Source organism: Dendrobates tinctorius, unplaced genomic scaffold (assembly GCF_039654945.1).
Source record: "Dendrobates tinctorius isolate UK_male_01 unplaced genomic scaffold, ASM3965494v1 ptg000069l, whole genome shotgun sequence".
NCBI classification, from domain to species: domain Eukaryota; kingdom Metazoa; phylum Chordata; class Amphibia; order Anura; family Dendrobatidae; genus Dendrobates; species Dendrobates tinctorius.
The window spans coordinates 1,757,688-1,901,866 of NW_027361737.1; the positions used below are offsets into that span (position 1 = coordinate 1,757,688).

At 41.5% G+C, this 144,179-nt stretch overlaps 1 long non-coding RNA gene across 1 annotated transcript; it reads left to right on the forward strand.

The window, feature by feature from the left end:
* The first annotated feature begins 32,603 nt into the window (after window positions 1–32,603).
* On the forward strand, window positions 32,604–95,699 carry LOC141095182 (uncharacterized). The gene is made up of 4 exons (XR_012233327.1): window positions 32,604–32,797; window positions 42,399–42,429; window positions 47,102–47,221; window positions 90,839–95,699. It is a non-coding gene; the product is annotated as an uncharacterized lncRNA (long non-coding RNA).
* The last annotated feature ends 48,480 nt before the right edge of the window (window positions 95,700–144,179 follow it).

The following is a 144,179-nucleotide window of genomic DNA, read 5'->3' on the forward strand; positions in this document are numbered from 1 at the left end:
ATCTTTTATTGGTTAACGGAAAGATGGTAACAAATTGCAAGCTTTCGAGACTACTCAGGTCTCTTCATCAGGCATAGATGAAGGTATCAACCACTGAGGACTCACAAATTTTAATGTTTAAAACATACAATTCTTTTCTTCAGCTCTCCAAGCAAACCTTCAACGCACCATTACAAACCATACCCAACAATCCTAAACAACTCTTTGACACATTTCATTCAGTCCTCAGTCCAACAGTGTAGGCCCCACCATCAACCTTAATGCTGACGATCTGGCCAGTTATTTCAAAGAAAAGATTAGTGGCCAATCCCTTAGTATCATGTATTCTCAACCCTGCTGCACTTCATCTAGCTTACTTTCTGTCTTTTAACCAGTCACAGAAGAAAAGTTAGCAGGCACATTTTCTCATCGTACTACCTGCAACAGTGATCCTATTCCCTCACATCTCCTTCAGTTTCTTTCATTGACTGTCACCATTCACCTAAATAAAATATATAATCTCTCCCTGATTAGGTATCTTTCCTTCCTTCTTAAAACACACTAGCAAAAACCCATTACTTAAAAAACCATTACTCAACCAGAAAAGCTCTGCTAATTACCAACCTGTCCCTAATCTTCCCTTCATCTCTAAATTCCTGGATCATTTGTTCCACTCTCAGATAAAGCTCTTCTTAAACCTTTTCAATCTGGATTCTGCTCCAATCATTCTAAAAGCCCCGTCACACACAGCGATCTCGCTTGTGAGATCGCTGATTTTGTGACGCCACAGCGCTCTCTCCAGCGAGATCGCTGTGTGTGATGGGGATCAGCGACCGGCCCCCCTGCCAGATATCGCTGATCGCGCTTCATCGTCCTGGGCCGTTTTTTGATCGCTGGTCTCCCGCTGGCCAGCGCGCATCGCTGCGTGTGGCAGCGAGAAACCAGCGATCAGCGACGCTGGTTTCCAATGTAAACATTGGGTATCTAAGAGCCGCGTGGCTCTTAGTTACCCACTGATTACCTTGGAAACCAGTGTGCACGCTAGATTCCGGGGTAAACAGCGGGTTTCCAAGAGCCGCGCGGCTCTTAGATACCCGATGTTTACATTGGAAACCAGCTTGCTCACGGGTCCTAATCGCTGGAGGGGCTGTCTATGTGACAGCTCACCAGCAATCAGCCTAACGATGTCCCAGCGATCCCATCCATGTCGGATCGTTGGTGGGATTGCTGGGACATCGTTATGTGTAACGGGGACTTAATGAAACTGCCCTAAAGATGTACTAACAGCTAAATCTAATGGTTAATACTCCCTGCTTGTTCTCCTGGATATCTTTGCAGCATTTGACAATGTGGATAACAAGCTCCTCATCACTATGCATGCTCTATCAGCCTCAAGGATACTGCTCTCTCTTGGCTTTCTTCCTATCTCTCTGCCCTCTCCTTCTTTTGAAGATTCTTCTTCCTCTCCTCTTCCCCGTACTGTTGGGGTTCCTCAGAGCTCAGTTCTAGGTCCGCTGTACTTCTCCTTATACAGTGGGGAAAAACGTATTTAGTCAACCTCCAATTGTGCAAGTTCTCCCACTTAAAAATATGAGAGAGGCCTGTAATTGACATCATAGGTAGACCACAACTATGAGAGTCAAAATGAGAAAACAAATCCAGAAAATCACCTTGTCTGATTTGGCAAGATTTATTTTTCAAAATTATGTTGGAAAATAAGTATTTGGTCAGTAACAAAAGTTCATCTCAATATTTTGTTATATATCCTTTGTTGGCAATGACAGAGGTCAAACATTTTCTGTAAGTCTTCACAAGGTTAGCACACACTGTTGGTGGTATGTTGGCCCATTCCTCCATGCAGATCTCCTCTGGAGCAGTGATGTTTTGAGCCATTTTCTTGGTAACACGGACTTTAAAATCCCTCCAAATGTTTCCTATGGGGTTGAGATCTGGAGACTGGCTAGGCCACTCCAGGACCTCCATGTGTTTCTTACGAAGCCACTCGCTCGTTGCCCTGGTGGTGTACTTGGGATCATTATCATGCTGAAAGACCCATCCACATTTAATCTTCAATGCCCTTGCTGAAGGAAGGAGGTATGCACTCAAAATCTCACAATACATGGTCCCATTCATTCTTTCATGTACATGGATCAGTCATTCTGGTCATAGAATCATAGAATCGTAGAGTTGGAAGGGACCTCCTGGGTCATCTGGTCCAACCCTCTGCTCAAAGCTTTGGTCGCTTTGCAGAGAAACAGCCTCAAAGCATGATGTTGCCACCCCCATGCTTCACAGTAGGTATGGTGTTCTTTGAATGCAACTCAGTATTCTGTCTCCTCCAAACACAACAACAGTTTTGTTTGTATCAAACAGTTCTACTTTGGCTTCATCAGACCATATGACATTCTCCCAATACCTTTCTGGATAATCTATATGCTCTCTAGCAAACTTCAGATGGGCCCAGACATGTACTGGCTTAAGCAGGGGGACACATCTGGCACTGTAGAATCTGAGTCCCTGGTGGCGTAGTGTGGTAGTAGCTACTGATGGTAGCTTTTGTTACAGTGGTCCCAGCTCTATGCTGGTTATTCAGTAGGTCCCCCATGTGGTTCTGGGATTTTTGCTCACCATTCTTGTGATTATTTTGACCCCACGGAGTGAGATCTTGTGTGGAGCCCCAGATCGAAGGAGATTATCAGTTGTCTTGTTTGTCTTCCATTTTCTTATTATTTCTCCCACAATAGATTTCATCACACCAAGCTGCTTGCCTATTGCAGATTCAGTCTTCCCAGCCTGGAGCAGGGCTACAATTTTGTTTCTGGTGTCCTTCAACAGCTCTTTGGTCTTCACCATAGTGGAGTTTGGAGTGTGACTGTTTGAGGTTGTGGACAGGTGTTTTTTATACTGATAAGTTCAAACAGGTGTCATTACTACAAGAAATGAGTGGAGGACAGAGGAGCCTCTTAAAGAAGAAGTTACAGGTCTGTGAGAGCCAGAAATCTTGCAACATTTTTAGGTGACCAAATACTTATTTTCCACCATAATTTTCAAAATAAATGTTGCCAAATCAGACAAGATGATTTTCTGGATTTGTTTTCTCATTTTACGTCTCATAGTTGTGGTCTACCTATGATGTCAGTTACAGGCCTCTCTTATCTTTTTAAGTGCAAGAACGTGCACAATTAGTGGCTAACTAAATACTTTTTTTTCCCCACTGTATAAGGAGAAGTGCAGCGGACCTAGAACTGAGCTCTGAGGAACCCTGCCAGTAAGGTGAGGAGGAGAGGAAGAAGTTTTCTTAGTTTTCTTCCAAATCAGGACTCTCGAACCATCTGTTTACACACCTTTCATGCACTTAATAGCTCTCTGTATCTGTACTGTACAGATTCTGGCTGGTGACCAGTTCATGCTGTATTATGAGAACACCCTATATATTAGATTGATGGCTGGACCATGCAATGCAAGCACTTTTCACCATTTACCTTTTGTGTCTCCTTCATTTCCTCCTGGATTTTTAGCTTGCGAGCAGGACCCTCACTCCTCTTGGTATCTGTTGAATAATGTATTTACTCTGTTATGTCTTTATTGTCTGTACAAGTCCACGCAGAAATGTAAAGTGCTGTGGAATATGTTTGCACTATATGAATAAAAATAATAATAATTATTAGCTGACAGTTTCCCTTTTTGATCCATTATTTAACTTGATAATTAACTCCAGATCTAAAGATTCAACCAATGTTGCAATTTGTTGTTTAAAAAACAAAAAAACAAAAGAAATTAAAATATATATTTAATTCAAATTGTTTTCTTTTGTTTTATGATTTTTAAACAACAAACTGAAACATTGGTTTAAATCTTTATATCTGTATTAGTGGTAATTTATAAAGCTTTAACACCATATTTCTAATAATTTCATCATATGTTTGTATATTGGCAAATAAATTTGGTTTACTACTGGCAAATACAACTTGTCCTCTGTAATCACCATTCCTTCCCAGTCGACTTTCTCAAATAAAACATGTTTAAATGGAACCTGTCAACTTGGTCTAAAATGAAAAGGTTGACCTTCAAGAGGCAAGTTTATGCCCTAGAGACACATATTATTCAATATACCCAAATCAATATTTGATGGCTATAGTTATTGAATGATTTATCACCTATAAAAAGATATTGTTTTTCTTTTCCTTTCACAACAAATAACGCTGAAGTGTTGAATGGACCAGCTTGTGCCATTCATCAATGGGAGAAAACTGAAACTTCTTTCAGTGTGACAACAATATATGGCATGGTGGTTTATTTCTTAGTTGCCAGCACATTCTGAAGCTTGACCATAGTAGCACTTCTTTATACACAGATATTCTCTTTCCTTTTTTAGCCATAAATAGCAGCCAAAAGTTATTATATACCATATGTTACAAAAGAGTAAAATTAGATAAATGAGTTAATTGAAGAAAGAGTTCAATTGGGAGTTGAATCTTTTGAACACCCAAGTCACCATTATAATATAATAAACGGGTGTTCCACTACATTTTAAGCAAAAATAGTCTAGATCAAAGGGATGGAATAAAATAAAAAATAAAACTTTAGTTGCATTCCTGATGAGGACCACTCCTCTGCTCTCACAGCTGTAACCTTTGCTGGACCCACAGCATAAACGTCTGATGTGGAGCTACGTCACGTGATGTTTGCACCGAATCTAAGGCTCTTTAATGGTTGCCTCCTTCTCATTCCCAGTGGAGGGGTGCCATGAATGTTGACTGAGCAATGATTCTTGACTTAGCTGAAGTGAGAATTTTGTAGCTGCTTAGTGGCTGCTGATTGGTTTGCGCTTTGATGTGACCCCCCAACAGATGTTGATGCCGGTATCAAATTGTAGCTTTAATTGTGATTCCTGCAGGGAAAAAAGACTTCCTGTATCTACATAGAGCTTAGAAGGATTCCAGCTAGCCTGTTTTTAATCACATGATGTCATAAACCTGATGGAAAAGAGAATTATTATCTGGGTAGAATGGCAAAATGAGCAATTGTAAGTACACAGTGCTATATATAGGAGAGAGGATCAGGGAGCTTTAGGTGTAGCAGCAATTCTGTCCAAATGCGTTTGAGTATAATGGCCACAAGTGGGTGCCAATCTCGCTGGTGAGCACAGCCATAGTCATGAGAAAAGGAAGGAAGGATTTTTATACGGCACACCATCCAGGTAACATAAAAATAAGCATTATTTAGGCATATCAAGCCATGCTTAAAAATACATAAAAGCACCTGAAAGGTTATATATATAAACATGACTTGATATGCCTAAATAAAGTTTTTTATTTTATCTGAATGGTGTGCTGGATAAATATCCTTCCTTTCTTTTCTCAGTGCTAAATATAATATAATGACTGTAATATATTAAGAAGATAGCAACTTTGATGACTGTGGTTCTTTAAAACATAGTGTAAAGCTCCTGTAAATATTGCCATTAGTTGGTAGAAAACATGCATTTTTTTTCTGAACAACTGAGTAAAAAATTATGGATTACCCAATTTTGACATATTGGGCCCACACCCCCATATCACATGATCGAAACACCCTCAACATAATGCTGTTGAGTCACAAATAACCTAAAATTAAGAGATTGTACAGTTAAAAAGAGTTTGGTCTAATTTTCACCTTTTTCATCCCCACTACCCTACCACCAAAGATTTATTTACAGCAATGCAATGCTGTACTTATTGCCAATATAAATCATGCCAAGTAATAAAAAATGAGGAAAGTGACATAATGGAAATATTGGTGATTGAGCAGTGGGTTTTTTTTCACTCTTTTACATTTACTTTAATTCAAACACCTACCTTGGCCCTAAACCAATTAAAGCCAAGTACCTCACAGGGGTGCAGGAGGAAGGTCAGGAGTATACCTTATTGCTGTTGGATGTTGTGTCAAATAAATCCCCAAATAAAGGTAGTACTAAAAATTTACTTTTAGATAAATAGAAAAATAGAGAGACATATACCGTACCTTAAAAAAGTTGTTCCACAAAAATATATCATCCCTTATGTACAAAATATGGCTCCTCCCACTATCTCAGTAGACTTGTGCTCTTTATAAGAAAAATGTGCAACCTGTAAAGTTTGCAAAAGGATTTCATAATATTACTATTACCCGTTACATATTATGGTAGATATTTATTCTGTATGCACATCATGCCATATTGTTTCATATGTCTGTATACATCTCTGGCAAAAATTTAGAGACCACCACATCATAACCCTGTCATGCGCAGCCCATTCTCCAGACATGATCCCCATTGAAAACCTCTGGAATGTAATTAAGAGGATGATGGATAGTCACAAGCCATCAAACAAAGAAGAACTGCTTACAATTTTGAGCCAGAAGCAGTGTGAAAGACTAGTGGAAAGCATGCCAAGATGCATGAAAGCTGTGATTAAAAATCATGGTTATTCCACAAAATATTGATTTCTGAACTCTTCCTGAGTTAAAACATTAGTATTGTTGATTCTAAATGATTATGAACTTGTTTGCTTTGCATTATTTGAGGTCTGAAAGCACTGGGTTTTTTTAAAAAATTTTGACCATTTTTCTTTGTCAGAAATAAGATGCAAAATTTATTGCTTGGAATTTCGGACACATGTTGTCAGAAGTTTATAGACTAAAAGAACAATTTACATTTTACTCAAAAAATACCTATAAAGAAAAAAATCAGACAAACTGAACATTTGAAAGTGGTCTCTTATTTTTTGCCAGAGCAGTATACCAACATTGTATGCTCTGCTACAGTGGGTACGGAAAGTATTCAGACGCCTTTAAATTTTTCATTTTTGTTTCATTGCATCCATTTCGTAAATTCAAAAAAGTTAATTTTTTTCTCATTAATGTACACTCTGCACCCCATCTTGACTGAAAAAAACAGAAATGTAGACATTTTTGCAAACTTATTAACAAAGAAAAACTGAAATATCACATGGTCATAAGTATTCAGACCCTTTGCTGAGACACTTATATTTAAGTCACATGCTGTCCATTTCCTTGTGATCCTCCTTGAGATGGTTCTACTCCTTCATTGAAGTCCAGCTGTGTTTAATTAAACTGATAGGACTTGATTTGTAAAGGCACACCTGTCTATATAAGACCGCACAACTCACAGTGCATATCAGACCAAATGAGAATCATGAGGTCAAAGGAACTGGCCAAGGAGCTCAGAGACAGAATTGTGGCAAGGCACAAATCTTGTCAAGGTTACAAGAGAATTTCTGACGTATTCAAGGTTCCTAAGAGCACAGTTGTCTACATAATACTTAATTGGAAGATGTTTGAGACCACCAGAACTCTTCCGTGACCTGGTCATCCAGTCAAACTGAGCAATCGTGTGAGGAGAGCCTTGGTGAGAGAAGTAAAGAAGAACCCCGAGATCACTGTGGCTGAGCTCCACAGGTGCAGTAGGGAGATGGGAGAAAGTTCTACAAAGTCAACTATCACCGCATCCCTCCACCAGTTGGGCCTTTATGGCAGCGTGGCCCAACAAAAGCCTCTCCTCCGTGCAAGACATATGAAAGCCAGCATAGAGTTTGCTAAAAAACACATGAAGGACTCTCAGACAATGAGTAATAAGATTCTTTGGTCTGATGAGACGAAGATAGAACTTTTGGTGATACTTCTAAGTGGTATGTGTAGAGAAAACCAGGCACTGCTCATCACCTGCCCAATACAATCTCAACAGTAAAACATGGTGGTTGCAGAATCATGCTGTGGGGGTGTTTTTCAGCTGCAGGGACAGGATGACTGGTTGCAATTGAATAAAACATGAATGTGGCCAAGTGCAGAGATATCCTGGATGTAAACCTCTTCCAGAGTGCTCTGGACCTCAGACTTGGCCGAAGGTTCACCTTATAACAAGACAATGACCCTAAGCACACAGCTAAAATAACAAAGGAGTGGCTTCAAAACAACTCTGTGACCATTCTTGACTGGCCCAGCCAGAGTCTTGACCTAAACCCAATTGAGCATCTTTGGAGAGACCTGAAAATGGCTGTCCATCAACAGGCACCATCCAACCTGGCTGAACTGGAGAGGATCTGCATGGAAGAATGGCAGAGGATCCCCAAATCCAGGTGTGAAAAACTTGTTGCATCATTCCCAAGATGACTCATGGGTGTACTAGCTCAAAAGGGTGCTACTACTCAATACTGAGCAAAGAGTCTGAATACTCATGACCATGTCATAATTGAGGTTTTTCTTTTTTAATAAATTTGCAAATATTTCAACATTTCTGTTTTTTCAGTCAATATGAGGTGCAGAGTGTACATTAATGAGAAAAAAACGAACTTTTTTGAATTAACCAAATGGTTGCAATGAAACAAAGAGTGAAAAATTTAAAGTGGTCTGAATACTTTCCGTATTCACTGTATATCTCTAATTGGGATGAGTGAAGCCGTGGAAGTTTGGGTTCTGGTACCTGACCCAAACTTTATTCCAAAGTTCGGTTCAGGTACTAGAACTGCACCCAAATTTGAATCACAACCCGAGTTCCATTGAAAACAATGGGGACCCAAACTTTGGAGCTGAAAAATTCTTGACAGTAAAGCACACACTGTGCATAGAAATATACAGTGCTCTTTGAAATATCCACTTTCTGCACCATGACATGTACAGTTTTAATAGAATGAAAAAACACATGGTGATTGTCAAAAAGAGCTTTCAAGACATATGTAATTGTGAAAAATTTATAAAAAAAAATGCTTAAAAGACTTAATTCTATTGTGCAAAAGTTGCTGTTCATATGTTCAGTCTTTTGAGATTTTTTTCTGTTTCAGGTTTGCGAAAACACCTGATGGCAAAAAATGAAAGTGCATGTCACTTCTTGGAAGTGACTCTTCATGGAATCAAAACTTTCCATTGTCCAATCAAAAGGTTGCAAAAGAATACTTTTGAAAAAAAAACTACTCTAAAACACTTCAAGATCTCTAAAAAAATATTCTAGAAATGCTTCAGTTGATGAAAAACTTCTCAATAGAAGGAGCAGTTCCAAATGTAGATTCTACTAGAAAATTCATAATTTTTAATAATCTCAAAAAGTTACTCAGTGCTCAGAGAGGTCACCTGTATGCACTGTGCATGTGTAAGGTGCACAGGGGAGTAGTCATGGGCGAGGGGGCAGTTGTTCTCCCACACCATGGCACCCCATGAATAAATGATGTCCCGATTCTCATGTGCGATTTATGTGGTGCGTAACAATCACGTTTTGGTCACAGGCCTCTGCTGCCTCTGGTCATTCAACTTCAGGAACCACTGCACACACATTTTGGGACATCAAATTTGTTTTATAATAAAGAGGCTTACTTAACTGTCCATTTTCATCATATTGAAACATAGGATTGTGCACCAGCTTTTTCATTTTCAAAGTCAATAGCACAGCACGTTCTGATGTTTGTGGTTCGCCCACCCTGAGCTATCCCTTTCCTCACTGGCATCCCTGGCCCCTGGGTACTAAATCTAGCTCTGCAGCTTCCATGAGTCACGTACCAAGTCCCTTATGCGACACCCCATCCAACTTCCTGTCCTAGGAAGATATAGAGACACGCTTCTCAGTGCCTCAGTTGGACCGTAAGCCCCAGACTTTCCAGGAATTTCCGCTCCAAATTTATGACTGATGCTCTCTTGCTGCTGAACAATCGGTGCTCCTTGTGCCCTCAGGCCTCCAAACACTACTCTCTTTTTAGTCTCTTACTCTTCCTCCACTAACCAGGAAGTGTTCCTCTTATTAACTGGCCCTGCCCCTCCCATACTGGAGCTGTTCCTGAACACTTTAACTGTTTCTATCCTAAACCAATCTACTTCCTGAACTTATTGTGCCCACCACTGCACTAGACCCAATCCTATCTTATAACTAAATCTTAAACTATGTAATAATCTTATCCTTTCCTTATATGTAATACGTTTACCAGAACACATTGAGTCATCCACACATTATAGCTATACATTGCACAATAAAACACTTTTTCATATACACAGGTTAGAGCTGTTTTTCTAATCAAGTGAGAAGCACGAGACCGTCCTGGTCACCCTCTTACACATGCAAAGTTGAAAATGTTATAAAATAATTACAGCCACTGCTTGTTTTTGCTGGACACTGTGGATTTCAAACACAAATATATTTGTTATTTTGAAGATGATGAGTGAATTTATAGACATTTGGAAACCCATATAACATTAAATAACTGCATACATAAAGCTACAAAGCAAGCCAATTAGTGACAGACTGGTAAAGGGAGGACTTACAATCTATATAATTATCATACTTCATTTGACTTTAGTTTTTTTGCACTGTATTAGAATGCTAAGTAAACCTACTTCAACCTACTTCTGTTAATTTGGTTTACCTCTTGTAGCAGGTCATACATCACACAGTCTATACAGGTAATCTTTTTAAGGTCTTATGCCTCTGAAAGAGAGTTAACTTTTTTAGGGCAGCCAGAACACGCTGATGCCTAGGTATAAATGAATTGCCTGGGTTAGAGCTCAAATGTTCTGATGTAGATGATGGAGTATGGTTCATCCATGGTCATCATTCAATCAAATGTGGTTAACATATGTAAAAGGTTTGTCTCATGATGATAACCGATCCATGTGATTGAACATGGTTTACCTCTGCATCAAGAGCTGATTGCTGAAGGTAAGACAGCCCCTTTCTCAGGGTACCAGGGCCTCATTTAAAGCATTCTTGAATATACTACAGGACTATTTTCATAGTATGTAGAATCCACATTCTAAGGATGCAGAACGGAAAACATATGTCAACTGGATTTACAGTTATCTTAAAAAAAATAATACCGTTACTAAATGCATTTCTTTCTCCCATGGCACATTATGTCAGGGATTCTTTACAGTAAATGGAAGTCTATAAAACTTGCGAATGTACATTCCATAGATGACAAAAGGACCAATGATCCTTACAAGCTTCCAGATTAAAGTTTAACTTAGGGAACAGAAACATAGCTCTTGGATAAATTAAGGAGTCATTTTAGTGTAGGAAATCATAAGATGATGAGGATCCTTGACTTCACCCTTACACTTACATAGGACATCCCATCTGATCTAATATTGTTGACCTGAGCTGTAAGCTGGCATGGTGCACTACATATTTCTGTGTGACTAGCACTTTATTCAAACTTTATCTGTCTGTATCTATAATACTAAACAACCACCCTCCTCATACATGGAAGGTTTTCGAGGGGTTGTTCATCAGTATTTTGCATAGGTGTCAACTCCACCTTTCATCACTGTGCGGTCCACATCTACAGTGCATTCATTGATATAGTGACCAGGTATTGGTAACTCTTATTTTGTATTTTTTGAGGAATTTGAGGTCCTTTTCAGTGAATTGCTTTAAATTGTAAATTAAGTGGTGCACCGTAAACTAAGAGGTGGTGTAAATATGTATTAAATTTCTCATCCTACATGAGCCACTGTGACAACTTTTGTGCATTTTCAGACTTGTATATATATTAGTAGTATAGACTGTATGCTTATCCGCAAGGAAAGAGAGATCAGACTACATATATATATATGCCAAGAGGACAGTTGGTAAATACAACAAGAGAAAAAAAAATAAGGAATGAATCCGACCATGAAGTCCAAAATGCAGAAGGATGGTGAAAAAAAAAAAAATTTATTAGCATACAGGCGATAGCAAGTAAAAACAGAACAATGCGAGATAAATATAAAATGATAATAAAACAAAGGGTGCACATGCAAACAGTAATAATCCAGTGTCCCGAGGAACAAAAAGTTATATACAATTTCAATTGAGAACAAATAGTGTATAGTCCATGTGAAAAAGAAATTGTCATGCACTGGCACCCACTTGGTAAGTGTAAATGTATTTAAGGCCAAATTGTATGGCCAAAAAAATACCCAAAAGTGCAAATGCTAGTGCAGGTAGGGATTGCAAATGTACATAAAGAGCCAAAAGTTATGTGTTCACAAATGAAAAGGCAGTGCATTATGCCCTATTTGAATACCAATATGTAGCACATAGTCATCTGTCATGAACTCATTTTCTGCTCCACCAGTTGAGAGTTCCCCTTCCATTCTCCCTCTGGTGGTGACAGGAGGTAGTGCGGTTGGTTTAAGTGGTAGTGATCTGCCACCTGATGAGGAAGATAACGATTGGATCTCTGGAGTATCAGACTGGATATAAGACAGCCGACGCCCTACCCGGGTGCTGGTGATTCAGTCTGCTTCTCAGGTCCTGGACTTCAGCTCTCTTCCAGTCTTCTCAAGTTAAGTTTGTTTTTTGCTAATGTTCACACTTGCGCTTGTTGGTCAATTTAGTTTTTTGTGTAATCAGCCTGCCCCTGCTGGGGCTATGCTGAAATTCCACTCCTATTAATCAGTATTTGCCAATCTGCTTTTTGTCCCTTATTAGATTGGCCTCTTTTTTGCTCTGTCTCCGAATATTTCAGAGTGCTGATATAGGTTTAGAAGTTTAGTGACTTCAGGGTTAATTTTGCTATCAGAAGTGTTGGACAATATTTTTGTAGGTTTTTTTGGCAGATTGCAGACAGTGTCTTTCCTTTTCTGTCCTTTTTAGTTAGCCGGGCCCCATTGTTTGCTCAGCCTATTTTCCTGCCTTTGTTTGTACTTTCATCTTGTTTCACCGTCAATACATGTGGGAGGCTGTCTTTCTTTTGGGGTCTGCTCTGGGGCAGTTAGTTTTCCTCGTTTCCTGCTTTAGGCTTATGTAGTTCTCCGGTTGTGACGGGGCGTCTAGGACCAACGTAGGAACGCTCCACGACTGCTGCTAGCTGTGCGGTTAAGATCAGGGATCTGCAATCTGCATAGTTACCAACTTCTCTGGTTTTCTGTGACTTAGCTTGTCGTCTTTTTTTTCCTCCTCGTTTACCCATTCATAACAGTCATCTATAGGGAGTCATACAAAATGCTGCATATAAGTCTCAAGAATAGACACATTAGTATTTTGTGGACATTGCCACCAGAGGGACTAAGAACACCAGACTGTAAGTATGTAGATAGATGGACTTGCTTAACGAGATTCCTCCTGTGGGTGGCGTCCAACCCGACGCACGTTTCGGCTCTTCCACCTTCCTCAGGGGGGCCCATGAGCCACTGTGACAATGTTTGTGCATTTTCAGAGTGTCTACACTGTCTAAATATTGGACAGCATTGGTAAATCTGACACTTTGTGTTTCCTACATATACAGACAAACAATAGTCACCAATAAAGAAAATCACTAAAGAATAGGTTAAAGAGGAAACAGAACATACAGAAGTGGGGAGCAGGTGGTAAATGCCCAGTATAAAGGGAAATGCATGTTATTAGACTATGGGGTGGCTTTGCTAGTGAAATTAAACTATTATTATGACTAGTGTTGAGCATTCCGATACCGCAAGTATCGGGTATCGGCCGATACTTGCTGTATCGGAATTCCGATACCGACTTCCGATATTTTTTCAATATCGGAAGTCGGCATCGGAATCGGAAGTTCAAAGTTGATTGACAGCCGAAATGACGTCATCATGATGCGCGGTGTGTGCGCATCATGATGCGCCGTCATTTCGGGCCTTCCGGGGGTCTCTGCCGGCCTGCCGGGGGGCTGTGCTGGCCTGCCGGTGGTCTGTGCACCCTGTGGGGGTCTGTACCGGCCTGCCGGGGGGCTGAGCCGGCCTGCCGGTGGTCTGTGCACCCTGTGGGGGTCTGTACCGGCCTGCCGGGGGGCTGTGCTGATGTCCGGGGGTCTGTGCAAGCATCGTCCGATGGGACTACAAGTCCCATCGGGCGATGCCTGCTACCATGACAGTGATTGACACATTAGCCAATGATGGGACAGTAGTAGTCCCATCATCCGGCTAATGTGTTAAATGTTTAAAAAAAAAATATATATATATATACTACATACATACTACATACATACTACATGCATGCTACATACATACTACATGCTACATACATACTACATATATACTACATGCATGCTACATACATACTACATGCTACATACATACTACATATATACTACATGCATGCTACATACATACTACATGCTACATACATACTACATGCTACATACATACCACATATATACTACATGCATGCTACATACATACTACATGCTACATACATACTACATATATACTACATACATGCTACATACATACTACATGCTACATACATACTACATATATACTACATGCATGCTACATACATACTGCATGCTACATACATACTACAGACATACTACATACATACTACATGCTACATACATACCACATATATACTACATACATACTACATGCATGCTACATACATACTACATGCTACATACATACCACATATATACTACATACATACTACATGCATGCTACATGCTACATACATACCACATACATACTACTACATACATACTACATACATACTACATGCATGCTACATACATACTACATGCTACATACATACCACATATATACTACATGCATGCTACATACATACTACATATATACTACATGCATGCTACATACATACTACATGCTACATACATACCACATATATACTACATGCATGCTACATACATGCTACATGCTACATACATACCACATATATACTACATGCATGCTACATACATACTACATGCTACATACATACTACATATATACTACATGCATGCTACATACATACTGCATGCTACATACATACTACCTACATACTACATGCATGCTACATACATACTACATACATACTACATACATACTACATGCTACATACATACCACATATATACTACATACATACTACATGCATGCTACATACATACTACATGCTACATATATACTACATATATACTACATGCATGCTACATACATACTACATGCTACATACATACTACATATATACTACATGCATGCTACATACATACTGCATGCTACATACATACTACATACATATTACATACATACTACATACATACTACATGCTACATACATACCACATATATACTACATACATACTACATGCATGCTACATACATACTACATGCTACATACATACCACATATATACTACATACATACTACATGCATGCTACATACAATACATACATAGACATACAGTACATATAACATAGAGTAACATACTTACCAATACTTGTCACATTGTTCCCCGAAGCCATTGTCTTTTACGGAATAAATATTAACATAACAAACCACAAAAATACTCACCCATGATCCGAAGCAGTCCACGAGTGTGTCCCACGATGATCTTGGGTAGAGAACTGCAGCATCAGCTGATGCTGCCGCTCTCTACAGGCTGCAGGAATCCAATGACGGAAGGTAGGTATCCTTCCGCACTGTATTCCTCCGCCACTTAAAAAAAAAAGTCCCTAGTCTCACTTTATGCCATTGCTGTGTGGGAATTTCCCATGCAGCAATGGCATAAAGTGAGACTAGGGACTTTTTTTTTTTAAGTGGCAGAGGAATACAGTGCGGAAGGATACCTACCTTCCGTCATTGGATTCCTGCAGCCCGTAGAGAGCGGCAGCATCAGCTGATGCTGCAGTTCTCTACCCAAGATCGTCGTGGGACACACTCGTGGACTGCTTCGGATCATGGGTGAGTATTTTTGTGGTTTGTTATGTTAATATTTATTCCGCAAAAGACAATGGCTTCGGGGAACAATGTGATAAGTATTGGTAAGTATGTTACTCTATGTTATATGTACTGTATGTCTATGTATGTATTGTATGAATGTATTGTATGTAGCATGCATGTAGTATGTATGTAGTATGTATGTAGTATGTATGTAGCATGTAGTATGTATGTAGCATGCATGTAGTATGTATGTAGCATGCATGTAGTATGTATGTAGTATGTATGTAGCATGTATGTAGTATGTATGTAGCATGTAGTATGTATGTAGCATGTAGTATGTATGTAGCATGCATGTAGTATGTATGTAGCATGCATGTAGTATGCATGTAGCATGCATGTAGTATGTATGTAGCATGTATGTAGTATGTATGTAGCATGTAGTATGTATGTAGCATGTAGTATGTATGTAGCATGCATGTAGTATGTATGTAGCATGCATGTAGCATGCATGTAGCATGCATGTAGTATGTATGTAGCATGCATGTAGTATGCATGTAGTATATATGTAGTATGTATGTTACATGTAGTATATATGTAGTATGCATGTTGCATGCATGTAGTATATATGTTGTATGTATGTTGCATGCATGTAGTATATATGTAGTATGTATGTTGCATGCATGTAGTATATATGTAGTATGTATGTTGCATGCATGTAGTATATATGTAGTATGTATGTTGCATGCATGTAGTATATATGTTGTATGAATGTAGCATGTATGTAGTATGTAGCATGTATGTAGCATGCATGTAGTATGCATGTTGCATGTAGTATATATGTAGTATGTATGTTACATGTAGTATGCATGTTGTATGTATGTAGCATGTATGTAGCACGTAATTTTTTTTTTTTTTTTTACATTCAACACATTAGCCGGATGATGGGACTACTACTGTCCCATCATTGGCTAATGTGTCAATCACTGTCATGGTAGCAGGCATCGCCCGATGGGACTTGTAGTCCCATCGGACGATGCCTGCACAGACCCCCGAAGCCTGCACAGCCCCCAGGCAGGCCGGCACAGCCCCCCGGCAGGCCGGCACAGCCCCCCGGAGCCTGCACAGACCACCGGCAGGCCGGCACAGCCCCCCGGCAGGCCGGCACAGCCCACCGGAGCCTGCACAGACCACCGGCAGGCCGTCACAGCCCCCCGGCAGGCCGGCACAGACCACCGGAGCCTGCACAGACCCCCTGGCAGGCCGGCACAGCCCCCCGAAAGGCCCGTACAGACCCCAGAGAGGCTGTACAAGGCAAAAATAGGGTTTTTCTTATTCCGATACCGGAAGTCCCATAGACTTGAATGGGACTTCCGGTATCGGAATCGGCGATACCGATACTTTTTTTTAAGATCGGCCGATCCATTCCGATCCGATACTTTGAAGTATTGGACGGTATCGCTCAACTCTAATTATGACATGTACAAAAGAACTGTCAGTAGGCTTGTATCCTTTGGGTGGAGCAGCATTTGACTGATGGAGTGTTTGCAGTTTATCCCTTTGGCAGCAATGGATAAAGCAAAATAAAGCAATATTGCTCCTTTATGGAATTGAATTCTCCTTAAATTTTAAAAAGACTTGTATTCTCTTGGACATGGATTTTTTTGCAATTCGCTCTGTGCAAATTTAGCAAAATGGCAGTCACCTGCAGATACCATTTTGCAAAACCACAGAGGGATTGCAAAAAGTAAAAAAAGATAATAATACTCACCTCACTGCTCATTAGTCCCACTGCCCCCACAACCTACTATCTGATATTCTGCTCCTTTTTCATCATCCCACTCTTTTCAGGTTGATTTAATCTTTGCCATGGGGAACAAATGTTTGACGACATGACACATAGTGTTGTTAGAGACGTAGTCAGTGCTGGAAGTCCTGGCATTTGGTAAAGCAGACAGTAAAAGATGAGTGTGACCTGGGAAGGCAAAAAGAAGAGATGATTGGACAGTGGGCTGCGAGAGGAGCACATCAGGTGAGAGATTTTATTTTAGTGTTACATTTTACGTTTGGGTCTAGAGCATAATAAAGAACCTTCAATTTGTATCAACTGACTTCAATACAGAATGAATTTCAGTGAAATTTTTATGATTTGCCAAATCTGAAACTTTGTAGATTCAATCATCTCTAGAGCTGAGTCTCCCACCAGTCAAAGGAAAGAAAGGGCAGAAGTTCCCAGCTGCACCTCTTCTGCAGTCACCAAATTTTCTTGGCTAATTTTTGGATAGAAGGTTGGCTGTACATGGAGCATGGACTTTCTAAGAACCCATACAATGTTCTGCTCAGCTTTATCAGAATCGGATGACAAAAACATCTGTCACTTTATTGGGTAATCAGTGGGACTTCAGCACCTAAACTTCTACATGGACAAGTACCAACTCTGTTAATATTTTCCATGTCTGAAGTTTTAATAAATGAGACGTACACTATAAACTTCAGATTTTTTTTTTTAGTTCCATCACTAAATAAAAGTACACCATTGTGTATGTAGGAAGAAGGACCGGGCCGGGGGTACCTCTTTTACGCCAAGTCCAGAACTGTTGGGGCCGTCTCTTTTGTTGTCCGGGGAAAGCTTAGAGACCTGTACCAACCTTTGCACTTGTTGGCAGGGGGGCGTGGCTAGGTTAAATAGGGGAGAGCGCGTGCGGAAGCAGTCAGACTTGGCGGGAAGAGACAGCACGCGGCAGAGAGAAGGGAGTGCTCCATCCTCTGAGCACCGGAGCGGTGCAAGCCCGCACCGCAGCATTCACGCTAGCATTGCCAGAGACTGTGATCGAGAATGTGCTGAGCGTCTGCTGCCCCCTGAAAGGCAATGTGACAGAGACTCCGGGTCTGTAAGTGCTGCGTGCTTGCCGCCTAAAAAAGATGGGGCCTGCTATCAGGAACTGTACCCTGAAACCATGGTCCATACCAGTCAGGCCACGTTAAGCTCCGGCCCGACGCTGAACTGTATTCCTCTGCCGACTCTGTTTTTCTGGAACCCGGAACCCGCGACAGACTGCAAGGACTCACCACTCCCTCAGGACCCTGCTCATCCACGTCTCGAGGACCACACCGGACTCACCGCACCCTGATTGTTGTTGGTGCCATCTTGCTGCTCGTGGACATTCTTCTTTGGGAGTCTCCTGGACTGGATAAGTTATACGTTTAAGAACTGTTTGTTGCTCTCCTTTCTACCTGCCTTATACCCTCCTATTGCATACCTACACCCTGCCTTATCCCCAGTACCCCTGTTTACCATACATCTCCTTACGTGGAGTACAAATCTGTTCATAGTAAAAAAATTTAACACTTGCTCTGCCTCCTGTCCGTCACTGCATTCTGCAACCTGTTCACATATATAAAATATGGAACTAAGTTTTTGAGCTTCAATTTTGAATAAAAACTGGTGTCAATGAAGACAACCTCTGCATACCTGGCTACTTAATATACTATTACTATATGACCAACAGGAAATATATATGCACCAGAGAACGATTTCAGGTGTTCTTCCAATCATTAAATGTCCCTGTCTGAACCCAGCCCAAAGAGGCTTTACATAAGCAAGTTTCTCTGCACTGTCTTTTCTTGATTTTTGTGCTCTAGCCATCATTTTTAATATAATCATTGCTGTTCTCCTGCTTGTCAGTTCCTCATGCTGTAGCCTGAATACTATGCACACCACTTGCATTATTCATAATTGCTGTAACTGCAATGCATATGTAGATGTGATATGCATATATATATACAGATAAACCCATTACGTTCACATCCAAAGCAAATAATTAAATTACTTCTGGTTTTGACAGAAACAAGGTAACTTTCTTTCCATCACCATATCAAAGACGAATGTCTGTTTCAGTTGACTTGTGCAAATATTTACTAGTGAAAATACCAATTACGGAGGCAGGCATATTAATGAGTGGGGCAGTGTGCAATAATTTTTATTCTGCCCCTCACTATGGTAAAACATTTTAATATGTTCTATTAGGTTTCTTCACATTAAGACTATACATCCACATTACTTCACGTTTGACTAAAGGATTTTGTTTCAGCTGAGCTAAAAATACCAGGACTATCCGGTGATACAAATCTTTAAGAACGCTAAGTGTGGATGCTCAGTGGGGTGTTGTCTTCAAAAGCAAGTGGAAAATCCTAGAAGAAACGTGTTACTACAACAACTGTGAATAGTTAGGAATCAGTGGTTAAAAAGACGTAGAGCAGGCCTAGGGTGCCCTGCAGAGGCTTCCATGCATTGTAGACACTGACTTACAATATAATAACATAAACATTGGTATACATCAGGAAACCAGAAGCATATTCGGCAAACCTTTAACATCTAAATCTAGAACTTTACCTTGTTTGTTTACCATGAGGTTGGAGCTGTAAATGCTCTGTGTCTATATGTATGCATTATTCACATTATTGCATCCTAATATCCATGTTTGACATGCACAACGTAATACACAGAGGCATATCGGGGCCTCTGACACACCTTCAGTTGAAAACTGTTGTGGAGCTGAGAGCCACTGGTATCCTGCCCCGTGCTTTCTCTGTAGGCCCGCAGGTGAAAAGTAAGCATGCGTTAAGGAGCCAGCCGGGAGAACAAGGAAGAAGACAGAGCTGTTCCTTGTGGGGGATTGTGATTATTTTTAAATGTGAGTATGAGGACCATATAGAAGTACACTATTATTATATGAAGGTCACATGGGGGATGTTGGTATTATATTGAGCCACATATGGGGACATTATCAATGTATGAGGCAACATAGAGAAATAGCACTACTATATCAAAGCCACAATTTACACCTGTATGGAGGCATAATAAATGGACACTGCTGCTACGTAATTGCCATGGTTTGGCAGTTCTATTGCACAAAGGGAACATAAGCATTAAAATTGTATTTAGAACTATTAGAGAAACTTCATTGCTGTATTTTATTTTTGGAAATACTGTAACAAGGGGACAAACGAGAGCTACTTTTATTTTATAAGTAGGGGAAACTGTTTGGATGGTGCTCTAAAAGTGATCAGCCATAAATGCCTGTATTACATTTTGCAGAAATGAGTCATGTCTGGAAAAGGGGATGGTGGTCTGTGCCGGGTGAAGAAGAAAAAGGAAAATGAATTATTTCAATTGGAGACATTTCTGTATTGTATATACTGATATCTTTCACTATATGGTTATTATATGGGGATAAAATAAGTATTAGTAATGTGATTTTTATTAATCATTATGGTGATATTATTCGGTCACTGTGTGATTGTAATATATATGATCCATTCATGGTGTTTGGGTATTATGCCATATGATATTATGCTATATGGTATTGGTCATGTTGTTGAAGGTTTTGCTCAGTAACAGAATGGTGGTTAAATTTGGATACTGTGATAGTAATATATGTTGATGGTGTGGTGGCATTTGTGTTTCTTGTATGTGGTATTATTGGTATATTGGTCTTGGTATAATGCAGTTTGTTCAGTAACTGTATGGGGATAATATTTGTAATTTGGTAACTGTATTATTTAAAATTATTACTTAGAAATGTATCTTATTTCTGTTTTTTGTCACATTCATATATTTTATTTGTATTATTTTTTTTATGAGAGGCTAATACAGACTCTACACTACTGTAGCCAATGCAGATGAGCTACAGTGTGTCTCTATACTTGTTTGAAATGCAGATGAAGCACATATCATGGTTGCTTAACTTCAAAACTGGAAGACATCAAGCAGAGCCATAACCTTAGAACTGGCAGCAACCAGTGGGACACAACTAAACGTGTGTACCGTTTGAAATGTGGCCAGACGTTCTTCATGGGAGAACAGAGGCCCAAAAAAACATACCTTCAACATGTAAAAAAGGCCAAGCACCTCAGCTATGCAAAACATAATAATTGAAGTGCAGGAAAATGCCAACGTGAAAAATGTGAAATATTGACTGTAAATGAAAGGGAACCTGTCACCCCCCAGGGTGTTTTTAACTAAAAGAGCCACCTTCAGCAGCACTATGGTTGCATTCTGTGAAGGTGGCTCTTCTGTTTCTGACCCCCATTAATGCCAAAATATAGACTTTTATAAATAGGTCCCCATACCTGAATTCTGTCACAGAGGTATGGAGTGTCCCTCTGTTTAAGCTGCCTCCCAGCTGTCCATCGACCCTCCTCTATAGCGTCCCTGCGCCACCTCCTTCTGTGTTGTTGCTGTTACATGTTGTCGGGCGCCTGCGCTGTGACAACAGTTCTCGGGCATACGCAGTGCTCATTGCCTGGGAACTGACATCAAGCTATCGAACCTCCGTGTTTCTGAGTCCCCAGATCCCCTCCCGCAGTGTGTTATGAAGTATTCACACTGTGGGGCTGGGGCCTCCGCAACACGCAGGTGCGATAGCCTGATGTCAGTTCCCGGGCACTGCGCATGCTCGAGAGCTGTTGGCACAGCGCAGGCGCCCGGCAGCTTCTAACGTGAACAACAGCCCAGGAGATAGGCGGCGCAGGGATGCAATAGGTGGTTGATGGACAGCTGGGAGGCGGCTTAAACAGAGGGACACTCCATACCTCTGTGATGGAATCCAGGTATGAGGACCTATTTATAAAAGTCTATATTTTGGTGTTAATGGGGGTCAGAAACAGAAGAGCCACTTTCACAGAATGCAGCCATAGTGCTGCTGAAGGTGGCTCTTTTAGTTAAAAATGCCCTGGGGGTGACAGGTTTCCTTTAAGACAGTTTCTTCTCCCAAGGGTTGGCGATCAGTATAATAATAAGTGTCTGTAAGCAACAGTGAAGAATGGTGGATGTTCTTTGCAAATGTTGAGCTGCATTTTAGAAAATGTAGTTGGGGATTTAGTTAACATTAATGCTGTATTCTATGCTGAGAAATACAGAGAGATACTTATCCATCATAAAATTACACTAAGAAGGCTTATAATTGGCTTTATAATTTTTATGCAGCAGGACAACCACCCAAACACACAGCTCAGGCTACTTTCACACTTGCGTTGTTTTGCTGCGCGTTTATTGCGCACACAAACGCATGAAAAGAGCGCATCATGCGTTTGTGTGCGTTTTTTTGCGGGTTTTGGTGCATTATTTTAAAAAATGCATGCTTTTTTTGCGCATTACAATGCGCACGTATGCGCACCCATAGACTTTAATGTGTGTTTTGCTGTAAAAAAAAACACATTGCGTGAGCATGCGTTTTTTTGGGGCAAGTTGGACGCACAAAAAATGCAACAGGATGCATTTTGCGCGCCCGAGCGCACACGACAAAAAACACATGCGCATACAAACGCGTACAAACGCATGTGTATGCGCACATATGCGCACCCATGTTAAAGTATAGGGAAAAAACGCATGCTTTTTTGCGCTAAAACACAGCACAAAAAACGGAAGTGTGAAACCAGCCTTACATCACTAAGAAATTTACTCAGCATAAAGAAGAACAAGGAATCTTGGAAGTGATGATATCAGACCGACAGAGCCCTTATCTCATTGAGTCTTTTTGTAATTAAATATGGAGACACAAAGATTTGCTCAAGTCAACATCCACAGAAGATCTGTGGTTGGCTCTCTAAGATGTTTGCAGTGATCTCCCTACTAAGTTCCATCAAAAACTTTATTCATATGCACTTAAAGGGAACCTGTCAGCAGGATTGTGCATAGTAACCTACACTCAGTGTGAGTTCGGCGCTGTTATACTGAATAAAATGATACGTTGGTTGATAAAATCCATCTTGTTGCTGTTTCTTAATCTTTATTTTCAGTTTTGCGCTAATGAGATTCTCATGCTCTAAGGCGGGGTTGGTGTATGAGGTGCTCTGATTAGCTATTCATAATGCAGACTTCTGACAGTCACTGATCCCACTGACCTGCCCCTAGTTTGCATAATGAATACCATCACATACGAAATATATTGTGGTAGCTCACTCACGTGGCGGCACACAGAGGTCGGAAAAATGAGAACACCGTCTGTTTAAATCTTTATTGTAAGGCAGCATAAACCAACTCATGGAGAAAACAAAATCAGCCTTTCTGACTAAAAGAGAAGCAAAACAACAAAAGAAAAACAAAATGCTGCAACACAGTCCGTATGTTGTGGGTGGCACTCCGCTCTGGAGCAGCAGAGATTCAGTCTGTGCTCTACGAGCCACAAAACCTCTGGAGACTTCTATCTCCAGGCTAACTGAACCCAGACTGCCTGTAAAACTTGGTTCCCAAGCCTGTAACTTTCCCATCATGTGACTGATCACATGACCATGACCTCTTGAAGGTCCTGACTGGTCTGCTAGGGGAGATAAAGTGGACCTTCTCCCACCCTATAAAGGTCCACATAAAACCAGCCCTTTTTATGCCACTTAACCCTCACAACACATAGTGTGCTGGAGAAAAACACTCTGGTTTCACATCACTGACTCCATTAAGCGAAGTGACACATATCTCCCCCCTATCACCTTACCAGTGACTCTCTCACAGTGTATATAAAAAAACTGTTCCGCAGGCAGGTGACAGCCGTGGCACCTGCGCTGCAGCAGAATTGCAGGGTTAGAGTTGCAGGGTTGTTGTGCACTTAATCCCTTTGGCTGATTTAATTGATCGAGGTAAAAAAAAGTAAAAATTTTTTCTTCTCCAGCAAAAGCAGCTATTGGATCTCTATACAAACCAATAGCTGCTAATATGCAGGCGTGGTGAGCGCCATTTTTAAATTGACTTTTTTTTCTCACTCAAGTAAATCAGCAAAAGGAATTAAGTACACAGTAACCATGTGATTAAGCTGCAGCACAGGTGCCACAGCTGGCACTTGCCTACAGAAGCGTTTTTTAAGATTCAGTATGTGAAGGTATTCATTATGCAAACTAGGGGGCAGGTCACTGAGGGATCAGTGACCTGTCAGCAGTCTGCATTATGAATAGCTAATCAGAGCACCACATACACCAACCCCGCCTTAGGGCACGAGAATCTCATTAACTCAAAACTGAAAATAAAGATTAAGAAACAGCCACAAGACAGATTTCATCAACCAAGGTATCATTTTATTCAGTATAACGGCGCCAACCTGACATGTTTCTACATGTTACTAGGTTTTTCTATGTAATCTGAGAGCACCATAATGTAGGAGCAGAGTCCCTGATTCGAGTGATGTGTCACTTACTGGGCTGTGTGTTGCTGTTTCAATACAATTAATGTATCAGCAGGAGATTCTCATTTACCGGACAACCCTGGCACGTGCAATGTAGTTCAACTCCACCCCTAAAAATGATTGTCAGCTCTCTGTCTCTATACAAAGTACACAGAACGCTGTGGTGTTGGCTTCACAACTGAGCTCTCCTATTTCCCTTATCTGCAACAGAGAAAACTGTGACTCTATCATAACTACTGCATCCAGTATACTAAAGCCTCCTTCACACATAGTGAGATCACTAGCAATATCGCTAAAGCGTCACCGATTTTGTGTCGCAACAGCGATATTGCTAGCGATCTCGCTACATGTGACACTTACCTCCGACCCGTATAGAAAGAACACCGTGAGCACAACTCAAGATGGTGCTAAGGTTAGGTTCCCAAACCGTTAAAGCAACAAATATGAACCTAGCACTCAACTTAAAGGTATTTGTAAGGCGGTTTATTGTAGTACACGAAAAAAGACACCGCATCTGGAGGCACGTTTGCCCCTCTCCTATATACTGACAAGCTCATTACCTTAGAGAGATCATTCTCCTCAATGCCTAAAGCACCATCGTCCTTTCTGATAGATGCCTATAAGCTCTACACAATCTATATACCACACGTAACTGAAGAAGGTCACATTGACCGAAACGTCTTTTTTCGTGTACTACAATAAACCGCCTTACAAATACCTTTAAGTTGAGTGCTAGGTTCATATTTGTTACTTACCTCCGACCCGGCTCCCCGCTGGATATCGCTGATCGCGCGAGATCGTCCTGGTCCATTTCTCGTCGTCGGCTTCCTGCTGGGGCCGACGAGCGACTCAATGGATGCGGGCGGAAGACGTCACCCTGCTGCATGTGACAGGTACGTGATGACCCCCAACCGCTGCTGCATCGCTGGTGAGATCTGCCTGTTTGACAGCTCACTAGTGACCATTTAGCGGTGCACCAGCGATCCTGACCAGGTCGTATCTGTTATGAGTGGCAGAAGGCACTAAAAAAATAAATAATTTAAGTGCCTTCTCCACTCGGGGTCCACCGTGCGGCAGATGGCAAAACCGCTGCTAAGGGAGGCACTGCACTACAGCGGTAGTGTGCACAGGGTTCTAAATCACCCAAGTGCAAAAGAGGCAGTCTCTGTTATGGGACACAGAGCTGCACAGCAAAATAATAAAGAAAAGGTAACGCTGAGCCCGTAAAACGCACAGGGACACAGCGGCACACGTACGGTAGCCGAGCACAGGAGTAGTTAAAGTGGCACTACAACCAAACAGACTTACCGTGAATGAGCGTGTGCACGGCGTCGCAACTGCGAACGCCACAGAAGTCTGCAACCGCAATAACGCAAGCGCGATGCAGGACGCTTTGCTGCTGAGATGGCTGAAGCTTGAGCGCGCTGGCGCTAGCGCTGCTACTGGCTGACCCAATCACTCACACACTCGTAATAACCGAGGGAAGGGGTTTCATAATAAGTCATACACCAGACCAAGCATCCATCAACAAACATACAGCAGCAAGTATCAGAAAATACTAGCGCATGGCATAACGGCCATGCACACTTTTTATAGTGACCGGGACCTTCCGGAAATCTCCAGAGACCTGAGCTGAACCAATGGAATCAGGAGCAGGACCTGAGCACCTGACTCCTGAACTCCAATGGGAGCTCATTCCAGGAGCATGCTCACAAGCTGGCAGAAAGGACAGCCTCTGGAGATGAATGTGAGGATCTGGATCTCTGCATTAGTATGGCAGGACACAGATTCCTAACAGTATCGTTGTCGGGATCGCTGGTGCATCGCTAAATGTAACGGGACCTTAAGTAATATATTGCTGGAATCAAGATTTCTGTCCCAAGCTCATGCTGCTGTCAGATTGGATAACAAAAACCTGCTAACAAAGTCCCTTTAAAAGAATTGATGCTGATTTGAAGGCAAAGGGTAGTCACACAAAATGTTGATTTGATGTAGATTTATCTTTTGTTCACACTTTGCATTTTGTTAATTAATAAAGATAAATTATTACCCGTTCTATTTCTGAAAGTGTTCTTACTTTGCAGAATATTTCCCACACCTGCACAGTGCCATAGATTTATACATTTCAGGGACTTTTATCATGAGAGGAATGTTTGAAGTCAGTTTTGCTTCTGGCTGCATTGTCAATATTTTTTGCAAAACTTATCTAAATGTTCTTTTGATAATTTCTGATAATTGTTTTTTTAATAAATTTGGAACATCTTAAGACGTAAGACTTCTGTCTAGTATGGATTATCTACTTCATTTCTCGTCCTCTCAATTGATTTTGAAGACATTTTGCTCAACATTTTAAAAAGCTGTCATAGACGTCATAAATATGAACTAGCCTTTTTTGACAACCTCATAATAAAACTGATGGGCTTGACATGCAATTTGTTGAAAATGGTGCTTTACTTTTTTAATTGTGTCTAAAAACTAATAACACAAAAGGGCCAGAAATCTGGCGTAATAATAATTTTAATGTAAAAAAAAAAATTGCAACTTTTGATGTTTTTCCGCCAGTTTTGCTAACTTTTTAAAAAGTGGAGGGATCTCATCAAAATGAGGTAGGGCCCAGGGCTGCTCAACGAAGTCATTATAATTTTTGCTGCAAATGTAGCTTAAATTAGAACAGAAATATTTTCCAGTCCATAACTGGAGTGAGTTTCTAGAAGTTAGCGTAAGTTGTTTAGAGGGCATTTGGTGCTTCTTAGTCCAGCGTGCACTGAAACAAGGCCAGTTTACAAAATTCAATATAGATTAGCACCTAGTGGTAAATAAAATGCAACCTTTAATTAATACTACTAAAACTTTACACACAATTATAAAAAATGCCCCTAGGTACATAAAGTGCCTTGGCAGAAATAAAATCCACTAGAGGGTAAACCACACCTGAGTAAAGGCCCTTTTACATTTAGCGATGCACCAGCGATCCGACCAGCGATCCGACCCGGTCAGGATTGCTGGTGCATCGCTAAATGATTGCTAGTGAGCTTTCATACAGAAAGACCTCACAGCGATGCAGCAGCGACGCAGCGCACGATACTCACCTTTCACACACAGCGATCCTGACGTCCTCCCGCCCGCGTCCAGCGTAGCTCGTCTCACACAGCAGGAAGCCTAGCAGGAAGCAGACGACGAAAAATGGAGCCGCCCGATCTCACGCGATGAGCGACAGACAGCGGGGGAGCCGGTCGGAGGTAAGTATCACACATAGCGATATCGCTAGCGATATCGCTATAACGTCACACAATCGGTGACGTTATAGCGATATCGCTAGCGATATCGCTATGTGTAAAACCCCCTTTATTCATACACCAAGTGGATATACAGTGGGGGAAAAAAGTATTTAGTCAGACACTAATTGTGCAAGTTCTCCCACTTAAAAAGATGAGAGGACTGTAATTGACATCATAAGTAGACCACAGCTATGAGAATAAAATGAGAAAACAAATCCAGAAAATCACCTTTCACCTCTGATTTGGCAAAATTTATTTAGCAAATTATAGTGAAAAATAAGTATTTCGTCACCTAAAAACATACAAGATTTCTGGTTCTCACAGACCTGTAACTTCTTCTTTAAGAGGCTCCTCTGTCCTCCACTCATTACTTGTAGTAATGGCACCTGTTTGAACTTGTTATCAGTATAAAAGACACCTGTCCACAACCTCAAACAGTCACACTCCAAACTCCACTATGGTGAAGACCAAAGAGATGTCGAAGGACACCAGAAACAAAATTGTAGTCCTGCCCCAGGCTGGGAAGACTGAATCTGCAATAGGCAAGCATCTTGGTGTGATGAAATCAACTGTGGGAGCAATAATAAGAAAATGGAAGACATACAAGGCCACTGATAATCTCCCTCGATCTGGGGCTCCACCCAAGATCTCACCCCGTGGGGTGAAAATGAACACAAGAACGGTGAGCAAAAATCCCAGAACCACATGGGGGATCTACTGAATGACTTCCATAGAGCTGGGACCACCATAACAAAGGCTACCATCAGTAACACACTACGCCGCCAGGGACTCAGATCTTGCAATGCCAGAAGTGTTCCCCTACTTAAGCCAGTATATGTCCAGACCCATCTGAAGTTTGCTAGAGAGCATTTGGATTATCCAGAAGAGTATTGGGAGAATGTCATATGGTCTGATAAAACCAAAGTAGAACAGTTTGGTAGAAACAAAACTCGAAATGTTTGACAATGCTGAGTTGCATTCAAAGAACACCATACCTATTGTGAAGTATAAGGGGGGCAACATCATGCTTTGGGGCTATTTCTCTGCAAAGGGACCAGGATGACTGATCTGTGTACATGAAAGAATGAATGGGGCCATATATCGTGAGATTTTGAGTGCAAACCTCCTTCCATCAGCAAGGGCATTGAAGATGAAACATGGATGGGTCTTTCAGCATGATAATGATCACTAACACACTGCCAGGGCAACGGAGTGGTTTCGCAAGAAGCATATGGAGATCCTGGAGTGGCTTAGTGCCTATCTAGTCTCCAGAATTCATCCCCATAGAAAATCTTTGGAGGGATTTTAAAGTCCGTGTTGCCCAGCGACAGACCCAAAACATCACTGCTCTAGAGGAGAACTGCATGGAGGAATGGACCAACATACCACCAACAGTGTGTGCTAACCTTGTGAAGACTTACAGATAACGCTTGACCTCTGTTATTGCCAACAAAGGATATATAACAAAATAATGAGATGAACTTTTGTTACTGACCAAATACTTATTTTTCAACATAATTTGCAAAATAAATCTTGCCAAATCAAAAAAGGTGATTTTCTGGATTTGTTTTCTCATTTTGACTCTCATAGTTGTGGCTACCTATGATGTCAATTACAGGCCTCTCTCATCTTTTTAAGTGGGAGAACTTACACAATTGATGGTGGCTGACTTAGTACTTTTTTCGCCATTGTAAACAAGGTATGTTCAGTCCTGTCTCAACATCAAATATAATAACACGTCTTTTTAACTTAATTCCTCACAAGCTGTGCGGCTGGTGAATCAATCCCAGCACCCTCGCGTCACCAGTCATATAAATCTGACCTTCTGCACAGCAGCCTAGACAACTAATGATCTTATATCCTAACTTACCCCGTCTCCTTGTCACTGTGTCATCACTTTGCATGTCACCTCCGGGGGCTGCCTTGCAACAATCGGATAGGACGTAGGCACCTCCGGAAGTGACATCACCACGACAAGGAAACGCGGTAAGTTTGGATTAAAGCCATTAGTTGTCTAGGTTGCTTTGCAGATGATCAGATTTATATGACCGGTGACATGATAGTGCACACATGATGTTAGGATTGATTCACCTGCCGCACAGTCTCCCCTGAAGAATCTTACCAAACAGGAAAAGTATAGGGAGCAACCCATCTCATCTTTCTATTACCATAGACCTGGGAATAGAGGTGTCGTGCAGAACTATCATGGGACCATGATAGACATGGGAAATTGACTCTGGGTGTATCATATGGTGAGATTGTTCCAGTATATATTGAGAACATTAATAAGTTGAAGATCCTCACATTGATATGAGCAGTTATCTCCTTTATTTTGTTATTATATAGCCATGGTTTAAGTTTAAAAGACGGGTTATTATATTTGATGTTGAGAGAGGACTGAATGTACCCTGTTTATATCCACTGGGTGTGCGATTGGTGTGGTTCACCCTCCAGTGTATTTTCGTTTCTGCTAGTGCACTTTATGTTCCTAGGGGCATTTTTTATAATTGTGTGTAAAGTTTTAATAGTTTTAATTAAAGGTTAGATTCATACCAAGTGGTAAATAAAATTTATGTTAAGTCCTGGTGGATTTTCTAGCACCCAATTTGCTAGTACAACCAGTTTACAAGATTTTAGCTCAAAACATATGCTAAATTCCTTTTAATGCGCTTTGATAGTCCCACAACTGATCTATTCAAAAGCAGTGGGTGGGGGACAGGAAAGGGCAAGAGACATTCCATGCCTCCTACAGTCAAATACAACAGGCCAGAGCTAGATTTTGGAGAAGATGGTAGTCAATTTATAGAAATGAAGAGTGGACTGGAAAGCATAGAAACTGTACTAAAAATATTAAAAATAAGGACAAGAAGTCTGCATTCATTTTAAAATGTTTATTGTCACCTAAAGGCTTGGCTTAAACCAACATTTACACAAGTCATAGATAGCAGCTAGACACATGACAAAATATATAAACTGTAGATACCAGACCTCCAATGAACCCACTCTTATGCAGATCTGTGAGTCTTCCTAAGGCAATCACTGATTGTCAGAGTAGTAACTTGATATCACAAAGTGCCAACCTTTGCAATGCCCAACATTTAGCTATTATCTTTGGTGAAATCTGGAAACAAGTGTATAAAGGCAATCTGTCTGCAGGATTTACCCTTCCCTCCAAATTGTTAATATGGTAATGTTGCTATGTGAAATATACTGCACTTTTAATTATGCAATCTGTTTCTCCCTGACCAAAAATTAATCACTGTTTTAACTCATATGTAAATGAGGGTAAAGTGCTCTTGGTATGATCAGAGCACTTCCCTTGCATCTGCCTCAATGTCTACACTGCCAGCGAGCTGTCAGTAAAGCACAGGAAGGTGGGACTGGGAAAGAAATAGAAAATCGAGGAGGTCAAGGCTTGGAAAATTCTTAGATCACGCCCAAAGCTCTTCAGCCTCATTTGCATGTGAATTAAAAAAGCTATTTTTTTCCCATCAGGAAGCAACAAATTGAATAAATAAAGGTCTTGATGACTGTATCTTTCACATAGCAACAGGATCATATTAACAGTAGATTTTGCTGATAGATTCCCTTTAATTTCCCTACAGTCCCACCAGAGGAGATTTGATGCATTGGTAGAAATTAGTGCTGGTCTGGGCTCTCTACTGGATTTCCCTTTGTCACATAATATGAAAGTTCCCTATAGACCTGGTGCATATGCATTATAGTATGAATGTGGTAAGCAAAGTATGCAATCGTGAGCCTAGCTTATAAAGACCGAAGGAGGGAGCTTACATACAATAACTGTAGACCAAGTAGTCTTTCTTGACTTTAGCGTGATTAAATCAATATAAACCTTCTATTTTCAAATATTATGAAATATGAACTAACACAAACATGAAATATTTAGTTACTTTTGGTAAACTGTAAAATACGGACCTAAATATTGCTCATCGAAAACAAATCGGGTCCATCCTCTATTAATTTATAGGCGCAAAGGAAAACATAATTGACATCAATGGCCTTACATATAATATTGTTACCTCATTCCACATTTACAGATAATTATTTCTTATTTATTATTCCATGACAATAATTTTAGATTGTTTAGATGGTTGTAATCTCCCAGTGAATGGCCTCCTTGTAATATTCTGACCATTTTTGAACCCTTGAACCGTCAGAGAAGGAAGGGCTTCTAAGATGCTGCCATCTGAACCATGTTAAGAGGCGAGGAATAGCTTTCTTTTAATGACACGCCTTTCTCCTTAACAGTTGGTGGGAGATTAAAATAATCTAGGTGGATAAAATACGTTAAAGTCTGCTCGCTCTCCTGCTAATAGAAAAGAGGCCTGTGCTTTAAGTTTACATTTGCACGTAGTTTGCATCAAACCCCCCAAAATATCATGTGCTTAGCCATTATTTTTTTATGAATACCATCTCGACATGAAGCCTGCTCTTGACCCCCCTTAATGTACTGTCCACCCTGTTTAGTCATCAGGTGCTGACATTCTGAGTTACAGCCATATTAATTGCTTGATAAAAGCTATAATCCCTTCTCTTTGAAGCCCTAGGCTGATTTTTAGGCAGCACTTCAAAAGCTGCTCACAACTAAAGAGGCAAATTTCCTACTGCACAGAACAGTAGAATTTATCCTATCTACATCACACACATTTGTGTGTTCAGCAAATAGTGTAACATTGCTGTTACAGGGCCCGCATTGTGCTATTTATAATATGTGATCTCATCTGGAGATGATTATTCACACTCAGGTAAGATTTCTTTTGCTTTCCCCATCTTTGATGCTTAACTCATACATACTGTTCCATATGTAACTGTACACCCATATTTTACTCCCAACATCCAATTCGCTGGATGCTTTATGTTGAAATATTTGTGCGCTGCCCTGTATAATATTTTATGTTTCTTTAGACAAATATCTGGAAGGGCATTAAACATTAATGTAGAGTAATTCCTGGGCCGTCCGACTGGGCAACTGTTGCAGGATGAAAAAAATCTAAGTCTCAAGTGACCCAGTCCTGACAGCTTCATATATTCAGCCTATGTAATTAATTTTTAACTGTCTACAGAAAATATTTCACGCATTAGGCACTGTCTGTTTGTGGGTCTATTCACTTTTGTGCCTTGCTCATAAGAGTATTTGCCAAATGTTTCCTGCACGAGGTAGGAAGGGAAAGTGAAAAATGATTGAGATCAGAGGGGTGGTTTTCATCCAGTCCAATGAGACCGTGTTTCCTTCCACTAGCCGGAATTTTAAAAGCCATATCAGGATTTGGTTACTGTTTATTTACATCAGTACAAGGCCATCATGCATCTTTCCAATAAGCAGCCAGCTCCGCGTGGAGCATTAAAGGACATCTCCAGACAAAGGGCAATTTTTATTTTGCCTTTATTCCTTACGATGCCAAAGCTAGAGGTCCATGGCCATTTTCTAAATCCCATCTATGTCATGTTAGATAGAAAATAAGTGAACTCGGTCTCACAGAGTCCTTTTATTCTACCTTAAATGTTTATTTAAAGCGGCGCTCCTGGCTGAACATTCCTGCCCGTATCTTCTTTCTTACGTAAAGGTCACGACTTGTAATAGCTGAAATAAATATACACAACCTCCGAGAACCCTTTGCCATCAGTACGCTTGTTAGCGTCCTACAAGGTAGAGAAAGACTGCAAAAGGCACCAGCATCTTGACTCAAATATAATGCCCAGCACTTGTTTTTAGAAAAATTAATTTAACAAAACCGCATTCAATGGCCATATGAGATTTATTTCAATAGACCCAACTGCAGGAATAAGAACCTAGAATTTATGTGCCAAGAATAGCACTGATCGTTTAGTCAGAGCTAATAAAAATATAAACACCAGGCTATCCAGCAATAGGCTGCTGTTAGGCAATGCCGGGAGAATTCATGAGCAACAGCGCCCTCTACATGCACAAGGCTTAATAATTAATAAAATCTGCCGAATTCTAAGTGTTTGCATGTGTTTCACAGGTAAAACAAACACAAATGGGGCTTGTCATGATGCAACTGCACTTTGAACTAATGTTTCTCATCAGTTAGAAACTACTAACAGCCAAATCTAAGACATGGACGTAACTGGCTTTTTTTTTTTCTCCCCTATATGACATGTACAAGTTAAATCACTAATATGTAATAAAAAAAGCATTTAAAAAAATAAAAAGATGTGTCTATTGCAATCATATTTTAGAGACGCACAGATCTGGATTGACTTTTGCATAATTTTTTTACTAATACATTTGCGTAATTAGGTGTCGTAATCAAGAACCGTCTTCTCTATTATTCTGCATGTCTACAAGGCGGAGAACGAGAAATATTTCAGGGATCAAAACAGATTTGTTTTTTTCTCTCGCTCAAAATAGCATTATAGGGCATTATTGTATGCAAGAGTTAAATCAGCATTTCATTGTTAATTGTTCCATCCTTCAATTATCTGCCTAACCAAAACTTTTTAATGAATCCTGACCAATGGTTACTAGTTAAGCGTTTTACTGATAATTACAGTTTATCAATGCTCACTACATTTCAAAGTGCATTCACAAAGAAACTTGAATCAATTTTAGCCAACTGTGTCGTGTCTAAATCCTGCTGAAGACCAGATAATGGGAATCTTAGATGTTTCACTTGCACATATAATTGAAAGCTGCATCCAGACACACACACACACGCACACACACACACACACACATATATATAATATATAGATAGATAGATAGATATAGATATAGATCTCTCTCTCTATATATATATATATAGTATTTTATTTTTTCAATTACATGAAGCTTCAAGATAGGAGATTACTCTAATTTCCTAAACATGCAAAACTGCAAAACAGAATGAATAGCCAGGATAGAAAGCAGGAAAAAGACATTTACCTTGAACACATGCATATATTTTATTTTGCATATTGCAATGTATTAATTCTATTTACATTTTAAGATAAATATATATTACAGTCATACAGTTAATCTACTTTTTCCATTACTTTGCACCGTATGTACTCTTAGGATATTTACACTCATTCTTGAACATTTTATATATATATATATATATATACACACACACATTATTATAGTATGATATATATATAATTTAATTCTAAAATATATCTAACCTATATAGATATATATTTAAATACACACATACACAGGTGTATATATAGAGAGAAAAAGCGAGAGAAGTTTTAAAGGTTTGATGACATTTTTGCTAAGTACATGATCTTTCTTAACCTGTTTTAGCTATAGTAGCATAATACCGTTTATAATAACTTGCTTTATTTCCAGCGTTCTAAATAAATATTATGAAGGCAACATTTCATCTCTCGGCACCTGCAGAGTCCGGTATTACATTTGTCATCTAATCCCCCCTATTAATATCGGTCAGAAATTTCAATCAATATTAACTTGTTAATGTTTGGCTCTTCCATCTGTGAATCTAGAGCCATGGTAGTGACAGTGTTAAACCATACAGTGCAATGTTAGGACAATACAGCAGCAGTTCCATATATCACTTTGTTCATCTGAAGAGCAAATTAAAGTAGTGAAAGACTAGTGAAAATCATTGTTTCCCCCTGCTCTTTGCTTGTGACTGCTGTAATCATCAAGGCTGATTTACAAATGCAGCCTTAAAGGTTTCTCAGCTTCCTGCAGTGTAGGAGACTGTTACTTTGGCACTCACACTCATGCCTTTGTAATCACTACTCAAAAAAAAAAAAACTGTGCCCTGTTACTTCCAATTCCCATTCTCTTGATTGAACACCTCATTCTGTGCTAACAAGGTGTCCAAGGTTTGTGAACACCGACCGCAGTCAGGAAATTGTTAATGGTTTTGCTCATTAAAAGTTGCTCTACTAGTTTTGGTAATTTGGTTACTCTGTAATTTACAGCTTAATTTTTTTTCTTGTCTTCCAATTGGTAGAATGATGATAAAATTAAAGACTATTCAAAGCCAGACAGAGAGCGACAGCACCTAGTTTATACAATCATTGGAGTATTCTTCATGTGATATATGTGTGAATGGTATAAGAAAAATACGACCCGCTTGTCATTTGGACGAGTGAGTATTTTGTAATAAGAAAAGAGATCTAGAGAAATAATATGAAATATAAATACAGATTATAATTATAAAATAAGTGTTTCCTCCACTGAAAGATTGAGCATTTTTAGCCAGTGAAAAAATAGTATCATTACTCAAACAATAAAGATTTTCATTGTGATTATCATTCTAATTAATATTCAATGAACTATCTATAGAAATTATTGGTCTTTGTAAAATTGCAAATTATTATAGTATTGTAATTACAAATGGTAGTCACTTCTACTGTAATAAATACATTTTTCATATTAGAATATTTTGGGTAAAGTTCATCACAACATTATAAAACATTATAAATTGTCGTAGTACGTTGCGTTTGTATTTTGCAGATTGTCCGCTATTATTTAATTATATTTAATCTGGAATATTGCATTTTACCTATTGATTTACAGTTTTTTTATTCCCAACTGAATTTTACAAACATGGGAAAATGAACTGCTGTGATGGGCCGAACCACAAGGAGCTCGGCGAAACAAGCGGGCGAGGTGATATTAATCTATAATATCAAATACCTTTCCAATCGAAGTATCACATACTCTATTGTATCACTTGCAACTTCATAGCACGAAATACAAAGGCTCTGATTGTTAATATGATTTTAGGATTAGCCAGAAATTCCGCAGGCAGAAACATAATCTGCGTTCTACTGTATAAGACGATTAATGCGCAAATGGTGTTCCAGCATGGCTGCATCATACGTCATAGCTCAAGGGAACAAACATTAAGCTTTTCATGTTGGGAACAGGTTAACTGCTTAAACTGTTATATACATATATTGCTATTCTATCTATCTATCTAGCTATATCATATCTATTATCTATCTATCTGTCTATCTCTCTCTGCTATCTATCTATATATTATCTATCTATCTGTCTATCTATCTCATATCTATTATCTATCTGTCTATCTCTCTCTCCTATCTATCTATATATTATCTATCTGTCTATCTATCTATTATCTATCTATCCAATATAATTCTTACCTTACAAAAATACCCTTCATAAGTGATAAAATATCTACTGGACAGCTCTAAAAAGGGGCAAAGAAGTGATGACTTTCATGCATGAAATATATGAAAAATTGGCAGTATATAGTATGGACACTATGTATATATATGTAATCCTCAAAGTAATAATTTTCACCTTTTATAATTTTTCACTACAGTAGCGATTATTATGTCATTGCAATAGAAATATATTTATATACTGTAGTTAACATTTAACTATTATTACTTTTATTCCTTGCTGCATCTTAAAAAAATTCTTGCTCCCTGAGCTTCCCAGAAATAAGTCGATCTCTTGTGTAATACCTTTTTCTAAATAGTAGAGCAAAAGAGTGACTAAGTTGCTGATTTCTGCATCAGTGAACGCCAGTCATGCTGATGTGCAGCAGCGTTTCCAGCGCTTGCAGCATAAAGTGATCTTAATTTGCTTTTTATTCAAGATTAAAATAATTGCATAGAGGATGCATTTATTTTACAGATCGATGTATGCGCGGATGACATGTAGAACCTGCATTTGTGTAATTCCTAGAATTTTTTAAGAGGATCTGCAATAATTTCATTAAGTAGCACATACATTATTGGGAATTTGCAATGAATTACTTGGAAACAATCAATAAATTATAAGAGAAAATATTAATTAGACTTCTGTGTCATAAATACTGAGCACATTGAGATTGCAGACGCCGAAGATTAATGTTAGAACTGGAAACAAAGGCATGTGAGAAAATAAATAATGTTACAGTTTTTATTAATATGCAAGTTAAATTTTAATTCTCCTATAAATTGAGAATATTTTAATATGTTATTTATATTTTATAAAGTATGTATGAACATTTTTAACTCATGATCTTTATGAATGTTTTTATATTGTAATCCAGTTCATTACAAGCTGCTGGCAGGTGCAGATCAGAGTTTAGATGTGCAATAGCAATAGTATCTTATGGAGAGGTGGGATCAATGGGGGCATATTTTAGCAGATCAGTCACTACATTTGGCTATGTTGTACCAGGCACAGCAAAGATATTGGTCAAATATTTCTTTGTTTCACTTTTTTCAGAGAGCAGTTGAGTTTGGTTCTGATGGCTGACCGGGATTCAGTAAAACTTTGCAATGCGCTTGCTTAAATGTTTATGGAAAAAACAATTATTAGGTTTAATTTCATAATATTTGAGCTCAATTTAAAGTAAGACATATCGTTTTAAGTAAAAGATTTGAAGGGTAAGAAATGAGGAATAAAAATGCAAAGGAAAACTAAAAAAGTACTACTGTAAAACAAGGATAATAGCTTAATAAATATAAAATAGCAACAAATGTAAAGGTAGAAGAGAAACACAATTAAAAATCCATCCCACTAAGATTTTTTTTTACTAAATCTATGTATATGTGCATGCACTGTAGTGATGTGTATTAATATACTCACCTACCATCACCTTCTCTGGGATTCAGCACCGTTCTGCTCCTCTTCTCAGTGATGTCACTGCACTTCAAACTATCTGGCTCACGCTATGCTTTACTTGTGAGCCGGAAGTCTCTTTAAGAGTGTAAGTCTCTGGGGCCTCTTTCTGACATTTAATAGCTTACATTTCCGAGACATACATAGTGCAGTGTGACCACAGAGTCTAAAGAGTGATGGCGTCACCGAGAAGAGGAACAGAATGGTGTTGGATCTCAGAAGCTGGTGGTAGGTAGGTCCATCAATACACTGACACTAAACTATATGCACATATACACAGATTAAGTTAAAAAATCTTCATAGGAGGGATTCTTTAATGATAGATAGATAGATATGAGCTAGATAGATAGGTAGATAGGTAGATAGGTAGATGATAGATAATAGATAGATAAATAGGTAGATAGGTAGATAATAGATAGATACATAGACTGATACATAGATACATAGATTGGTAGATAGATAATACACCAGCTACATGTAGTTAAGATGATCTTTTGCATATTGATAAGCTAGCACGTCCACCATGCATTGTCATGCTTCTCAGATATTAGTTACAGGGTTCATGAAAATAATGTGACCATGTGAATAAGAGTAGGAAAGATTGACAGACTATGGTAAGATACATAATGCAATAGCAATGCAATGTATTAAGAATTTAGAAACTTCCCTAAGGAGGTGGGTTTCGGAATGTTTAATTTTACCTGTCTGTAGAAGATTCCAGAGCAGATCTGCAGCACATGAGACGTTTTCTACACAAAGTGAAACAAAGAACATGGAAAAGTGATAAAAAGAGATGAAGCATGACAGAAACTTTGTAGTGACTTGCAGAGAGCAGAAACCATAGCAAAAGGAAAACTAGCCTATTGCAACATTCATGACGGATTTTCAGATATATAAAAAGTAAAATACAAAAAAGAGGTGTGAATGTCAATCAAAAACATCAAATGTGGAATCTAGTTGTGAAAATGGTAATACACTACATTTTGTTGTTACTTGAATATCTGCAGGATTACTACTTATACACAGGAGAGGAGACTGCCATAGACATATTTATTTATTATGGGTATGGGAGACAAGCTGCTAGCAATCACTGACAATGGTTCATCTTACAGTGGACACTGATATACCTATAACGACACTTATAATAATAATAAGTTTTATTTCTATAGCGCTGACATATTCCGCAGCACTTTACATTTCAGAGGGGACTTGTACAGACAATAGACATTACAGCATAACAATAACCACATAGATCATAACAGATACCAAGAGGAATGAGGACACTTATATATGAGTCCTCTCTAGTGGCCTCAGTCCATCTTCTTGACATTCAAATATTACTTAAACAAAATATATTTTTGTAGCAAAGATCTCTCCACCTTGTACTGAACCCAAGTTTGTAAGATGTTTTTCATTCTGCAGCAAAATGCCTGAACTGTTGTTACCAATACTACCCAGCCATATAATTCAATTGTGGAGTAAGAAGAGGGAAGGAACCCCAATTAGAACAATTGCTTTGCATATACCTCATCATATCTAAAGCATAAACAAATGATTGTTCAAGGTAATCTGTGAGCAAAATCAACCCCACTAAACCATTTTCATGGACGTGTAGGTGAGTGAATGATAAATGCATTAGTACCTCATATCCATAAGTACGATTATTTCTACTATCTATTGCTTGATTTCAGTGAAATCCACTATTTTAACACTATTCAAATGAGACAGTAAGGGTATGTTCCCCCGGTCAGTAAACGCTGTGGGTTGGCCGCTGCATATATCTGCAGTGTCCAACCCGCAGGGTCCAGATGTTACAGCATAGTGGATTTCAAGAAATCCCATGTCCACTATGCATGAACCGACGCCTGCCGCTCACCTGCAGAGACGGACATGCGGCACGTCTATCCAGACCGCAGCACGTCTATTTATCTTGCAGTGATGCAACTCTCTGCATGATACATTTCACCCATGCAATGTATTGGATGCGGTGAATTCTGCATGGTTCAATGAACACATGCAGAATCACCTGCATTCAAAAGCCGGCAGCACTTTGGACTCAGCGAACATGTGCTGCATCCAAAGAGCTGCCGATTACTGACCGTGGGAACACAGCCTAAGTGCTTTTGTTTTGTCTGAAGCACTTTAACAAATCTCTTGACTCATGATACTATTTCTATACTTAACACTTTCCTCTCCATGACTGATAGCTTAATGTACACTAAAGATCCTTGTTAAGGGCACTGACTTCTGCATTCTACTCTGCATCTACTGCATCCAGCCATAGTGTACACCAAAATTTGCAAAGCCTCCTCATTTCATTTGAGTTTCTAAACTGTTTTAATTCAATTATCCTCCAGACATTGTACAGTTGTGAATGTTTGCAATATACATCATTACCTTATTTTCATTCCTTCTCTCCAAAACAGTATACTGCAGTACCATGTCAATGCCCACTTCATGCTCCATGGTCTCTGTCAACTGTATTCAGTCTGTATGCAGTACTTTCCCCGTCTCAGCCTCTCTGTTCCCCAAACTTGTACTCAGACAGGGGAATTCTCATACTCTGCTTGTTTTAATGGAGTATGGATATTGCCAAGCAACAGTTAAAAGAAGGTATTAAAAGAGCATAAACTGGGCATTTTAAGCAGCACTGCAGTATACTGTCTGAGAGAGAAGAAGGCAAAACAAGGAAATGAATAAGATAAAAAGTTCATACCTTTGTGATGCTTGAAGGTTGAATAATTAATTAATTAAAATAAAGTTTACATGATCTATGTGTTAAAATGTTTCCTTCCCCTAAACAGTGAGTCACACAGATACAACATTGAAAAAAGAAATATATCTAAACAACCAGCCTTCCATAGTAGCACTGTTCCATCAGTATGGTCAGTGAACCCCATGAAAAAATTTTATATGTTTGTGTGAAAGCATATATAAAGTGCTCTCATTGAGAGAAACAAAATAGGAATTGGAGACATGGGGCTGCCGCTGCTGTATTCTTCTATGGGAGAGGAGCACATTGCATTGATAAGACATCCCCTTTAAAATTTTATCTAAGAGTTATTAATACATACTTGAAGTACAATAAATGCTATGCTTCTTATTCATATCTTTATCAAAATAGTACTACAAAATAATCGTTTCGGGACAGTATTGTCGACAAAATGTGACTGTGATTAAATGCCATAATATCTAGCGTAATGTTCTAAATGTTACCAATTTTGATGATGAAAACGTTCTTTTCTGAAGCAAATTTATTTGCTTGCAATGAAGACTGTTTTTAGAAGTATACTGAGTAGTGATGGGAAAACCTGAACAGTAAAGTTCAGGGTCCATACCGAACACCTTTCTATTTGTGTTCGGTGCCAGGAACATCGAGTGTTTCCAATACTGTCATCTGCATGACAGCATGAAAAACACTGGCGGCTCTGATCGGCAGTAAGTTCATTACAGTTGGTCAGAGAGTTGTGGTTCATCTGACAGCCAGCAGCTGTGACAGGCAGTAAAAAGTTTACCTTCGGTCACAGAAGTAGACTTTTTCTCACGGTGCTAGCAGTGATCTCACAGCAGCTCATTCTCCCATGGTTTTCAGCCTGGAAGGTTGTCACCGTCCAGGTTGAAAACCAATTATCGCAGACATGGATTATAATGTGGGACAGTATGTCGGAAAGGTGGGGGATGTTGTTTTTTATTTTTGTTTTTTTATTTACAGGAGACTAGGGCTTCTATGGAATGTGTGTTAGTTAAGTATTTTTAATGCTTATTATTTTCTGCTTTTTTTACAGGAAACAATGGCTTCAATGGAATGGGCTTAAGGTGAGCATAACTGTGTTTGTTTTTAAATACATTTTTAAAACAGTGTGTATATTTATTTCAAATTCTGGGTGTTTTTATAGACAATATGACTATGGGGTTAGTGATGAAGAGGCGTCTTAACTGCTGGACTTGGTGTCACCTGAAAATGCAAAGGTCAATTTAACCTGACAAACATGAACCCCACTTGCCACTGTCACAGGGCAAGTGGAAGAGCCAGGCAAAGTGCCAGAATTGGTGCATCTAATTAATGCACCTATTCTGGAGGGAGTGTGGGCTGCTATTTTTAGGCTGGGGATCCAATATCCATGGCCCCTTACCAGCCTAAGAATACAGGCCCAGCAGTCTGCTTTAGCCTGGCTGCTTGTCAAAAATGGGGGGAACACATGCCAATTTTTAAAATTATTTATTTCAATAATTTTTAAAACCGGCTTGGAGATCTCTCTATTCCTGATAACCAGGCTGATATTCTCAGGTTGGTAAGGGGCCAAGAATATTTGTCCCCCAGCCTAAAAATAGCAGCCTGTCCCTGCCCCAGAAAAGGCGCATTTAATAGATGCATTAATTCTGGCACTTTGTCTAGCTCTTTCCACTTGCCCTGTGGCGGTTGCAAGTGAGGTTCATATTTGTGGGGTTGATGTCACCTATGCATTTTCATTTTATATTAAGCCCAGCAGTTAGTAATGGAGAGTTGTCTATAAGCTTAATGCGACGCTAGTCACAACCCACGACTAGGCCATGAATAAGAGCAGTCAAATGTTCTGGGGTCAATACCAAAAGATCACATAGTAAACCAAGGAAAAATGCGAAGTCACAAGCCAGGTCACATGCCGGGGTCAGAGTGCCAGAGAAACAACGGATAAGCAAAGGGGCAATAACAAATGAGTAGTCTGAACACGATCCAAAAGTCAGCAAAAGAATATCAGATGCAAAGGGGCAATCACAAATGGGTAGTCTGAACACGGTCCAAAGGTCAGCAGCAGAAGAAGATCAGAACTTACAGCACAGGGTACAGGCGAACACATCAGAGAGCACCACCTTAGAACAAGCTTTTGACTGGCAAAGATCTGGGCCAGACAGCTCACCTAAATAACAGGACAATTACCAAGAATATGTAGCACCTGTGGAAGCCTCTGCACCTTCCAGTCAGATAGGTCAACCGAGCTGTCAATCAAAGGACTGATAGCTCAGCACGCCCCAGCACAGGATAGGATGTCAGATCTGTCCATCACAGAGTCTCAGACACTCTGAGCAGAGGAATCATGACACTGACAGCTGAGGGGTGCAGCCCCAGATGTCAGTCTTGCCATGCTAGTTATCAAAAATAGAAAGACCCCACCTCTTTTTTTTTAAGTTATTTATAGCGCAGGTGCCGGCTGATGAATACTCACATGACCCACACCTGCTCTAAATGTTATTAGCGGCAGCAGGCATAGACTGATGCAAATAGTACTCTCTCATCAGCCAATGTCCCTATGACGGAAGGTGACCACTTTACCTTCGGTCACAGCTTCTGGCACATGCTGTTATCTGACAGTGTGGGAACCACAGCTTCCTGACCGCCGGTAATAATTTTACCGCCTATCAGAGGCAGTGTTTGCTGTGCTGACATGCAGATGACAGCGTGGCAAGTAATTAAGGTTTGGCCCCCCCCATTCATCTGAATAGGGTCCAGGTTCGGGTTTTTAAATATTTTTAAATATTCAGCCGAGCCCACCATAATCGAACATCCAGGGGTTCGCCTATCACTAATACCGAGCAACCATGAGCTATTTTTTAAATGCTTATAATAGCAAAGTGAATGGAACAAATATTGAATTGCCAAGGTGGAAACTTTTTTATAGCCACTGGTAAGAATTTGTGTATTAATTATAATGAACGCTATAATGGTGGAGGTGATGGTAAATAGCTTGCTGTCTGGTAAGCAGTCATAATTAGATTACTAATAAAATAAAATATGAGAGTTATGCCTCAATAGTTTTCTAGCTTGTTCAAGTAATATTTGACAAATATCAGATGAGCAGCAACTTTTTTTGGAGATTAGTGGCTTTCTACTTGCAATTCTGCCATGCATGAAATTTTTGTACAGTGTCCTCATGAACATTGACATTAGCTGTTTTGAGAGAGTCATGCAGTTTTTTAGTATCTTGGGTTCCTTTGTGACCTTGCAGGCTATTATATGCTTTTGAGAGATCTTTGTTTATTGACGACTGGTGGAAAGGATATGGAAAATTCTGCATAGGAACTGAGTACATAAAACAATGGGGAATTTTTAAGCAACATTTTCTGAAAACATGATTCCATTTCTACTTTTAGATATACTGGAGAAATTAAACATTACTGCAATAGTATACCCTCCATATTTATTCACAGTTAAGTTAACTTTGTGTATTTGATGGAAATTTTGCATCACGAACATTTTTGGTTAGGGTTATGGAAACTCAGACACATGGGCCATTTATAGACAGCAAGTCATTTTTTACAGCCCCTGGGCAGATTGCCGAAGACGACAGTGCATGGGCCACCGACCCTCTTTGCCAGCTGCTGGCACTTTTCCTCCCTAGCATGAGCACATGTAGGCAGCATTCGCTACTGAACACTGCGACACATGCCACAAAAGATTATGTTCTGAAGCTAGCCAGGGTGAGGACATTGTTTTTGGGCAGAGTTAGCACACTCTGTGCTCTTGTCATAATGGTGAAGGTAGCAGTCACAGTGTCTACTTTGTAATGCATACAGCAGCATTTGTATTCTTTGTGATTTATATATACCAGTCCCAGTGTCTCCCATGATCTGTATATACACCAGTCCCAGTGTCTCTGATATGCTGTATATACACTGGACCCAGTGTATTCTATGTGTTGTATATAGAGCAGACTTAGTGTATCCTAGGTGATGTATATAAAGCAATATTAATGTCACCTGTGTGATGTATATACAGCTGTCCCAGTGTCTCCTATATGATATATATACAGATGTCCCAGTGTCTCCTATGTGATGTGTACAGCAGTCTCAGTGTCTCCCAGATGTATATACAGTTCTTTTGGTATCTCTTATGTAATGTAAGCTGCAATCTCAGTGGCTCCGATGTGATGTATATACAGCAGTCTCGGTTTCTCCTATGTAATGTATGCTGCAGACTCAGTGTTTCCTATGTGATGTATGTACAGCAGTGTTGTTGTATCTATCTATGTGTTATATATGCAGAAAACTTCCCACTGCATACGTTCTACAAACGTTATGTGAGCAGTGATGAATTTCCCACTTTGAGGAGACATGCAGTGTTATATATGCTTGGAAAAACTATGCTCTAGACCAGTGGTCCCCAACCTTTCTGACCTACAGAGTCACCTTCAGTTCTGAGAGAGGGTCGCGAGCCACATCCAGCTCCCTCCCACCTCACAGTAGTGGCAACCAGAGCCCCCATTATGGGTATAATGACAACCAAAATTTTTCCACAGACATCCCCCCCGAAGCAGTATAACAAGATCCAGTGATCCCCAAAATTCCCCTATTCAGTATTCTCCCATCCAGCACTCCCACCACACTGTCACATCCAGCTTCAGGCACCACCTCTCACAGGTAGTGTCATCTTGTTTCCAGCGCACCATACTTAAATTAAATCGAAACCTCTAAGACCAATATATGTGCATCCGAATCTGCTCTTCTGTGCAGGGCTACTCACAAAATTCTCCATTTTGAGATGTGCTCCTCATACCTGTTTACTAGACCTGGAGGTAATGAACCAAGCTGGCAGACAGCCTCGAGCAACATTTCATGGGACCGCATCCCACATGTGGTTCCCGAGTTACAGGTTGGGGACCCCTGCTTTAGACTGACGCAAACCTGGAAAAGCATAATCAATATGATCTAATATCACACATCTCGTCAAAGAGAAGGAGTTCCAGCCATCACATTAGGGATGAGGTAATTAAATATCAAATCAAATGTAGCAAGATAATTTTTAAGTTAATAATTTTGTATGGCTTGTGACTGATGTTATAAATATTCAAATGATCCTTGTCAGAAAAAAAAGTTTCCCCATTCATGTTTTGGAGTAGTTTTACAGAAACCATGCTCTTTCTAACTATGAAAATATTCAAAATATATTAAGAAAATGTTGTACCTTTTCAAAACATCACTATAATACTAATATTTGGGTAAGTTACATAGCTGAGTTAATTCAAGTTGCTGTATTTCTGTACAACATCTCAACAACAATATTATACTTTTCTACGTTTCTACTTTTGTTGTTGGATTACCAGGTAATGGAAATAAATGGATAATTCTGTATTAGTCCATTAATTGCCCATCCACATAATTTCATAAATACCTGATAGGTGAGCGTCCCACCACTTAGATTTTTCCTTGACTCCCATAGATTTTAAAAGGAATTGAATGGGAATCGACATATGGAAATGGATAAAAAGAAGTCACTGGAAGCCTATTCCCTTGGTAGCTTAAATCCTATTGATATGCGATAAAATTCACAGAAATAATTTTTTTAGTGTGTTATCTACTACTGCGTTCCGCTATAGTGAATAGTACTGACCAATTGATTTATTTCTGATACACATCTTATTATGAACTAATCCACAAAACATGACGTAAGACTAAAATTGCTTGATAGAAATAACTTCTTGTGTTCATTTCTTTTATTTTCCCTTTTTTACAGAAATCTCAGCCTCCACCTCTCCTTACCAGTCATATGTAACAAAGTTATTTATAGAAATATTAATCAGACCACAGAAGAAAATATGCAGTAAAGGAACAATCAGGAAAATGTATGACCTTGGTGGGTGAGATGAATAACTATAAAAAGCAGACCCTCTAATGAAAGAGATTGGTAGAGAAAAATATGCATCTTTTATATGGATTGCAATCTTTTTTAACCTTTTAATCACATTTTACAGATTTTATACTTCAGAATATATTTATGTTCAAATATATGAATGACTATACTTTGCAGATGTATGGTAAATAAATATCTAGAAATAATAGAGATGAGCAAATCGATTCAATGTGAAGTGAATTTATGTTGAATTTGGTGGAATTTCCTGAAACCGGAGAATTGGGGCAATTTGTAAATTCACTTTACACAAATCACCTAAAAAGCTATGGATATAATAAACAATGCAGAATATTGAATCAGTCAGAGAAGGATCACATAAAGGCAGGCTTCTCAATACTTGATATCACGTCATGTGGTAAAGCACACTTAAAAAGGTGGGTCTATTATAGCCTGTAAAAAGTCGAAGATGGAAATGTAGCAGCCATTTGGTGGTTGAATCTGTATCATGAGAGGATGTCACAGCTCACAGCTTAGCAGTAGAGATAGGGAGCAAAAGTAATAAAACACTGAAGAAACTATGTAGGTACAGACAGTGTGTTACAGCACAGTAGTGAAGAACTCGCAGCTACACATGTTGAGGTCATTTCAACATTACTAAGGCTGTATGTGTTACAGAGCTTGAAAGATGTTGGACACAACCCTGTGAGTGCTCAGAGTTACACACGGCTTTTCAGACATATGTATTTTCAGGACAATTGTAGGCTATGCCGTAAATTTGATCTCATTTTTCCAAAGCTATCAAATCAACATTTTTAAAGATTTGCTCATCTCTAATAAATACAGACTCTCAATGCATATAACAAAGAAATATAATAAGAATGTGATTTTGTTTTTCCAGAATAAAAAGTGTAAGTCATTTTTGTGCGAAAGTCTGTGTAAATAGGTTTTGTCCCCTTTGGACAACTTTTTTGACATAATACAAATAGCCATCATTCCATTCCGTAGTGGTACATATGGGAAAATAGCAGTAGACAAAAAGCAAGATCCTGGCACTCAACTGACAAAAGCCTGGGAAGGGCTGAAACGTCTAGCGTTGATTTCAATTAAGTAAAGCGATAACCAACACGTGAGTGCCAGGATCTTTCTTTTCATCTACTAACTTTTTTTTAGAGACTAACAAAGTATTAATCATTGCTGGGACCTGACAATTGATGTTGAGAAAAATGAAGTATATGCAATTCCCATTTTAACTGATCGACTTTCTGTGTAATAGACAAGCTTGGTCGTCCATAGTGAGAGCTCTCTTTCTAGTCATCACTCTCTTCTTTATCTTAAAAATAAGTGAGCTAAACACCCCTGATCCCCCTGTATAATATAATTAAGAAAAAAAATGACACTAGACAAACACACCAAACACTAACAAATGCAAACAAGTAAAACTTGAAGATTCTAATATTCACCCATGGCAGCACGGTGGCTCAGTGGCAGCCTTGCATCGCTGGGGCCCTAGGTTCAAATCCCAACAAGGACTACATCTACAAGGTGTTTGTTTGTTCTCCCCGTGTTTGCGTGGGTTTCCTCCCACATTCCAAAGACATACTGATAGGGAATTTAGATTGTGAGCCCCATCGGGGACAGAGATGATAATGTCTGTAAGGTGCTGTGGAATATGTTGGCGCTGTATAAATATAGAGATTATTATTATTACCTATACTAAGAATGAATGATGTTGAAGCTTTTTTGTTAATATTATTGGAAAATTAAAGAAATTTTTCTATACATGCAGTATTGTCTAATGTTTTCTTATAACCAATTAGTCAATACTTGACTAAAAATCTTTGGATTCAGACAACTGTGATTGCATTGGTAATTCTGAACCCAAATGTTATAAGAAATGTTTCCCTAGGTGAGGGCATAGCAATATAATAAAGGGAATTACTTTCAAAAAATGGTGCTCACAGGAAAAAGTACTACTGCAATAAAATAGAAAACCTGTAGCACAAACTAAGATAGACTAGCAAAGTGAAAAAATGTTATTGTTCAATGTACAACAGAACCAATGTTTTGGCCAAATCCTGGCCTTTATCAAGGTTATCTAATCAAAAAAACAAACGTAATAATCAGATAACACGACAAAAACAATCTCAGAACACAAAGTAAGGGTACCATTACACTTAGCGAAGCACCAGCGATCCCGACCACGATATGACCCGGTCAGGATCGCTGGTGCATCGCTAAGTGGTCGCTAGTGAGCTGCCAAACAGGCAGATCTCACCAGCGACATAGCAGTGGTCGGAGGTCACTACTTACCTGTCAGACGAGGCGATCCTGACATCCTGCCGCCCGCGTCCACGCGTCGCTCGTCGCCACAGCAGGAAGCCCAGCAGGAAGTGGCTGACGAGAAATGGTCCAGGACGTTCTCGCGTGATCAGCGATAATCAGTGGGGGAGTCGGTCGGAGGTAAGTATCACACATACCGATATCGCTATCAATATCGCTGCTGCGTCACAAAACTAGTGACGTTATAGCGATATTGCTAGCAATATCGATATGTGTAATGGGCCCTTAAGAGTTGCGATATTCTATACAATAGGATGTACTATAAAGTGGATTTCTTATTGTCAAGAGAATCACGGGGCTGAAAAATAAACAGAAATTGTATATGACTATGTTTTGTCTGCGGGAAAAACATGACATAACAAGATATATAGAGATCATCACATATTATCAATCACAGTATAATAGGCTGAAGCCACCAGCTATTGAGCAAGGCCTTAGGCTGGTTTCACATTAGCGTTTTTTAGCGCAGCGCATCGTGCGCGTCCATGCGCATGCGCCCCTATGTTTAACGTGGCGGGCGCAAGGTCTAGCGTTTGCACGCGTTCGTATACGTTTTCATGTGCATGCTTTTTTTGTAGTGTGCACCTAGGCACGCCAGACGCAACCTGTTGCATTTTTGGTTCCGTCCAACGGAGTAAAAAATGCATGCACACGCTTGCGCACGGAATTCGCAAAAATAACACATTGCAGTCTATGGGAACGCAGGCGTTTTAAGAGTTAACATGGCTAGAAACTGGTTAAAACGCATGCGCCTAAAAAACACAAATGCATGCGCATGAAGTGTACATAAGCAACGCGGACGCATGCATCTTTCACCTATGCGCTTGCGTAAGCACCTATGTGCTTGCTTTTTTCATGTGCCTGCGTGCCATTAGTTTTGTGCAACTGCAGTGGGTACTACACAGCTGTTTGACATTCCTCTCTAATTCCCTTCTACTCAGAGGCATAGCTAGCAGCTAGGGGTTTAGCTCGGGGGGGCGAAACATCTGAGTGGGCCCTTAACCAAGTAACCCTGATTACAGTGGCGCACCCTAATTGTGGGCATAGGGGAACCTCTGCTGATGACCATTGTATTACTGAAAATAAATCTCTATGAAAAAAACAACACTGTTATTACCGCCATATGGTGCTAGATACCACTGCTGCAGAACATATAGGAGATTACAGTGCAGTTATATATAGTGACTTACAGGTGATGGATCTTTCTGATGGAAACTTTCACTTTTCCTGTCTTTTCCTTCTGGCCCAGACTGACACGACAACTTCTCCAGCCACGACTCAGCTGCAGATATTACAACAAAGACACATATGAAATCTCACTTTTCCAGCATCTTTCCCATCTATTCCCAACCTGCGCAAACTCCTCCTTATACTGGCTTCCACACTGTATGAGGGCCTCTCACAGTAGTCCCAAACTGTATAATGGTCCCAACCATAGTCCTCACACTGTAAAATGGCCCACACACTATATGAGAAAATATTATTCACATTGGACATTGATTGTGAATATAATGTAATTCTTTTGCATGTCTCTTTTGAGTGATGAGTTCTACTTATATTAACATTTAATAATGTTCCCCAAGTCAGCTCGTCCCGCAAAAAACAAGACCTCACATGACTCTGTGGGCCAAAATATGGAAAAATTATAGCTCTCAAAATGTGGTGATGCAAAAACTATTTTTTGCAATGAAAAGCATCTTTTAGTGTGTGACAGCAACAAAAAAAAAAAAACCCGCTATAAGGCCTCTTTCACACGTGCTGATATTTCCGGTACCAGAGATGTCAGTGTCCGTGTGTGCAATACTTGCGGCACATGTGTTGCATACGTGTGCTACATCAGTACCACACGGACGGCCGCCAGGGAAGAAGTGTTGCAATAAGTGCTGTTCCCCGGTGCTGGGTGCTCAACAAGGCTCTCATGATTCTCCCCTACTCTGCTGGCAATTGGCATTTGGCGTAAGAAGAGGAGAATGATGAGAGTTAAATTTAAGTGATAAATAGAGAGATGCTCCTGCTGTCACTGTTATTAGCATCAGCAGTGGTAGGCTGATGGGAGTAATAGTCCCATCAGCCCCCACCTGCGCTATAAATAAATAAATGAAAAAAGGCATAGGTTCCCCTGTATTTTCTATAACCAGCCAGGCAAAACTCACAGCTGGGGGCTGCAACCCTCAGCTATCAACTTCAGCAAAGCTGGTTATCAAGAATAGAGGGGTCCCCACACAGTTTCTTTAAAATTATTTAAATAAATAATTTGAAAAAACAGCGTGAGGTCCCCCCATTTTTGACAACCAGCTTTGCTTAAGCTCACATCTGGGGACTGGTATTCTCAGGCTGATAAGAGGCCATGGATATTGACGCTCCCAGCCTAAAAATAGCAGCCTGCAACTGCCCAGAAAATGCAGTTTCGCCAAATTTCCGTTTTTTTCACAAATAAATGCAAATTTTATCAAAGACGTTTTACCACTATCATGAAGTACAATCTGCCATGAAAAAACATTCTCAGAATCACTGGTATCCTTTGAAGTGTTCCAGAGTTATTAACTCACTAGCTGAAGAGCCCAGCGTTGCCTGGGCATAGTAACCAACTGTGGTTAGTTATAACAAATTATAATGATTATATTGCACATAAAAACCGTGCATCTAATCCTATCCTGTGTGATACTGTCTGCTGAGCTGCGTATCTAATACTATTCTGTGTGATACTGTGTGCTGAGCTGCGTATCTAATCCTATCCTGGGTGATACTGTCTGCTGAGCCGTGTATCTATTCCTATCCTGTGTGATACTGACTGCTGGGCTGTGTATCTAATCCTATCCTGTGTGATACTGACTGCTGAGCTGTGTATCTAATCCTATTCTGTGTGATACTGACTGCTGAGCTGTGTATCTAATCCTATCCTGTGTGATACTGCCTGCTGAGCCATGTGTCTTATCCTCTCCTGTGTGATACTGACTGCTGAGCTGTGTATCTAAAGGGCATGTCACACTAAGAGATATCGCTAGCAATATTGCTATAACTAGTGACGTTATAGCGATATTGCTAGCCATATCGCTGTGTCTGATACTTACCTCCGACCCACTCCCCCGCTGGTTATCGCTGATTGCGCGAGAACGTCCAGGACTGTTTCTCGTCGTCAGCTTCCTGCGGCGCTTCCTGCTGTGACGACGAGCGACGCGTGGAGCCAGGCGGGAGGACGCAGGATCGCCTGGTGTGACAGGTAAGTAGCGACCCCCGTCCCCAGCGATGTCGCTGGTGAGATCTGCCTGTGTGGCAGCTCACTAGCGACCACTTAGCGATGTACCAGCGATCCTGATCGCGTCATATTGCTGGTCGGGATCGCTGGTACATCGCTAAGTGTGACAGTACCCTAATCCTATCCTGTGTGATACTGACAGCTGAGCCGTGTATCTAATCCTATCCTGTGTGATACTGGGCTCCCCCTGCAGTCTGTGTCAGAGGGTGGTCTGTGTTGGCACGGTAATAAAGTGTGTTATTTCCAGCTTTACAGATGGATGATAACACCATAGAAATGATAAGAATAATAGGCCTCAGTTACCACAACTGTCTACAAAGAAAACTGTTGCTTATAGCAACCAATCACAGCTCATTTTTCATCTTTTAACCAGCTCTGGGACAGCGTGGCGAGTTTTGAGTGGCGACTTTTGTGTTTCGACTTTTATGTGGTGAGGTTGGTGTATGTGTGGTGAAATGTGTGCTGAGGGTGGTATATGTGTTGAAGCACGTGATAGTGTGTGGTGTGGTGCATTTTATGTGTGTGTTCATATCCCTGTGTGTGGTGAGTATCCCATGTCAGGGCCCCACCTTACCAACTGTACGGTATATACTCTTTGACGCCATCACTCTCATTCTTTAAGTCCCCCTTGTTCACATCTGGCAGCTGCAAATTTGCCTCCAACACTTTTCCTTTCACTTTTTCCCCATTATGTAGATAGGGGCAAAATTGTTTGGTGAATTGGAACACGTGGGGTTAAAATTTTGCCTCACAACATAGCATATGATGCTCTCAGGGTCCAGACGTGTGACTGTGCAAAAATTTGTGGCTGTAGCTACGATGGTGCAGATGCCAATTCATACCTACACTTTTGCCCCATTATGTAGATAGGGGCAAAATTGTTTGGTGAATTGGAATGCGTGGGGTTAATATTTCACCTCACAACATAGCCTATGACGCTCTCAGGGTCCAGACGTGTGACTGTGCAAAATTTTGTGGCTGTAGCTACGACGGTGCAGATGCCAATACACACATACACTTTTTCCCCATTATGTAGATAGGGGTAAAATTGTTTGGTGAATTGGAACGCGCAGGGTTAAAATTTCGCCTCACAACATAGCCTATGACGCTCTCGGGGTCCAGACGTGTGACTGTGTCAAATTTTGTGGCTGTAGCTGCGACGGTGCGGATGCCAATCCCGGACATACACACATACACATATACATACACACCCACATTGAGCTTTATATATTAGATGAAGGGACAGTATTGCTGCTAAATTTACCTTCCAGCATTTTTTTCTTTTTTGGACATTACTGAGGTCCATAGACAAAGCCACGTGTTGTGCACTGCTTCTATTGTGATCCATACACGAGTATAGCATTCTAATTCACATGTAGATAGTGAAAAAATATTAAACAGCCTGCTGTATCCCACCTTCTAATTTAGTACTGTGGTGATATAAAACTGTCTGCAGACCTAAGGCACATTAAAAAAAGTTATATTTTTTTCTGTTGCTAAATGTGAAACAGCCTGCTGTATCCCACATTGTCATTATGTGGCGGTAATATGAACCTGTCTGCAGACCTAAGGTACATTAAAAAAAATTATAATTTTTCAGTTGCTAAAGATAGACAACCAGCCGTATCACACTTTGTCATTTGGTTGTGGTGAAATTAAGCTGTAGAGACCTGATCCAGAGGTCAGAAAAAATTCTTTTGTTATTAACATCATATGGTAAGGGACCTGACTGTAAAATAGTTTGTAGCATCTAGTGTGTTATAGAGGCCTGATCCAAAGGCCACAAAAAAGTCTTCTGTTATAAACAGCATACAGTAAGGGACCTGACTTTAAAATAGTTTGTAGCATCTAGTATGTTATAGGGGCCTGATCCATAGGCCACAAAGAATTCTTCTGTTATTGATGTCATACAGTAAGGGACCAGACTTTAAAATAGTTTGTAACATCTAGTGAGTTATAGAGGCCTGATCCATTGACCACAAAAATGACTTCTGTTAGTAACATCATACAGTAGGGTACCTGGCTCTAAAATAATTTGTAGCATCTAGTGTGTTATAGAGGCCTGATCCATAGGCCAAAAAAATTCTTCTGTTATTAACTTCATACAGTAAGGGACCTGACTTTAAAATAGTTTGTAGCATCTAGTGTGTTATTGAGGTCTAATTCATAGGCCACAAAAAAGTCTTCTGCTATTAGCATCATAGTGGAAGGACCGTCGGTCCCTATTATACTATTTATACTTTTGTGAAATTGATGCTGCTTCTGTGGTGTAAGGCTCTCATTTATTTAAATGTGAACACTCCTTGTAAGGTGTCTATCTGCTGGATTGGATGTAGTGGAATAACTGTCTGCCCTTATTATACTATTTCTACTGTGATGAAATTGATGCCACTTCAGTGGTGTCTGCCAATAATTTTTGGAAATGTGAACACTCCTGGTTGGGTCTCCTTCATGTGTGTTGCCTGTACCAATAGGCCTCCAAGATCATCAGGCCTCCACATCCTTGGACTCAACTACCCGTGTTACTATCCTTAAATTTTTCTGACAATGGTAGTCTACAAAACTGATATTTGTGCCTCAGTGTGGCAGGTAGAGGTGTTGCATGTGGTATCAGGGCTCCCAGCAAAGAGTCCCTACACCGATCCCACACCCACCTCGTCTTACTGTGACGTTCAATTAAAAGCTGTAAATGCTTTACCAGACCCCGATACATCATGCCTGGCTGATTGGAGCAGTGCCATGCTAAAATCTGTACTGTGGGTGAATTGAGGGCACTTTCCTGGTGTCTGTCCCTCATTTGATGTGTTTTGGCAGCATTTGGGGTCATTATAAGGTGTTGTGCATGCGTTTGTTTTTGCCTCCCACTGACGTGAATGGTTTTCGGTAATGTTCGGTGAATATTCGACGAATTAATCGGCGAATATTGCAAATATTGTGTGGCAGCTGTAGATAAAAAATGGGATAAACATGGATTTATTGTGTGCTGCTGAATAACCACATTTCATTTAACACGCTCCGATCTTCAGCTATTCAGCAGCTCAGAATAAATCCACATTTATCCCATTTTTTTCCTACAGTTGGCCACTTTGTGGACCTGTGGATCTGCTGCATAGAATATTCTTATAAGCTCAATTATAGCTCCATCTGGTGAGTACAATTCAATCGTATTAAACCATTTGTGTTTAGGATAAGACCCTATTTGCGCTATTTTTTCCCGCATCACCTATTTTATTTCCACCGGCAACTGTAGATGACTTGCAGAAATGAGCAATGATGTGGTGTACTTTTACCAGAAGCTCTGGCAAATCTGGGTAGGTTTTCAGAAATCGCTGAGCATGTGGACCAAGCATGGAACGTGTGTGAACTTGCCAAATTTCACAGTCACCGCCAGGTTAAGGCCATTATCACACACGACTGTGCCAGGTTGTAGATTCAGCAGCAAGAGCCACAGATCTGTCTGGTCTGTTATTCCCTTCAGTAACTCTGCTGTAGTATGCGGTTTGCCTCCTAGACAAATTAGCTTCAGCAGAGCCTGTTGCCACTTTGATGAGGCATTGATGCAAAGCTTCCAGCTTCCGGGTGAAGTAAACTATATGCCCTGAAAACATCGGAAATGGAGGATGAGGAGGAGCAGGAGGTGGTACATGAACTGTTGTAGGAAGTGGAGGAAACCCTGACAGAAGTAGGTCCAGCAATCCTCGGCATTGGTAGCACATGTGCTGTGCTAGGGTGAGTGCCGTCCCCGGCCTCCACATTATTCACCCATTGCACCGTCAGGGAAATGTAGCATCCCTGGCCACAAGCACTTGTCCATGTATCGGTCATTAAATGGACAATCCCAGTAAGTGCTTTGGCATGGGCACGGTGATGTTCCTGGACACGTGCTGGTACAAGGCCGGGATGACACACCGAGAGAAATAGTGGCAGCTGGGGACCGAGTACTCAGGGACAGCTGCTGCCATGAATCAGCAGAAATCCTCCTTGTCTACAAGACTAAACGGCAACATTTCCATGCCAAGCAGCCTGGAAATGTGCCCTTTTAGCATTTGGGCCTGTGAGTGGGTGTCGGGGAATTTTCTTTTTTGTTCCAAGGCCTGGGGTAGGGATAGCTTAATGCTGTGCTAGGATTTGGAAGTACCTGGTAATGATGCCTCAGAATGTGGAAGGACAGGTGAAGGGCAGGAGGAATCTGCACTAGTCTTATGGACAGGGGATTGGCAAACTCCTAGCACAAGGGTAGAGGCAGTGGTGTTAATCACTGGTACAAATTGTGGACCTAGGTGTTCGGCCAACCAGTACTTAGATGACATGTGCTTGATCATGCTGGTGGTGGTTAGGCTCTTAGTGGTCAGGCCCCTACTAATTTTGGCATACTACAGGTTGCAAATGACCATTGTTTTTGTCTCAGAATTCTCTTTAAAAAAGTCCCAGACTGGAGAATATCTAACTCTTTGATTGTAAAATTTACGAATGTTGGTACTCTGGGAGCCAGTTGTCCCCCTTCTCCCTCTGATCATCCCACTGCCTCTTCCTGCCTGTTTCAGTGCTGTTTATCCCTGCTCTTCAGTGCTGCTGGCCTTGCTCTGAATGCCAGTTTCCCAGGTTGGATTAGTGACTTCGTCATCCACCATCTCGTCTTCCACTGCCTCACTCTGGTCCCTCTGACTTGGTGACTTAACAACAACCTGTCTTATCGGTAACTGTGGTTCATCATCTTCTTCCTTGGACAAAATTTGCCATCTCCCCCATCATCTTCTTATGACCATAGCTGCTCAAGGTTTCGTGCATCACTCAAGAGTATGTCCTCTTGTCCCTCTTGGAACATGCAGGGTGAGAGGCCACAATCAAAAAATGAGGATGCAAAGAGCTTCTGAGTGTCCTAGTGTTGGATTACTGGTCTCTTGGGTCTCAACATGGTGGGAAAGCAAGAGAATTAGGATGAGGATTAAGTTATCCAGATTTTTGGGAGGTGAGACTGGCCCGTGTGGAAGACTGGATGGTGCTGGCAAGCATACTGAAAGAATTATCTGCTAACCAACTGACCACCTGTTTGTACTGGTGTGGTTTCAAAAGTGGTGTCCGGTGCCTCCCTGCAAAGTGGGACAGAAAGCTGTGCATTCTGAATGGATGGGTTGCTTGTGCTCGAGCAATAGGCACATTGTACATGTCTTACATCCGCGCCATCTGTATGCACCATCATCAGCACTTCCACTTTCCCATCCCTTACCACATGCTTTGTTTAGTAATTGCTAGGTCTCTGTAAAACAAGTTTCCTTGATTAATTGAAACTAATTTTTTTTAATAATTTTAAAAAAATTGGTCACCTGTAGCAGGTCATATGGTTCTTAAAATTTCAACCCACCGTAATTTCACTCAAAGCATGTTAAACTGTATGAATGGCAATAGTCAATTTTTGGAACAAATAATTTGGTCACCTGTAGCAGGCCAAGCTGTTTTAAAAAATTTCAAATCACAGAAATTTTACACAAAGCACAATAAACTTTACCTATGACAATAGTAAATTTTTAAAACAAAAATTTTGTGAACTGTAGTAGGTCAAGCGTTTTCTAAAAATTTTCAACCATTAGAATTGAATTAAATTGAATTAAAATAAAGCATGTTAAACAGTGTGAATGACAACAGTCAATTTTCGTAACCAAAAATTTTGTGAACTGTAGCATGCCAAGTGGTTTTTAAAAATGTTAAACCACCATCACTTCACACAAAGCACGTTAAACTCTATGAATGACAATAGTTAATTTTGGAACAAAAAATGTGGTCAACTGTAGCAGGCCAAGCAGTTTTAAAAAAAATTAAATAACTGTAATTTTACACAAAGCACGTTAAACTTTACGGATGACAATAGTACGACTCACACCCTTGTGGACTCCTGGATATAGTGAAGGAGACCTGGGAAGCAGAGGCTACATGCTACAGGAGCATGATTGAGCACGTCACTCAAATGCAAGAAAGGATTGCTAAAATGATGCCCATCATGAAAGAGCACCTCCTACAAGAGCAAGAGGCACAGTCACAGGTATACGACCAGTCGGCAAGAGTGCAACAGCTCAGTCCTAGAGATCGGGTACTAGTACTGGCACCAATGGTAGAGAGCAAATTTCTGGCCAAATGGCAGGACCACTTTGAAGAGAGTGAAAAGATTGGCAAGGACAATTATAAAGTCCACCAACTGGGGAGAAGGAAACCTTACCAGGTATACCATGTCAATATCATCAAGTCATTTTGAGAATGGGACCCAATCGAAGCTTTATGTTTGATGGCCAAGGGAGAAGATGACATGAAAGATGTCAAGGTGGGAAAGATGCTGTCACTTGCCCAGAAGCAGCAGCCCCAAGAATTGTTTAATCAAAACAGAGACCTGTTTGTTGAGTATACTCAGGTTACAGTACATGAAGTCCTCACGATGCCTCATGTGCGGGTGAATTCGAAGCCATATCAGACTCCCAGAATTGGCCACAACAGCTCTCAAATACACAGATCAGAATGTTTCTGGGCATCTTGGGTTGCTACCATTGCTTCATTCCTAACTTTGCCAGGAAAGTGCCATCTCTGATAGACCTCCTTAAGTGTACATAGTTGGCTATTGGCAAGTGGTCTCCAGAAGCTGAGACAGCATTACAGGAACTAAAGCTAGCCCTGTGTAAGCAGCCAGTGTTGGTGGCTCTGGAATTCTCCAAGGAGTTTGTGGTCCAGACGGACGCATCAGATGTCGGATTACGTGCATTCTTGTGTCAGGAAGTGAATGGAGAATAACATCCGGTAATGAGTCAGAAACTGTTTCCCTGTGAGAAAAACTACTCCATAGTAGAGAAGGAGTGTTTGGCCATCAAGTGGATGTTGGACACTTTAAGTTACTACCTATTAGTCAGGAAGTTCAGTCTAGTATAAAACTATGACCAGCTAAGGTGAAAGCAGGAGAGGAAGGGGAACAATGCCTGAGTCACCAGGTGATTCTTAGCACTTCAGAATTTTAGCTTCCATATAGAGCACAGGCCCATGTCACATGTCAATGTACAAGCTCTGTTTGATAGCAGAAGGTGCCAAGCCCCATTGGCTTTGGGTAGAGGGCTAGGGTATGTACGGTGGTCGCTGGAAAGGTCCTCAAGGGGAGATATATATTAATGAGGCAGTGATATAAGCATAGAAAAGCACACAAGCATACTCCAGCACGTATATATCACAATTCATTTTGGGATTCATGGCAGCTCTGGTTATGTTATAATTTAAATATTGCTTTTTCCCTTTGGCCCAGGAAGGGTTAATATCAGTGTCCTTGCTGGAAGCTGCTTTTTGGCTGGTCAGCTGATGTTGGGTGGTGACCACTCCCACCATCCTTTAAATAGACACATAACCCATCAGCTGACTGTCAGCAATCAAGTTATTCTATGAAGATCAGCTTGGACTGAGGAGCTTGCTTGTTTTGGTAGTATTTCTGGTAATGTTGGAGTTCAGAATCCTGGTGCTGTATTCTCTGCTGCTTTAGTGCCTGAAGCTGAGTATTTTATTCCATTTTCTTTGTCTGTCCCGTGTTTGTCACTTCCCCTGTGTTTTTAACATTTGCAGTTGTGAGGCTAGCATCCTTGATGGCCAGTGCACTAGCCAGTGTATATTGAGGTGTCAATCAGTGACTAAGCACGTGATGGTGACAATGGGAAGGTCCCGCATAGTGTGTTTTAAGGGAGCTTAAGGACAGACACAGGTTGGAGTCAGGAGGTGTCCCATCCCTCGCTCCCTACTGTAAGGGCCTTTCTCTCCCTTTTCCATCCTGTCATTGTTTGCTGTGGTGTCTGCCGAACTTACCTGAGTATAGTGCTGAGAGAGTTAATAGGATGTGTCCAGAGCCACATTTACGAGCAGTGAAAGAAATGAGTGGGACTGGCTGCTCATATATTCCCACCTCAGGGCATGATACAGCAGATATAAGAAAGTGCAGCTGTATCATTAATGTGGTGTGTGCAAGGTGAAAAGACCTTGCTTGTGTGGTTCTATCTCAGCTAGTGGCTGAGTGAAGACCTGACATTTAAACAGGTGAGCCCATGCTACAAACAGTGGGGAAAAAAGTATTTAGTCAGCCACTAATTTTGCAAGTTCTCCCACTTAAAAAGATGAGAGAGGCCTGTAATTGACATCATAGGTAGACGACAACTATGAGAGTCAAAATGAGAAAGCAAATCCAGAAAATCACCTTGCCTGATTTGGCAAGATATATTTTGTAAATTATGGTGGCAAATAAGTATTTTGTCACCTAAAAACATGCAAGATTTCTGGCTCTCACAGATCTGTAACTTCTTCTGTAAGAGGCTCCTCTGTCCTCCACTCACTACCTGTAGTAATGGCACTTGTTTGAACTTGTGATCAGTATAAAAGACACCTGTCCACAACCTCAAACTGTCACACTCCAAACTCCACTATGGTGAAGACCAAAGAACTGATGAAGGACACCAGAAACAAAATTGTAGCCCTGCACCAGGCTGGGAAGACAGAATCTGCAAATGGCAAGCAGCTAGGTGTGATGAAATTAACTGTGGGAGCAATAATTTGCAGAATTTGCACAATTGGTTGCTGACTAAATACTTTTTTCCCCACTGTATCGACTGTTTATTTTCCATTTTGGTTTGTTATACCTGTTGTGCCCAAAAGAGGCTGTTTTGTTTTGTTGAGCTGGACAATTTATTTAAATTTAAAAAAAACGCACGTTTGTTTTGAACCAACAAACTGGATCCATGTGTGTGCGCCAGCATCTACCTGAGAGCCAATCCCTTACAATAAGCTATTGATATCAGATTGGTGGGAGTCCATCAGATGATACTCCTATGAGTACTAAGAAACAACAAAATCCAGGAGCAAAAGAACCTCAATTGAATAATATCAAACACAACATTTTATTAATTCAATCATAAAATTGTATATATAAGATTATTAAATTTAATCATATGGACAAAGAGTATATACAGAAGGACACAAACAATGAAAAAAACTGAGGCATCAGAATTATATACATAGAACAGGTAAAAAGACCTCAGGTAATTGTACAATACAGTCCCCTAAAGAAGCCCACGCGAAACGCGCGTTGGGGCTGCCTTTTCTGACGGCACAGTGGACCTATTAGGGTATGACCTTTTTACTTTTTTTTTCTTTATATCTTGGCACTAATCTATTAACTCTTGAAGTTCTCTGTTACTTGTTTGCTGGACAACAGGTGCAGGGTTTGATACATATATAATAGTGCACTCGTTGCTACAAGTAGTAGATATATATATATATATATATATATATATGAATCCAGCAGAAGACAAAAGGACTGCACTCAACAGGCTGATGGAGAAAAGTTGCTGTTTCATTGGCACATGGGATACATGTTGGCCGGGGGAGTGATAGCAGGAGTGAAAATAGAGCTGACAACGGCCATTTCGTGCTGTATCAGCACTTCAACAAGTCATGTTGGCATTAATCTATTAACTCTTGAAGTTATCTGTCACTTGTTTGCTTTGCTGGACAACAGGTGCAGGGTTTGATACATACATCATAGTGCACTCGTTGCTACAAGTAGTATATACACTCACTGGCCACTTTATTAGGTACACCATGCTAGTAACGGGTTGGACCCCCTTTTGCCTTCAGAACTGCCTCAATTCTTCGTGGCAGAGATTCAACAAGGTGCTGGAAGCATTCCTCAGAGATTTTGGACCATATTGACATGATGGCATCACACAGTTGGCGCAGATTTGTCGGCTGCACATCCCTGATGCGAATCTCCCGTTCCACCACATCCCAAAGATGCTCTATTGGATTGAGATCTGGTGACTGAGGAGGCCATTTGAGTACAGTGAACTCATTGTCATGTTCAAGAAACCAATCTGAGATGATTCGAGCTTTATGACATGGCGCATTATCCTGCTGAAAGTAGCCATCAGATGCCTGTTCTTAGCTGAGAGGAGTGGTACCCAGTGTGGTCTTCTGCTGCTGTAGCCCATCTGCCTCAAAGTTCGACGCACTGTGCGTTCAGAGATGCTCTTCTGCCTACCTTGGTTGTAACGGGTGGCAATTTGAGTCACTGTTGCCTTTCTATCAGCTCGAACCAGTATGCCCATTCTCCTCTGACCTCTGGCATCAACAAGGCATTTCCGGCCACAGAACTGCCGCTCACTGGATTTTTTTTCTTTTTCGGACCATTCTCTGTAAACCCTAGAGATGGTTGTGCGTGAAAATCCCAGTAGATCAGCAGTTTCTGAAATACTCAGACCAGCCCTTCTGGCACCAACAATCATGCCCCTTAACAAGTAATAATGTCCTAGGTGCCCCTTAACAAGTAATAATGCCCCATTTGCCCCGTTAACAAGTATTAATGCCCCAGGTGCTCCCTTAACAAGTAATAATGTCCTCGGTGCCCCTTAACAAATAATAATGCCCCAGGTGCCCCTTAACAAGTAATAATGTCCTCGGTGCCCCTTAACAAGTAATAATGTCCTAGGTGCCCCTTAACAAGTAATAATGTCCTCAGTGCCCCCTTAACAAGTAATAATGTCCTAGGTGCCCCTTAACAAGTAATAATGTCCTCGGTGCCCCTTAACAAGTAATAATGCCCTTGGTGCCCCCTTAACAAGTAATAATGTCCTTGGTGCCCCTTAACAAGTAATAATGTCCTAGGTGCCCCTTAACAAGTAATAATGCCCTTGGTGCCCCCTTAACAAGTAATAATGTCCTCAGTGCCCCCTTAACAAGTAATAATGTCCTCGGTGCCCCTTAACAAGTAATAATGTCCTCGGTGCCCCTTAACAAGTAATAATGCCCTTGGTGCCCCCTTAACAAGTAATAATGTCCTCGGTGCCCCCTTAACAAGTAATAATGCCCCAAGTGCCTCCTTAACAAGTAATAATGTCCTAGGTTCCCCTTAACAAGTAATAATGTCCTAGGTTCCCCTTAACAAGTAATAATGTCCTTGGTGCCCCCTTAACAAGTAATAATGTCCTAGGTGCCTCCTTAACAAGTAATAATGTCCTAGGTTCCCCTTAACAAGTAATAATGTCCTCGGTGCCCCTTAACAAGTAATAATGCCCCAGGTGCTCCCTTAACAAGTAATAATGTCCTCGGTGCCCCTTAACAAGTAATAATGTCCTAGGTGCCCCTTAACAAGTAATAATGTCCTAGGTGCCCCTTAACAAGTAATAATGCCCCAGGTGCCCCTTAATGAGTAATAATGTCCTAGGTGCCCCTTAACAAGTAATAATGTCCTAGGTGCCCCTTACCAAGTAATAATGTCCTAGGTGCCCCTTAACAAGTAATAATGCCCCATTTGCCCCGTTAACAAGTATTAATGCCCCAGGTGCTCCCTTAACAAGTAATAATGTCCTCGGTGCCCCTTAACAAATAATAATGCCCCAGGTGCCCCTTAACAAGTAATAATGTCCTCGGTGCCCCTTAACAAGTAATAATGTCCTAGGTGCCCCCTTAACAAGTAATAATGTCCTCAGTGCCCCCTTAACAAGTAATAATGTCCTAGGTGCCCCTTAACAAGTAATAATGTCCTCGGTGCCCCTTAACAAGTAATAATGCCCTTGGTGCCCCCTTAACAAGTAATAATGTCCTCAGTGCCCCTTAACAAGTAATAATGTCCTCGGTGCCCCCTTAACAAGTAATAATGCCCCAAGTGCCTCCTTAACAAGAAATAATGTCCTAGGTGCCCCTTAACAAGTAATAATGTCCTAGGTTCCCCTTAACAAGTAATAATGTCCTTGGTGCCCCCTTAACAAGTAATAATGTCCTAGGTGCCTCCTTAACAAGTAATAATGTCCTAGGTTCCCCTTAACAAGTAATAATGTAATTGGTGCCCCCTTAACAAGTAATAATGTCCTAGGTGCCCCTTAACAAGTAATAATGCCCCAGGTGCCCCCTTAACAAGTAATAATGTCCTAGGTTCCCCTTAACAAGTAATAATGTCCTAGGTGCCCCCTTAACAAGTAATAATGTCCTAGGTGCCCCCTTAACAAGTAATAATGTCCTAGGTGCCCCTTAACAAATAATAATGCCCCAGGTGCCCCTTAATAAGTAATAATGTCCTAGGTGCCCCTTAACAAGTAATAATGTCCTAGGTGCCCCTTAACAAGTAATAATGTCCTCGGTGCCCCCTTAACAAGTAATAATGTCCTAGGTTCCCCTTAACAAGTAATAATGTCCTCGGTGCCCCCTTAACAAGTAATAATGTCCTAGGTGCCCCCTTAACAAGTAATAATGCCCCAGGTGCCCCTTAACAAGTAATAATGTCCTAGGTGCCCCTTAACAAGTAATAATGTCCTAGGTGCCCCCTTGACAAGTAATAATGTCCTAGGTTCCCCTTAACAAGTAATAATGTTCTAGGTGCTCCATTAACAAGTAATAATGCCCCTTGTGCCCTCTTATAACATTCGGCGTGCCCCTTATCAAGAAATGTTGTCCTGAGTGCCCCTTTATAAAGTAATAATGCCCTCCGTGGAAGCCGATAAATTGAGAATGGCACTCGCCTGAACTGAGAGCCACAATCCACACATCAGGAGGCCGTGAGCCCCTGGATGGGGACTCCCGCTATATAATAATACTTGGCATAGCCCCACATAATAATACCATGCCCAGTGCCCACACAGACGCAGCGGTTTGTTGATCTGACGCCACCTCATGGACGGGCAAGGCATTGTGCCATTACTGCTAGGCCCTCGCGCAATGTTGCAGCCATATCATGCGACGTTTACATTGAAATTATTACCGTACGTTGTCGCGTTCCCATCTTGTTAGGGGGGCTCTACTTAATGGAAAAATCATCCCAAAAAAATGAAAGTGGCCTCGCACCCTTCAGGGGACTGTTTAGCATAAATGACCCCCCAACCACATGTATGTGCTGTGTCCTAACACGCCATGTGTACAGAAATGAGGGGATTTCATTGTCTGCCTCCTTTGTCTGTTCTCTGTGTTTGTATAAGTTTGCACACCCTCCCTTCCCCCGCATTGCTGTCTTTTTGATAAGCTCAAGAGTTGGAACAATTTAGTGGCAAATGGCAGCAACTTCTGGAAGGGGTCTCCACTTGAGATGCCATTTGTAAACACAAAACATGAAAGCCGCCAAACCCCCTGTCCATTCTGGGAGTCGTCATCCAGGCGGTGACACTCTTGTTTCCTGGCCATATGGGGATCATCCTCTTTGTGTCTGGTATTCTGGGGAACATCAGACACTGAAGGCTACAGGATGAGGGTCCTTGTAGTTTAGGAATGGTTGTCTGAGGTGTGGGTCTTAGGAAGGGTCCCGAAACAGGACATACAGCATCTTAAGAATGAACCCTTATGCTACATGGAACCCCAAGACGCCACAGATAAAAGTTTATATTATCCAAAATAATACCGCCATACAGTGTTATATTACTTGCACCATAAATATTCAAACTACCGGTAATCGTGCCGTATATTTCTATACAGCAGAACCAGCCAACATATAAGCTAATATTATCAGCTATGTGCACAAATACTAGTTCTACACAGTGCCCAAATAATGCTGCCATACAGTACTCAAATAATAACACTATACTTTGCTATATCATAGTACCAGCCAATAAACAATATAATATAGTGTCCAAATAATGCCGGCAGCAGCCCACAAATATTAGTTCTATTCAGTGCCACAATAATACCGCCAATATACTGTAGTTTCCAATCCACTCTGTCATATATTGCTACTTCACAGTACCAGCCAACATATGATGAAATATAGCCATAGTGGCCATATAACGCCTGCCACAGTGCACAATTATTACTTCTATACACTGACCCAATAATACATCCATGAAGTTTTCAGTCAGCTGTGCCATATATTGCTGTGTCACAGTACCAGCCATTACATAATCTAACCCAACTACAAACGCTGCATTGCACAAATATTACTTCTATATAGTAGGTTTAGTAAGACTGTCATAGAGTACCCAAATAATACTGCAATACAACACACAAGTAATCACCTTTTTCGAATGCTCAAATTAACCATATATAAGTGCCTCTTATGGTGCCTACGTAACAACTGCATAATGCCTCTCAGTAATAGTTGTGTGAAAGCCTATATAATAGCGACATCCACTGTGCTGTGCATTATTACCAGCCAGCTATACCAGAGCATGCCATATAAGAGTACCATATAGTACTGTCATATAATACTGCCATATAATATTGCCATGTAATAGTGCCATATAATACTGCTATGTAATAATACCATATATTTTAATGCCATATAATAGTGCCTTGTAATACTGCCATGTAATAGTGCTATACATTTTATTGCCATATAATAGTGCAGCATATAATTAGGGCAGCACGGTGGCTCAGTGGTTAGCGCTTCAGCCTTGCAGCGCTGGGGTCCTGGGTTTAAATCCCACCAAGGACAACATCTGCAAGGAGTTTGTATGTTCTCCCCGTGTTTGCGTGGGTTTCCTCTGGGTACTCCAGTTTCCTCCCACACTCCAAAGACAATACTGATAGGGAATTTAGATTGTGAGCCTCATCGGGGACAGTGATGAAAAATGTATGCAAACTGTAAAGCGCTGCGGAATATGTTAGCGCTATATAAAAATAAAGATTATTATTATTATTATCATGCCACGTTCAAAGGCACTCAAATCACCTTTCTTCCCCATACTGATGCTCGGTTTGAACTGCAGGAGATTGTCTTGACCATGTCTACATGCCTAAATGCACTGAGTTGCCGCCATGTGATTGGCTGATTAGAAATTAAGTCTTAACACACAGTTGGACAGGTGTACCTAATAAAGTGGCCAGTGAGTGTATATATATATATGGAAAAAAAAGGAAAAAAATAGGCAGCACTCAAGTTAAATGTGAAAACAGTGGATACTTTACTGATCCTCAGGTGGCAACGTTTCAACGGTGACCCGTCTTTGTCAAGGCTTGACAAAGACGGGTCACCGTTGAAACGTTGCCACCTGGGGATCAGTAAAGTATCCACTGTTTTCACATTTAATTTGAGTGCTGCCTATTTTTTTCCTTTTTTCCTTTTGTTAATTTGGCTGTTTGGACACTGCTGAATAGGTTTTGCACCTACTATATTATTTTGGTAGTGCTGCCCTTTTTTCTTGATTTATATATATATATATATATATATATACTGTATATATATATATATATATATATATATATATATATATATATTATATTAATTGCATTAATGGCTTGGATGTAATTTTGGTCTTTTTACCTGGTCTATATATATAATTCTGATGCCTCAGATTTTTTCATTGTTTGTGTCCTTCTATATATACTCTTTGTCCATATGATGACATTTTATAATCTTATATATACAATTTTATGATTAAATTAATGAAATGTTGTGTTTGATATTATTCAATTGAGGTTCTTTTGCTCCTGGTTTTTGTTGTTTCTAATCTTTGTTACGGGAGTATGCCTGTTGCTTATTGATCAGTGTTGTGGCATTGGTGTTTTATTTGTGTTTTTTTGTATTCATTGTATAAGTGCTAGCAGTAGCTAGATGTAAACTCCTTGGGCCCAGTTTATAATTGTGTCTGCACATTTTTTTGTCAAGTTTTTAGAGCTTTTCATTTTTGCCTAACTCTCTTTTTCATTTGTGCCTTTATAAATCAATTTTATGTGTTGGCCTATTTGGTTTATCATTGCGGTCTAAGTTTGTGTTTTACAGATGTTTTTGGCTGTTTCATCAATTGTAACTTTTTAAAAAGTCATTAATTTTTTGTGCAAATTAACTCCAGCAACCTCCACCACACCCTGGAGTGATTTTATATTTAACATTTTGCGCAAATTGTGAAGAATATCTGACCTTTTACACCAAGAAGTTGTATTTACCTGAACATGTGATTTTTTGCGATGAAAAGTCGTAAAAAACATTAGAGTCTTTTTTGAATTTGCAGAAAAATCATGAACCGAATGTGACATTGTGAAGAATTTGGCTTAAAAATTCAACAAATACAACAAGACATAAAAAAGTATCTTAAAAATACAAATGATGATTCAAGCCCATTAAATGGAGTTGTGATGCATTGCGATGTGCAATTCAATTCCATGTGTATTGGTCACTGCACCAGATACTGAAATAAGAATTGTTCTGTTTTTCGATACTCGGCAACGGCTCCTGCACATTTTGCTCCACTCAATGTGTCTACATGAAACTGCTAGGACTTATAACAGTTGATTAGTGAGGGTGGCAGATGTTAGACAATCAGATATTGATGACTCATTCCTAAGGATAGATCCTTAATATATGGTGATCAGACATCCCTCTTAAAGGTACTGTCACACTTAGCGATGCACCAGCGATCCTGAGCAGCAATATGACGCAGTCAGGATCGCTGGTGCATCGCTAAGTGGTCGCTAGTGAGCTGCCACACAGGCAGATCTCACCAGCGACATCGCTGGGGGTGGGGGTCGCTACTTGCCTGTCACGCTAGGCGATCCTGCGTCCTCCCACCCGGCTCCACGCTCATCGCTCGTCTCTCCACAGGAAGCGCCGCAGGAAGCGGACGACGAGAAACGGTCCAGGACGTTCTCACGCGATCAGCGATAACCAGCGGGGGAGCGGTCGTAGGTAAGTATCAGACACAGCGATGTCGCTAGCAATATCGCTATAACGTCACAAGTTATAGCGATATTGCTAGCGATATCGCTTAGTGTGACAGGCCCTTAAGAAGGAACTTTGAAGTCGACTGATTGCTTGAAGCCTAATAAATGGTCTAAACTTTACTTATGTGTTTTATTAGAACTAAACAAAAATAGCACAAAAAGAGGACTTGAAAATCCTCCAATAATTCAAAAACACAGCAAATAGGCAGAGATGCTTACCTCTGATGGTGGCAACACAGGTGCAAGAATACCGATGAGACAACCGCTCACAGCCTACCAATCCATGGAGGGGGTAGTTGCTTGGTATATTAAAGCACAATGAAGACTTGTATGCTGCGCTGTTCACTCAAATGGTAATGCACAGTATCCAGGTTAACAGCCTATTTGTTATGCCCATACTATTAGATCAGGCGAGCTGCCCAGTGCTATCAAAATGCATCTCATGTGAACAGGATCCCATGTGTTGGTAGGCTTTGAGCACTTGTCTCATCAGTATTTTTGCACCTGTGTTGCCGCCATCTTAACTGTATGGGACGATTGCACCCTGCATTTGTTTGGAGGCCTGGGCAGGTAAGCATCTCTGCCTTTTTGCTGTTTTGTTGGATTAGAACTAAGTAAATTCATTTATTCAGTTGAACATCATAACTGGGATAACTAAACATGAACATTAGTTACACTAGCGGGAGTGAACTATTAAAAGTCCCCATTATAAATTAGATAAAAGTTTGCCTCAATGTTTTCTGCAAATACGAGGATGGAAAGAGATTTCTTTGGCCATTATCTAAGATATATGATCAGTTAAGTCAAGTGCACCACAACCACTTGACTGTCAGCGTTGTAGAAATATTTGGACCAGTGTAAATAGCTTGGATATTAGAGGACTACTGAGATATTGTCATGAAGTCTTTGCAACATCTAAGTGTCAGTATATCCTTGTGTATATCTTTAACATGATGCTTTTGTGCAGTATGTCATAATTGCAACAACTAACATTCCAGAATATCATAAAGTGACCACAACCATAGAATATTTGTGCACATAGTGTTCAGTAAAACCAAAGGGAAGCTCCGAGGAGCTTTGAGATCACAAAAATAATTACATTGTAGGTATGGTAGTAAAAGACAAAGTGAAATGTTATTTTCTAGCAACAAATAGATATTTGTGAGAAAATCATCTTTTCAGTGCTATCATGTCATGGTTGTAAGAAGGAAAAAATGTCACTAAAGTCCATGAGGATGGTGCTAAAAATTGAATGATGTGAAGAATTGATTCACTAGAAGGGATTTGTCCCTCTCTCAGTACACTTCCAACCTCTTTTACATAAAAATTCAAACTTGATGTTTTCAGCAATGGAAATTATATTTGCTGACCAGAAGGTAAGTTTGAATTCACATTTTACTACCCTACCCAAATATGTAATTTGTAAGGTGACCCTAAATATTCTGACAGGTTCCCCTTATCCTGTTTGCATTTAAGCTGGTCTGTGATTGTCTTCTTTGAATGTGAACCACTAAAGTATCACCCCTATATGTTTACATCAATGCAGGAGATATACATTTTAATTTTTCTTAAGAAGTTTGTACAGGTGAAGCACAAAGTTAAAAGTACTTAAAAAAATCCTGAACACAATAGCTTCCTTATCTAATTAGGTGAAGGCATACTACCTTGTATCTCAACAAATTCACATTAACCATGCTAGTCTGGCCTTTTATATTGTAGCATAAACTGCTTTGTTTAAAACTAAGTTTGCAACAATGACACCTTTATAAAGGAAAGTACTTAATGGCTTTTAACCCCTTTACCCCCAAGGGTGGTTTGTATGCTAATGACCAGGCCAATTTTTAAAATTCTGACCACTGTCCCTTTATGAGGTAGTAACTCTGAAACGCTTCCATGGATCCCGGTGATTCTGACAAAGTTTTTCATGACAGTAGTAAAATTTCTTTGATATTACTTGCGTTTATTTGTGAAAAAAATGGAAATTTGGCAAAAATTTTGAAAATGTTGCAATTTTCCAAATTTGAATTTTCATACCCTTAAATCACAGAGAAATATCACATAAAATACTTAATAAGTAACATTTCCCACATGTATAATTTTTGTTAGGAAGTTATAAAGGTTATAAATAGAGTTGAGCGACTTTTGTTTTTTTAGGGTCGAGTTTCGTTTCGTGAAACCCGACTTTTCCAAAAGTCGGGTCGAGCAAGAACGGCCGATTATAGGGAAAAGTCGGGGTCGTCCCGAAACACGAAACCCAATGTAAGTCAATGGGGAATAAAAGTCGGCAGTGAGAGTAGGACAGGAAACACACCTAGAGTGCCCATTTGAATGCCAAAAGCATCAATTCTTCTTACTTAAGCTTGTCAACCTTAATTAACTTCATAATACAAGTTACGCACTGAAAAATGGGGGTTATTTGGCTAAAGTTGTGGGGGGGTAGGGCTGGCTCCAGGTTTTCATGTGCCCTGGGCGAAAGAGCGCCCCTTTAACACATACCACAACTCAGCATGCTCCGATATGGCAGAGAAACAGCGGTATTGTACAATGAAAAATACTTCACTTTTTACATCTCATGACGAGGCCCATCTATTTCTCCATACAGAATCATTGGTCCCATATAATGTTTGAAACAGTATATGATGAGCTCCACATAATGCTACAGTATATGTTGGTCCCCATGGATGAAGTTCCACTGTCTTATGGGCCCAAATAATGCTCCAAACATAATGGGCCCCATTTCTAATGCTCTAGTGTATAATGGGCCCTGTAAATGCTGCTCCAGTGTCTGATGTCCACCTTTGGAATGTTCCAGTGTATGGTGGGCCCCATCTATCATTCTCCAGAGTATAGTGCTCCCCAAAAATTGCTGTCCCAACATTGAAAACAATCAAATAAGTCTCCTCGCTAGGGAATCCCTGTACTAGTCTGGACTCCTCGTCGTCCCCATCTTAAATCTCACTGCACAGTATTTCAACCTTGCAAGTGCTGTGATCCTGAGCAAGCAGGGGGGCCCACTTGTTGGCGATGGCACTGGCACAGGGCCCCTGATAGTACGGTGGTGTGTCTGATGGCGGGTGGGCCGAACCTGCACTTTCATCTGCAGCTTCCTCTTTGTCACCGTGTAAGATGGAACTGTATATGGGAAGGGTAACCTGAGTTTCATCAGGGTCAGATTCAGGCCGTGTAGCGTGCGAGGGGAATGTAGTGGTCTGGGTCAATGTACCAGCAGATTCATCGAGCAGTGGCTGGGCATCAGTGCACTTGTGTCTCCCCCAGGAGTACGGTCACCACAGTGGCATTACCTTTCTCCTAGGGAGTGTGATGTCATGCTTGGGAGCAACGAAGGATCTCTCTAGCAGGTTAACTGATTGGGCGGCGTTATTCCCACGAGTCATGACCCTCCAAACAGCGTTCATGAAGGCAAAGTGTTTGTTTTACGAGGGCAGTATGGTTGCAAAGCTGAACCTTAAAGGAATGTCCAGAAGGGCAACACCAGGAGTGGAGCCAACGGTTAAAATCGACTCCACCTGGGAAACCTCAACCGTGCCAGCTACAGAAAAGATGCACACATTGCAAGCTTAATTCCGTTAACGAACGAGACTCCGTCATGCCCCGCGGTCCGAGTCCGGCTTACTAGAGGGACACGTGAGGCTCTGGCACATGAGATTGGCCAATAACTGGTGTGTCATGCCCTTACATGTCCGTGGCTGCATGTGCGCTACACTGAAAAGGCCAGCGTTTGTCGCTTACAGGTGCAGATAACCCGCTGAACAACGTTAGTGATGGGGATCACTGATTACAATTATTACCCGCGAACGATGATTTCCCAGTAAGTGCAGGTCAACCGCAGTTCCGGAATTAGGCCTAACCGTCATTCCTGAAAAAATGAAAAACTTACGTGTGCAAACCACAGGTGCTGTAGCTTGCTTAACAGCTCGTCAGCCGTTCTCACGACCAGTATGGATTACACGTGATTGCACAAAGGTGAGAAAAGGTACCGTATCCCCGGATAACATGTATGGATAGCGTACACATTCAAAATATATGTCTATACATCAGGAGGCAGGCTCAGACGGTGTTAGGCCCAGTATGGCTTGCACGTGATTGCACAAAGGTGAGAAAGGGTACCGTTTCCCCGGATAACATGTATGGATAGCGTACACATTCAAAATATATGTCTATACATCAGGAGGCAGGCTCAGACGTGTTAGGCCCAGTATGGCTTGCACGTGATTGCACAAAGGTGAGAAAGGGTACCGTATCCCCGGATAACATGTATGGATAGCGTACACATTCAAAATATATGTCTATACATCAGGAGGCAGGCTCAGACGGTGTCAGGCACAGTATGGATTTGACGGCCCAGACTACACAGCGGAGGAGCAGGGAGAGGTAAAGATTGCAAATGCTGGGGCCCTGCCCAAGCAAGGGGGGCCCACTCGTGGGCGTCGGTACTGGCACTGGGCCCCTCATAGTACGGCGGTGTGTCTGACGGCGGGTGTGCACCACCACCGTCAGAGACACTTGATTGCACTATGAGGGACCCTGTGCCAGTGCCCGCGCCCAAGAGTCGGCCTACCCACCTGTCCAGGGCAACAGCACTCGCACGGTGTCGTGCGGTAGGTGGTGACCCCGGCCATGGGGGGGAGGCAGCACAGTTAGGGAGTTTTAGAAAGTGGCATATGTTGATGTTGGACATTCAGCTGATGCAAAAGGCGAAATAGGTCAAGTCCCAGGAAGAGGTGGACCAAAGCAAGCCATTTTTCTGTCACCCTATGTGTCATCAGGGGAAGGTGGGACAAAATCCTTGGAAACCCATGCATGGTTCATTTTAATGAAGGTTAGATCATCCACATTTTGGGTTGACAGACGGGTCCTTTTTTCTGTCAGGATTGATCCAGCTGCACTGAAGACTCTTTCCGATAGCACACTTGCAGCTGGGCAAGCGAGCTCCTGTAAGGCATATTGTGCCAAATCAGGCCAGGTGTCCAGTTTAGCGGCCCAATAGTCAAAGGGGAATGACCTGTGTGGGAGAACATCGATATGGGAGGAAAAGTAGTTTGTAACCATAGTTGACAACTGCTGTCTCCTGTCACTTTCCATCGATGCAGTATTACCAGTTGTGTGAGCGGTACTTGAAAAATCAGTCCACAACATTGTCATGAAACCCCTGTCTCCAACGCCACTTCTGCTGTGTGCACCATGAACACCTCTGCCAAGCTACCCCCGGCCCGTGCGGCTCATGTGAGAACCATCACCGCTGCTGTGTGCTGGGAATGCCTCAAGCAACCGATTTACCAGAGTTGCTTGTTTATTAGCCAATATTAGGTCAAGGTTCTCCTGTGGCATGATGTTTTGTAATTTGTCTTTATAGCGTGGATCCAGGATGCTGGCCAACCAGTAGTCGTCATCGTTCATCATTTTGGCTTTGCGGGGGTCCCTTTTTAGGATCTGCAAGGCATAATCTGACATGTGGGCCAATGTTCCCGGTGTCAATGATGCACTGCGAGTGCTGGTTGGAGGAGCACTTTCTGGCAAATCCACATCCCTCCAGTCATGCACAAACCCTGTACCAGACCTTGCCATGCCAACATTTTCACTTGCCCCATGAGATGCATCCTCCTCCCCTAAGTAATCATACCCATCATCATCCTCCTCCTCCTCCTTTTCTTCCCCCACCTCGTCCAGGAGAGGTCCCTGAGCAGACAATGGCTGAATGTCATCAAGGATTCCCTCCTCCTCTTCCTCCTCATCAACATTGGCTGCAGACGCCTGCTCCTTAAGGTGCGTCAAAGTTTGCATGAGCAGACGCATAAGTGGGATGCTCATGCTTAGGATGGCGTCGTCTGCGCTTACCAGCCGTGTGCATTCCTCAAAACACTGAAGGACTTTACAGAGGTCTTTCAGCTTCGACCACTGCACACCTGTCAACTCCATGTCTGCTCTCAAAGTGCCTGGCCGTGTATCCTCCCGCAAATGCATTATGGCCTGCATCTGCTCGCACAGCCGCTCCACCATGTGCAGTGTGGAGTTCCACCTTGTTGCAATGTTGATAATGAGGCGGTGGTTGGGAAGGTGGAGCAATCGCTGCAGCTTCTGCATACGAACGGAGTGTACAGGCGACCGGCGGATGTGCGCGCACAGTCTTCGCACCTTCTGGAGCAGGGCTGTTAACTCCGGATAATTTTTGAGGAAGCACTGCACCACCAGGTTCAAGGTGTGAGCCAAGGAAGGTATGTGGCTGAGTTTTGAAAGGGCTATGGCTGCCACAAAATATCGGCCGTTATCACTAACTACCTTGCCTGCCTCAAGATGTACACTGCCCAGCCATGACTCAGTTTGTCGCTTCAAGTACTCGGCCAGCACCTCGGCAGTGTGTCTGTCGCCCAAACACATCATCTGCAACACAGCCTGCTGACGCTTTCCACTAGCTGCTCGATAGGGGGAAACCTCGTGTGCAACAGTGGCAGCTGCAGATGCAGTGCTCGTACGACTGCGCTCTGTGGACGAGCTTTCGCTTCTGGAGGAGGAGGAGGAGGGTCGAACGCCTACAGCCAACTGTTTCCTATACCGTGGGCTAGGCAGCACTGTCCCACCACCGCTGTCCCCTGTGGATCCTGCATCCACCACATTAACCCAGTGCGCAGTGATGGACATGTAATGGCCCTGGCCATGCCGACTGGACCATGCATCAGTTGTGAGGTGCACCTTTCCACTCACTGACTGCTTGAGTGCATGGACAATGTGGTCTTTTACATGATGGTGGAGGGCTGGGATGGCTTTGCGAGAGAAGAAGTGGCGACTGGGTAGGTCATAGCGTGGTAATGCATAGGCCATGAGTTTGCGGAAAGCTGCGCTTTCCACCAACCGATAGGGCATCATCTCTAACGAGATTAGTTTGGCAATGTGGGCGTTCAAACCCAGTGTACGCGGATGAGAGACTGAGTACTTTCTTGACCTACTCATAGTGTCTGGGAGGGTGAGCTGGACTTGAGAGCTGCATATGGTGGAAGTAGCGGTGGACAGGGCGGACTGAGAGAGGGTTGATGATGGTGATGGAGTTGGTGTTCTTTCTGATGGCCTAGATTCAGTATTTCGTTGATATAACAGTGGGATTCCATGACTGCTGTGGCCTTGCAACGACACCTCAACATTTGCTGCTGTGCTAACTGGTGGGCTTACAGTGGGGGAAACAATGTAGCGTTGCTGACTACCTTCTTTGTGATCAGTTGCACATGTAGCATTTGAGGTTTGGTGTTGTGTCCACGCTTGCAAGTGCATGCTGGTTAAATGTCTAAGCATGCAACTGGTATTCAAATTTTTCAGATTTTTCCCTCGGCTAAAGGTCTTTGCGCACTTCTTACAGATAACCTTGGCCTGATCATGAGGATTTTGTTCAAAAAAGTGCCACACTGCACTCTTCCTACTTTGGCAGACATTTTGCGGCCTAGCACGCTGTGATCTTTTGACCCTCTGGACAAGCTGTCCAGCAACTCTTTTGATTTTTGGAACCTGTCTTTGGAGTGCTCTGGGCCTGCCAGATAACAGCTGTTGCGATGTCGATGTCTGCTGTGGATGCTCCTCATCTGAGCTATTGGAAGCAGCACCCTCTTCCCCCAATGGATGCCAATCTGGGTCAACAACTGGGTCATCCATCACCTCCTCTTCAATGTCATGTGCACCTTCCTCTGTGTCACCGTGTATGGTGGTATAGTGTGTGGGAAGGGGCACCTGAGTCTCATCAGGGTCAGAATCTGGCTCTGTACACTGCAAGGACAATGTAGTGCTCTGAGTGAATGTACCAGCAGAATCATCTATCAGCGGCTGTGCATCAGTGCACTCCATGTCAGATTCATCTTGGCCTGGGTAATTCACCATTTCACTTGATAATCCAGGCATGGTATGTGAAAACAGCTCCATGGAGTAATCAGTAGTATGGCCTGCGTCATCCTTCAATCTTGGTTGGGGTGAAGGACACAAGGAAAGGTGTGGTTCATGAACATGAGCCTCCAATGACGACTCAGTGCTTTTACTTTTTACAACTGAAGAAGAGGAGGCGATAGAGCTGGAGGCTGAGTCAGCAATGTAAGACAAAACTTTTTCCTGATGCTCTGGCTTTAAAAGCGGTTTGCCAACTCCTAGAAAACTAAGCCTTCGAAGCCTTATGGAGCCAGACGATGATGCAGGCTCAACACGTCCTGCATTCGGTCTTATTTTGCTCTTGCCACTACCATCAGATCCACCACCAACACCATCATTACCAGCTGCCAACCCCCGCCCAATTCCACGGCCTCTTCCACCAGACTTCCTCATTTTTTGTAGAAATGTAGACAAAATCCAACAAACTATATAGTAATGTAAAACAAGGTACAAGGTGTCTATAGGACAGGGGAGATTTTGAATTTCTGCACACACTTGTGGACACTGGACACTTATGGATTGTGTGAGGCCCACTGAATATCACAGCGCTATGTCACAGGCTCGATGGCACAGGTGTGAAAAAAAGTGACTACAGGATAAGGGAGATTTTGAATTTCTGCACACACTAGTGGACACTGGACACTTTTGGATTGTGTGAGGCCCACTGAATGTCAGAGCGCTATGTCACAGGCTCGATGGCACAGGTGTGAAAAAAGTGACTACAGGATAAGGGAGATTTTGAATTTCTGCACACACTAGTGGACACTGGACACTTTTGGATTGTGTGAGGCCCACTGAATATCAGAGCGCTATGTCACAGGCTCGATGGCACAGGTGTGAAAAAAGTGACTACAGGATAAGGGAGATTTTGAATTTCTGCACACACTAGTGGACACTGGACACTTTTGGATTGTGTGAGGCCCACTGAATATCAGAGCGCTATGTCACAGGCTCGATGGCACAGGTGTGAAAAAAGTGACTACAGGATAAGGGAGATTTTGAATTTCTGCACACACTAGTGGACACTGGACACTTTTGGATTGTGTGAGGCCCACTGAATATCAGAGCGCTATGTCACAGGCTCGATGGCACAGGTGTGAAAAAAGTGACTACAGGATCACAGAGATTTTGAATTTCTGCACACACTAGTGGACACTGGACACTTTTGGATTGTGTGAGGCCCACTGAATATCAGAGCGCTATGTCACAGGCTCGATGGCACAGGTGTGAAAAAAGTGACTACAGGATAAGGGAGATTTTGAATTTCTGCACACACTAGTGGACACTGGACACTTTTGGATTGTGTGAGGCCCACTGAATATCAGAGCGCTATGTCACAGGCTCGATGGCACAGGTGTGAAAAAAGTGACTACAGGATCACAGAGATTTTGAATTTCTGCACACACTAGTGGACACTGGACACTTTTGGATTGTGTGAGGCCCACTGAATATCAGAGCGCTATGTCACAGGCTCGATGGCACTCGCTGTCTCTCTATAGTTTTGAATGTGATCAAACAGCAAATATATTTAACTGTTTGAAAGCTAGACAAAACTAGTAGGTGCAGGTCTGTAAGAACGGAACATGTCCTCGACTTAGACTCACAGAGTGACACACAGATAGCTTCACTGTGGCCGTGATAACAGCCGTTACACGGTACTGAGAGGAGCGTGCACGTACACGGCTGTCCGGTGTACGTAAAATTGTCAAGCTCCGTGTTTTTTAAGTATATGGATTGACATACGCTGTCTCTCTATAGTTTTGAATGTGATCAAACAGCAAATATATTTAACTGTTTGAAAGCTAGACAAAACTAGTAGGTGCAGGTCTGTAAGAACGGAACATGTCCTCGACTTAGTCTCACAGAGTGACACACAGATAGCTTCACTGTGGCCGTGATAACAGCCGTTACACGGTACTGAGAGGAGCGTGCACGTACACGGCTGTCCGGTGTACGTAAAATTGTCAAGCTCCGTGTTTTTTAAGTATATGGATTGACACACGCTGTCTCTCTATAGTTTTGAATGTGATCAAACAGCAAATATATTTAACTGTTTGAAAGCTAGACAAAACTAGTAGGTGCAGGTCTGTAAGAACGGAACATGTCCTCGACTTATTCTCACAGAGTGACACACAGATAGCTTCACTGTGGCCGTGATAACAGCCGTTACACGGTACTGAGAGGAGCGTGCACGTACACGGCTGTCCGGTGTACGTAAAATTGTCAAGCTCCGTGTTTTTTAAGTATATGGACTGACACACGCTGTCTCTCTATAGTTTTGAATGTGATCAAACAGCAAATATATTTAACTGTTTGAAAGCTAGACAAAACTAGTAGGTGCAGGTCTGTAAGAACGGAACATGTCCTCGACTTATTCTCACAGAGTGACACACAGATAGCTTCACTGTGGCTGTGATAACAGCCGTTACACGGTACTGTGTGAGGAGCGTACACCGCTGTATGGTGTGAAAAAATGCACGCTCAGTACCTCAGCAGGACAAAAAAAAAATTGGGATTGCTTTTAAAAAAGCAGTTTGCAGAGCAGTGGGTAAACAGCAATGCAGCTGTCAGGAAGCCTTAAAAGGCAGCCTAACAACCAACACCGCTGATCCACCACAATATAGCCTCCCCTTGCACTGCACACACAGTGACTGGTGTGTTGTACAGGCAAAATCGCTAGCAGCAGAAGCAGGTTTTTTTTCTTCTTCCCTGCCTAACGCTCTCCCTACAGAATCAGCAGCAGCAACCTCTCCCTATGCTAAGATCGGCAGAAGTAAGATGGCGGTCGGCATGCACGCCCTTTTATAACCCCTGTGACGCCCACCAAAGCAAGCCAATCACTTGCATGCCCTTCTGAAAGATGGTGGTGACCCCTGCCTATGTCATCACGTTGCCCACAGTATCCGTGGATCCTGATTGGCTGAAAAAGAGCGCAAAACAAACTTTTGAAACGCGACTTTGGCGCGTAAGTCGCCGACCTCGTGGCCGACCTCATCCTAGGGTTGGGTTTCGTTTCATGAAACCCGACTTTGCCAAAAGTCGGCGACTTTTGAAATTTTTCGACCCGTTTCGCTCAACTCTAGTTATAAGTTAAACAGCAATTTCTCATTTTTACAACACCTTTTTTTTAGGGACCACATCACAGTTGAAGTCATTTTGAGTCATCTATATGATAGAAAATACCCAAAATTTACACCATTCTAAAAACTGCACCCCTGAAGGTGCTCAAAACCACATTCAAGAAGTTTATTAACTCTTCAGGTGCTTCACAGGAATTTTTGGATTGTTTAAAAAATGAACATTTAACTTTTTTCACAAAAAATTTACTTCAGATCCTTTTTTTTATTTTAACAAGGGTAAAAGGAGAAATTGGACCTCAAAAGTTGTTGTGCCATTTCTCCTGAGTACACATATGTGCAGGTAAACAACTGTTTGGGCTTATGGCAGAGCTCAAAAGGGAAGGAGCGCCATGTTACTTTTTCAACGCAAAATTGGCTGGAATTGAGATTGGATGTCATGTTGCGTTTAGAGTGCCCCTGATGTGCCTAAACAGTGGAAACCTCCCACAAGTGACACCATTTTGCAATCTAGACCCCTTAAGCAACATGTCGATGTGTAGTAAGCACTTTGAATCCCCAAGTGCTGCACAGAAGTTTATAATGTAGAGCCGTAAAAATAAAAAATCATATTTTTTTCACAAAAATGATCTTTTCACCCCCAATTTTTTATTTCCCCTAGGGTAACCTGAGAAATTGGACCCCAAAAGTTGTGCAATTTGTTCTGAGTATGCTGATACCCCACATTTGTAGGAAAACCACTGTTTGGGTGCATGTCAGTGCTCAGAAGGGAAGGAGCACCGTTTTACTTTTTCAAGGCAAAATTGGCTGGAATTAAGATACGACGCCATGTCGCATTTGAAGAGCCCCTGATATGCCTAAACAGTGGAAACCCCCAACAAGTGACAACATTTTGGAAACTAGACCCCATAAAGGAACTTATCTAGATGTGTGGTGAGCACTTTCAACCCCCAAGTGCTTTACACAAGATTACAATCAAGAGTTGTAAAAATAAAAAAATAATATTTTTTCCACAAAAATGATCTTTTCACCCCCAATTTTTTATTTTACCAATGGTAACAAGAGAAATTGGACACCAAAAGTTATTGTGAAATTTGTCCTGAGTTCACAGATGCCCCATATGTGGGGGTACACTGCTATTTGGGCCCATGGCAGAGCTCAGAAGGGAAGGAGAGACAGATTTTGCTGTTATGGTTTACAGGTGCCATGACCCCCTTGGAGAGCCCAAGAGGTGCCACAACAGCAGAACCCCCATAAGTGACCCCATTTTACGAACTACACATCTCAATGAATTCATCTAGGGGTGCAGTAATCATATTGACACCATGGGTGTGTCACAGAATTTTATACCATTGGGCAGTGAGGACAAAAAAACTACATTTTACCACCAAAATTGGGTTTTAACCATAGATTTTACATTTTCACACAAGAAGTGGGTAAAAATGGCAACAAAATGTGTCCTACAATTTCTACTGAATGTGACAATACCCCATATGTGGCTATACAATGCTACTTAGCCATGCAGAGAGACTCGTGAGGAATTGAGCACTATATGCCTATTCATTTGAATGGGTCTGTGCAAATGTCAGTCTGTTTACATGGACCGTGTGTCCGTGGGCAAAACACTGTGACACGTCCGTTTTTTAATATCAGCGTTGGACATAAAAAGTCCCGCACACATACATACACATAACACACTTTTATGTCATCCAGGTGACATGCATCGGCACTGGGAAAGAAGCTTTTAAAGTAAGCGCTGTTCCCCGGCACCAGGTGCTGAACATGGCTCTCATCATTCTCTCCTGCTCTGCTGGCGATCAGCATGAGCAGGGGAGAAAGCTGAGAGTTACATTTAAGTAATAAAAGAGACAACAGTCGGTGGTTGATGGGACTATTACTCCCATCAGCCAACCCCTGCTGCTGCTAATAACAATGACAGCAGGAGCGGTGGATTGGAGTATTCATCTGCAGCTCCTGCGCTGTAAATAAATATGGTAATTAAAAAAAGGCATGGGTTCCCCTCTATTTTTGATAATCAGCCAGAAAAAACTCACAGCTTGGGGTTGCAAACCTCAGCTGTCAGCTTCAGCAAGGCTGGTTATCAAGACTAGAGGAGTCTTCAAGCTGTTTTCTTAATTATTTAAATAAATATTTTAAAAAAAGACGGCATGGAGTTCCCCCTGTTTTTGACAACCAGCCTTGCTAAAGCAGACAACTGGGGGCTGGTAATCTAAGGCTGGTAAGGGGCCAAGGATATTGATCCCCTCAGCCTAAAAATAGCAGCCCGCATCTGCCCACAAAAGGCACATCTATTAGATGCGCCAATTCTGGCACTTAGCCCGGCTCTTCCCACTGCCCTGTAGTGGAGGCAAGTGGGGTAATATTTGTGGGGTTGATGTCACCTTTCAGGTGCATTGCAGCTCAGACCGGCCGGGAGCGCAGCGTCAGTAACCGAGGGTGACGTCATAGAGGTAACCTCCGGTCACTGAGCTCTGCTCCCCATTTTGCTGCGCTGTGGTGACTTGGAGAGATCCTTGCTAGCACCGTGAACCGTACGGTGTGAAAAATAGGAGGGACCCCACATCGTTTTTTAAAATTATTTATTTAAATAATTTAAAAAACAGCATGGGGACCTGTCTATTCTTGATAACCAGCCTTGCTGAAGCTGACAGCTGGGAGTTACAGCCCCCAACTGTGAGTTTTGTCTGGCTGGTTCCGCTACTGGAAATATCAAGCTGTGAAAAAGAGGCCTTATAGCGGGTTTTTATGTTTGGGTGCTTTCACACGCCAAAAGACGTTTTTTATTGCAAAAAATAGTTTTTGCATCACCATATTTTGAGAGCTATAATTTTTCCATATTTTGGCCCACAGAGTCATGTGAGGTCTTGTTTTTTGCTTGACGAGCAGACGTTTTTATTGATACCATTTTCGGGTACAAGACATTTTTGATCGCTTTCTATTTTGATTTTGGAGAGACAGAATGAGCAAAATCCAGCAATTCATGAATTTCTTTTGGGGGGGCATTTATACCGTTCCGTGTGTGATAAAATTGATAAGGCAGATTTATTCTTTGGGTCAGTATGATTGCAGAGATACCTCAGTTATTTTTTTTATGTTTTTTATATAATAAAAACTATTTTATAGAAAAAATAATTATTTTTGCATCGCTTTATTCTGAAAGCTATTACTTTTTTATTTTTCCACTGATGGAGCTGTATGTCATCTTTTTGATCGCATGTTACTTCACTTTTTGTTTGGCTGTATGATGATAAAGCATTGTTTTGCCTTTTTTTCTTTTTTTTGGTGTTCACTGAAGGGGTTAACTAGTGAGACAGTTTTATAGGTCGGGTCGTTGCAGACACAGCGATACCAAATATGTATAATTTTATTTAGATTTTTTTCATTCAAATATTATTTAGTGATAGAGTATATTGATTTTTTTAAATTATTTTTGATTTTTTAAAAATATTTTTACAATTATTATTTTTTTTAACTTTTTCCTAACTTTTACACTTTGTCCCACTATGGGGCTATCATTTTTTTACATGCTGATTGCTTCTATATTATGCAGATGAAGCAGCATCTTCATACCATAGAAGCTGTCAGCGATGCATTAACACAGTGAGTCTTGCTGATCATGCATTGTGCATGATCAACAAGTTTCCCAAGTTTCCTAGCTCTAGTGAGCTGGATGTCATCATGATGACATCCGCTCACCATAGCAACGATCAGGACCCCGCATCATGCCACGGGGTCCCCAATCCAAAGGCAGAGGAGGTGTCAGCCCTCCACCGGCTCCCAGAATGATGCAATCTTGTGTTAGGCATTGGGTTCCTGCCTCTGCACGGGAGGAATCCCGAGCCTTGCCATCTGCGGTCACTCATTCCTCTCCCGCCGCAGAGGAGCCTGCTCAGTCTACTACTGTTGGCTTGGTTACTGCTGCTAATCAGGATTCAGCAATAGTAACCTGCAATAGCCAGCAGCAAGCAGCTCCTGGGACTAAGTCCTTCTTTCGGTCCATTGAGCATGCCCGTGGGAAGTCCTCTCATTGGAGGTCTGAGGTCACATGATCAGGTCCTATTGCTGCTCCCATTGGACCACTAGGAAGGTCCCAGAAGGATGCTGCTATAAAAGAGTTGCATGGCCGCACGGCCATGCTCTAATATAGACTCTTATGCTTATTTGTGTGTATGATGATGGATGACTGACTCAATAAAACTCCCCTTACTTTGATATGCATGTTGGTTAGGGATTCAGAGTTAGAGTCAGCACCAATGGGTGGCTATGCTCACACCACTGTGCTCCTAGTACTCTGCACACACTATTGTCCAATGGTGTCGCCCACTGCAGGGCACTATTGTACCGCTGCAAGTGGCAGTTACCGCCTGGGCAGCACCTTGCGCAACCTGTGAGCTTATCTGGCCCAACCCTGGGCGATTAGAGGCATCTGCCTGAGCGGCTCTGTGCACACCTGCATGCTTATCTGAGATTATTATCCTGTGCTGGCACCGCTGCAGTGGTGCCGAACGCTTGTGGACTAGAAGGACTCGAATCCTGTGTCCTTGGGACAGAGTACTCTAGCGCTCATCTGACCGAGTCCTATGAGCTTAATCGGCTTCGGCATTTACTTTGTGCAGCACCGCGGTTCTGTGAAGTAACAGAACTCGCGTCTGTACACACCGGGTGACGCTAACCCGTGAATGTTCATTTATTGTCTGCCGTATAATCTCCGCCATTACCGAGCAGCCGTTCTACACCTCTGCATGGTAGACCCCAGGCTGCGAACGCACCTTATTGTAATTTCTATTATTTGGTGCATTCCGCCAGCCTAACATCTTGTTTGATCACAATACTTAAGGGGTTAAAGTGCAAGGAGCCGTCTGTGACCACTCCTTGCACCAAATGCCAGGTGTCAGCTGTGAGTATCAGCTGACACTCGGCCACAATCAGCTACGCACCCCCTGTGAGTGCGGCTGATCACAATGAGGTACTATTCCTTCCATGGTCAAATTGTGACAGGTTACATGGACGGAATAGTACGTTGGATGTCAGAAAGGGGTTAAAAAAAGTAATTTAATCTTCAAAAACCAAGGACCACAATAATAGGTGAAGTAGAAGCTACTTTTCTCCCTCTATTCCATCAATCCATCCTGTTAAAGGTTTTTCATAAAGGGGCATTCATTAAGAATAGCATTTCATATGCCAGTCTTAAAGGGAATCTGTCACCAGGATCCACCCTCCAAAGCCGTCTATATGGGCATGCAGGCCTTAGGAAACTGAACTCAATGATATCTTGATATCTGCAATCCAATGTCTTATTCCAGAGAAATCCATGTTTTTCTTACCTGGAAATTACCTCTTCCAGGCTATGTGGAGGATGCTGTCTTGAAGAAAACTCTGCCTCCAGAGCTTATTTCAAATAAAAGGGGGTGTTACTAGTGTGACAAAAGTAACTAACACAGAAAGAAGAAATTAAATTTGTTTTCTGGCAAATACATTTTTGCTTTTCTCTGAGCTCTTCTGTATTGTAAAAATATTACAATACTGTCTGCCTGTGAGATGGAAGCTGGAGCTGAGAGGAACCTGCAGATGTATCAATTACACAGGTCAACGAAAAAAAATTTTTTTTCTGGTGTCCAAAATATTTTAATGAATTTGGGGTATTTTTGGGGTGCTGATTCTGAATATGTCATCAGTTTTGCCAGATTGGCTCAAGTTTTTGAGATTTTTGGTATCTTATTTATAGCACTTGTTGGTAAATGCGACGCATCATCTCATTAATTTCTTTGGATTAGTACTTGAACTGAGCAGTTCTCAATATAGTTTTGTGTTAATTAGTGTTCTAAAAGTTTGTTCATAGCTTGATTTTTGCACTAACTTTATGTTGTTGTCTGTTTTCCAGTGAAAAGCATGAACTCATCATGAAGAAGTTGTCTTAACGATCCAGACTCATTCTGTTACATTTGTGGTGAATATACACTGCCAAAACATAGAAGAAACATAACACACTTCGTAAAAAAAGTGTATTTTGCCTATTTTGGGGTTATGCTTGGGGACCAAGACAAGTTTTGGGCACCACACATAGTGTGCAAAGCATGTATCGAATTATTACGAAAATGGAGCAAAGGACAAAGAAAAAGCTTCAAATTTGGTGTTCCAATGGTGTGGAGAGAGCCAAAAAATCATCATGATGACTGTTATTTCTGTGCAGTGCAAGTGCAAGGATTCAATAAGCATAAGAAACGAAAATGGGAGTAACATGGAATCTGCAAGAAGGCCTGTCCCTCATTGTGAAGATGTGCCTGTACCTGTGTTTACCATAAATAACAGTCATCATGATGATTTTTTGGCTCTCTCCACACCATTGGAACACCAAATTTGAAGCTTTTTCTTTGTCCTTTGCTCCATTTTCGTAATAATTCGATACATGCTTTGCACACTATGTGTGGTGCCCAAAACTTGTCTTGGTCCCCAAGCATAACCCCAAAATAGGCAAAATACACTTTTTTTACGAAGTGTGTTATGTTTCTTCTATGTTTTGGCAGTGTATATTCACCACAAATGTAACAGAATGAGTCTGGATCGTTAAGACAACTTCTTCATGATGAGTTCATGCTTTTCACTGGAAAACAGACAACAACATAAAGTTAGTGCAAAAATCAAGCTATGAACAAACTTTTAGAACACTAATTAACACAAAACTATATTGAGAACTGCTCAGTTCAAGTACTAATCCAAAGAAATTAATGAGATGATGCGTCGCATTTACCAACAAGTGCTATAAATAAGATACCAAAAATCTCAAAAACTTGAGCCAATCTGGCAAAACTGATGACATATTCAGAATCAGCACCCCAAAAATACCCTAAATTCGATGAAATATCTTTGGCACCAAAAATGCTGTTGACCAGTGTTATAATTACACACACCTCCGCTAGAAATGCTACTCTAGTGAGAGACTGATGTACATTTCTGGAATTAGTACTGCCTATAAAGTGTTGTACCTTTTTTATTAATTTGATAAGTAACCATAGCCATACCCAGTCCATATTGGCAAAGCTGGCTGAGACTGGCATGAAAATGCCAAAGGTCACAATTCTGGAGTAAAAACCTTAATGACCAGCCCCTAAGTGGATTTTTTGTCTTCCTATGCTATCTTTCACAATTTACATAACTAACTATCTTACTTTTGGACTGCCTTTTAGTAGCTGGACAAACTAAAGTATGTTCATAATGGGGTCATTATTATACAACATAAAGTAATATGACTTACTACTTTAAAGCACCATTCAAGAGGTTTTTTTTATATTGCAGCTCAGGAGCTATGCTTCTAATTTAAGACTATGTGCACACGTACTTTTGAGAGCTGTGGATTTGTCCCCGCGGATTTGTAAAAAAACCGCAGGTAAATCCGCAGGTCAAAAGTCCTGCGGTTTACCTGCGGTTTAGCCCTGCGGTTTCACACCTCATAATGGATAAGGTGTGAAACTGCATTGGAATCCGCACAGAGAATTGACATGCTGCAAATTGTAACCCGCAGCAAATCCGTGCGGAAAAATCCGCAGCATGTGCACTGCGTTTTTGGTTTTATCATTGAAAACAATGGTACTGTACAATGCACCTAAATCTGTTGCGGACCCGCAGAGCCTGAAATGCAGCGGATCCGCAACAGAATCCGCACCGTGTGCACATAGCCTAAGGTTCCTGATCCTAGTCTTATATTTACTTGCCTCCGTCTTCACCGTCTATCAACGCCACTCTAGTCAGTCTTCAGGCATGTAAATATAAGACTACGATTAAGGACCTTAGGTCAGAAGCACCACTACAGCGCTGCAATAAAACCCTAAAAAACGCAGGAGTGGTTCTGTAGTACAGACTTTAGATCCAGTTGTTAAAATGTGGTGCGTACAATATTAATACATTGTGACTTTCTATCCAATGCCTCCTACATAAACAAGATGTTACACTGAAGCCACACACCACTTTCTGAATCAAAATGAATAAATCTAATATATAAAGCTCAAGTGTTGTATGTATGTATGTATGTGTGTATGTCCGGGATTGGCATCCGCACCATCGTAGCTACAGCTACAAAATTTGGCACAGTCACACGTCTGGACCCCAAGAGTGTCCTAGACTATGTTGTGAGGTGAAATTTTAACCCCGCGCATTCCAATTCACCAAACAATTTTGCCCCTATCTACATAATGGGGAAAAAGTGTGTGTGTATCAAGCCCCGCCCCTCATTATGATGTCATAATGGCTGCCATGGCGACGCTGATGTCATCATAGGTTGCAAGCCCTGCCGCTCATTATGATGTCATAATGGTTGACTATGGGATGGAGGATGTGTGATGGGTATATGGGCACTGGACTATGGGATGGAGGATATGTATGACGGGTATATGGGCACGGGACTATGGGATGGAGGATGTGTGATGGGTATATGGGCACTGGACTATGGGATGGAGGATATGTATGATGGGTATATGGGCACGAGACTATGGGATGGCGGATTTGTATGATGGGTATATGGGCACGGGACTATGGGATGGAGGATGTATGACGGGTATATGGGCACGGGACTATGGGATGGAGGATGTGTGATGGGTATATGGGCACTGGACTATGGGATGGAGGATATGTATGATGGGTATATGGGCACGGGACTATGGGATGGCGGATATGTATGATGGGTATGTGGGCACGGGACTCTGGGATGGTGGATATGTATAATGGGTATATGGGCATGGGACTATGAGATGAAGGATGTGTGATGGGTATATGGGCACTCGACTATGGGATGGCGAATATGTATGATGGGTATATGGGCATGGGACTATGGGATGGAGGATGTGTGATGGGTATATGGGCACTGGACTATGGGATGGAGGATATGTATGATGGGTATATGGGCATGGGACTATGGGATGGCGGATATGTCTGATGTGTATATGGGCATGGGACTCTGGGATGGAGGATATGTATAATGGGTATATGGGCATGGGACTATGAGATGAAGGATGTGTGATGGGTATATGGGCACTCGACTATGGGATGGTGAATATGTATGATGGGTATATGGGCATGGGACTATGGGATGGAGGATGTGTGATGGGTATATGGGCACTCGACTATGGGATGGAGGATATGTATTATGGGTATATGGGCACGGGACTATAGGATGGAGGATATGTATGATGGGTATATAGGCATGGGACTATGAGATGAAGGATGTGTGATGGGTATAAGGGCACTTGACTATGGGATGGAGGGTATGTATGATGGGTATATGGGCACGGGCCTATGGGATGGAGGATATGTATGATGGGTATATGGGCACGGGACTATGGGATGGAGGATAATTATAATTTGCTGTAACTAACCACAGTTAGTTACTATGCCCGGGCAGCGCCGGGCTCTTCAGCTAGTGAAGAATAAAATAAAAATTACTAAACTAATGGAACTAATATCATACATTAAAACTAAGTTAATCTTTAAAGCAAGTTTTCATAGTGAACAGATTAGGTTTACAGCAATGGTCATAAATTTGCTCAATGCTCCCTTTGGAACGTAGATTGATACATTTATTAAGAGTGCACGCCACTTCTTTCATTTGCTTGTATTATGAGGACATTCTTCAGTCAGGTGGTGCTGATGTTTCCTTTAGTGATTTAGAGTGTGTCACTAATGGGATTTTAAACCTCTTAGAAATGTGAGGAGGAAGCTTTCGTGTATCATTTTTATGTGAGGTGGGTCTATACTCCTCTATCTATTGTTAACTTCTAATTACACCGCCTATTTAAATCACTGTTTTTAAGTCGAACATTGTAAGTAAAAGAGATAGTTATTGTGTTCTCTAGATTTATTAAATGAAGAAGCCACCCCGTATGAATATTGAATTAGGCTAAAACTGGAGACTAAGGATTTCTCCAGAGTGAAGTGTCCGAGATGTATTCTAAACTGAATAGGTTTTAGAAAGTAACAATGAATAACACCACTCTCTGCCTTAAGCTGATTGTAGGTGGCTTTACTTATCTCAATGGTTCTCCATTAGAAGAATACCCTGATGTAGTAGATGAGATGAATAAGATTTTAATCTGTTTTTCAATTAAAATCAGTGAATGCTTCCATTAGATATTTTAGTTTTTATCAAGCAAGCAAATATCAAACTATATTAAAATTATTGCATTGTGTCATGCAACACATCTTTTTGTTAAAATACAGATATTTCAATACATAGATAAGGCTTTTATTCTTGTATGCAATACATAATATGAATCTGAACTTCTTCTATAATTTACAAAGGTTAAAAGTGGTTAAATAAAATTACTTTTATAGCTAAATTTAGGAGAATTTAACACGGATCTAACTATTTCATTGCAGATTCTGCAAATGCCCATGAAAACTCTGGATTTGAGGACTACCCAGCAAGTCCCACTGCTTCATATTAGACTGGTTTTGCTTGAGATTTTGCATCAGAAGGAATCCACAATCATAGAATCATTGAATGTTAGCGTGGGAAGGAACCTCAAGGGTCATTTTGTCCAACCCTCTGCTCAATGTAGGATTCACTAAGCCATCTAAGACAAATATCTGTCCAGCCTTTGTTTGAAGACTTCCTTTGAAAGAGAACTCACCACCTCTAGTGACAGCCTGTTTCACACATTGATCAAAAGTTTTTTCAAATATGAAAAGTTTTTTCTAAGATGTTCATAATAATGTGCTAAAATGAGTGTCATTCAGACAATGTTTTAAAATGTATGAATTTTTGTTAATTTTGTTCTGAAGGGCAAAAAATATCTGGACTAAATTATGGCCGGGTACCAGAAAAACCCAAACTTCTACAAGTCCATTCATCCCTAATCCCAACCTGTCTGATGTAGTATAGGTACAGAAGCATACAAGTAGCATACAGAATCTATGGATCACACTGCACTCTTTACTACCCTGCAGGGGCTGCTACAATGTAATTTTATGGCGTGTCAGAACCATGCTCTATAGGTTTACAATGTAAAAGAGACTTCCAGCTCCACAAAGAAAGCAGTGTGATCCAGAGAATCTGAATCGCAGTCGTGTGGCTCAGGAGAGTAAAGGTGCTGCATATGGCAGAAGAGACGATCAGTGAGTATATTAACATATCGACACTAAACTACACTACACTAACATTTACTCAGGTTTAGGAAATAAAAATAAAGTGCTTTCCTAATGTGGTTTAGGCTTTGCTACAATTCCCTGCACATATAGGTGGCATGAGGATGCTATACAAGTGGAAAAGGTGTTATGTCAGCACTCTACTCTCTTTATTTTCCGGACCAGTTGGATCCCAGAGGTTAAACACCCACTGGTCATTAAGTGACAGCCTGTTTCACACATTGATCAAAAGTTTTTTCAAATATGAAAAGTTTTTTCTAAGATGTTCATAATAATGTGCTAAAATGAGTGTCATTCAGACAATGTTTTAAAATGTATGAATTTTTGTTAATTTTGTTCTGAAGGGCAAAAAATATCTGGACTAAATTATGGCCGGGTACCAGAAAAACCCAAACTTCTACAAGTCCACTCATCCCTAATCCCAACCTGTCTGATGTAGTATAGGTACAGAAGCATACAAGTAGCATACAGAATCTATGGATCACACTGCACTCTTTACTACCCTGCAGGGGCTGCTACAATGTAATTTTATGGCGTGTCAGAACCATGCTCTATAGGTTTACAATGTAAAAGAGACTTCCAGCTCCACAAAGAAAGCAGTGTGATCCAGAGAATCTGAATCGCAGTCGTGTGGCTCAGGAGAGTAAAGGTGCTGCATATGGCAGAAGAGACGATCAGTGAGTATATTAACATATCGACACTAAACTACACTACACTAACATTTACTCAGGTTTAGGAAATAAAAATAAAGTGCTTTCCTAATGTGGTTTAGGCTTTGCTACAATTCCCTGCACATATAGGTGGCATGAGGATGCTATACAAGTGGAAAAGGTGTTATGTCAGCACTCTACTCTCTTTATTTTCCGGACCAGTTGGATCCCAGAGGTTAAACACCCACTGGTCATTAAGTGACAGCCTGTTTCACACATTGATCAAAAGTTTTTTCAAATATGAAAAGTTTTTTCTAAGATGTTCATAATAATGTGCTAAAATGAGTGTCATTCAGACAATGTTTTAAAATGTATGAATTTTTGTTAATTTTGTTCTGAAGGGCAAAAAATATCTGGACTAAATTATGGCCGGGTACCAGAAAAACCCAAACTTCTACAAGTCCACTCATCCCTAATCCCAACCTGTCTGATGTAGTATAGGTACAGAAGCATACAAGTAGCATACAGAATCTATGGATCACACTGCACTCTTTACTACCCTGCAGGGGCTGCTACAATGTAATTTTATGGCGTGTCAGAACCATGCTCTATAGGTTTACAATGTAAAAGAGACTTCCAGCTCCACAAAGAAAGCAGTGTGATCAGAGAATCTGAATCGCAGTCGTGTGGCTCAGGAGAGTAAAGGTGCTGCATATGGCAGAAGAGACGATCAGTGAGTATATTAACATATCGACACTAAACTACACTACACTAACATTTACTCAGGTTTAGGAAATAAAAATAAAGTGCTTTCCTAATGTGGTTTAGGCTTTGCTACAATTCCCTGCACATATAGGTGGCATGAGGATGCTATACAAGTGGAAAAGGTGTTATGTCAGCACTCTACTCTCTTTATTTTCCGGACCAGTTGGATCCCAGAGGTTAAACACCCACTGGTCATTAAGTGAAGCATTTCTTAGCAATTTTTCAACTTTTTTTGATAAGTTAGTCCCTGTAAAGAGAACCTGTCACTGAGATTTTGTAATCTAAAGTAAAGACATGGCTGTATATGTTCTGTAATATTGGTTAAATAGTTATATTTAGTGACAAAATCAGCTTCATTACTCTTCTTTAATCACCATTTTAAGTATTCTGCTAATTACATTTTGGTGCACAGGGGCTGGACTGTACACTGGGTCTTCTCCTTGCCTGATTCCCCAGTCCCTCCATTCCCTCCGGTCTGTGAATGACAGGTCACACTAACTGCAGAGATTTCAAACAGAGACAGGACATTCATAGACTGGAGGCAGGTGGATGGGCCTGCGAATCGCAAACAAGGGAGGAGAAGACCCAATGTACAGTCCCTATGTACCGAAATCTAATTAGCAAAAAACTTCAAAGGATGATTGAAACAGAACAATAAAGCAGATTTCTTTTCCAACGGTATCAAATTATTCATTATTTTGGCACCGTTTCAGCCATGTCTATATTTTACATTGCAAAATCGTGTTGGCACGTTCTCTTTAAGAACAATGCTTTAAGCATCATGCAGATGCTTTTGATTAAATTGCTTTGGTGAGAAATTCCTACAAAATCCGTTACTAAAAAGTAGTAAAGAAAAAAAATAACTTAAAGTTTTATTTCAATTAAAAACAAGTTAAGCATTTTTTTAGAAAAATATTTTACATACCATGTGCAGTATAAAAATAGATGATTTAATTGTATTTAAACTTTATCTTCAAGACAGCACGCTTGCTGCTTTAATAGCGAGCCAGTCACGGTGCTTGGTGAGCTGACATTTGTCAGTGTCTTGACAAGTATTAAACAAATGATAGACAGTTATTAACTCCTTAAGATAAAAAATACTTGTATCTTACATATATAAGCCATGGGAAAAATCACTTGGTATTTTCCTTTGGCAACTGCTCATAATTTGATGGAAAATTGATTAATCACACATTTAACTCAATGCATGATCCTCTGCACTGTAATAAATTATGGCCATTAATCAATAACTACAAAGTAATTCCGGGAGTCTGGAGACATGCTGGTTTCTAATAGAAAACTTGCGCTCAGGCCTTTCCGCCAGTGTCCACTTCATCTGAGGTATTTTGCACCTGCCTCAATCCAATTAGATGACATAATTAATGAACCTCAATGCACTTGATAATTTGTTACATAAAAGCAAAGAGTGTTTGGCAGGTCCATTAAACTATGGTCCTCAACACTTTCAAATAAATTATAAAAAAAATAAAAATAAATAATAATGAAACACTGAAATGACTTTTCTCAAGAATAAAAAATAGTTATAAATTAACGATAAAAACAATAAATTGTAATTTTTTTTATCTAGGAAGAGATGCTAGACAGAGATGGTTAATAATATCAGTTATTTACAGTGAATAGATAATAACCTATTTTTCTAAGTGTCATAATGCACGTTGTGGTCATTGTATACCCCGTTATACTCCTTGCAGTGGAGTTTATGAAGATAAGAGATAATCAACCTGCTGCTAATTCTGTCACTAGGAGACGCCATGAGCAGATTTTGTTTAGGGACCGAAAAACAATTAGCTGAGGATTATAAGACTAAAGGACCTTTCCTAGCTGTACCTGAAAAATACTTTGCCCATTTAATGCCTTCTAAGCTGTCATTGTGCTTGAACTTCAGTCCTGGTGATTAATGAAAAGCTGCAGGGCACAGCTAGAAGCTAAAGTCTCAATTATGAAAAAGCAGTAACTAGTTTAATGTGCTGATGCTTTTATATTTAAACTGACAGCTGTGAAAAATTGCAATATTTCCAATCATGCCTTAATAATGTATCATTAATTTATTGGCATGTCCAAAATACTTTTACTCCCACTGCTCTCTTTTTTTTTCACTTGAGGCTTGTGGCATTTTAAATTTGTTGGGACGACAGTCTCTAACAGGAACATTATTCACTCGGAGTTTGAAACATAAGGAATTGGACAGGAATTGTATTTATATTAGCTATTCAATAGATCTAATGGGCAAGGTTTGAAGAATTGTGCTTAAACCAACACATTATTTCAATCTGCTTTGTTGTAACATTAATTCTAAAGAAAGTAAACTAGAAACGTATGGAGAAAGCATGCTGTATTTATGATTTAGGTTGTTTCACAATCAAACACGTAAAAACAAAGTTGCCTAGGGTTAAAATGTTTTCAGTTCTTCTACTGTAACACTCACTGTTAGGAAACCTGTTTTGAACCTCAAGGTGCACTAGGGCTACTGCGGTGTGTTTCTTCTTTTATTTTAAGCTCCTTCAGGTTTACTCTGACTCTTCTTAGTATCATTAATAAATCAACTTATTTCACTGCAAATCTTGAAGATACTACAGTACACAACTTTTTGTAGACTTCTCCTTAGCTTTTCCTTACTTTCTATCAAAAGATAAAACAGGCAGAACACGTTACATGGTTACAACAGACTACACAATAAAAAAGAATGTTGTACTTTTGCGTGCGCTCAGTATATGTCATGATCTCAGTGCGGGTTTGACTCGCACATGTGGGGTTAATGTCTGGAACCAGTGCTGATGACTGGCATTTCTGGAGTTAAAGGTTGTGATCCCAGTGCAGGCTTACCTGCACACCTGGGGCTTATGATTGTAGCCTCTCCCTGGTTCTGGGAAAGCTTCTTATAGCCTCAGGATGCTCCCATCCCCGTCAGTTATACTTTCGCCCTTGGCATTGTGTGGTGACCCCTGAGTGTGTTGGTGCTGTGTTCTTGTTTATCTGATTCTCTGTGTATGACTCGGTCTGTTCTCTGGATACTGCTTGTTGGATTCTGCTTGGTACCTTCTATGTCTGTTTGGCTTTGACCACTGCCTGTCCCCGACTATCCGTTCTGTCTCATCCCTAATACTTTATTGTTATCTCTGTGTATGACCTGGTTTGTCTGACTTTGAGTATTCCTGTATAGTATTTTGCCTAGCTCTGACAGCAGGACACTAAGCCCTGCCCCCTTGTGGTCACATGACCGTAGGTCCTTCACTTCTCACTGACTTTAGCTTCTCCAGGTTGCTTGAACTATCCAGCCGTGTCTGACCCCGGGCCCCTCTGCAGTGTGGGTGAGTCCTTGCTCCGTGGTGGCTGCACACGGTCATGATATGACCGTTAAGTTTTTTTTTTTTTTTTTCTCTGCTGAGAAATATGGATCCCATACAATCTCTAGCTGAGCAAATGAAAAATCTGAGTCAGATGTTTCAGGGTTTATCTCTGGAGCAGCAAGCTCTGGCTCGTTCTCAGCAGCAGGTTTCTGAGACAGTGCGGGGGGCTTTAGCTGCTGGGTCTCTGGGGGCTGGGGCAAGTGATTTTGTTTTGGTGTCCCCAGAACCACATGTTAAACTGCCTGATTTCTTTTCTGGGAACAAAAAGGAGTTGAGAGTCTTCATGGAGGGGTGCAAACTCTTCTTTAGTTTGAGGCCACGTTCCTCTGGGGACGAAAGTCAGAAGGTTAGGGTCATTATGTCTTTATTAAGAGGGTCTCCACAAGCTTGGGCTTTCTCCCTTCCTCCCACTGCCCCTGAGAGAGTGTCAGTGAATGCGTTTTTTGAGGCCCTCGGGCACATATATGATGAGACGGACCGAGTGCGATTGGCAGAGGACATGGTGATGTGTGTCTGTCAGGGGAAACACTCGGCTGAGTGGTTTTGTATGGAATTCTGCCGCTGGGCTGCAGAGGTCTCTTGGGACAACACCGCACTCCGAGGACTCTTTCGCAGAGGCTTGTCTGAGAGGTTACAGGATGCCTTGGCATTACATCCCCCACCTAACTCACTTGAGGACGCCATGACCCAGGCCATCCAGATGGACTGCAGGCTGCGGGCCAGGGGGTGATGCAGGCGGAGACTCCATTGTTCCCTAGTGGAAAAGAGGCTGTTTCTGTGCCCATGGACATAGGGGCTCTCTTCCTGAAGGAAAAGGAGAGACAATGCCGGAGAAAAAAGCAGTTATGCTTCTACTGTGGTAAAACAGGACATTGGAAAAGGGAGTGTCCTAATTGTCCATCCTCAACCCGGTCGACGGGAAACGACTAGGTCTGGGTAGTCAGTGGGGAGACTACTCAGACGCTCAGGTACCCTATTCCTCGTTTTCTAAGGTGTTGCTTCATGTGGAACTGTTAGTGGACAGTTGTTGTTTTCCCTCTACAGCTTTCCTGGACTGCGGATCATCCATCAATCTTATTGACTCCCAATTGGCCACACGCTGTAAGATAGGGACAGTTAGACTTAAGGCTCCGATCAAAGTGGTGGCCATTGACTCCTCCCCCTCACTAAAGAGGGAATTCTCTTTATGTCTGACTTGTTTTCGCTCAAAGTGGCCGCTACCCATGTGGAAAAATTAGGTTGTTTGGTTCTGGACAATCTCCCAGCAGGATTGGTGTTGGGCATGCTCAGGTTACAACGCCATAACCCAGTCATTAACTGGAAAATGTGGGAGATTGTTCAGTGTGGGTTTAATGATTCGATGTTATGTGATAAGTCTGCACTATTGGTTGAACCTGTTAAATCTGTATCTGTGTCATCTGTCGAGCTGGAAGGTATTCCGGAGTACCTGAAAGAATTCGAAGATGTCTTCTCTGAAAGCGAGGCCGAGACGTTACCGCCACATAGACCCTTTGACTGCGCTATCGAGTTAGTCCCGGGGGGCTAAATTACCTAAAGCCCGTCTGTTTAATTTATCTGGACCTGAGCGCTTGGCCATGAAAGATTACATTGCTGAGAGTCTTCGCAAAGGACACATACGTCTCTCAGTCTCACCCGTGGCGGCAGGGTTTTTTTTGTAAAGAAAAAAGATGGCTGTTTACGTCCCTGCCTCGATTTTCGTGAGCTCAACAAGATTACTGTACGAAATCCGTACCCCCTTCCGTTGATTCCTGAATTGTGTAAAAAATTTCAGGGGCAAAATGCTTCTTCAAACTGGATCTTCGGGGGGCATATAATTTGATAAGGGCCCGGGAGGGGGATGAATGGAAAACCGCGTTCCTCACAACCAAGGGACTGTTTGAAAATTTAGTCATGCCATTTGGTCTTACCAATGCCCCAGCCATATTTCAGAATTTCATCTACGTGGTATTCTCGGATCTCATTGGTCGTTTTTTGTCATTTACTTAGACGATATTCTGATATACTCTCCCGACAGTCAATCTCATCTGAATCATGTATGAACCGTTCTCCAAAGACTGAGGGAAAATCATCTGTATGCCAAATTGGAGAAATGTGTGTTTTTTGTTCAAGAATTGTCTTTTTGGGGTTTAATTGTGTCCTGTGAGGGTTTTCGCATGGACCCCAAGAAGGTGCAAGCCATTGCGGATTGAGTGCAACCTCGAGACCTTAAGGGTCTTTAGCGCTTCTTGGGGTTCACCAATTATTACCGCAAATTTATTCGGGGGTTTTCACAGATGGTCAAACCACTCACAGATCTTACATTTAAAGGTGCGGATGTGAGAAACTGGTCCTCGCTCGCAAAAGAGGCCTTTGTGACCCTGAAAAGAAGCTTTATGCCTGCTCCTGTGTTAGTACAGCCAGATCCGTCCAAACCATTCATCGTGGAAGTGGACACCTCCGAGGTGGGGGTGGGGGCGGTGTTGTCACAAGGGCCTGCCACTCTAACCAACCTCAGGCCATGTGCTTTCTTTTCAAAGAAGTTCTCTGCTGTGGAAAGAAATTACGACGTAGGCAATAGAGAGCTTCTTGCAGTCAAATTGGCGTTTGAAGAATGGAGGCACTTTTTGGAGGCGGCCAGTCACCCGGTTACGGTGACCATGGATCACAAAAATTTGTCATACATTGAGTCTGCTAAAAGACTAATGCCCAGACAGCCCCTTTGGTCACTTTTTTTTTCCCGTTTTCAGTTTACGATTACATTTCGTCCAGGGTCTAAGAATGTCAAGGCTGACGCCTTAGGCCTCTTTCACACTTCCGTTTTTTACAATCAGTCACAATCCGCCAGGTTTTGAAAAAAAGCGGATCCTCAATTTTTTTTTGAGGATCCGTTTTTTCCCATTGACTTGCATTAATGGCGGATTGTGACGGATTGCTGTCCGTTGCATCCGTTTTTTGTGAGGATCCGCCAAAAGTTGCTGTCCGTCACCATCCTCAAAGATTTCAGAACGGAGCTTGTAACGTTTTTTTCTCTGGCGGATCCTCCAGACACTCATTTAACCCGAAATTCTTTCTGGGTGCCGGACAAAAATAAAAAAATTCTCTCTCTCTCTCTCTCTTTCTTTCTCTCTCTCTCTCTCTCTCTCTCTCTCCCTCTCTCTCTCTCTCTCTCTCTCCCTCTCTTCCTCTCTCCCTCTCTCCTTCCCGGCCAGCGATTCCTTTAAATTTATTCATTTTCAGGATCCGTCTGAAAACGGATCCTGTGCCATCCGTTCACATCAGTTTAGAACGGATCCGCTTGTCCGCCTTTTTGGCGGATTATAACTGATGCAAAAAACTGAAATGTGAAAGAGGCCTTATTGTGCAGTTTTCAGCCGGTGTCTCCCCCCGAGCCATTCTTCACCCTGGGGTTGAGTTATCAGAGGTCTCGTCTGAATTGGAGCGGGAGATTCAGGGGGCCCAGTCGCGGGCTCCGGCGGCCAAGCCGGGCGGTAAGTTGTTTATCCCAGAGCAACTTCGCCTGAAACTCTTGTAGGAGTTCCACGAATCCAAGCTGAGTGCTCAACCTGGTATTTCAGCCACGCATCTGGCGGTGGCTAGGATCTTTTGGTGGCCTACCCTGGGTTCGGACATAAAAAAATTCATTGCTGGTTTTGGGGTCTGCGCTCGTTCCAAAAGCTCTCATAGCCGGCCGGCAGGGGAGCTGATGCCTTTGGCAGTGCCCGAAAGACCATGGACTCACTTATCCATGGATTTTGTTACCAATCTCCCTCCATCTAAGGGTAATATGGTGGTATGGGTAGTGGTGGACAGGTTTTCTAAGCAGACTCATTTTGTACCTCTGTCCGCATTACTGTCAGCTGAGACGTTGTCCAGGTTGTTTGTGCAGCATGTGATCCGGTTGCATGGGGTACCCCTGAATGTGGTGTCTGATCGTGGTGTGCAATTTGTGGCTACATTTTGGCGTGCTTTCTGCAAAAAATTAGGGATTTCTCTGTCCTTTTCGTCTGCATACCATCCTGAGAGCAATGGTCAGACGGAACGCACTAACCAGTCCCTGGAACAGATCCTCAGGTGTCTAACCTCTGCTAGACAGAATGACTGGTGCGATGCACTGCCATTGGCTGAATTTGCCTTCAATAGTCGGGTGAGACAATCCACGGGTATGACTCCTTTTTTTATCAATTATGGGTTCAGTCCTCATTTTGGTGAGTTTTCTCATCTGGACTCGGGGTGTCCTGGGGCTGAGGGCTCTGTTCAGCGATTACAGAATACGTGGGCAGAAGTCCAGCAGAGTATATCTAGGTCTTAGGGCAGGTATAAGTTTTTCGCAGACAGGAAACAAACACCAGAGCCCACGTTTCAGGTTTAGACAAGGTTTGGCTCTCCACGCAAAACTTTAAGTTGAAGGTTCCTTCAGCCAAGTTGGGGCCCAAATTCATTGGCCCATACAAGATTGTGGAAAAAAATCAATCCAGTGGCTTATAGGCTGTGCCTTCCACCCTCTTTCAAGATCCCTAACGTCTTCCACAAATCTCTACTGAAACCTTTTGAAACAGTCTGGGGAGACTCCGAGTCCGCTGCTCCTCCTGTTTTGGTCGAGGGGCAGGTGAAGTACGAGGTTGGTCATATCGTAGCTTCCAGGGTGGTACGGCGGTCGGTACAGTACCTGGTTCATTGGAAGGGGTATGGACCGGAAGACAGATCCTGGGTACTGGCCCGGTTGATGCATGCTGATCGCCTGGTGCGGGCTTTCCATGCTAAGTACCCGGGCAAACCTGGGGGTCCAGAGGCCCCCCATTGAGAGGGGGGTACTGTCATGGTCTCAGTGCGGGTTTAATGTCTGGAACCAGTGCTGATGACTGGCATTTCTGGGGTTAAAGGTTGTGATCCCAGTGCAGGCTTACCTGCACACCTGAGGCTTATGATTGTAGCCTCTCCCTGGTTCTGGGAAAGCTTCTTACAGCCTCAGGATGCTCCCATCCCCGTCAGTTATACTTTTGCCCTTGGCATTGTGTGGTGACCCCTGAGTGTGTTGGTGATGTGTTCTTGTTCATCTGATTCTCTGTGTACGACTCGGTCTGTTCTCTGGATACTGCTTGTTGGATTCTGCTTGGTACCTTCTATGTCTGTTTGGCTTTGACCACTGCCTGTCCCCGACTATCTGTTCTGCCTCATCCCAGGTACTTTATTGTTATCTCTGTGTATGACCTGGTTTGTCTGACTTTGAGTATTCCTGTATAGTATTTTGCCTATCTCTGACAGCAGGACACTAAGCCCTGCCCCCTTGTGGTCACATGACCGTAGGTCCTTCACTGCTCACTGACTTTAGCTTCTCCAGGTCTTGTTTGCTTGAACTATCCAGCCGTGTCTGACCCCGGGCCCCTCTGCAGTGTGGGTGAGTCCTTGCTCCGCGGTGGCTGCACGCTGGCGCAGACAGGACCGTGACAGTATATAGTATAAACTCTATTCCTCCAGGGAGCCTTGGACTTTCAATAACAGAATGCGCTCCAGCACAGATACAGTCACCTTTCAATGAAGGTCAGCTTTAGCCATGCCACCGGCACTGACTGACCGCTTCCTCTGCACTGATGCACTGCTGAGCCGGCTGTCAGTCAGTGCCAGGGCATGGTTTCAGCCACCGCATAGTATGCTCACTGTGTACTGAGCAGTGATAACTAAAAGTCCAAAGCTGTCAGGAGGAATGGCATTCATTTCCTCCTGGCAGTCGGGCTTTCAGTGTGGCTTTAGAAGACAATTTTTCTTGTTCTTGAAAAAACATTGATACATTTTCATGACTGTGCTGGATTAGAGCTTCATCAGTGTTTGGTCAGTATGTCCAATTTTATGAACAGTGATTTTCTCATATGCTAAAAATGTAAAATTGAAAAGATTCTCCACTCATTATAATGTTAAAAACGGACAGCACAGTGATTGCACATCCATAAGCTGTTTGTGCTTTTCATCAACCCGCATACTTGTTTTCTTTTACAGCTATACAGTAAATGCAGTATTTTTATAACTTTACCATCTCATTGTTTACCTTTGGGCAGTTAAAATTGCAGAATCATAGTTAAAAACACGATATCTTTAAGACAGAGTAAAAAGTGTGTTGACTCACTGTGGGACATCCGTGAGAGAATCAATTTTGAAAAGCCTATCCACACTGAAAGCACCAGCAGAGAGTGAAGAGGAGCCCGATTCGTGGAGCAGGTACACAAATCCAGCAGATGACCAGCAGTAAGCTGCATAACAGGGAATTTTGAGGTGATTTTATTTTTATTGTACATAACAATTGTTTCTTGAGATTTTTTTTACAATATAGAGTTGGTAGAACTCAGATCATGATAAATGGCTTTTTCAACAGCAACCATGGCTCATTCAATGTGCATTGAATAAATTCAATGCAAATTGAATTTCCCATGCAATTTTTAGTAATTCAGCTGAGTTCAAATTTAGTTAGATTGACTCATCTCTAATCTTAACTAGAGATCAGCGAATATGATCGGAAAATGACCGCCAAACATAAATTCGGCACAAATATGGTACATTCGAATTCGTGATCAGAGTATTTTTCTTAAAATTGGAAAAAGTTGGTAGCATTCGGTAAAAGATAGAATAAAAACCGGCAATTCATGTGCCATGTACAGTAAAATCCCAGAGTGGCAGGTTAGAATAGAATAGATATACAGAGTGGGCCATTTATATGGATACACCTAAATAAAATGGGAATGGTTGGTGATATCAATTTCCTGTTTGTTGCACATTAGTATATGAGAGGGTGAAATTTTTCAAGATGGGTGGTGACCATGGTGGCCATTTTGAAGTCAGCCATTTTGGATCCAACTTTATTTTTTTCAATGGCAAGAGGGTCATGTGACACATCAAACTTATTGAGAATATCACATGAAAAACAATGGTGTGCTTGGTTTTATTGTAACTTTATTGTTTCAAGAGTAATTTACAAGTTTAGGACCACTTATAAAATGTGTTCAAAGTGCTGCTCATTGTGTTGGATTGTCAATGCAACCCTTTTCTCCCACTCTTGACACACTGATAGCAACACCGCAGAAGAAATGCTAGCACAGGCTTCCAGTATCTGCTGTTTCAGATGCTGCACATCTTGTATCTTCACAGCATAGACAATTGCCTTCAGATGACCCCAAAGATAAAAGTCTAAGGGGGTCAGATCGGGAGACCTTGGTGGCCATTCAACTGGCCCACGATGACCAATCCACTTTCCAGGAAACTGTTCATGTGGGTATGCTCAGACCTGACACCCATAATTAATGGTATGGTGTGGTAAATGGGGTACAAAGATAGTAGGGCCATTTTTCATCAATGGAAACCTCAATGCCACTGGATATCTGAAATTGCTACATGATGATGTGTTGCCCTTTTTATGCACTGAAGATGGCACGTTCCCTGAGTTTTTCCAGCAAGATGGTGCACCACCACATTATGGATGTCAGGTCCAAGCATTCCTACAAGTAATCTGACCCCCTTACACTAGCATTTCTTCTGCGGGGTTGCTATCAGTGTGTCAAGAGTGGAAGAAGAGGGTTGCATTGGCAATCCAACACAATAGGCAGCACTTTGAACACATTTTATAAGTGGTCATAAACTTGTAAATAACTTATGAAAGAAAAAAGTTATGATAAAACCAAGCGCACCATTGTTTTTCTTGTGAAATTCTCAATAAGTTTGATGTGTCACATGACCGCTCTGAATAGACTCAGCTTTAGAATACATTGGCTAATTTATACCCAGTTCACTAATAATTGGCACTGTTACTTTTAATCTGGGTACTATATAATATATAATATTGCCCAGGGGAAGCTTCATGCCAGCGACCTCTGCACAATAGATCTAACTATGTACTTTTTGGCTGGTGTAATGACTATCCTTAATGCCATTTCACAACCATTACTGTAACTGTATTGTTATCTGTGGCAATTGTTTTTGGGTATTCACACCCATCACAGGTTGTCCGCTTGTTTCTTCTAGTATCGGGCCTTATGTGACTACCCATTTTATTGGTTTTTCTTATTACCCTGTATCTCTGATGTGTGTCTTTTTTGATAAATAAAAATATATATATGGTTGAAATGGATTTGGATTCTATGCTCTCCTTCTTCTTATTCAATTGAGAATCGTCTCCATATTAATAGACTTGATGAGGCATTATTTATGTACTTTACTAATAATGGAATAAGGATGTTTCTTTCGAGTATTCTTTATATATATGGTCACCACCCATCTTGAAAAGCTTCCCCCATATACTAATTTGCCTAAAGCAGGAAATTGATATCACCAACCATTCCCACTTTATTTAGGTGTATCCATATAAATGGCCCACCCTGTATAAACATAGAATACATGTGGACAAATTTGAACTAATTATCTTTCATCCATCTCATATACCTTCCATACCTGATCTATCTATCACTATAAATGAATTCACACTTTCCCCTGTCCTGGTAATCCGCTGTCTCAGAGTAACCCTTAACTCTGCCCTGTCCTTCATACCACACATCCAAGCTCTCGCCACCTCCTGTCACCTCCAGCTCAAAAATATTTACAGATTCTGTCCTTTCCTCAACCTTCACTATACCAAAATGCTTGTGCATGTCCTAATCATCTCTCGCCTCGACTACTGCAACATCCTCCTCTGTGGCCTACGTTCTAACACTTTCGCACCCCTCCAGTCCATCCTTAACTCTGCTGCCCGACTAATTAATTTCTCTCCTCGCTACACTCCTGCTTCCCCTCTTGGTAAATCCCTTCACTGGCTCCCAATTTCCCAGCTTATCCAGTTTAAACTACTAACAATGACCTACAAAGCCATCCATAAAGTTTCTCCTCCGTATATTTCCGACCTTTTTTGAATGTTGATCTCCTGCTGGCCAGCATGCATCGCTGCGTGTGGCAGGCAGGAAACCAGCGATCTGGAGCTGGTAACCAAGGTAAACATCGGGTTTCTAAGCACCGCACGGTGCTTAGAAACCCGATGCGTACATTAGACACCAGTGCGCTGGTGCAGGGAGCTGGTAACCAAGGTAAACATCGGGTTTCTAAGCGCCACGTTTACCTTGGTTACCAGCTCCCTGCACCAGCGCGCTGTTATCTTAACGTACACTGCGGGTTCAGAACTCTGAACAAGGGACTTCTCCTAAAAGTCTGATATACAGTTCAGGAGTGGGAAGGAGACAGAAAAAGAGTCAGAGGGAAATTATCCACCTCCAAAGTTTGGGTCCCCAGTGATTTCAATGAGGTTCAGGTTCAAGTTCGGGTACAGTTCTGGACAAAAGTTCAGCCGAGAACCAGAACCCAAACTTAAAAGAGTCTAATACTAATATCTAACATTTATGGAGGGCTTAGGGGTGCATTCACACTGGTTGATTACGGGGACCGAATTTTCATAGGAATGCTCATTTCCTGATAGTCGGATAGTGTATACAGGCTGCTTTTTAGTTGAAATGACATGTAAGCTTGATCAAAAATCATTGTTCTTGTCAGCACATTTTCCAGACTAACCAGAACTTGTGATGCTGAGAACAATGACAATCTATGTACAACTAATGATTTGGTTAATGATTGTTTGGTGCACATGGAAGTGCCGTCGACTAGCCTAAGTAGGCTATTAAACTAGCATTGATCAGCTTCTTTGTAGCTGATAAGTAGTAATTTAACACCCTAGTCTAAACTCTTCCTAACTAAATATAGACTCACTTTTTAAGAGTTGGATGAGAAGCATAAAATATTTGCACAAAAATGGCAACCAAATTTGCAAATGGTATAAAACTCATGATACGTTCTCCCATAAAGTCTGGAATGCTTAAAACATGCTGGGTGTTGTAGTTACTTAGTATGCTGGGTATCTTGAAGACTCTCTGCCCAATTAAAAATCAATTTCAAACAACCCCTTTAATTACCTAGTTTTTGTTTGGAAGTGGTGGGTTTCATAGGGAGTTTCAGATCACCAGCAAGGTTTCTTTTTCTCTTGCTTCTACTCGTAGCTGAAGTCAGCTCAATGTGAATGGGCACCTGGTGGCTGGAAGTGATATGCAAATGCTGCCTGCGTGACATCACTCAGCTGTGTTTGATTCGTCACTTGACCGTAGTCAAATCTCTATATTTGCTTAACTTAAAACAGAGGGAGATGTATATGTGGGGAGACTAGAGAGTGGCCTTCAATACCAATTCACCTGTCCTCTAGTATTAGGGGATTTGCTATACTTAACACATATTTTTCTACGTATTATGAACCTTTATAAATATATTAACACTTATTGTCATTAATTCAACTGGTACTTTGCTGTTTACTGTGTATGGACAATGTACAAGTCAGACTGCTCTATATTAAGGAAGGTAATGCTCTTTAATAGAGATGAGCGACTTTGCCTTTTTTCGGGTGGAGTCGGGTTTCATGAAACCCGACTTTCGCAAAAGTCGGGTTGAACGAAATCGGCCGACTATAGGGAAAAGTCGGAGGCCGACTGAAACACGAAACCCAATGCAAGTCAATGGGGAAGCAAAGTCGGTAGGGAGTGAAAGACCGCAAACACACCTACAGGGCCCATTTCAATGCCAAAAACATAAATTCTTATTGCTTGTCAACCTTAATTTACTTCCTAATAATAGTTACGCATTGAAAACTAGGGGTTATCTGGCTAAAGTTGTGGGGGGTTGGGCTGGCTCCTGGTTTTCATGTGCCCTGGGCCAAAGAGTGTCAGTGCGCCTCTTTAACACATACCACAACTCATGATGCTCCGATACGCCACAGAAATATAGGTATAGTACAATGACACATACTTCACTTACATGACATGACTGATCTATTTTAAATTGTACAATAGCTCAAAAACAGGACAGTATATTACTCCATACAGTGTTATGGCCACCACATTGTGCGCCATACAGAATAATGAGCCCATACCAAATAATTAGTCACATATAATGTTCCATACAGTATATGATGAGCTCCACATAATGCTCCATATATAATGGACCCCATTTGTAATGCTCCAGTGTCTGATCTGCCCCATTTACATTGCTGCAGTACATGATGGGCCTCATGGATGATGCTCCAGTGTATGATGGGCTCCAATAATGCTCCATATATAATGGGCCCCATTTGTAATGCTCCAGTGTATAATGGGCCCCTTAGATGCTGCTCCAGTGCCTGATCTGCCCCATTTACAATGCTCCAGTACATGATGGGCCTCATGGATGATGCTCCAGTGTATCATGGGCCCTAATAATGCTCCATATATAATGGGCCCCACTTGTAATGCTCCAGTGTATAATGTGCCCCTTAGATGCTGCTCCAGTGTCTGATCTGCCCCATTTACATTGCTCCAGTACATGATGGGCCTCATGGATGATGCTCCAGTGTATGATGGGCTCTAATAATGCTCCATATATAATGGGCCCCATTTGTAATGCTCCTGTGTATAATGGGCCCCTTAGATGCTGCTCCAGTGTCTGATCTGCCCCATTTATAATGCTCCAGTACATTATTGGCCTCATGGATGATGCTCCAGTGTATGATGGGCCCTAATAATGCTACATATATAATGGGCCCCATTTGTAATGCTCCAGTGTATAATGTGCCCCTTAGATGCTGCTCCAGTGTCTGATCTGCCCCATTTACAATGCTCCAGTACATTATGGGCCTCATGGATGATGCTCCAGTGTATGATGAGCCCTAATAATGCTCCATATATAATGGGCCCCATTTGCAATGCTCCCGTGTAAAATGGGCCCCTTAGATGCTGCTCAAGTGTCTGATCTGCCCCATTTGCATTGCTCCAGTACATGATGGGCCCTATTTTTAATTAACCCAGGCATGGTATGTGAAAAGAGCTCCATGGAGTAATCTGAGGTGTGTGCTTCCACATCCTTCACTTTTGGTGTGGGTGAAGGACACAAGGAAAGGGGTTGCTCCTGACCAGAAGCCTGCAGTTATGACTCAGTGCTTGCATTTTGTACAACTTCAGAAGAGGAGGCGATAGAGCTGGAGGCTGTTTCAGCAATGTAAGCCACAAACAGTTCCTGATACTCCGGCTTTAAAAGCAGTCTACCTACTCCCAGAAAAGGGAGCCTTACAGGCCTTCCAAAGCTATACCATGACGCTGGCTCAACACCTCCTCCTTAGCTGCTATTGTGTTTTTGGCACTACTAGCAGATGCACCACCACCACCATCAGTACCAGGTGGCCCTCCACACCCACATTCATGTCCTCTTCCACCATACTTCCTCATGTTTTGGAAAATGGACCCAAAATACCAGCAGATATATAGTACTGTATCAGAAGCGTACAGCTCTATACAGTCTATGGATAACAGTAAATCTCCTTATATATTTCATGAGGCATACACAGATGCTCACAGGCTCAGTATGGATTACCCAATAAAATAGCAAGTTGAAAAAGGGTACAGTATCATCAGATACAAGGTATATATAGTATAGTGTAAACATTCTGATTCTCCGTATACATTTCTGGAAGCAGACACAAACGCTCTCAGGCCCAGTATGGATTACACAAGAATATGAAAAGCTGTAAATGGGTTATGTAACACAAGCGTACAGCTGTATACAGTGTTGGTGTAATATTAAAGTTCCAAATATATTGCCGGAGTAACGGACAGACGTTTACAGGCTCATTATGGATTACACCAGAATCTAAATAGCTAAAAAGGTTACTGTATCAGAAGCGTTCTGCTCTATACAGTGTTGGCCAAATTGAAAATATCGGTATATATTTCCGTAGTCACCCTCAGACGCTCACTCAGTTTGGTTTTGACCATAATAACAAATGTTGTAAAAAAGTTCCTGGATAACAACATAGCAAGTATATATTTTTTAGGGTACAATTAAAATCTCCGTATAAATAGTCCCGTAGTCACTCTCAGATGCCTACACAGTATGGATTTGACCTTAATGCTAAATGTCGAACAAAGGTACTGTATAACAAGATACAAGCTGTATCAAGTATAGTGTAAAAATTTGTTTCTCCGATTCATCGTATATATAGAAGGAGTAACCCACACATGCTCTCTCACTATGGATGATGTAGGGAAGGTGGACTGACAGACAAACCAGCCTGTAGTGAGAAGCAGATGTGTAGCGCAGTGTAGGTGTGAAACTGCTAAGATAAAGAGAAAGGGTGCAAGTGTTTTAGCTTGCCCATTGGAGGGCAGTGGAGAGTGTAGGAGTGGGACTGAATAACTGCCATTGGCCAGAGAAACTGTTAGGTGATGGTGGGTGGAGTTACCAGAACTGGAAGTATAAAAGGCTGAGGGAAGGTTCTGGAACAGTAAGTCAGCGAAGGGATCACAGTAAAGAGGAAGTTCTGCTGAGGAAATAGAGACAGTGGAAAGGCTCCAGAGAGGAGTGACAGTTGAGGCAGTCATGGGGGGGTGGCCTAGAGGATGGTAGCCGCAGACGAAGACGGTCTGGGGCTATCATACGGACGGTGTGCTCAGACTGGTGCAGCGCTGTGGTGGTTGGGCCTAGGCCAGCCACAGTGGAAGAGCCACAGAGGATGCCACAATTATAGTTTATAGTTACAAAGGAAGTGAAGGTACCGGGGCCTGTGTACAGAGAAATGTGAAACGGCTGTGGAGAATTGCTGTTGTCGACAGAAGGATGGGCACTAAAAACGGACCTGTTCAATGCAAACTTTGTCTCAGTCTTGTGTTTGTCTGCGGCAAGAAGAGGGTCCCCCGCCTCACAGTTGGTTATCCTACAGATGATACCTTAATACAAATTTTTGAAACAAGGTACTGTATCAGCACATACCAGGTGTGTCCAGTCTAGGGTTAAATTTCTGTCTATACTTCCGGAGTCAGACACAGACACTCACAGGCTCACTATGTATTACACCAGAATTAAAAAAGTAGAAAAAGGGAAAGGTATTCATAGCGTACATCAGTATACATTGTTGTGGTACTTTTAAATCTTCGTATATATTTCAATCTCAGTAAGCCAATCCAGAATCTCCGCTACTGGAAACTACATGGATACAAGTATAGACGCAAAGTCGAGTGTTAGCAGAAATTTTGGAATTACTCATCGCGGGAAAACCTCCCGGTAGATGTTGCAGAGGCGATGCAGACCCTCAATTACTGTGTCTGTGGAGAAAGCGAAAAAGGTTGTTTGTGAAGAAAGGATTGCTTTATCGCAGTAGCGTGGATCACATCAACGTTACTCGTCTCCATCAAATTGTGATCACAGGGAGAGATGTACCCATGGCCCTCACTGCCTATCATGATGTGTCTGGTCATTTTGGAGTGCAAAAGACAGAAGCCACAGGCTGTAGGCGATTCTATTGGATTGGCATGAGAGGAGACATTGAAAAATGGTGGCAGGAATGTCACACGTCTGTGACTATCACAACTGTGAAAGGTGATCATAAACCACCACTGCATCCGCTTGTAAGTTGATGTCCATTTCAAATGGTAGCCATTGATCATCTGAAGGTAGAGGCCAGCAGGACAGGCCATAGCTACATCTTAACCATCATTGATCAATACACCAAATTTCTAGTGGCCGTCCCTGTGAAGGATTTAACTGCCCAGACTACACAGCGGTGGAGCAGGGAAAGGTAAGTATTGCAACTTACAAGTGCTGTGGCCATGACCAAGCAGGGGGGGCACAATCGTGGTCAACGGTACTGGCACAGGGCCCCTCATAGTATGCTGGTGTGTCTGATGGCGAGTGGCCCCTCCCACCATCTGAGACACTGTATTGTACTATGAGGGGCCCTGTGCCATTGCCGTCGGCCATCAGTGGGCCCATCCACCTGTTCAGAGCAACGGCACTTGCCCGGGTGCGCCAAGTCTTGACCCCAGCCGTTGGGGGAGGGGTGGGCAGCCCAGTTAGGGAGGTTTAAAAATTGGCATATGTTGATGTGTTGGCTGGACATTCAGCTGTTGCAAAGGGCGTAATTGGGCAAGTCCGAGGAAGAGGAGGAAAAAACCGAGGCACTTTTCTGGTAACCTATGTGTCATCAGGAGAAGGTGGGACAAAATCCTTTGAAACCCATGCATGGTTCATTTTAATGAAGGTTAGATCATTAAGATCATCCTTTTTTCTGTCAGGATTGATCCAGCAGCACTGAAGACTCTTTCAGAAAACACTAGCAGCAGGGCAAGCGAGCTCCTGTAAGGCATATTGTGCCAATTCAGGCCAGGCGTCCAGATTAGAGGCCCAATAGTCAAAGGGGAATGACCTGTGAGGGAGAACATCGATATGGGAGGAAAAGTAGTTTGTAACCATAGTTGACAATTGCTGCCTCCTGTCACTTTTAATTGATGCAGTATTAGCAGTCATGTGAGCGGTACTTGAGAAATCATTCAACAACATGGTCATTAAACCCCTGTCTCCAACGCCACTTCTGCTGTGTGCACCACGAACACCTCTTCCATTGTGCCCACTACGGCTCACGGGAGAACCAGCACCGCTGCTGTGTGCTGGGAAAGCCTCAAACAAATGGTTTACCAGAGTTGCTTGTTTGTTTGCCAATATTATCTCTAGGTTCTCATGTGGCATGATGTTGTGTAATGTAACTTTGTAGCATGGATCGAGGATGCTGGCCAGCCAGTAGTCGTCATCCCTCATCATTTTGGCCATGCGGGGGTCCCTTTTTAGGATCCGCAAGGCATAATCGCAGATGTGGGCCAATGTTCCAGGTGTCAATGATGCACTCCCCGTGGTGGGGGGAGGAGCAGTTTCTGGCAAATCCACATCCCTACAGTCACTTACAAACACTGTACCTGACCTTGGAACGCCAACATTTTCTCTTGTCCCCTGAGAAACATCCTCCTGCCCAAAATAATCATCCCCATCATCCTCATCCTCTTCTTCCTCAACCTCATCCAGGACAGTTCCCTGACCAGACATTGGCTGACTGTCATCAAGGCTTCCCTCCTCCTCCTCCGCTGCAGATGCCTGATCCTTAATGTGCGTCAAACTTTGCATGAGCAGACGCATAAGTGGGATACTCATGCTTATGATGGCGTTGTCTGCACTTACCAGCCGTGTGCATTCCTCAAAACACTGAAGGACTTTGCAGAGGGCTTTCAGCTTTGACCACTGCACACCCGACAATTCCATGTCTTTCCTCAAACTGCCTGCCCGTGTATCCTCCCACAAATGCATTACAGCCAGCCTCTGTTCGCACAGGCTCTCAACCATGTGCAGGGTGGAGTTCCACCTTGTTGCAATGTCTATGATTAGGCGGTGCTTGGGGAGGTGGAGCAATCGCTGCAGCTTCTGCATATGACTGGAGTGTACGGCCGAGCGACGGATGTGCGAGCAGTCTTCGCACCTTATGGAGCAAGGATGTTAACTCCGGATAATTATTAAGGAAGCACTGCACCACCAGGTTCAAAGTGTGAGCCAGGCAAGGTATGTGTGAGATTTGCACGGGCTATGGCTGCCACAAAATTACGGCCGTTATCACTGACTACCTTGCCTGCCTCAAGATGTAGACTGCCCAGGCATGACTCTGTTTGTCGCTGCAAGTAGTCGGCCAGTACCTCCGCGGTGTGTCTGTTGTCGCCCAAAGACTTCATCTTTAACACAGCCTGCTGACGCTTACCACTAGCTGTTCGATAGTGCGACACCTTGTGTGCAACACTGCCAGCTGCAGATGTAGTGCTCGTGCGACTGTGCTCTGTGGATGAGTTTTCGCTGATAGACGAGGAGGAGGAGGAGCGAAAGCCTACAGCTAACTGTTTCCTATACCGTGGGCTAGGCAGAACTGTTCCACCGCCGCTGTCCCCTGTGGAGCCTGCATCCACCACATTAACCCAGTGCGCAGTGATGGACACGTAACGACCCTGGCCATGCCTACTGGTCCATGTCTCTGTTGTGAGGTGCACCTTTCCACTCACTGACTGTTTTAGTGCATGGACAATGCGGTCTTTCACATGCCGGTGGAAGGCAGGGCTGGCTTTTCGAGAAAAGAAGTGTCGACTGGGTATGTCATAGCGTGGGACAACGTAGGCCATGAGGTCGCGGAAAGCTTCGCTTTCATCCAAATGGTAGGGCAACATCTCTAATGAGATTAGTTTGGCAATGTAGGCATTCAAACACAGTGTACGCAGATGAGAGGATGAGTACTTTCTTGTCCTACTCAGAGTGTCTGGTAGGGTGAGCTGGACTGGAGAGCTGCATATGGAGGAAGTAGCTGTGGACCGGAAGGAGTGAGAGGGGGTTGGTGATGGTATTGGTGGTGATGGCCTAGATTCAGTGTTGTGTTGCAAAACCATTGTGATTCCCTGAGTTCTTTGGCCTTGCGACGACACTTCCACATTTAGTGCTGGTGGTGTGCTTAATGGTGGTGGTGGTCTTACAGTGGGGGTAGCGATGGAGTGTTGTTGGCTACCTTCAGTTGGAGCAGGTGCACATGTGCTACCTGAGGCTTTGTAGTCCGTCCACGCTTGCAAGTGCATGTTGATTAAATGTCTAAGCATGCAACTGGTATTCAAATTTCTGAGTTGTTTACCTCGGCTAAAGGTCCTTCCACACTTCTTACAGGTAACCTTTGCCTCATCAGTAGGATTTTGGACAAAGAAGTGCCACACTGCACTCTTCCTACTATGGTAAACATTTTCTGGAATTGCACGCTGTGCTAAGTTGACCGTCTGGTCAAGCTGTCCTGCAACTCTTTTAGTTATTGTTCCACGTTTTAGGACAGCTACGGGCCTGCTAGATAACCACTTCTGCGATATCAATGCCTGCTGCGGATCCTTTTCCTTATCTGAACTCTTGCCAGTGCTACCCTCCTCCCCAATGGATGCCAATCCGGGTCCAGAACTGGGTCATCCATCACCTCCTCTTCAAAGTCATCTGCACCTTCCTCTTTACCTTCCTCTGTGTCACCGTGTAAGATGGTATAGCATGAGGGAAGGGGCACCTGGGTTTCATCAGGGTCAGATTCTGGCTCAATAGACTGCGAGGGCAATATAGTGCTGTGGGTCAATGTACCAGCAGAATCATCTAGCAGTGGCTGTGCATCAGTGCACTCCATGTAAGATTCATCTTGGACTGGGGAATTCAGGATTTGACTGGATAACCCAGGCATGATATGTGAAAAGAGCTCCATAGAGTAATCTGAAGTGTGGGATGCCGCATCCTTAACTTTTGGTGGGGGTGAAGGACACAAGGAAAGCGTTTTTTTATGACCAGAACCCTGCACTGACGACTCTGTGCGTGCAGGTTTCGACCGTTCAGAAGAGGAGGCAATAGAGCTGGTGGCTGTTTCGGCAATGTACGCCAAAACTTGTTCCTGATGCTCTAGCTTTAAAAGCGGTTTTCCTACTCCAAGAAAAGGCAACCTTACAGGCCTTCTTGGGCCAGAGGATGACGCAGGCTCAACACCTCCTGACTTAGCTGCTATTGTGATTTTGCCAGAACCAGCCGATGCACCACCACCATCAGTACCAGCTGCGCCCCCCTGCCCACATCCGTGGCCTCTTCCACCATACTTCCTCATGTTTGGGAAAATGTACCAAAAATACCAGCAGAGAGATGGTACTGTATGAGGAGCGTCCAGCTGTGTAAGGTGTATTAAACAAATTAAATCAACGTATATATTATGTTAGTCACAGACGCTCTCACAGTATGTATTGGACCGTAATCCAACAAGCAGATATATACGGAACTATATCAGAAGTGTACAGCTGTATACGATTTTAGTGCAACTAACAATCTCCGTATAGGTATTTACGCAGTGTCACACACATGCTGACTAGGTATAAAAGTGACTGTAATGTGAACGGCAGATATACAATACTGTTGGAGAATCGGACAGCTCTATACGATGTGTGTATGGAAAATTGTCAAGCTCTGTGTATTTGTATATGGACTGACATATGCTGTCTCTGTCTAGTTTTGACCGTAATCAAACAGCAGATATACGAAACTGTTTGAAAAACGGACAGGACTCTAAGGTGTAGGTCTGGAAAAACGGAAAAACTCCTCAGCTTTTTTTTCCAGAGTCACACACAGGTAGCTTCTATTTGTCTGTGCTAGAAGGCGGTACACGGTAGTGTGTGAGGAGGGTACTACGCTGTACGGTGTGTGTATGTAAAGTTGTCAAGCTCCGTGTATTTGTATACCGACTGACACATGCTGTCTCTGTCTAGTTTTGACCGTTATCAAACAGCAGATCTACGAAACTGTTTGAAAAATGGACAGGACTCTAAGGTGTAGGTCGGGAAAAACGGAAAAACTCCTCGACTTTTTTTTCCAGAGTCACACACAGGTAGCTTCTATTTGTCCGTGCTAGAAGGCGGTACACGGTAGTGTGTGAGGAGTGTACAACACTGTACGGTGTGTGTATGTACAATTGTCAAGTTCCGTGTATTTGTATACGGACTGACACACGGTGTCTCTGTCTAGTTTTGACTGTAATCAAACAGCAGATCTATGAAACTGTTTGAAAAACGGACAGGACTCTAAGGTGTAGGTCTGGAAAAATGGACAAACTCCTCGGCTTTTTCTTCCAGAGTCTCACCCAGATAGCTTCTAATTGTCCGTGAAACCAGCTGGTACATGGTAGTGTGTGAGAAGTGTACACCGCTAGACGGTGTGTGAAAAAATGAACGCTCAGTAGCTCACCAGGACAAAATAATAAAATTTGGAATGCTTTGAAAAAAGCAGTTTGAAATAAAAATAAAAAACGAAGCAAAAAATAATGATTTATTATCATACCACCGAACAAAAAGTGCAATAACGCGCGATCAAAAAGACGCATATAAATATCCATGGTACCGCTGAAAACATCATCTTATCCCGCAAAAAACGAGCCGCCATACAGCATCATCCGCAAAAAAATAAAAAAGTTATAGCTCGCAGAATAAAGCGATGCAAAAATAATTATTTTTTATATAAAATTGTTTTCATTGCAAAAAACCGACAAAACATAAAATACCTAAATGAGGTATCGCTGTAACCGTACTGACCCGAAGAATAAAAATGCTTTATCAATTTTACCGCACGCGGAACGGTGTAAACGCACCCCCCAAAAGAAATTCATGAAACGCTGGTTTTTGTTCATTCTGCGTCCCAAAAATCGGAATAAAAAGCGATCAAAAAATGTCACGTGCCCGAAAATGGTACCAATAAAAACGTCAACTCGTCACGCAAAAAATAAGACCTCACATGACTCAGTGGGTCAAAATACGGAAAAATTATAGCTCACAATATGTGGTGATGCAAAAACTATTTTTACACTAAAAAGCGTCTTTTAGCGTGCGACAGCCGCCAAACATAAAAACCGCCATAAATCGTAAATCAAACCCCCCGTTATCACCCCCTTAGTTAGGGAAAAATAATAAAACTAAAAGAAAATGTATTTATTTCCATTTTCCCGCTAGGGTTAGGGTTAGGGTAGGGTTAGGGTTAGGGCTAGGGTTAGGGTTAGGGTTAGGGCTAGGGTTAGGGCTAGGGTTAGGGCTAGGGCTCAGATTAGGGTTAGGGGTGTGTTGAGGTTAGGTTGGAGTTATAATTGGGGGGTTTCCACTGTTTGGGCACATCAGGGGCTCTCCAAAGGCAACATGGCGTCTGATCTCAATTCCAGCCAATTCTGCGTTGAAAAAGTCAAATGCTCCGCCCAAACAGTGTTTTACCCCCACATGTAGGGTATCAGCCTACTCAGGACAAATTACAAAACAACTTTTGGGGTCCAATTTCTCCTGTTACCCTTAGGAAAATTAAAAATTGGGGGCAAAAATATAATTTTGCGGAAAAAAATGTTTTTTTTATTTTTACGCCCAGGCGTTATAAACTTCTGTGAAGCACTTGGGGGTTCAAAGTGCTCTCCACACATCTAGATAAGCTCCGTGGGGGGTCTAGTTTCCAAAATGGGGACACTTGTGGGGAGTTTCAATAGTTTAGGTACATCAGGGGCTCTCCAAACGCACATGACACCCGCAGACCAATCCATCAAAGTCTGCATTCCAAAACGTCACTACTTCTCTTCCGAGCCCCGACGTGTGCCCATACAGTAGTTTTCTCCCATATATGAGGTATCAGCGTAATCAGGACAAATTGGACAACAACTTTTGGGGTCCAATTTCTCCTGTTACCCTTGGGAAAATAAAAAAAATGGGGACTAAAAGATGATGTTTGTTGAAAAAATACGATATTTTTATTTTCACGCCCGGTCGTTATAAACTTCTGTGAAGCACTGGGGGGTTCAAAGTGCTCACCACACATCTAGATAAGTTCATTAGGGGGTCTAGTTTCCAAAATGGGGTCACTTGTGGGGGGTTTCCACTGTTTAGGTACATCAGGGGCTCTCCAAACGCACATGACACCCACAGACCAATCCATCAAAGTCTGCATTCCAAAACGTCACTACTTCCCTTCCGAGCCCCGACGTGTGCCCATACAGTAGTTTTCTCCCACATATGAGGTATCAGCATACTCAGGACAAATTGGACAACAACTTTTGGGGTCCAATTTCTCCTGTTACCCTTGGGAAAATAAAAAAATTGGGGACTAATTGATCATGTTTGTGGAAAAAATACGATTTTTTTATTTTCATGCCTGGGCATTATAAACTTCTGTGAAGCCCTTGGGGGTTCAAAGTGCTCACCACACATCTAGATAAGTTCCTCAGGGGGTCTAGTTTCCAAAATGGGATCATTTGTGGGGGGTTTCCACTGTTTAGGTACATTAGGGGCTCTCCAAAGGCAATATGACACCCACAGACCATTCCATCAAAGTCTGCATTCCAAAACGTCACTACTTCCCTTCCGAGCCCCGACGTGTCCCCATACAGTAGTTTTCTCCCACATATGGGGTGTCAGCGTACTCAGGACAAATTGGACAACAACTTTTGGGGTCCAATTTCTCCTGTTACCCTTGGGAAAATAAAAAAATGGGGACTAAAAGATGATGTTTGTGGAAAAAATATGATTTTTTTATTTTCACGCCCGGACGTTATAAACTTCAGTGAAGCACTAGGGGGTTCAAAGTGCTCACCACACATCTAGATAAGTTCCTTGGGGGGTCTAGTTTCCAAAATGGTGTCATTTGTGGGGGGTTTCTACTGTTTTGGTACATCAGGGGCTTTCCTAACGCGACATGGTGTCCGATCTCAATTCCAGTCAAAAACGTCAAATGGCGCTGCTTCCCTTCCGAGCTCTGCCATGCGCCCAAATAGTGGTTTACACCCACATGTGGGGTATCAGCGTACTCAGGATAAATTGCACAATATCTATTAGGGTCCTGTTACTTTTGGAAAAATAAGAATTGAGGGTGAAAAGATCATTTTTGTGGAAAAAATACGATTTTTTTAATTGTACTGCTGTACGTTATAAACTTCTGTGAAGCCCGTGGGGGTTCAAAGTTCTCACCACACATCTAGATAAGTTCCTTGGGGGGTCTAGATTCCAAAATGTTGTCATTTGTGGGGGGTTTCCACTGTTTTGGTACATCAGGGGTTTTCCAATCGCGACATGGTGTCCGATCTCAATTCCAGCCAAAAACGTCAAATGGCGCTGCTTCCCTTCCGAGCTCTGCTATGCGCGCAAAAAGTCATTTACACCCACATATGGGGTATCAGCGTACTCAGGACAAATTGCACAATAACTTTTAGGGTCCTGTTACCCTTGGAAAAATAAAAATTGGGGGTGAAAAGATCATTTTTGTGGAAAAAATATGATTTTTTAATTGTACCACTGTATGTTATAAACTTCTGTGAAGCCCTTGTGGGTTCATAGTTCTCACCACATATCTAGATAAGTTCCTTGGGGGGTCTAGTTTCCAAAATGGGGTCACTTGGGGGGGTTTCCATTGTTTAGGTACATCAGGGGCTCTCCAAGCGCGACATGGCGTCTGATCTGAATTCCAGCCAATTTTGCATTGAAAAAGTCAAACGGCGCTCCTTCCCTACTGAGGTCTGCCATGCGCCGAAACAGTGGTTCCCCCCCACATATCAGGTATCAGCGTACTCAGGACAAATTGCACTTTTGCAGTCCAATTTCTCCTGTTACCCTTGGTAAAATAAAGAAAATTGAACCTGAAGTATTTTTTTTGTGAAAAAAAGTTAAATGTTCATTTTTTTTAATATTCAAAAAATTCCTGTGACGCACCTAAAGGGTTAATAAACTTCTTGAATGTGGTTTTAAGCACCTTAAGGGGTGCAGCTTTTAGAATGGTGTCACTTTTGGGTATTTTCTATCATATAGACCCCTCAAAGTGGCTTCAAATGTGAAGTGGTCCCTAAAAATAAAATGGTGTTGCAAAAATGAGAAATCGCTGGTCAATTTTTAACCCTTATAACTTCCTAACAAAAAAAAATTTTGGTTCCAAAATTGTGCTGATGTAAAGTAAACATGTGGGAAATGTTATGTATTAAGTTTTTTGTGTGCCGTATCGCTGTGATTTAAGGGCATAAAAATTCAAAGTTGGAAAATTGCGAAATTTTCAAAATTTTCACCAAATTTCTGTTTTTTTCACAAATAAACGCAAGTTATTTGAATGCAATTTTACAACTAACATGAAGTACAATATGTCACGAGAAAACAATGTCAGAATCACCGGGATCCATGGAAGCGTTCCAGAGTTATGACCTCATAAAGGTACAGTGGTCAGAATTGTAAAAATTGGCCTGGGAGTTAACGTGCAAACCACCCTTGGTAGTGAAGGGGTTAAAATCATTGGTTGGTTCTGTTCACATTGACATCTTACTTTTCATTTATAAAGTGGCATATTTATTATATTTTAATAATGGATTTTAATAAATCCTATGGCATAGACTGGGTTCTTATATAATAGTAAAAGTCCCAGAAGTTAATGGGAAACAAATAAAACTAGAACAGCTGATCTCTTCTATGCTGTAAGCATAATACTTATAATTTAAGTCTACAAATAAAGTTTTAAATGGTAGTATTTGCATGGCAGAAAGTGCTCTACATTATGTGGGGCATGTCACCTAGGAGCACATCTCTTTCCATCTGGATATTTATTTTCTCAATTCAGATTTTAATGTGTTCCTCACTTTGATTCCTAAATACCATTCTGTAACTTTATTTTAACCCATGTACAATCAAAATGGATTCAAATAAAAAATGATTTAAACAAGCAATTTCTTTCTTTGTCCTTACACATGTCATAGTTTATCGTTTTGCTGAATTAACAAATAAAGCAAAGAGCTTGAAACTAGATTGCATATTTACTCATCCGCTAATATCCAAACTATTTGTGATGAAAATTAATTTGGCCTCTTGGCAGACTAGAAAGAAATTCTAATTACTGCCTCCTACTAAATTAAGCCTATGCATCATTTTTTATATGGTTAAGAAAGACTATTTTCTCATTTTACTCATTCTTCTAATGGGACTTGGAAATAATTGATAGGATCTAAGACAAAATAGTATGTCATCAGATATACAGTTCATTCACAGTTCCTGTCCTTATCCATGTTTAACATTATAGATGTGCCACAAACAATATATTCTTAATGTAAAAAACTGTACAATGTGTATGTTATACTTATCACATGAGTTTGAAACTAATGATACTTTATAACATGAGACCTAAAGGCATTGTCTGTCCTTAAAGAGCACCTATTAACAGAATATTTGACCCCCAAGTAAAGGCACAAGAGTAATGCTTATTACATTCATAGTTTGTTTGTAGTATTCTGGAGCAAGTTCAGAAAAGAGCGACCAGAATGGTGACCGGTCTGCAAACCCTGTCTTATGAGGAAAGGTTGCAGGATTTGGGAATGTTTAGTTTGCAAAAGAGAAGACTGAGAGGAGACTTAATAGCTGTCTACAAATATCTAAAGGGCTGTCACATTGTAGAAGGATCAACTTTATTCTCATTTGCACAAGGAAAGACTAGAAGCAATGGGATGAAACTGAATGGGAAGAGACACAGATTAGATATTAGAAAAAACTTTTTGACAGTTAGAGTGATCAATGAGTGGAACAGGCTGCCACGAGAAGTGGTGAGTTCTCCTTCAATGGAAGTCTTCAAACAGAGGCTGGACAGACATCTGACTGGGATGATTTAGCGAATCCTGCTTTGAGCAGGGGGTTGGACCAGATGGCCCAGGAGGTCCCTTCCAACTCTACGATTCTATGATTCTATGATTTCATTGATGCATTTTTGAGAAATCCATCTTTGAAGTTGGACAGGCACTGCACTCCCAGATCTGCTGTGCTCTCTCCATCTTCTCCACCCACTGCCAGCCTCTGGTCTTTTATTTCATCTCTGTTCATAAAAACTTTGCTCTGGATATACGCAAGAGAAGTATGCTGCCTCCCATGTGTGAAGATTAAGGATGTGACCGATTGAATGCCAAAGCTCATCAGTTCTAAGGACGTCCACCCATTTCTTCTGATACATGTTGGCACCAATGATACGGCAAGGAAGGACCTACCGACAATCTGCAAGGACTTTGAAGAGTTGGGGAAGAAAGTAAAGAAACTGGATTTACAGGTAGTTTTTTTCTTCTATCCTTCCAGTAGACAGGCAAGGCACCAGGAGATGGAACAGGATCCTTGATGCAAACAACTGGCTAAGACGATGGTGCAGTCAACAAGGATTTGGATTCCTGGACCACTGTGTGAATTACCTGTACTTTGGACTCCTCACCAGAGACGGACTAAATCTCATCAAACCTGGGAAACACAAATTCGTCAGAAGACACACAACACTCATCAGGAGGGTGTTAAACTAGAAGAAGAAGGGATGGGGAGAAAAACATTAGACTCGAACATGAAGCCAGAAAATATACTGATGAAGGATATGAGGTGTGGCAAAGAAGACCCAAGACAACATACTCAGAAGGGTGGTAAGAAAATATCTAAAACAATCCACAGGGAGAAGATTAGAACAAAACAAAATTCTCTAAGCTGCATGATCGCATATTCCAGAAGCCTGACAAGCAAGATGGAAGAACTAGAAGCAGAAATATCTACAGGTAACTATGACATAGTGGGAATAACCAAGACATGGTTAGTGGAAAGCTATGACTGGGCAGTTAACTTACAGGGTTACTGTCTGTTTAGAAAGGATCTTAAAAATCGGAGAGAAGGAGGGGTTTGTCTTTATGTAAAGTCTTGTCAAAGTCCACTTTAAGGGAAGATGTTAGTGAAGGGAATGAGGATGTCGAGTCCATATGGGTCGAAATACATGGATGGAAAATAGTAACAAAATGATCATTGGGGTCTATTACAAATCCCCAAATATGGGGAACTTCATTACCTAGAGAAATTAGCAAAATTAGGATTATTTAGTATAGAAAAAAGACGACTGATGGGCGATTGAATAACTATGTATAAGTATATAAGGGGACAATACCAATATCTCTCCAAGGATCTGTTTATGTCAAGGAAGGTGACCGTCACAAGGGGGCATTCTCTGAGTCTGGAGGAGAGAAGTTTTTTCCACCAGCATAGAAGAGGATTCTTTACTAACAGTAAAGAATCCTCTTCAGTGAGAATCTGGAAATCCTTGCCTGAGGAGGTGGTGATTGCGAACTCAGTCCAGGGGTTCAAGAGTGGCCTGGATGTCTTCCTGGAGTGTAACAATATTGTATCTTACAGTTATTAGCTTCTTTAGAAAGATGTAGATCTGGGGATTTATTCTGACGGAATATAGGCTGAACTGTATGGACAAATGTCTTTTTTTGGCCTTGCTAACTATGTTACTATGTTACTATATTACTATAATATTAATGGCTTCAAAATTATAATCCAAAGCATACTCAACTGCTGATACCCCTGTGGATCCAGAGCAGGTAGTTCTCATGGTCTGAGGAACCGGATGCCCTGATGTAATCATTCTTCTATCACAGGGCCTTTGTGGTCTGAGATAGAATGCAGCAGTTAGGTGAGAAGAATAATACAAATTAAATAGAATCTTTCACCAAATTTTTCAGGTTGAACTGGACATACGATGCAATAGCTGCTTTAGAATAATTTTTCTTTTTTTAATTTTGTCTTCCCATTGCAGAGGTATTAACAATCAAAGTAATTGACACGCAGTGAGTTAACTTTTTAAAAGTCCAAGAGGTATTATCAGACTTTTTATTGGGTTGGTGCACTTCTTCTCTCTGCGTGATGCTGACCAACCATAAGTAGGCAGTAACACTCAAAGGAAAGATCAATCCCCCATGATAGCTTAGAGCATATTTCTCAGCATGTGATATATAATGATATAGCCCTGATTCCCTGGTCTAACCTCCTGCATGGGTCAGTGTGGGGGGAGGACAGCACAACTGAGCTTACCTGTGTCAGTAATCACACTTACAGTATGTCTGCTATGCTGAGGATGTGACAGCCAGTTCAGATTGTTACTTTTAAAAGGTACTCTCAAATTTAGAAGTTAAAGTGACTTTTCAACTGATGAGCATCCATCCACTAGATCTTCACTATTCCAAGAACTGGCTCTCAAGAGCCCTATGTCAATGAAGTGGTGGACAATTATGCACACTGTGCACTAATCATTCTTATGGGAATGCCAAAGGCCAGTCGGATGCAGTGTTCAGTTATCTCTGGCTATTAGTATGGATATGAATAGATGTAGCAGAGTTGAATGTGTTAGTATGGATGAAGCAGAGCTTGAAGATGTCACTATGGAGGAATCAGAGCTGAATCTAGATTGTGAGCCCCAGTGGGGGCAGTGCCGATAATGTTTGTAAAGTGTTGTGGAATTAATAGCACTATATAAATGGGTAAAATAAATAAATCTAATATATAAAGCTCAAGTGTGTGTGTATGTATGTATGTATGTGTGTATGTCCGGGATTGGCATCTGCACCGTCGCAGCTACAGCCACAAAATTTGGCACAGTCACACGTCTGGACCCCGAGAGTGTCCTAGGCTATGTTGTGAGGCGAAATTTTAACCCCGTGCGTTCCAATTCACCAAACAATTTTTCCCCTATCTACATAATGGGGAAAAAGTGTGTGTGTATCAAGCCCCGCCCCTCATTATGATGTCATAATGGTTGCCATGGTGACGCTGATGTCATCATAGGTTGCAAGCCCCGCCGCTCATTATGATGTCATAATGGTTGACTATGGGATTGAGGATGTGTGATGGGTACATGGGCACTGGACTATGGGATGGAGGATATGTATGACGGGTATATGGGCACGGGACTATGGGATGACGGATATGTATGATGGGTATATGGGCATGGGACTATGGGATGGAGGATGTGTGATGGGTATATGGGCACTGGACTATGGGATGAAGGATATGTATGACAGGTATATGGGCACGGGACTATGGGATGACGGATATGTATGATGGGTATATGGGCACGGGACTATGGGATGGAGGATATGCATGATGGGTATATGGGTATGGGACTATGGGATGGAGGATGTGTGATGGGTATATGGTTACTCGACTATGGGATGGAGGATATGTATGATGGGTATATGGGCAAGGGCCTATGGGATCGTGGATATGTATGATAGGTATATGGGCACGGGACTATGGGATGGAGGATAATTTGCTATAACTAACCACAGTTAGTTACTATGCCCGGGCAGCGCCGGGCTCTTCAGCTAATACTTAAAATAAATGTGTTACAGCTCTGCTTCATCAAGAGTAACACATTCAGATTTGTTACACCTATAACACAATCAGCACATTTACAACATTTTACTCAATTTGAAAGATAGTAAGACTAAAGATAAGTTGTACCACTTGTACTTTTTATGTGTTTGTTTTTACAATGGGGAACAGAAGTATTTGATACACTGCTGATTTTGCAAGTTTTCCCACCTACAAAGAATGGAGAGGTGTGTAATTTTTATTGTAGGTACACGGTGAGAGACAGAATCTTAAAAAAATCCAGAAAATCACGTGGTATGATTTTTACATAATTAATTTGCATTTATTACATAAAATAAGTATTTGATGCAATAGAAAAACAGAATTTAATATTTGGTCCAAAAACCTTTGTTTGCAATTACAGAGGTCAGATGTTTCCTGTAGTTCTTGACCAAGTTTGCACACACTGCAGCAGGGATTTTGGCCCAATCCTCCATACAGATCTCCAGAGCTTTCAGTTTTCGGAGTTGTCACAGCACAACATTAATTTTCAGCTCCCTCCAAAGATTTTTATTGAGTTCAGGTCTGGAGACTGGCTAGGCCACTCCAAAACCTTGAAATTCTTCTTACAGAGCCACTACATAATTGACCTGGCTGTGTGTTTTGGGTAATTGTCATGCTGGAAGACCCAGGCATGACCCATCTTCAATGCTGTTACTTAGGGAGGAAGGTTGTTGGCCAAAATCTTGCTATACATGACCCCATCCATCCTCCCTTCAATACGGTGCAGTTGTCCTGTCCTCTTTGCAGAAAAGCACCCCCAAAGTATGATGTTTCCTCCACTATGCTTCAAGGTTGGGACAGTGTTGTTCTGGTTATATTCATTCTTCTCCCTTCTCCAAACTTGGAGGGTGGAGTTGATACCAAAAAAATTCTATTTTGGTCTCATCTGACCACATGATCTTCTCCCATGCCTCCTATAGATCATCCAAATGGTCATTGGTGAATGTCAAAAGGGCCTAGCCATGTTCTGATGTTCTGGCATGAGCAGGGGGACCTTGCATGCCATGCAGGATTTTAATCACGATGGTGTAGTGTGTTGCTAACAGTAATGTTTGAGACTGTGGTCCTAGCTTTCTTCAGGCTATTGACCAGATCCTCCCATGTAGTTCTGGGCTGATTCCTGACCTTTCTCAGAATCATCCTTACCCCATGAGGCGATATCTTGCATGGAGCCCCAGACCGAGGAAGATTGACAGCCATCTTGTATTTCTAATAATTGTGCCAACAATTGTTGCCTTGTCACCAAGCTGCTTGCCTACTGTTCTCTAGCCTATCCCAGCCTTGTGTAGGTGTACAATTTTATCCCTTGTGTCCTTAGACAGCTTTTTGGTCTTTGACATGGTGGAGAGGTTGGAGTGTGATTGAATGTGTGGACATGTGTATTTTATACACACATAGCAAGTTCAAACAGGTGCAATTAATACAGGAAATGAATGCAGAGTAGGAGGCTTCTTAACCGGTTCCCGACCTGTGACACAGCGTATGCGTCATGAAAGTCGGTGCCAATCCGACCTATGACGCATACCCTGTGTCATGAATTCAAAGCCCCCCTGCGGGTCGGGGCTTTGTAATTCACCACAGGGGGCATCGCTTCGCCCCCACGTGGCTACGATCACTCTGATTGGCTGTTAAAAGTGAATCAGAGCGATTGTAATATTTCATCAATGAAAATTGATGAAATATTACAATCCAGCCATGGCTGATGCTGCAGTAGCATCGGACATGGCTGGAGACACCGATTCGACCCCCCCCACCGGCGATCGCCCCTCCCGCCACTGAATGACGGCGGCGATCTGCCGCTGTCATCATCTGCCCCCCCTCCCATTCCCTCCGCTCCCCGCCAGCTTCCGATAACCCCCTCATCCACTCTCACCGCCCCCGGCACCTTCTAAGTCCCCCCGTCGCTCCCGGTGTCCGGCGGGTCCGGTTCATGGGCGCCGCCATCTTGGAAAATGGCGGGCGCATACGCAGTGCGCCCGCCCGAATCTGCCGACTACAGATTCCATTATTTCATTTTGATCACTCTCACAGTGGTCAAAATGAAATAGAAAGTAAATGAACCCCCGATTATCACCCCCATAGGTAGGCATAACTAATAAAATAAAGAAAATATTTTTATTTTTATTTTTCATTAGGGTTAGGGTTAGGGTTGGAAAGAGGGTTAGGGTTGGAAAGAGGGTTAGGGTTAGGGTTGGAAAGAGGGTTAGGGTTGGAAAGAGGGTTAGGGTTGGAAAGAGGGTTAGGGTTGAAATTAGGGTTAGGGTTGGAATTAGGGTTAGGGTTGGAATTAGGGTTAGGGTAGAATTAGGGTTAGGGTTGGAATTAGGGTTAGGGTTGGAATTAGGGTTAGGATTAGGGTTAGGGATGGAATTAGGGTTAGGGTTATAATTAGGGGTAGGCTTGTGGTTAGTGTTATGGTTAGTGTTGGGGTTAGGGGTGTGTTGGGGTTAGGGTTATGGATGGGGTTGGGATTAAGGTTAGGGATGTGTTGGGGTTAGGGTTGTGGTTAGGAGTGTGATGGGGTTAGGGTTGGAGTTAGAATTGAGGGGTTTCCACTGTTTAGGCACATCAGGGGGTCTCCAAACGCGATATGGTGCAACTATTGATTCCAGCCAATTTTGCGTTCAAAAAGTCAAACGGTGCTCCCTCCCTTCCAAGCCCCGACGTGTGCCCAAACAGTGGTTTACCCCCACAAATGGAGTATCAGCGTACTCAGGAAAAATTGCAAACAACTTTTGGGGACTAATTTCTCCTGATACCCTTGGGAAAAAAAATTGGGGGCTAAAAAATTATTTTTGTGGAAAAAAAATGTTTTTTTCATTTTCACGTCTCTGCATTATAAACTTCTGTGAAGCACTTGGGGGTTGAAAGTGCTCACCATACATCTACATAAGTTCCTTGGAAGGACTAGTTTCCAAAATGGGTTCACTTGTGGGGGGTTTCCACTGTTTAGGCACATCAGGGGCTCTGCAAACGTAATGACGACCGCAGACTATTCCATCAAAGTTTGCATTTCAAAACGTCACTACTTCCATTCCGAGCCCTGACGTGTGCCCAAACAATGGTCCCTCCCCACATATTGGGTACCAGCGTACTCAGGACAAACTGGACAACAACTTTTGGGGTCCAATTTCTCCTGTTACCATTGTGAAAATAAAAAATTGCGGGCTAAAAAAAATCATTTTTTGAGAAAAAAAAAGATTTTTTATTTTCACGGTTCTGCGTTATAAATTTCTGTGAAGCACTTGGGGGTTCAAAGTGCACACCACACATCTAGATAAGTTTCTTGGGTGGTCTGGTTTCCAAAATGGGGTCACTTGTGGGGGGTTTCCACTGTTTAGGCACATCAGAGGCTCTGCAAACGTAACATGATGCCCGCAGACCATTCGATCAAGTCGGTATTTCAAAACGTCACTACTTCCCTTCCGATCCCCGACGTGTGCCCAAACAGTGGTCCCTCCCCACATATGGGGTATCAGCGTACTCAGGGCAAACTGGACAACAACTTTGGGGTCCAATTTCTCCTGTTACCACTGTGAAAATAAAAAATTGTGAGCTAAAAATTCATTTTTTGAGGAAAAAAAGATTTATTTTCATGGCTCTGCATTACAATCTTCTGTGAAGCACTTTGGGGTTCAAGGTGCTCACCACACATCTAGGCAAGTTCCTTATGGGGTCTAGTTTCCAAAATGGGGTCACTTGTGGGGGGTTTCCACAGTTTAGGTACATCAAGGGCTCTGCAAATGTAACATGATGCCCGCAGACCATTCCATCAAAGTCTGCATACCAAAACGTTACTACTTCCCTTCCGAGCCCTGACGTGTGCCCATACAGTGGTCATCCCCCACATATGGGGTATAAGCGTACTCAGGACAAACTGGACAACAACTTTTGGGGTCCAATTTATCCTGTTACCCTTGTGAAAAAAAAAATTGCGTGCTAAAAATCATTTTTTTTGAGGGAAAAAATGATCTTTTATTTTCACGGCTCTGCGTTATAAACTTCTGTGAAGCACTTGGGGGTTCAAGGTGCACACCTCACATCTAGATAAGTTCCATGGGGGGTCTAGTTTCCAAAATGGGGTCACTTGTGGGGGGTTTCTACTGTTTAGGCACACAGGGGCTCAGCAAATGTAACATGACGCCCGCAGACCATTCCATCAAAGTCAGCATTTCAAAATGTCACTACTTACCTGCTGAGCCCCAACGTGTGCCCAAACAGTGGTTCCCCCCACATATGGGGTACCAGCGTACTCAGGACTAACTGGACAACAACTTATGGGGTCCAATTTATCCTAGTACCCTTGTGAAAATAAAAAATCGGCAACTAAAAAAATTTTTTTTAGGAAAAAACAAGATTTTTTATTTTCACTGCTCTGCATTATAAACTTCTGTGAATTACCTGGGGGTTCAAAGTGCTCACTATGCATCTAGATAAGTTCCTTAGGGGGTCTAGTTTCCAAAATGGGGTCATTTGTGGGGGAGCTCCAAAGTTTAGGCACACAGGGGCTCTCCAAACACGACATGGTGTCCGCTAACGATTGGAGCTAATTTTCATTTCAAAAAGCCAAATGGCGCTCATTCCCTTCTGCGCCCTGCCGTGCACCCAAACAGTGCCCCCCCCACATATGGGGTACCAGCATACTCAGGACAATCTGGACAACAACATTTGTGGTCCAGTTTCTCCTGTTACCCTTGTGAAAAAATCATTTTTGAGGAAAAAAAAAATGATTTTTTATTTTCACTGCTCTATGTTATAAACTTTTGTGAAGCACTTGGGGGTTCAAAGTGCTCACTACACATCTAGATAAGTTCCTTAAGGGGTCTAGTTTCAAAAATGGTGTCACTTGTGGGGGAGCTCCAATGTTTAGGCACACAGGGGCTCTCCAAACGCGACATGGTGTCCGATAACGATTGGAGCTAATTTTCCATTCAAAAAGTCAAATGGCGCTCCTTCCCTTCCGGGCCCTGCCGTGCACCCACACAGTGGTTTATGACCACATATGAGGTATCGGTGTACTCAGGAGAAATTGCCCAACAAATTTTAGGATCCATTTTATCCTGTTGCCCATGTGAAAATGAAAAAACTGAGGCTAAAAGATAATTTTTGTGAAAAAAAAGTACTTTTTTTTGTTTACGGATCAATTTGAGAAGCACCTGGGGGTTCAAAGTGATCACTATGCATCTAGATAAGTTCCTTGGGGGGTCTAGTTTCCAAAATGGGGTCACTTGTGGGGGAGCTCCAGTGTTTAGGCACACAGCGACTCTCCAAACGCGACATGGCAAGCGCTAAATATTCCAGCATATTTTCCATTCAAAAAGTCAAATGGCGCTCCTTCCCTTCTGAGCCCTGCCGTGCGCCCAAACAGTGGTTTATGACCACATATGAGGTATGTGAAAATGAAAAAATTGATGCTGAAAGAAAATTTGTGTTGGAAAAATTAAAATGTCCATTTTTTCCTTCCACATTGCTTTAGCTGCTGTGAAACACCTGAAGGTTAATAATCTTCTTGAATGTAGTTTTGAATAGCTTGAGGGGTTCAGTTTTTAGAATGGTGTCACTTTTGAGTATTTTCTGCCATATAGACCCCTCAAAGTGACTTCAAATGTGAGGTGGTCCCTAAAAAAATGGTTTTGTAAATTTAGTTGTAAAAATGAGAAATCACTGGTCAACTTTTAACCCTTAGGCCTCTTTCACACATCAGTTTTTTGCCGTCAGGCGCGATCCGGCTTTTTTTTGTAAAACCGGATCCGGCGAAATGCAATGCCGGATCCAGTTTTTCCCCATTGACTTGCATTAGCGCCGGATCGCGCCGGATGGCATTGCGTTTCATCCGTTTTTTGCCGGATCCAGCTACTTGTCTCATTCCGGCGTCTGGAAAAATCGGCTACTGTAACATTTTTTGTCTCCGGCGAAAAAGCCGGAAGCGCCGGATCCGACGCTTCCGGCTTTTTGCCACAATGAAAGTCTATGGGCGCCGGAATGCGCCGGATCCAGAAAAAGACGGATCCAGCCACCGGATCCGTTTTTTTAAGTCTGCGCATGCTCAGATCCAATTGGCCAGCCCCCAGGAAACAGATATAACCTGCTAGACGGATCCAGCAGAAAAACGGATCCGTTTCTACAGTTCTCCAAAATTTATGCAGGATCCGTTTTTCCTAAAAATAGCCGGATCCTGCCTGACGGCAAAAAACTGATGTGTTAAAGTAGACTTATAACTTCCTATCCAAAAAATATTTTGCTTCCTAAATTGTGCTGATGTAAAGTAGACATGTGGGAAATGTTATTTAGTAACTATTTTGTCTCACATAACTCTCTAGTTTAACAGAATAAAAATTAAAAATTTGAAAATTGCGAAATTTTCAAAATTTTCGCCAAATTTCTGATTTTTTCACAAATAAACGCAAAAATTATCGACCTAAATTTACCACTAACATGAAGCCCAATATGTCACGAAAAAACAATCTCAGAATCCCTAGGATGCGTTGAAGCGTTCCAGAGTTATTACCTCATAAAGGGACACTGGTCAGAATTGCAAAAAATGGCCAGGTCATTAAGGTCAAAATAGGCTGGGTCATGAAGGGGTTAAAGAAAAACTAACAGGTCTGTGAGAGCCAGAATTCTTGCTGGTTGGTAGGTGATCACATACTTATTTCATTCAATAAAATGCAATTTAATTATTTTAAAATCATGCAATGTGATTTTCTGTGTTTGTTTTCTATCTCTCACAGTTGAAGTGTACCTGTGATAAAAATTATGGACGTCTCTATTCTTTGTAAGTGGGAAAACTTTCAAAATCAGCAGTGTATCAAACACTTATTTTCTCCACAGTATATGTGCTTGTGGGAGTTTTTATGTCATATTTACTATATTTTAAGGCTAAAATAATTTAGTCTAGCAGAATAGTCTCTTCAAGAATATAATTATTATGGGTCATCCAAAACACATCCTTTATAGGGTAACAAAAAACGATAAATTTAAGTTGTGGCATGGAAGGTCTATGGCTACTTTTGCAAGGTTCCACTTGGTTTAGTACTGTCTAGAACTTCCCATCACCAGTGATAATCGTGTGTTTCAGTGAAGACCACAGACAAAAAGCAGGAGAGGTTATTATATAGTTTGATATAGAATTATTTTTAATGTAACTTTGAAAGGTGAAAAACTATAACAGACTGCCGGCACAATAACTGATACTTCTTACATCTGACAGTGAAAGGGGTTTATGGTTACATGTGGCATCACATAGTTTCTTCACAATGATACATGTCCCTCCTTGACTGTACCAGCAATCCTGCTACAGTAACTATTTTCTCTGATGCTACCATGATGCAAGATTTAAACTTCCATTTCTAAACTCTCTCACCAGGTTGGTATCTATAGGGCTATGCTCACACATTGCGATTTTGCTGCTTTTTTTCTGCAGGCAAAACCGAATCTCTTGGCAGTAAAGGAGCCGCTTACAAAAAGCAGGATATGCTGAGTTTTTGCTGTGTTTTTACTGCCTTTTTGCAGCGTTTTTTGCTGTGTCTTGGGCATGTTGATAAAGTTTAGTGGCACAAAAAAAGCACGATTTAACTTCCTTAGGTTTTTGTACCAAAAACTCAGCAAAACTGAAACCTGCGTATTTTGCTGCATCTTTTAACTCACCCATTGTTTCCTATGGGAGAAAAAATGCTGCAAATATGCTGAATAAAACGCTGAAAGAAGTGACATGCTGAATTTGCAAAAACGCAGCAGTTTTCCAAATGAGTCAGGAAAAAAAGCAATTTGTGTGCATGAGATTTTTGAAATCTGATAGACTTTGCTGGTGCTATAAAACACAGCTTGAAATTAGCACAAAATGCTGCAAATAATGTAGTAAAAATTCAACTTGTGAACATAGCCTTAGTCAACTCACTGTTTCAGGGTGACACAATCAAACCCACAATGGTCTCCATGTGACATCTCAGACAGTCCTGCTCCACCAAGGCTTCTCTTGGAGCCTCTCCTTTCTTCAAAACTTTTTACTTCAGATGTACTCAGTTCCATCCTATTAAATTCATATATACTCCTCAACAATCAAATTGCAACATCAAGAGATATGTTAACACTTGCCAATCTTGAAAAAATGGAAACAAAATTTCAAAACATCTCGATTAGTTCAGTTTTGAGTATGAGTGTAACGCACATAAATACACACACTTAATCAAATTGGTATGCTATCAACAAAGCTAATCATGGTTGTCTGAGGAATGTTCTGCCACATGAATACATTCGGGGATGCAAATAGTCAAGATCCTCAGCTGGCAGCTGCTTTTCTAATTGATGACCAATGAAGTACAAAACGTTCTTGATGGGAGACTATTCTGGCGCAGGCCATAGTAGTACAGTATGTTTAGGCAACCAGACCACTTACAGTTGCACATCCAACATGTGGCCCTGCTTCATGTTTAAAAATGGCTCCTCAGACACTTTAGAGAAATGGTGTACCACTTGTTTATCAACTAAACCAATGTGTCAGCACACAACAGGACATACAGAATGTAAAGGTAGATATTTGTCTCTTTTTCTCTTTTGTTAATATGCTGCAAAAAGTTCCATAGGCAAGAATGAAGAAAGCTGTGTCTACGTCTATATTCAGTACTTGACTGGTTCCGGTACTACCACATACAGATAGAAAAAAATGGTTGGGCCCCCTATGTTCCCTAAATAGAAGTTCAAAGAAGTGGGACTCCACTTTTCAGATAATTCTATAAATATGCCTTTGATGTTCATTGTTGGAACACCCCTTCATGACTATGGTAATAGTACAAAAAAATCCCTTAAACTCTGTGCTAATAATAAGCTCATAAGCTCATGGAACTTCATCATGCTATTTAATCCCTGTACAGGATTTTTAATTTACTTATTTTTTTTCTTCAATTTGAAAAGTGAGAACATCTCACAACAGCCCTATATGTAATCAAATTGCAAATAGTTAATTCATAGACAGTATCCATAACATGGGATTAGCTGACAGTTTTGCAATATATCTTCCAAGCAAAAGCATGATGGATATTGAATTTAGAAAAAAAAAAAGCATTATTGCTTCCAAACTGGCTGCATTGTTGAATACAGTGTATGAAAATTCTAATTACTTCCTCTCAGCAAATTAAGGCAGTAAATCATTATTTTCTGCCATTAAAAGAGAGACTATGTCCTCATTTTACTCATAAATGGTATACAAGCTTCTAATTGAGGGGAGCTGAAAGTGTTTTACATGCGATTAGACAACCTGCGTTTCTGGCTTCTCCTTTGCCAGATTGCAACGTGCGGTCACCATAAATCTGGTGGGATGGCTGGCTAAATTCGTATTTGCATTTGTAAGCTTTAATATTAATAGGAGTGTATCTGTAAAGTGAATAAATTGTGAAAGTGGCTGAAACAATAGTTTATAAAAGAAGATTAGTGGGCTTAATATGCACGGGAGAGCAAAAGAGAAATCTTATTACTGTATGGAGAAATTGCCTCATAAAGAAGCAAATACAGCAGGCTAGGGAGTCATTTTTAATAAGGTTTTTATGATGCACAAGTGTAGGCAAGTTAATGAACTTACTGTATCTTTCTAGTTAGATTCAGATTATAACAATGATTTTCGTTTTCTATCTTATGCTTTGGAAAGTAAAATACACTTAATCACTTACAATAAAAATGATTTCATTAGTTTAATAAATCAGTAGAAATCGTACATGTTTTATGACAATGGCGGTGATTAAAAAATATCAACTCGTCCTTTTTTCGGCTTATTTTTGACTTTCAGATTCAGAGATGTAGAATAATTGACATGTTTTTGAAATTAGCAGACAATTAGTAATTAATCTGAGAGCCTGTGCATTGCTTACACACTACATGTAGGTGTTTAGCTTTATTGGAAGCCTTGTACGTTCATCCATCCTTGGGAGCAATTCTATTTAGTTTTATTAACAACCCCTGTATGCTATCGCAAGCAACACAAATGGATTCAAAATAAATATCTTTCATTTAGCTCAGTAGTGGCAGCAGTTATTTCATAGCATTACAAAATATCACAACGCCGATTTGTTTTACAATTGGCTTAAGATTTTTTTTTTCATATTGGAAATTATAACTATTAATGCAAAATGATAGCATATTTATTTTCTTGCTTATACTGAAGAGCTCTTTACAGACATTATTGGCACTGACTAGAGTTGAGCGACTTTAGTCGGATCGGGTTTCATGAAACAAAATTTGTTTCAGATGAAACTGGTCCGACTAGGGCAAAAAAAAGTCGGAGTTTCATCAGAAACCCGACCCCAATGCAAGTCAATGGGGAATAAAAGTCGACATTGAGCAGATGACATTCATTGGGGTCGGGTTTCGGACGAAACTCCGACTTTTTTTGCCCTAGTCGGACCAGTTTCATCTGAAACAAATTTTGTTTCATGAAACCCGATCCGACTAAAGTCGCTCAACTCTAGCACTGACCCCATTGAGGATCACAATCTACATTTCCTATCAGTGTGTCTTTGGAGTGTGGTAAGAAACTGGAGTGCCGGGAGGAAGCCCATGCAGACATGTGGAGAACATGCAACCTCCTTGCAGATGTTGAGAAAGGTAGGAATTGAACTCAAGACTAGCAATAGGTGAACCCCTGGATGTTCAGGTGCAGCGGATTCGGACGACCAGTGAAAAGAAGTTTGGTTCGGGTACCATAACAGTACCCAAACCTGAACCCGAACCCCATTCACTTAAATGGGGGTCCTGAACATTCAGTATGCATGACAGTGCTGAGATCACTGCTTCTGATTGTCAGTAAAATCATTACGGCCAGTCAAAGAGCTCATGTCAAATGATATTGTGAGTCCACAGCTGTGACCAGAGATAAAACGGTTACCTCCCGTCACTGGTGTTGGATAATTGGACTATTACGCTCATCATCCCACGACTGCTGTGCTAATAACAGTGACAGCAGGCGGTGGCTGATGGGAGTATTCAGGTCACGGAGGCTACAATCCAAGCCGGGCTCCTGAACCACTGCTAGCACAGTGAGAAAAAGTCTCACGGTGCAGTGCTGAGTTCACAATGAGAAGACATTTCTCACGGTGGACTGCGGTGAACTCAGCGCTGCACCGTGAGTTCACCTCAACCTCTCCCTTTAATGAGACAGTGCAGAGAAAATCCCCACCACCTCAATACTGCGCAGCTAGGGCTCACAGAGGTTTTTGCCTACCGGTTAACTGTTTGATTAGCGATTTTGCAACACGGTGAAATCCCATTCTGCACATGTTGCAGCGACTGTGGCAGCAGCGATGACCTCTGATGCAGTATGTTCTTTTCCGTAGTCTGGGCCAATGCAGTATGGAAATGATTCAAATCACGCTTGCGGAGTGGGTACAGATGAAGGACCTCTGCACCCTTCTGCACAGTTTCAAAATGTCTACTAAGATGGTTAGCACTGACTATGCTGTCATCAGCATCACTATTTATCTACATGCTGGAGCACACTTTGAAGGGATAACAATATCTATTAGTTTCAGACTATCGTTGCACAGGCAGGTGCTATGAGAGGTTGGATTACAGCAAATGAAGGGGGCTTATGGTACCAGACAAACTGTTAGTGAAGGTGCAGGAGCCAAGGAACAAAGTGAGGAGGACGAGGAGGAGGTGTTGGACGGTCAACAGTCATCAGATGAAGAGGATAATGATCCCATCTCTGTTGTCCATGGTTGGCAGGATGGGACGGAGGAAGCAACCTTGAGTGTTTCCCTGCCACCAACACATCAGGGACTTGGACCTCATGGCAGCACCCGACACATGAGCCCCTTCATGCCTTCTTCAACATGGTGCCCGTATTCTTAGGGTAGAATTTGTGCTGACTGCTAGGTTGCCACTCTGCTAGAGCCACAGTACAAGAGTATATTTTGCCTGATCTTTCCATGCTGGAGTGTTGAAAGACGCTTATAGACAACCTTAAGAACGGTTTTCCCCAAGACAGCAGTGAGGCACATAGTGTGCATTTCTGTTCTAGACTTCCAACAAGTCACCATCGCAAAAACATTAGCAGCAGCAGCAGTTTAAGTGGCATAAGCAATTTCTGTGAGTCATTTCACACATCTTTTAGACCAGCCTGTTCAGCAACAGAGTACAAGTCTGACACATTGTGAACTACTGGAGAGGATGTGCAAGAGTATCTTGAGCTCAATATCAATGCCATCAGGGGGAATTTGAACCCTTTTTTCATTTTGGTCTTCAAGCATGGAAGAGTGGCTTGAGCTTGTCTGTCGCATCTAGGAAGTTTTTTTAAAAAAACTGACCTTCACATCCAAACATAAACTAGGTCTGAACAGGTGCTTACCTAGAGACACCAACTCATATACAATCAAACAAATAAAGCAGCACTCTGTAGCGCCATAGCATGCAAATATGAAATATGAAAATTTAATTGCATTACTGCACTAGAAATATGAAAAATTCAGAATGCTTAGCGCATAAATTGGCCAATTAATATGTACCTGGAAGCCACGTTAAGGCGATTCTCATTTCCAGAACCTAACTTAATGCCACTCTCAAAAAACTGACCGTCACATTCAAACACAAATCAGGTCTGAACAGGTGCTTACCTAGGAGTCACCAACTCATATACAATAAACATTAAAGGTTGCACACTGTAGCGTCATAGCATGCAAATATGAAATATGAAAATATGAAATATGAAAATTGAATTGCATTACTGCACTAGAAATATGAAAAACTGAGAATGCTTAGCGCATAAATTGGCCAATTTATGTGTACCTGGAAGTCACGTTAAGGGAATTCTCGCTTTGAGTACCTAATGCCAATGTTCTCTTAGAATAAAGTCTTCATCTGTATGGGAACCTAATGTGAATCCTCTCTTGGACTGAAATCTATATCTCCGTGGAGGGGTAGGGTCCTATTGTGATTAAAAACGCCTGAGGCTAAGGGACAGAGTGCTCAGTCAGAAGACTAGGCAGTTTTGTCGTGCTCGGCAGCCAGTGTCCTCTCACAACGTGTCTTCAGCGCTGCTGGTAAAGGAAAAACACCGTATGCACAACTTCAGAAGGTGCTCAAGTAGGCCCCCACACCATACATGAATAATAAAGAAAACTTGACACTCAATTTCTAGAATATTTTTTTGGATTTTTTATTGCAACCAGAAAATAGTAGACATTTCGGCCTCACTGGCCTTCATCAGTAACAGACTGCAGTATAGTAGTTAATCGCATTCAGTGTGATAGTAGAAGTGACACCATAGTCAATTTAAATGTGCCTGGTCATGCACTGGGCACTGGGCATGGAGCCTGAATCAAATAGTACCTGGGTGTGTGGGGGTGCCGTGCAGACATCAGCGACCCAGAATCCACTGTTGGTCATGCCCAGTGCCTAGTGCATGACCAAGCACATTTAAAGTGACTATGGTGTCACTTCTACTATCACACAGAATGTGATTCTAGAAGTTGAGTGCCAAGTTTTCTTTATTATTCTGCGCTGCTGGTGTCCCCTGAAAATTGATCTCCAATGACTTTTTCATCTCAGCTGCAGACTGAGCAGACTAGGCAATGTTGTAGTTTTTAGTGTCATGAATTGATCTCACATTATTGCAGTCTGTGCCACCTTTGATGTGGCTTCTGTGCCTGCTGTTGCAACTGCTGCTGATGTTACAAACTTTTTTTGAAAATGTGGAGACTCGAACTGCAGTCTCCATCTGATGGGTGGCCTGTAGTGGAAGGTGTGTCAGAGGCTTATTATACTGATTCTACTTTGTGGAAATTGATGCCACTTTAGTGGTGTTGAACAATCCTTTTTTGAAATGTGGAGACTCCAAGTTGGGTCTCCATCTGGTGGATTGAAGGTAGGGAAAGGTGTGTCAGAGGCCTATTATACTGTTTCTACTCTGTGGAAATTGATGCCACTTTAGTGGTGTGTGACAATAATTTTTTGAAATGTGGAGAATACAAATTCGGTCTCCTTCTTGTGTGTTGCCTGTAGAAGTAGGACTCCAAGACATGCAGGCCTACACTTACTTTCTCTCAACACCTGTGTTACTATCCTTACATTTTTCTACTAATAGTACTTTATGAAACTGATGATTGTGACATCTGAGTGTGGCTGGGAAAAAAATGGAGCTGTTGCATGAGGTAGCAGGGCACACAGCAAAGAAGGCTTACATCGCTTCCTTAACCACAAGGTCTTAATTGAAACTTCAATTTAAAGCTGTAAATGTTGGCCCAGACTCTGATACCTCATGCATGGCCCATGGCTGAGTGCTGCTGTTCCATTAGTAAATTTGTACAGTGGGTCAATTGATGCCACTTTTCATGGTGTCTGCCTCTAATTTTAGCTGTTTGAGAAGCTTTTGTCACCTCTTAAGGTGTTGTGTATATGTTTGGTTTGGCCTCCCATTGAATTTAATGTGATTTGGGCACATTCGGCAAACCGAATTTCCCACAGATGATACCAATATGGCACAACAAGAAACACAAGATGGCAAAAAGCAATAACTTGATGGCCACATCCATGTCCCTTATTTGATGCTCACCTCATTTTTTTAAAGTTGTTTATAGGCAAAAAACTCACACAGACACAGTTGCAGATTAGAACACTTTGTTTTTAAGCACAGTACTATCAGCAGCATGGGTGCATAAGAATAGAAAAATTTACATTTACCCACATTACTATCAGAGACATGGGTACATACAGTAAGAGTATAAATATTTGTATGCACAGTACTATCGGACATACAGCTCTGGCAAAAATTAAGAGATCACTGCACAGTTTCATAAAAATCAGCTTCTCTACATGACTGATAGCCATTCCATTCCAGTGTCAGTTGAATTCAAAAAAGAGTACACCTCATTCTACTTAATGTGCTTCTAATTAGGTGATCACCTGAACCAAATCTTAAATAAACGAAGGAAAGTAGAAAAAAAACCTGCTGTGGTGTTCACAATCCTCTTGCAATAGGACAAGCTGGATGGCAAAACTAGTGCTAGTAATATCCCAAAAGTGAAAGGAATGAAAAAATAACTTTTAACCATGCCAAAGGAGTTGAAAAGAATAGTCTTGAGTGAGTAAAAGAAAGGCTCAATTCTGGTTTTACCAGCAGAGGGATACAGTGAGCGTCATGTTGCCTCCATCCATAAAATTTCTAAGATGGCAGTCCATTACAACAAGGTCAAGCAGCAGACATTTGGGACAACAAAGATACAGACTGGCAGAGGGCAAAAACGACTAACCACTGCTCAGGATTACAGTCATCTTATTCGAATGTCACTCAGCAACCGCAGGCTAACATCAAGTGACCTACAAAAGGAATTGCAAATGGCAGCTGGGGTGAAGTGCACAGCAAGCACAGTTCATAACATACTCCTAGAAGCAGGGTTCAGGTCATGTAAAGTTAGAGAAAAGCCTTTCATCAATGAGAAGCAAAGGAGAGCCAGGCTGAAATTTGCTAAAGACCATAAGGATTGGACCATAGAGGACTGGAGTAAGGTAATCTTCTCTGATGAGTCTAATTTTCAGCTTTGCCCAACACCTGGTCATCTAATAGTTAGACAGAGACTTGGAGAGGCATACAAGCCACGGTGTCTGGCACCCACTGTAAAATTTGATGGAGGATCAGTGATGATCTGGGGATGCTTTAGCAAGGCTATAATTGGGCATGTTAATCTTTGTGAAGGACATATGAATCAAGCCACATACAAGGTTATCCTGGAAAAACAGTTGATTTCTTCTGCTCAGGCAATGTTCTCCAACTCTGAGGACTGGTTTTTCCAGCAGGACAATGTGCCATGCCACACAGCTAGATCAATCAATGTGTGGATGAAGGACCACCACATCAAATCCCTGTCATGGCCAGACCAATCTCCAGACCTGAATCCCATTGAAAACCTCTGGAATGTAATCAAGAGGATGATGGATAGTCACAAGCCATCAAAAGAACTGCTTAAATTTTTGTACCAGGAGTGGCATAAGGTCACCTAAAAGCAGTGTGAAAAACTGGTGATAAGCTTGTCAAGATGCATGAAAACTGTGATTAAAAATCATGGTTATTCCACAAAACATTGATTTATGAACTCTTCCTGAGTTAAAACATTAGTATTGTTGTTTATAAATGACTATGAACTTGTTTTCTTAACATTATTTGAGGTCTGTAAGCACTGCATTTTTTTGTTATTTTAATCATTTCTCATTTTCTAAAAATAAATACAAAATTTAGTGCTTTGAAATTCGAAGACATGTTGTCAGTAGTTTATAAAATAAAAGAGCAATTTACATTTTACTCAAAAATATACCTATAAATAGAAAAATCAGACAAACTGAAAATTTTGCAGTTGTCTCTTAATTTTTGCCAGAGCTGTAGGTACATAAGAAAAGAAAATGTTGTATTTACCACACAGTACTATCAGACATAGGTTCATAAGAAAAAAAAAATTAACTACGAAAGAAACCGAAAAACTAGTGTCCAATATTTGCAATAAAATAAATATTTTATTCACATAATTTAATCATATACAAAATGGTGGGAACACAAATACCAAAAAGGAAAGGGCAATACTGGGAATCAATATAGCACCTACATATTGCACATGGAAAAAATATGGCTTTATGTAATCATGGATAAATATCCAAAAAATATATACATCAATAAATAAGCCAGAAAGAAATATCTGCAGATTTAAAAATACTAATAAAGTGTCAGAGTGCAAAAATCAGACAATTTATAATAAGTGCAAAATTTAGGGCAAATCACAACCAATATTAGATTAAACAATAAAGTGCAAATGCGGAATATCAAGAGGTCTCAAAAACCAAACTATACAATGACAGTGCCAAGCGAGCACACAGAGAGCATACAGTGGCAATGCAAAATAGTAGGTCTTAGATAAATAGAGGTTAAATATACCAGACTATACAAAATGCCAGTGCAAAGAGAGCACACAGAGAGCATAGGGTGCCGATGCAAAAGGGTAGTATGTTAAATTTCCATTTACACATGTACTGCAGGCCAATGCCAATATAAAAGGAGGGTTAATAAACTTATGGATTAAATATCCATACACACTAGTGTGCTACAGGCCAGGTGGCTGCATAATACCAACCTCAATACATTGTGCTATATATAAAGAATACAGTCATATGTAAAAGTTTGGGCACCCCTATTAATGTTAACCTTTTTTCTTTATAACAATTTTGGTTTTTGCAACAGCTATTTCAGTTTCATATATCTAATAACTGAAGGACTCAGTTATATTTCTGGATTCAAATGAGGTTTATTGTACTAACAGAAAATGTGCAATCTGCATTTAAACAAAATTTGACCGGTGCAAAAGTATGGGCACCCTTATCATTTTCTTGATTTGAACACTCCTAACTACTTTTTACTGACTTCCTGAAGCACTAAATTGGTTTTGTAACCTCATTGAGCTTTGAACTTCATAGCCAGGTGTATCAAATCATGAGAAGAGGTATTTAAGGTGGCCACTTGCAAGTAGTTCTCCTATTTGATTCTCCTATGAAGAGTGGCATCATGGGCTCCTCAAAACAACTCTCAAATGATCTGAAAACAAAGATTATTCAACATAGCTTTTCAGGGGAAGGATACAAAAAGTTGTCTCAGAGATTTAACCTGTCAGTTTCCACTGTGAGGAACATAGTAAGGAAATGGAAGAACACAGGTACAGTTCTTGCTAAGCCCAGAAGTGGCAGGCCAAGAAAAATATCAGAAAGGCAGAGAAGAAGAATGGTGAGAACAGTCAAGGACAATCCACAGACCACCTCCAAAGACCTGCAGCATCATCTTGCTGCAGATGGTGTCACTGTGCATCGGTCAACAATACAGCGCACTTTGCACAAGGAGAAGCTGTATGGGAGAGTGATGCGAAAGAAGCCGTTTCTGCAAGCACGCCACAAACAGAGTCGCCTGAGGTATGCAAAAGCACATTTGGACAAGACAGTTACATTTTGGAAGAAGGTCCTGTGGACTGATGAAACAAAGATTGAGTTGTTTGGTCATACAAAAAGGCGTTCTGCATGGAGGCTAAAAAACACAGCATTCCAAGAAAAACACTTGCTACCCACAGTAAAATTTGGTGGAGGTTCCATCATGCTTTGGGGCTGTGTGGCCAATGCCAGCAGCGGGAATCTTGTTAAAGTAGAGGGTCGCATGGATTCAACTCCGTATCAGCAGATTCTTGACAATAATGTGCAAGAATCAGTGACGAAGTTGAAGTTATGCAGGGGATGGATATTTCAGCAAGACAATGATCCAAAACACCGCTCCAAATCTACTCAGTCATTCATGCAGAGGAACAATTACAATGTTATTTAATGGCCATCCCAGTCCCCAGATCTGAATATCATTGAACATCTGTGGGATGATTTGAAGCGGGTTGTCCATGCTCGGCGACCATCAAACTTAACTGAACTGGAATTGTTTTGTAAACAGGAATGGTCACAAATACCTTCATCCAGGATCGAGGAACTCATTAATAGCTACAGGAAGCGACTAGAGGCTGTTATTTTTGCAAAAGGAGGATCTATGAAATATTAATGTCACTTTTATGTTGAGGTGCACATACTTTTGCACTGGTCAAATTTTGTTTAAATGCAGATTGCACATTTTCTGTTAGTACAATAAACCTCATTTGAATCCAGAAATATTACTGAGTCCATCAGTTATTAGATATATGAAACTGAAATAGCTGTTGCAAAAACCAAAATTGTTATAAAGAAAAAAGGTTAACATTAATAGGGGTGCCCAAACTTTAACATATGACTGTATCAAGATGCATATTGAAAAAATGCCCAATAATTACCTAACGCCCGTGGTGCAGGATTCCCAGGATGCGCCTGACCCCGACGCGTGTTTCGGCGTCTGCCTTGCTCTCTGTGTGCATGCTTGGCACTGTCATTGTATAGTTTGGTTTTTGAGACCTTTTGATATTCCGCATTTGCACTTTATTGTTTAATCTAATATTGGTTGTGATTTGCCCTAAATTTTGCACTTATTATAAATTGTCTGATTTTTGCACTCTGACACTTTATTAGTATTTTTACATCTGAAGATATTTATTTCTGGCTTATTTATTGATGTATATATTTTTTGGATATTTATACATGATTACATAAAGTCATATTTTTTCCATGTGCACTATATAGATGCTATATCGATTCCCAGTATTGCCCT